Genomic DNA, 133179 nt, shown 5'->3' on the forward strand with positions numbered 1-133179 from the left:
TTATAGACAGCATTTAATCATTGAATGCTATCTTCTGTAGACAGCATTTATTTTTTGAATGCTATCTTCTGTAGGCAGCATTTAATCATTGAATGCTATCTTCTATAGACAGCATTCAATCATTAAATGCTCTCTTTGGAAGACAGCATTTAATCATTGAATGCTATCTTCTGTAGACAATATTTTATCATGGAATGCTATCTTCTGTAGACAGCATTTAATCATTGAATGCTATCTTCTGTAGACAGCATTTAATCATTGAATGCTATCTTCTGTAGACAGCATTTAATCATTGAATGCTATCTTCTGTAGACAGCATTTAATCATTGAATGATATCTTCTGTAGACAGCATTTAATCATTGAATGCTATCTTCTGTAGACAGCATTTAATCATTGAATGATATCTTCTGTAGACAGCATTCAATGATTAAATGCTATCTTCTGTAGACAGCATTTAATCATTGAATGCAATCTTCTATAGACAGCATTCAATGATTAAATGCTATCTTCTGTAGACAGCATTTAATCATCGAATGCTATCTTCCGTAGACAACATTTTATCATGGAATGCTATCTTCTGTAGACAGCATTTAATCATTGAATGCTATCTTCTGTAGACAGCATTTAATCATTGAATGATATCTTCTGTAGACAGCATTTAATCATTGAATGCTATCTTCTGTAGACAGCATTTAATCATTGAATGATATCTTCTATAGACAGCATTCAATGATTAAATGCTATCTTCTATAGACAGCATTCAATGATTAAATGCTATCTTCTGTAGACAGCATTTAATCATTGAATGCAATCTTCTATAGACAGCATTTAATCATTGAATGCTATCTTCAGTAGACAGCATTTAATCATTGAATGATATCTTCTATAGACAGCATTTAATCATTGGATGCTGTCTTCTGTAGACAGCATTTAATCATTGAATGCTATCTTCTGTAGACAGCATTTAATCATTGAATGCTATCTTCTGTAGACAGCATTTAATCATTGAATGCTATCTTCTATAGACAGCATTCAATGATTAAATGCTATCTTCTGTAGACAGCATTTAATCATTGAATGCTATCTTCTGTAGACAATATTTTATCATGGAATGCTATCTTCTGTAGACAGCATTTAATCATTGAATGCTATCTTCTGTAGACAGCATTTAATCATTGAATGCTATCTTCTGTAGACAGCATTTAATCATTGAATGCTATCTTCTGTAGACAGCATTTAATCATTGAATGATATCTTCTGTAGACAGCATTTAATCATTGAATGCTATCTTCTGTAGACAGCATTTAATCATTGAATGCCATCTTCTATAGACAGCATTCAATGATTAAATGCTATCTTCTGTAGACAGCATTTAATCATCGAATGCTATCTTCCGTAGACAACATTTTATCATGGAATGCTATCTTCTGTAGACAGCATTTAATCATTGAATGCTATCTTCTGTAGACAGCATTTAATCATTGAATGCTATCTTCTGTAGACAGCATTTAATCATTGAATGCTATCTTCTGTAGACAGCATTTAATCATTGAATGATATCTTCTGTAGACAGCATTTAATCATTGAATGCTATCTTCTGTAGACAGCATTTAATCATTGAATGATATCTTCTATAGACAGCATTCAATGATTAAATGCTATCTTCTGTAGACAGCATTTAATCATCGAATGCTATCTTCTGTAGACAACATTTTATCATGTAATGCTATCTTCTGTAGACAGCATTTAATCATTGAATGCTATCTTCTGTAGACAGCATTTAATGCTATCTTCTGTAGACAGCATTTAATCATTGAATGCTATCTTCTGTAGACAGTATTTAATCATAGACGGCATTTAATCAATGAATGCCATCCTCTGCAGATAATTAATCATTGAATTCTTATGTAGACAGGATTTTATTATTGATTGTTATCTTCTGTAAATAGCATTTAATCATTGAATGCTATATTCAGGAGACAGCATTTAATTGTTGAATGCTATCTTTCGTAGACAGCATTTAATCATTGAATGCTATCTTCTGTAGACAGTATTTAATCATAGACAGCATTTAATCAAATTATGAATGCCATCCTCTGCAGATAATTAATCATTGAATTCTTATGTATACAGCATTTTATTATTGATTGCTATCTTCTGTAAATAGCATTTAATCATTAAATGCTGTATTCTGTAGACAGCATTTAATCATTGAATGCTATCTTCTGTAGACAGCATTTAATCATTGAATGCTATCTTCTGTAGACAGCATTTAATCATTGAATGCTATCTTCTGTAGACAGCATTTAATCATTGAATGCTATCTTCTGTAGACAGCATTTAATCATTAAATGCAATCTTCTGTAGACGGCATTTAATCATTAAATGCTATCTTCTGTAGACAGCATTTAATCATTGAATGCTATATTCTGTAGACAGCATTTAATCATTGAATGCTATCTTCTGTAGACAGCATTTAATCATTGAATCCTATCTTCTGTAGACAGCATCTAATCAATGCCATCTTCTGTAGACCGCATTTAACCATTGAATGCTATCTTCTGCAAACAGTATTTAATCATTGAATGCTATATCTTCTGTAGACAGCATGTAATCAATGCCATCTTCTGTAGACATCATGTAATCAATGCTATCTTCTGTAGATAGCATTTAACCATTGAATGCTATCTTCTGTAAACAGTATTTAATCATTGAATGCTATCTTCTATAGGCAGCATTTAATCATTGAATGCTATCTTATGTAGACAACATTTAATCAATGAATGCTATCCTCTGCAGATAATAATTAATCATTGAATTCATATTTCAACAACTCTTCCTATACCTTTGTACAGGAGCCAACCGTTGTTAAACGGTGATGAACCCACACTTTTACTGTAGCGTATACGTGAACGAGACTAGGCGTTACGCGAGAGCGCGTAAAATTCGTCATGCCTGGAACCTTTGTGCGTATGCCAGCTTACAAGCTGAATTCAGTATTTTTCAAGTAGCGGCTAAACATTGCCGTTTTATTCTGTAGTTTTATTGCTGATATCAAAAGAGAAATCATCGAAGTTTTTGTAAGGCTGAGTGGCAATGATTAACTGACATTCCTCGTAAAATAATCGTGAATTATACGATATTTAGCTTCTTTTCGTTGTTGAAAGGGATTCAATCATGTTTCACCGTTGTTCATCACCGTTTAACAACTCGCGTCCCGAGCTGCCCGAGCGAAGTGAACCACGCAGACGTTGTTAAACGGTGATGAACAACGGTGAAACATGATTGAATCCCTAAATAGACATGTTATTGAATGCTATCTTCTGTAGACAACAATCAATCATTGGATATGGATGCTATCTTCTGTATACAGCATTTAATAATTGAATGCTATTTTCTGTAGACGGCATTTAATCATTGAATTTTATCTTCTGTAGACAACAATCAATCATTGAATGCTAACTTCTGTAGACAGCATTTAATCAATTAATGCTATCTTCTGTAGACAACAATTAATGATTGAATGCTATCTTCTGTAAACAGCATTTAATAATTGAATGCTATCTTCAGGAGACAGCATTTGTTCTGCATACACAGTAAAAAGTAACACTATACTTTCAATGTCATTTTATACATGTTAAAAAAGTGCAATATTTCAGTCAAGTTAGCTCAATCGATAAGGCGTTCGACTGTGGTGCGAGAGGTTGCGTGTTCGAACCCTGGCGGTGCCTAGTAAGCTCATGTGAAAAAAAAATTGAGTTAGCTTGAAATCCCCCTGGACAAGGGACTCGCTGCTAATTTGTCTCGTTGTAACCCGTACAAAACTCGGGGAGCTGATCCTGGTTGCGATGGTTATTTGTGGAATGTCAAGGGTGTGCGCTCTTGAAGCAGCAAAGTCCCCGATTTGTTGTTTAATGGTTTGTGGAATGATGTGGGCCGGTAGTGGTCAGCGACAACCTGTAAAGTGTGCTGAGGCTTGTGGATCAACGTCTAGGCGTTGTGCCTGTGCGTAGCGCACTATAAATCACTGCGCTTTTTTTAAAAAATTTTATAATACGATTTTGGAGACTTTTATAATCAATTTTCTAAATGTTAATTCAAATTGTATATTTTTGTGTGTTTTATATCTTGTGCAATGCCTGCCTAAATGTTTAATTCTAATTGTTCTTATGTGTATTTTTATATTGTAATTTATTGTATGTAATTTGGCCTACGGGCCACGAATTGGCAATAAAATAAAATATCAATCAATCAATAATAATTGAATGCTATCTTTAGAAGACAGCATTTAATCATTGAATGCTATCTTCTGTAGACAGCATTTTATCATGGAATGCTATCTTCTGTAGACAGCAACTATTGAATGCTATCTTCTGTAGACGGCAATTAATCATTGAATGATATCTTCTGTGGACAACAATCAATCATTGAATGCTATCTTCTGTAGACAGCATTTAATAATTGAATGTTATCTTCAGGATAGGAGACAGCATTTAATAATTGAATGCTATCTTCAGAAGACGGCATTTAATCATTGAATGCTATCTTCTGTAGACAACATTTTATCATGGAATGCTATCTTCTGTAGACAGCATTTAATCATTGAATGCTATCTTCTGTAGACAGCATTTTATCATGGAATGCTATCTTCTGTAGACAGCATTTGATAATTGGATGTTATCTTCTATAGACAGCATTTAATAATTAAATGCTATGCTATCTTCTGTAGTCAACAATTAATCATTGAGTTCTTTCTTTTGTAGACAGTATTTAATGAATGCCATCCTCTGCAGACAATAAAAAGCCTTAATGTACGATCTTTTTAAATTTTTCTTTTTTTCTTCTAAAATGATAATATGCAATCATTATGAAAGTTCCCAATACATTTGGACGCGAAAAACATTGGGATTTACAAAGAAACAACATCATAAACTTAACCTCATCACTCGAAACATCTCGCACTATTTGGATTAGGACAGCGAGTGCGGCCTCAGAGTTAGTCTCCTACGCGGCCAGTTTGGTTACGCTCCCTCCACATGTGGAGGGAGCATAACCAAGCTAGTTTTGTTCGAGACTACGGTTTGCGATCGTGGCCGACATAAAGTCATAATGTAACAAAATTATGACTTTATGTCGGACCAACAGAAAATCGTCCCGTTTTACTACAAATAGGACGAATTTGACAGTTTGCTCATAGATTTAAGTTAGAACATGTGTAAGTATTACAAATATGCCAAAAAAATCGGTTTTGAAAAAAATAAAGGTAAATTCTGAAAAAAGATCGTACATTATGACTTTAATCACTGAATGCTATCTTCTGTAGACAGCATTAAATAATTGAGTGCTATCTTCTGTAGACAGCATTAAATAATTGAATGCTATCTTCTGTAGGCAGCATTTATTCATTGAATGCTATCTTCTGTAGACAGCATTAAATAATTGAGTGCTATCTTCTGTAGACAGCATTAAATAATTGAGTGCTATCTTCTGTAGGCAGCATTCAATAATTGAATGCTATCTTTAATCATTGAATGGTCTCTTTGGTAGACAGCATTTATTCATTGAATGCTATCTTCTGTAGACAGCATTAAATAATTGAGTGCTATCTTCTATAGGCAGCATTCAATAATTGAGTGCTGACTTCTGTAGGCAGCATTCATAATTGAATGCTATCGTCTGTAGACAGCAATTTCAATCAGTGTATGCCGTCTTCAGTTCAGTAATTAATCATTAAATGATATCTTCAGTGGACAGCATTTAATCATTGAATGCTATCTTCTCTAGACGGCATTTAATTATTGAATGTTATCTTCTGTAGACAGCATTTAATAATTGAATGCTATCTTTAATTTAATCATTGAATGCTCTCTTCTGTAGACAGCATTTAATAATTGGATGTTATCTTCTGTAGACAGCATTTAATCATTGAATGCTATATTCTGTAGACAGCATTTAATCATTGAATTCTATCTTCAGTAGACAGCATTTAATAATTGAATGCTATCTTTAATTTAATCATTGAATGCTCTCTTCTGTAGACGGCATTTAATAATTGGATGTTATCTTCTGTAGGTAGCATTTAATAATTGAATGCTATCTTCTATAGATAACATCTAATCACTGAATACTTTCTTCAGTAGACAGCATTTAATCATTGAATGCTATCTTCTATAGACAGCATTGCATCATTGAATGCTATCTTCTGTATATAGCATTTAATCATTGAATGCTATCTTCTGTAGACAGCATTTAATAATTCAATGCTATCTTCAATTTAATCATTGAACGATTATCTTCTGTAGACAGCATTTAATAATTGGATGTTATCTTCTGTAGGTAGCATTTAATAATTGAATGCGATCTTCTATAGATAGCATTCAATCATTGAATGCGATCTTCTGTACACAGCATTTAATCATTCAATGCTATCTTCTATAGGTAACATCTAATCACTGAATACTTTCTTCAGTAGACAGCATTTAATCATTGAATGCTATCTTCTGTAGACAGCATTTAATCATTGAATGCTATCTTCTGTAGACCGCAATTTCACTCAGTGTATGCTATCTTCTGTAGACAGCAGTTAATCATTGAATGCTATCTTCTATAGATAATATCTAATCACTGAATACTTTCTTCAGTAGACAGCATTTAATCATTTAAACAATTGAACTTTTCACAAGTACAAAGAGTTTCATTCAACAAATCATAACTCCGCTTCTGGATCATCGTTTGAAGTCAAATGAGATATCATTTTAAAGCTTATATATTTTCTAAACACGAAATAAAACAAAATTGACCGGGACTTTATGGCCGATTTGTGGTGGACGGTCACATATTGGGATCCAAAGAAATTAAGAAAATATGATAACCCCCTTGGCCCTTACAACATTCTCTCTTGTGTGAAACACCACAAGAAAACTGGACAGAAAACAAAGTGAGAATATTGTATGAAGTTATAACCTTCTTATTGCAAAAGCTTTGAGTAAGTAACACAAAATTGTACACATCAGGTTGTTTTTCTTCATAAATGTATTTTATTATAAAATTATTATGATACAAGGAACATGTAATATTATACAAATAAATATTTACATTATCATATGAACAGATTGGTTTGTTACAGGCATTATTAGTTGATATATTATTACGGTCATATGGTAGACATTGGATACTTTGGAATTTGCATAGAATTTACTGTATTTGGTTAAATTTGCTCTTTTTTTTGGTCAAGGCAATGTAAGAAACAAAACATAATTTTCATCTTTGCATAGATTTGGCCCTTGGAAACAAATGGTCAATATTTAATATTTTGTTTTCAAGTTTTGTTCGTTTTGGCTGTTGAAACATTTCCAATAGCAAATCATGTATAACATCTTTATGTAGTCTTGAATGATTTCATTTTAACATCTTAATATTATGTGGACACAATTATTTGGTTTTAATCAGCATGATATAATAATCAATATCTGTGATACTTTAGGCATAAGGCCTAATAAAAATTGTTTGATTGGCATAACATAAACAAATGAAGGTGGGTAGGTAGGGATTTTATTTTTTACTTTTAAAGCTGTAAATTGCTGTTTAAAAGGCCTTCAAACGTTTTCTCTTCTTTAAAAAAAATTTAATTAACCAATTTTTTTTTGCAAAAAAAGAAAAGAAAAAAAAGTCAGGGTCGGGCTATTTCTAGGGTAGGTCGGGTTACGCCAATCAAACAATTTTTTTAGGCCCAATCATCATCCAAGAAATGCCAAGTATGACGTCAGATGCTTCAATCTGTGTGCTTCTATGTTCAAATGACTTTAACAAGATAATGACATGTTCAAGCATCCACCGATAACTGGTCAAATATTTAACTTTAAAAATATTTGAATAAACTTCATCGAATTATGCTGTAGTTAACATAACTTGGATTTCAAAGCAAAAAAAAATAATGGTTTGTTTCTGGTCTCATGGGAGGTTCAAAATGCAATGCATTTGTTTTGTTTTTTCCTTCATGATTTCTCAGTTATTTTTGGAGTTTTAGATGATTTTGTAGGATAATTTGTTTTAAACAACAAAAGGAGAGAGAAATTGTTTTTTTTTATTCTGCACTATACATGAACACACATGGTGGGTGACGAGGCAAACATATGTTTATGCCCAATACCACACTAAAATGTATCTAATTAGTACGGTAATATAATTTTAAATTTAAGTGGTTTGACAAATAATTTGGTAGAATTGTCAATTGATGATAACATATAAAACATCTTGCATCAATGGTAAATTACATTTTAGATGCATCCATCCAATATGCCGCTTGCACATGAAGATAAATTCTGAACATTTGAAAAATTAATCAAAGTTTAGTGTAAAAATAGTATCATCATTACATCAAAAAAGCATTTATTGTATATTTGTTCAAACACTCAAAACATGGTGACTTCCAATTTCACATAATTATGAAATAACAAATCTAAACATTATTACATTCCACAGATCAACAAAGACACAAAAATAGTCACAACACACAAACCAACTCTTACACCGACACATGTGTTGGCCCTATGCTACTAGTAGCTGTTGGCATCCTATTACTGGCAGCAGTTGGCATTCTTGATGGCATTAATACTTGTTCAGGAGTCTGTATAACATTCACACTTCTTAAGCCCAAGTCCTTATTAATTTTGTTCATTGGATGCATTCGTGTGGACATTGCCTTCGGAGGTGAGAAATGATTTGTAACTAGTGCGTTCATTGGATGTGAACTGAAGGAAGAACCATATGTTGTGCCATAGTTTCCTAATCCAGCGTCACTTTGTTCTGTACCCCACTTTCCTATTGTTTTCTCTGCTAGACCAAAGTTTGTTGGAGCACCTGAAACATAGAATGAAATTTACATTACATGGTTAGATTTATTTTGTCTTGCATATTTTTTTCCCAGTTTAGGCCACATAAAATTGATTTTTTTTTTTGGTTCTTGTTCCCACCCACATGATTTCCTGGAGTTGAGTCTTTTTGAATTTTCAAGTATGAATTTTGAATCACTAAAAGATGTTGTATTTATTTACCCCTCTTCATAACCTTTAAATAAAAAGGACCTCATCGTTTTCAAAGAATGTCATATATGTGACATGATCAAGGGGAATGAGTCACATGTCGGCCCTGGTCAAAAATGAGTTTTACACATGTTTCTAAAAAGGACATTTAGAGCTTTCAGAAACTGAAAACCCCATGCTGATATGACTTTTCTTTGTGAAGTTACATCAATTTATCAATCGCTGAAAACAATATAAAACAAAAGAATTTTAACACTTTCTTTGCCAATATCTCAAAATCAACATTAGCGACATCCGACTCATTTCCCTTGATCGTGTCACATATGTCAAAAAAGGATATCAAACAACTGCTGGCAAATAGCAATGGCAATTTTGCAATTTATTTTACTAAAAATAAAACCCTAAAGGAGAACCGAAAAATTGATTTGAAAAGAAGAAAGAAGCAACCATTTCTAAAGATATATCTTGGATGACACTGTCACAGGTTACTTTGTGATTTTTAGTGGTGGTGACAGCAGGAATAGTTTTTCAGTGATATGCATGATTTAAATAATAAAGAAGGCGGCACCCTATTATACTCTGGACCGGTAATCCAGCAACCGGGGTTCAATCACTGCTGCGTCCTGATTTTTACTCTATCAAAATGTTATATGTCAGTTTGCTCAGGTCATATAAAAGCATGATTTGTCACACTACATTACCAATGATTACCATACTTCTTAATTTAATGAATCATATCACTAAGAAAAGATTTAAATTTCATAGTTTTTTCAGTTTCTGCAAAGTTGACATATGATTCTTCATTTTGGTAATAAATTTTAAAAACATAGAGACAAGAAACTTTCCCCTAATTACTCACCTTTCAGAGGATGATCTGTTTTCTCAGGTTGCCATGACAACGTATGTGAATCCCAGTGTCTAAGAGCAGGTAGCGCATCTTGTGGCCCTCGTTCTCTTTTGTTAAAGTGTTCATCGTACCAGGATACTAAGTTACTGGAGTAATCAGCATTATGATGTGAGAAGATTAAATTGTTGCTAAGGCCCTGTGGAGGAAAAGAAAATGGATGCGAATAATGAAATGAGTATGGGGTAAAGATCAAACATAATAATGAAGTTAAAAAAACTGTTTGACCCGCCTGTTAGATATATCTCATAACAAAAAGGATGGCAAATTGCCCCCCCCCAAAAAAAAAATTTGATCTAAACAAAGCTCTAAATAGACATTTTGTTGGGTGATTGCATTGTAATGAAATGTTAATAGTCTATAAAACTTATCATTTAATATTGTGTCTTTTTCTTTTTTAACTGAAAATTTGTGGCTTCGAATATGTGTCTGCGATGGCACTGAGTCATGGCACCATCAAAAGATGAGTGGTCTATAACAAAAAGCTCATATGTTACATTGCAAATGATAAGGCCAAATTAAATAAAAAACATACAGTCTTTGAATAAATTTTTTTGAACTCGGCCTTATACCATTACCATTCACAAATGAAACAAGATAAATTAATGTCCAAGATCATGGACAATTTTAAAAGTATTTCATCCTTCTTTTAAAAATGTTAAAAGGTGAGCTGTTGTAAACTGCTTATCCACAAAAATAGCCTGTTTAAGTAAAATTTCAAAGTTTAGGGGCCTGAGCTTTCGATCCTAGCAGGATCTTTATCAAAGGCAAAGTGACAAGACAACACACAAACATGCATATATATAGTGACATGGACATAAAGGAAAAGGAAATTAGCAAGACAATGGAAGACATAAGTGGTTCCTGGGAATTGGGGCAGGAAGTGGGATGTCATGAATGGAGATGAGAGGGATAAGGAAATGAATGAAGACAATGGGCTGAATAGAAAAATGAAAATGTGTGGTAAAAATAAAACTACAAAAACATAATACATGATGATGGAAGTAAAAGGAAATAAAAACTAAAATAATAAAGTGGATGGAAAATATAAATAACAAAATAGGAAAAAAAAAAAAAAAAAAAAAAAAAAAATTGGGGGGGTTGGTTGGAATATTATGATAATGAAAACCAAGTTAATCGTTTCCCTCTTGGATGTTGAGACCATGTGGCTGGATGGTACGTAGGCGCTTCATCCAGAATTTCTCCCTGCTGGCACGGACGGTGTCAGGACGGTTACCTAAAGACGGTTACCTTCTTTTAAAAATAACGGACATATGTGACATAAAATTCTTACCTCATTTTGCACCATAGCATTCCGCCTTGTGTAGATATCTGGTTTAAACCCTGAGTTGTTCTTATAATCAAATCTATGTGTTGATGTGTGATTGCAGCGTCCTTTCGCCCACTGGAAGAAAATCAATAAAAACATTGGATCATAAATTTATTGCTTGACTTGCATGTGTGTTTTGTAATTAAAATTCAAGTTTAAAGATAAAGCAAGTCACAGGACTCACATCCAGAGTAATTTTATACAGTAGCTTGTAGACTAGACCATGATCCGGAGTGGAGTTGAAAATAAACATTTCCATTTCCAACTACACTACATGTATCATTTTGTAAAATTTCGTATGAATTTTTATCATCAAAAATTGATTTTAAACTGGGATGCCCAAAACCTGCACCTGATCAATAAAAGTTCAGTTGTCTCTGTCAACTCAAATATAAGAAAACAGCCATTGTATTCATTCATACATGTAATCATATATTTAATTTTGCCAATCACCAATCAATCATTGCAATAATGTGATTCAATACTAATGAATCATTGTCAGGTACATTGTATTGTAGTTCACTGACAGTCTGACACTGATTTCTGGAAAACCTTTAGAAGAACTGGGGCAAGACTATAAGCCTAGATGAAGCTTTTGATGACTTTTTTAGCAGAAATATTTCTGATAAATAGTTCTATTTTCATGAATTTAGGCTCCTTGTTCCCAAGAGACAGACTCAAAAGGAAACCAGGCAGTATAAATTTACAAAGTAGGCCTATATACTATGTGATTGTCTAAAACAATAACATGCTTAATATCTGCGACTAATCAAAGTCAAAGATCTTTAATATGACTTTTATGTCTTCTTTTTGTTTGAAACATGATGATATAATTCATGTAATTATAAACCGTAGGCATTAAACCCGGAGGCTTTATATCGCTCATGCATGTTGATCTGCCATAACAACGCCAACGGTCATAATAATAAAGGAAGTGTTGAAACTTTTGGCCTACCTTGTTTCTTTCTTCCGACCAGTTTCCAATCAAAACTCCGTTTGCGTATCTCTGTTCTATTCTCCAGCCTGGTAGTGACCATTTCTTAGGATCTCCTTGCGCCATTTGTTCTAATAATTTATTAATAAAGTCACCTAAAAGTTGTGTTGAAGTCGGGAAACTTCAAGCTTATCAAGTTCACTCCTTACACACTGCTGTCCACGTTGTCGTTGTGTCACTGTGCTCAGTGTGCTGTTGTGGTGCTGCCACGAAATTAGGCGTACACAAAGTTTGTTTACGGTACAGCGAGCACCATGGTAACGCTATGCACCAGCGCTTCGCCATGGCCTTTCTGTTGGCTCGCTCGACAATACAAAATAAGCGCAAAGGGATAAGGAAGGTATGCGTAAGATACTATCGATTTGGCAAAGGAGCGCTGCAACTACAGTGTGCGCTGCAACCTTACGTGCCCTTTTCCGTCATCGCAGTGGGATCCTGTCATGATTGATTGGATTGCATGTTGATTGATTGCATTGGCAAATAAAAGGAAACTAAATGAAACAGAATGAGATAGAAATGACGAACTCATATTGAAAAATTCTAAATATTGAAATAAAACAAATTGTGGGATAGGCTAGGGCAGTCACAAGGTGGTTAAAAAAATATTAGAAACTCAAATTGCCCGTAAAAAGAGTTTTTTTAAATCTTTTGTTTGCTGTAAATTTGTCTAAATTCTTTTGGTTTTTAGGCCTATGCATTGGAGGGCCTGTTTTTGTTTTGTTTTTTGGTTTGTTTGTTGTAAAATCTTTTTATTCGCAGATAGTTCTCAGGTTGGTCGGGGATTTAGTTCAAACAAAACCTGCTTCTTTTTTTTCTTTTGATCTACCCTTTTCATCTAGGCACCCTTTATACTGAAAATTGTCATACACCACCCTTTACAATAATAATCTTTTAAAACACAAACAAATTGTAAATTATAAACAAGACTACAATCCAGGAAAAAAAATAGTTGACACACTTGCACTAAACAATGGAAATGCGTGCCCTATCAAAATTGGAGAGGCTAGTGAAACATGCATGCAATATAAGTGAAGTACAGACTCCCCCCTATATCTCACCCTTCCCCACTCCCCATCATTCAATGTTGGAGGGTCTCACGGACCTGTTTATAACATGGCTTGGTCCAACATTGAATTGGGGGAGCGGGGGAAGAGATATACCAAAAGACAGGCAAAGTGTGCCAACCTTTTTTTCCTGGATTGTAGACCGACTGGTCTAAAGCAGCTGAATAGCAGCATCTAAATTGTATATTGATCGTGGCAATTGACCAATTAAAAGCTATTCAAGTTTTTTACTCATCAATTTCCCTGCTTTTGTAGACATTTACCTCACTCTTTATATTTCACTATCACCCTTTTTATAATGCCATTGCCTTTTTTAATGAAAAGAGTGAGACCCCCTCCCTTTTCCCAACATGGGGCATGTGGGAAAATCCCCATCACAACTCTTCCCCCCTCCCCCAGTAAAAACGCAAGAAATTATCCACTTTTAGGGCAATTTTGAGCAAAATTTGTTGATTTTGCCCACCCTTGATATTCACTTAGCCACCCAATATCCCCCTGAAAAAATTCCTGGTGGAGCCACCGAATATTCTGTAACTGTCTAAAAATATGGTGCAAAAAAAAAAAAAAAAATAAAATCACAAATTTATCTAACACTCAGCAATAATATTATTGTATTTCTTTTATTAACTTGTTTTTGAAAGACTTGCTGTTACGTTCACTGCCGGCTTATCTTCTTAATAAAACTATGAAATCACACCATCAGGCGAAGTTTTACCATAATTCTTAGACTAGTTAGAGTCCTTTTATTCCTCTCCATCCTCTCTCTCCTCTTTTCTTCCCATTCCATAGTTTTACGACATCGCGGTCGGACATTACATTCAAAAGTGAATTACAATAATAAAATACATTCGCAATCATGGCGCTACGCAAATCTGCGGACATAGCGCGCCACGCCGCGTACTAGTTTGAGCGCATATTGCAATTAATCGCGCATTGATAACATTACCACATGACACTCCCCGAACTCCTATATGATTGTGTCAATCATCTCAAAAATGCACATTTAAATCGCGTTAAATTTACATCTTTTTGTGTGCATAAATATAATTTCATGCATACATTTGTTTTTAATGCACGTTTTAATTCATTTTATAAAATATTCTCCAAACGTACATTTGTCATAAATACAAATAAAATTTATGTGATAAATTTCTTCTCCAATGATAATCTCACACAAGTTTCCATCTCTCCAAAACATAATGAATTAAGTTATACATGTCCATGTTTATATGAAATGTCGCTTGACTAATTGCGCACTATAGCTGCAATACCAAACGCTTGTCCAGAAATTTAAATTCATCATGAAATCCTGATCAATACGCACATTTTGTGATAAAATCTTATTTTAAACACAACAGTTTTTTTGACGACCATATTATATTACTTTATCCCTTCATTTCAATTTTTAAAGAAATGTCGACTCGATTGACTTGCGCACTACTGCTGCAATCCCAAACGCTCGTCGCTTATTACAACAATCCAATAAAAAATCTTACACATATTTTTGTACTCTGGCTCGAGTTTTTGCATGTGAAATAATGCACACATTTGTCCATGTGCATGATAACACTAAATTAAAACAATATAATGTTTCATTGCTGTTTATCTTTGTTTTTAAACGCAATTATGCTTTACACAACAAAACATTTTTGAATGCCACAAAGATTGACGTGCATTATGTAAGCTTAGGCCTACATCTCTACTAAACATGATGTATACAACATTTAATTTTGATATGTGCATACACATTTCGTTGTACGTACCTTTTCATTTGTGCACGTACATTTGCAATATTTATAATACTTGCTTCACTATCGCACAATCCTCATTTAAATTTTATAATATATTACTGATCATTTTCATCTGTGAAAATATGAACATCTCTTGATTGTCTTCAAGTAAAAAGGCCAACAGTCAAAATATCATACCAAATGTCTGGTCATTTAGCAAGGAATCCAAGCAGGCTAGAACCTGAAGACAGCCTCTCGTATTCCATTTTCCACATCACTCTGCCACACCGATGCGTAGATCATGTAGACAACACTGCCACTGATGAAAACACGATGTCTTTTTCCAGAAGAACACAAATCAGCAATATATTCCAACGATGAAAATGTATTAATGTGCATCAAATCTCACAGTTCTGGTATTTGAACGGAATTGATGATGATACAGTCACGAAGCTACTCTGTTTTCTTCTCTTCTTTCTTCTGTAGCGAAGCTATCTGTGACGCTCTCTTCTTTCTTCCAATCCGCGGGCTTCCAATACAACAGTTAATCAGTTCTGCGTCCTCTTCTTTCTTCTTTATATGGCTAGCTCACTGAAGGTTTCTTCTTCAAAGCTGAACTAGTCTTTAGCGACTTTGAGACCTTCTTTGTCGATTTTCAAGTTTCTTTCTTCGAAAACTTTGTTGATGTTTTCTTTGGTAATTTTCCAGTTTCTTTCTTCGAAAACTTCGTTGATGTTTTCTTGGTGATTTCTTTGAGTCTTTCTTAGGCTATTTCTTGGAAATGGCGTACCTGTAGATTTACTTTTTCCGCTGCCACCATGTTACGTTCACTGACACTGCCGGCTTTAAATGTGCATTTTTGAGATGATTGACACAATCATATAGGAGTTCGGGGAGTGTCATGTGGTAATGTTATCAATGCGCGATTAATTGCAATATGCGCTCAAACTAGTACGCGGTGTGGCGCGCTATGTCCGCAGATTTGCGTAGCGCCATGATTGCGAATGTATTTTATTATTGTAATTCACTTTTGAATGAAATGTCCGACCGTGATGTCGTAAAACTATGGAAGTGGAAGGAATAAAAAAGAGGAGAGAGGAATAAAAGGACTCCCAAGTCTAAGAATTATGGTAAAACTTCGCCTGATGGTGTGATTTCATAGTTTTATTAAGAAGATAAGCCGGCAGTGAACGTAACACTTGCAAACAACAATAATTACAATGTACTTTGTATCAAAGTAGTTTTTAAAAATATAAGACATTAAAATGTACTGAAATTCTCATTACACAATGTGGGAAATATTCACAGTTCAACATCCTGGATTTGAACTAGGGACCTCCTGTTTTATTGTTCCAAGCTCTGCCAGCTGAGTAAATGAGTTGGTTGGAAAGAGGTAAATGATGAAATTTAATTCATTTTTATACCAACACATAATAAAGTGTTTTACTGCACTGCAAGACAGAATGATTTTGTAAATATTTGGAGGATCCAAAAACTTCATGAATCCTTTGACTTTTACATCTTTACCAGTAATAGAAAAAAGTTAACAAAGACAGTTTTTGGCAATATGACATAATTATCTCAAATTGCGGAGGTGGGGTGGTGCTTAGTTGCCATCCACTGCCCACATCAAATTTGAAAACGAGATAAAAATATTCAAAAGAATAGACATAACTATATATCCTGATTTTTTTTTCTTTCTTGAAAAAGGTTTCTTTTTCTTTCTGAATGTTCTAAAAATTGTTTAAAAGTTTATTTACACTCCAGCTGGTTTAAATATGAATGGCAGGATGAAAAAAAACATTTTGTTTTTAATTGAAAATTCCCTATCTAGTAGCTACCCAAGAAAAGGTTGGGTGTTTTTGGTCTTTTTCTTTTTTGTTACTCTTTTTGTGAAGTGCAAGTTGCAACCAACCATTTTGTTTTGGCCAAGTACATTGATATTTGGAAATGTGATTTTTAAATCACAAGCTTGGTGGGTCCATTTAGAAAGCACCTTTTATTTAAACATTAAAAATAATAAAAAGTTAGTACATCTGTGACAGATTTTTGGCAAATCACTTCCAAATATGTATTACAAATGATTGAACTACCCAGCAAACACAAAAATGTTTTCAAAACGTTATAAACATAAAAATAAATGCGTCTTGGTTTTGGTCAAAACTTTTGAACAAAATTTCAATGTCGGATTACATAGAGGTCATTGAAAACATTTTAAACACATATTATTATTAAAAAATACTTGTAATGTTAAAAAATGTTATCAACATGTTATTGTAAAAATAGAGTATCTGCTGGCAAACATTTTTACAAAATATTTCATCAACACTCTCAAGTTAAAATAACAATATGTTGGAATGTTATACAGTAAGTTTAAGAATATTACACCTGCCCAATTTGTGCCTATTTTTGCATTTTTTCTCAAAATTATACTGCATTGGTGACAAGTAAGATATGTATATAGGGGCAAGGACTACAACTACTGCACTGAAAATTCAGCTTCTCAAGGCAAGTAGTTATTGAGTTATTGATCAAATATTGGTTTTCCCTCATTTTTGACTGTAACTCCACAACTGTTGTCTGTGTTGAAATAAAACTTCCAGCGCAGTAGTTGTAGTCCTTGCCCCTATAATATACATATCTTACTTGTCACCAATGAGCTATAATTTTGAGAAAAATGCAAAAATAGGCGCAAAATTGGGCAGGGGTGTAGTACCCCCCTTAAAAATTTAGTTTTGAATGTTGTTAAAACGATTTATACATTTTATATACCCCCCCCCCCTGATCTAAACCTGGCTAGGCATTTAATGTTTCAAGGAAACATTTTGTGTTTGCTGGATAAGCACCATCACCAGCTACATGTTACATCACCTCAATAAAGCATTCTCATTTTCCGACGGGAGGCGGTCTCCCTGTTGATAGTATACAGGTATTGTGCCACAGTTTTGGTATAGAGCCCCCCTGTTATCAATGGGTTTTGGCAGAGAAAAATATGCCCAACTTACATTAACTTGGGTGCATTTTAGCTATTTCCCTAGAAAGTGCCCAATTTTGATGAAATTGGCCCAGGTGCTGTTTGTAAGCTTTTGTAGCTCAATATTATTACATAAAATGGGTCATAACAATTACAATTTCTTCTACAAATATTTTTGGAGACACCCCCCCACCCCCGGCTTATTTCATCAATCATCCTTCTCCTCTAGGCACAAGAGGGTTCTATCCGTAAGCCCAGCTTCATGGAATGTTTCTTTCCAATTAGTTATTAGTCTTTTAGGCACTTGATTAATGAACATATTACAATTAGAAAATGACAGTTTTGCTTCTAATTCAGCAAATTTACAAACATTTGCAAAATCATCTGATGGGCGGAAATATCTTTGGAGTCTTTGACCATTTGGAAGTTTGATAGCTAGCAAGAGTCTTGGTTCCATTTCAGATGGTTCTGATGATGCAGATGCATCAATCTGTGAGTTTCTTCTTCTGGCAAATTGTTTCCGCCTGAGATCCATCACTGATACACCTTTTTTTGCAGAAGGTGGTCTTGGACTTGATGATGTTTGAGGAACACTTGTACTAGATGCTTCGCTTACACATGACTTAGAAGTTCTGTTTGGAGAATTGTTGCTTTCTGTTTGATGGGACTCTGGCAAGTCATGGCTTCCAGATGTCTTTTGAGAAATGTCTTGCATTCCAATATGAGGAAGAGGGTTGTAATTTGAAAAGGCAGAACTAGGTCTTGAATTAGATGGCGAGTTTGAATCCCCATCTGTCGGTCTGTGAATAAATTGTCTGTATGATCTCTTTGAGGCAGGTCTGGAGTGCATCCTGTCTCCAGAGCTTGGTCTTGGTCTGGTGGGTGAGTGAGGCATGATAGGGGACGGTGTGCCATGAGGACTGGACGGTAATTCACTGATACCAGAATCCATGGAAGAACTTCTGCCAGAACTCCATTTACTTTTTGTGATGGACTCAGAGCTGCATGGGAAAAATAGTGAAATGACAAAAATGGATAGCAAGAAGTTATTTTCTTACACTTTAAAACATGCAAAATATAGTCTTGGACACAACATTCAGACCAAAATGATGATGCAATCGCTCTTGAGCTTCTCAATTTTGTGTCCGAGTATCGACATCGATCAGATCTCTGCAATCCCTTTTCTGAAGTGACTGACAGAAGTTGCTAGCTATATCATATGCACCTTGCGATCTTGCTTCGTATAATGATAACAATTGATGGGAGATTCCACCGTTACTTGCATTAAGCCATTATCATACACTTTTTGCATCCTCTTTTAATCGGAGTACCACATGAGTGTTAAGTTAGCTTCAAATTTCAATTCATTTTTTGTGGTACCGGTATTCCAACATTTCATTTTCATTCAAGGGTGGAGGGAGCAAGCAACTTTTGGCACATCAAAAGGGCACAAAAAAAGGGGGGGGGGGTCATATGGGGCAACTTTAATTAAAATGCTCTTAAAAGGTTTAGGAAAACATGGAAACCTTCTAATGCAAAATTCCAAGTTCAGCATGTTCAGGAACCCAACCTTGCCCTGCCCTGGCCCTGGGCCGGCGCCTTGCTGGAGCCTGGACATGGTGGAACTTCTGGAAGCTTAAATTTTATGAGAGTTTCACTTTCAGCATGTTCAGATAGGCCTAATTGATTTTTAAAACGTGCCATCGCCATGTGCTCAATGTTAGTTTAATTGTTTCAATGAATTACTTACCGGCTTCATCACGGTTTGATGGGTTTTGTAAATCCATTTGTCGGCTGCTGTCTGTTGACCCAGACTTTGGCCCAATATCGGCCATTTTGAAGCCTTTTTGTTGATATTAGCAATGCGCATGCGTAATATACAGTGCAGTATCTTCTACAAACTGTTCGGTGTTGAATTGCATTCATTTGCACGCTTTAATTTTTACGACACCTGCTGAGGAGGTGATCATTAAGTGACACTTAATTGCATACGTTGAACGATTTGGACACACTTTCACTTAATTACGCCACAATAAATAAAATTATACAGCTAATTAGGCAATTAATATTCTTATGATATAACATAAAATACTTTTGTACAATTTTAATATTTTAAAAAAAGTTGTTAAATGCGCATACCATGTCCATAGTTCATAAACGAATGCATTGAAGTAACAATCAATAATTGATTGGTTCCTGAAACAGGTGCATGCGACAAATTTGTTAAGCTTATCATTTTAATTTTCCTATAGCTCTTCTCACCAAGGTACTAATTGTTAGTCATCAGCAGTCTGGTCTTAATATCTTGCATAATGAGTGTGTTGAGAGAAGTAGTGGAGGGCCGGGAAAGTGCTCCTCTGGTTGTCATTCAAGGTAAGCTTACAAGTTACATGCTGATGCTGCATTGGCATTGGCTTGCAATCGACATTATCCTGCATCACTCAGGCTCAGCCATGCATGCATGCCATGATGCAGCTGCAGCTCAGTGCATACATTTTCATTGATTTACATACAGCCTGTTGAACGCAAAAGGTTAATGTTTTTGCTCTAATTTTGTTTAATATTTAAGATAGACATGAGTCATGATCACATTTTGAACATGTGAGGGCGGGCTTCATTAAGCTTACTTGTGCACCAAGATCCTGTCTTAACTGTGTAATCCAATAGGAAAATGAAGAAAATTTGGATTTTGACCCTCAAAGCTCCAACCTAGCATGATTTTTAGAAAATATTCATTTGAATAATATTTGATACTATCAAGTAATGAAAGCCACATTTCATGAAACATTTGCAAAAGTTTTGTAAAATGGCCCTTCGTGCTTAAAAAATTTAGCCATAAAATGCATACACACATGTTATGTCATAGGAAGCCATCGATAATGCTGGGACACACAATTTGGCCCATTTTGGGACATTCAGGCGAGCAAACTTTTCCTCATAACATTGCCAACTATAGGCCTACATACATGATTGACCCCTCATTTTTTAAGTTAAATGGTTCTCTTTTTAATGAAAGCAATTTTAGGTGAATTTATTAAATTTCAAAATTTTATGAACATGCCTATAATTAAGAATAGATAGAGCTATGTCGTATATACTATCATAGGCCTACAATACATATCTATAAAAAAGGGATGAAATCAAATAGAAATTAAAAAAATATATATTGAAATCAAATTAAATCATGACCAGTGATGACATGAGGAAACTAAAAAAAAAGGATCCCAGGCCAGAGCATACATGTTTATCTCTAATTTTCACATTCATGATTTATTCCAGATTTTACATCTCATGATCTTGTAAATGTTCAGCATTTTAGACTAGAGTGACAATTTATCTGATTTTTATTTCATAATTTTTATTTCATATTTGCAAAAATAAGGCCGTGTAAAATTAATATTTTGGTTCTCGCCCCTCCCTCCTCAATTTCTGGGATTTGTCAGATTTTTTTTTTTTTTTTAGATTTTTCAATTTTGTAGACTTTGGAATGATTTATGAAATCTTCATACATATAAATAAGTTTATTAGAGAACAAGCATCACTTCCAAGTCTTTTTGTGGTACTCTAGGGGTTTATCCTCAGAATCTCACATTTGAAAAAAAAAAAAAAGGGCCTCATCGCTTCCTCGAGCACTGTTGGAGAAGACCGAAAACTACTGACAATGCTATTTTTACATTGAAAAAAAAAAAAAAAAAATACCTCCCTCCCTCATCAATTCATGAAAATCCTCTGAACGAGAACCAAAACATTAATTTTATACGGCCTAAACAAAATCTGATCATTTTAATATTTTCAAATAAAAAAAAACCCTGTCCCTGAAGATAATGATATAATCAGGCATGAGAATTTTCAGTTTAAAAACTGAATTCAGTTTTTTTATAGTCAAAATTTCCGCAACTTTATTTAATTTCAGCCTGTTTTTGGTACTTTTTTGCCCAATTTCACGGGCATTTTCAGGTTTTTTAGGAAAGTGCAGTCTCATGCCTGTATAATAACTCACATCTTGAGTTAAGAAAACCTAATAATGATAATATTGGATGGCTTATTTCGCATGATACCATAACATATCGGATGAGTCATAAAAATATCGGACGAGCCAACGGCGAGTTCGATATTTGTATGACGAATCCGATATGTTATGGTATCATGCGAAATAAGCCATCCAATATTATCATTATTAGGTTTTCTTTTAACTCCTAATAACCCTGAAAATATAAGGTCGTGTGTCATGAATTGGGGGCCAAATGCGTTACATGCTCAAAATTAGAAAAATAATCACGCTTTCACACAAAATGATTGTAATTCATCTCATGTTTGTCAGAAACCTACAATTTTTATATCATCATAAAGCTGAAAGTGTAAGGAAGACAATTGTTCAACTTTTAAGTTGATATACAGGGTGCCACAAATATTATAGGCCCCTATAGGGTGGAAAAGTTACATTTGCGTTCAAAAAGTAAAAAAATTGGTTCCTCTCTTACTCACTAACATAAACACCTGTTCTGTTAAAACCTTTTAGATGTGCTAATAACATTGTAGGCTCTCAAAAAAGCAAACTTGTAAAGATGAGTTATGTAGCCTAACTGAGATACAGGGTGTTCAAAAGTCGTACATAAATTTTTATGATTTTTATGACATTATCAATCAAAACTTTTTTCCTTCATGTCATACACAAAAACCAATGGCATATTTGAATTCCTCATCAAATTTCCTTCTAAAAAATATTAACTTTTACAGAAGTAGGGTAACTTCTTCAAGAAATATGACATGCAGAACATTTTGGAGCACAAATGCATGCTTCAGTAACGTATAGGAAAAGCCTAGAACCCATGACACAGAATGCAGCACATTAACAACAAATTAAACCAGCTTGGAGCAAAATTGCTCAAGTTACCTACTAGACATAAATACCAAAACAATGGTACATAATTCATCCTAATACCTTGCTGGGTTATGAAGTTACAGTAAAAAATAAATTTGAGAGGCACTGAAAATCAATATTCCCTATACTATAACACACGCCTCAACCGTAGGCACCTCAACCGTAGGCACCACCACCCCTGACTTTGCATCATTTGAATTGCAATATCTCAAAAAGTAAATACAGTGTGAAGTTTTTACTTTCCACAGTTTTAGGTAGATAAATTAGCAACAAAATGAGACCATTTCTAGTTCAGTAGCCCTCTACATTCTTGAGATCTGGGCCAAAACGTCCTGAAATTTTTTTTTTTAATGTAACACCACCACCTTTTCCTATACCCCAATTCATGACGCACGACCATAATAATGGTGTAAATCCGTCGATGTGTTTACATTCCACTTTCAACCATAAGTTAGTACAGTAGGCCTAATTATAAAAGTTACCAGGCTGGGTCAGTTCCAATAATTGAAACTCACGGCTCCGACCGCCGACCGGGAATTCCAAGAAGGGCTGTGTAGGCCTACATAATGTGTGTATGTGTTGCCGCAGTTTAGTGTACATTCACATGCATTATAATTAGCCGTCAGAACGAAGAAATCTTTGCTCTACAAATATGATTGCAAATCAGGCTTCCCGTTAGTGTGCGTCCAGACGCGTATTTTACAAATTTGGACCCAAGTTCACATGGCTAATCAAGTATTTTGCGTCCATGTCCAATGCATGTGGACGCAGACAAAACTTCGAAATTTTATCACTAATTGATGATAAAAATAAGAAATTATTATTCTTTTATTGACCCACCTGCTAAGAATTGAAGTAAATTCTGCAATATTTGTAAATGCAACGTCAGGAAATCGTGCACTTTTTTGCATGTTTTTCGAACGACCGCTGTTCAAGTTGATGGCCTGGGGAAGTCCCGATTGATTGTTTACAAGCCAGCTTGCACGTGCCGCTAACGTGCGGTTAATGTTTATTTAATTATCACAACCTGACAATATTAAATTTTTAATATTTTAAGTTTATTTTCTCATAAATAATCTAGGTTTCGTTTATTAGTATTATTGTTACGATGAATAAAAGCAATTTTAAAGACAATTTTATCTTAATGATAACCCTTTTTCAGTATTATTTGTGGCAGCGCTAGTTTTAGCTTTGTAGCATCAACTACACGTTAATTTTAAAAAAGAAATGCGGAAGCAGTGATGCCAACGCCTTAGGCGCACAATTGGGCTACTTGGCGATCACTTGCCGCTACTCAAAAAAGCATGCCGCTACTTGTCTAAAATTGGGCTACTTTTGCCAGTCTCAGGCCGCGGCAGTAATTTGATGTATTGTAACGGAACCCCCAGTAGGCACCTTAGTAGGCCTACTAATATTGAAAACCATCATTTAAACTTCGGCAGTGCTAATCATATTTTTATCATATTTAATAATCTTTTCATTTACATCTTTATTTCATTTGGTCAGGTATTGCGTGCTTGCTTTGCAGGCGTAGCGCAGACGCATTAAATTATGCGACCAAATTGCTTATGCGATATAGAAATGAAATGCCGATCGTGTTGTTTTGGAACGGCTGAGTTGCGGCCCAGGCTTTGTACCGGGTGGACGTGTTTTTCATGTCTTGCAACTCGCACTTCGGCACTCGAACATTGTGATAGATTCGCTGATCCTTTTAGGATCAGCCACGTGAGTGTTGTAATAATTCGTAATGATTCGTATTTAATATAATTTCTGACTGGAAAGTATACTTTTGGATCACAGAGACTCAGTAAGCGCGGATTAATTCCGAGTGAGTTCTCGCTTATGGCGTGATCAGGTTTTTGGCTTTTCTATTTTTAACTTCAGTCAGATAAATAAAATACGCATCATCGATAAAACATAAATCATTAATTTCTTTAGTCACTTTATCTCATCAATTGCCACGATTTTCTAATCATCACATAGGCCTTTTAATAATATAATAAATGTATTTTAGAGATCGGCGATAGAGTCCGATACTCGATTTCCATAATTTCTGGAGCGTGGGAAATTTACAGCAATCAGCTGTTTATTTGTAAACAAACCCACGATGATTTAAGCTTTTATGCCGATGCACTCGTGACTTTTACAGGATGAAGTGACTGGTTTTAGTGATTAAATAATGTCGTTATTGTACTGATAATTTCAGTAATGAGATTGGAATTGTAAACTTGATACGTGAATATTGAATATATTGTTGTGCATTGTGAAGCTTACAGTTTATGCTGGGAAACCAGTACAATATAATATTGCTAATTTTATATGTTGTCATGAGTCACCTTTATTGACCTGATTTCTTTAACTAAGTTACTTAAATTAATGAATTCACAACCGTGGCAAATCACAATCAATTCTACAACCATTTTCATAATTAACGACCAGGTATTTATGCTATTTATGATCCTGACATTTAGGCCTATATTTCAATCGATCCTTTGTTGGGACTATCACGCTACCATTATACATAGTCCATATTTGTATTTGTAGGCCAAGGCACATCCGTTTCATTTGGGGGCAGCGGTGGGATAGAAAGTCTTTTTATCAGATTTTCGACCCGCATAAAATTGGCTACAAATAGTGTTAGCAAAGGATCGAGTAGAATTAAACGATGGATCAGTAACGTAAGCATAAAAATCTCATGTTAAAGAACAATTAACCTCAACAACTTTGAAACTCGAAAAGCAACTTCGAAATTCGATACGTGACTCGAAACTTGAAAATCGGAATCGAGATCACAATGAGGTGTTCTTTGATACCGACTTGACACAAAGTTAAGGGCATTTGACGACAATACTGTAAATAAGCAGGTCAAACCCTTCATGCCAAGAGCATACAGAATCTGTCAAATAATTTGGCTGAAGTCAAGAAAATTGAACTAATGCCATGACAGTCACCACTGCCAATTGCAACGAGTCTTCGGACTCAGACATGCAAGAAAAGCATGAACAATGGCACATAGCCTCTTTACACAGTAAAGTTGGTCAAATTGAAGCAGCTATAGAATGCATTGTCAAAATGTTGACTGAAGCTCGTTTCAGTGATCCAAATGTGTCGGCTTCAAAGTACCAAAATAGTAACGAGCAGGATAACATGGCATCATTCAGTGAAGCCACTGCACACTCTCAGTCTAATGACTATGAGCATGCACCAAACAAGCCTGACATCAAACTAGACCAATATGATGGCACAACATCATGGTCCAATTACCTGCTACAATTTGAACTGATAGCAGAATTCCATAATTGGAACGATTACGAGAAAGCTATGCATTTAGCCGCAAATTTAAGAGGTACGGCACAAGGAGTATTGAGTGATGTCGATATTTCCAAAAGACATGACTTCCAATCCCTGCTAGCTTCCTTGAACTTAAGGTTTGGTCATGAAAACCAGGAAGAATTATTTTGGATGAAATTAAATAACAGAGTCAGAAATCCTAATGAAACTTTACCTGATCTGGCTCATGATATTCGCACACTGGTTAAAATAGTCTTTCCTACAATGCCCGATTCTTCCACACAAGAATTAGCAAAGAAATACTTTGTAAATGCTATACAAGATAGCCGGGTAAAAGACTGAACATTTTACATGCCAAACCTGCCTCTTTTAATGCCATGGTACAAATAGCAGTGGAAACAGAGTCTTTTTACAAGGCTGAAGAACTCAGAAAATATCATGTACATGTAGAGTCAAAAACTATCATTGACAAAACAATTATTGACTTGATAGATGACATTTCGAACGAAATAAATCAGGTACATGTACAAACAACACCTGAACGAGTAAAGAGAAAATCTCCTTCAGCTCAAAGGCGAGCCTGGAAAAGGCGAACTATCCGTTAACTTATAGAAACATTATGGTGGCTTCACATGTGTAACATGCGCAGTTACACGAGTTCATGGTTACACCTCAAACCATGTTAAGAATTGTCACCACAAGAAATAATGAAAAGAGGTTTAGTGACTTCACATGTGGAAAGTAGCACGAGTTTCATGATGTATTTCATGTTAAGAATTGTCACTATAATTAATTAATATCAAATCAAATGTTGAAGAGTGCACTTACCGAGGGCCCCGGTAATGGCATGATTTTTCTTTTGATTTGGTATGATGCAGTTCAAAAGTATAATTAGGGATGACCAATGAACCATCAACTTGATTAGAACACTCCCATAGACATGCAGGGAGCTCAACTGTGCACTGCTTGCACATACATTTCTAAATTGATCTCATTCTTTTATTTTTCAATATTTTTCTGTAAAATTTGGGGAAGTTACTGCCAATTATATTTTGTAACTATCTTGCAAATTACAGCAACATAACTTATTTTGTTTTTCTGTAAGTGCGAGTCAAAATTGGTCCATCGCCACAGTGCGCTTAATTGCCAGTGGCTGAGTTTAGCACTGCTCAAGAATGGCACAAAATATTCAAATCAGTAAGATCAGGTGAAAAACGTGGCCTACTGAGCTGTAATTTGGCAGAGTTGCCAGTAATACCTCTATCATACCCTCTGTAAAAAGGTTAAAAAATTGAACAAGTAGATCTCGAGTTACAAATTAAATCACCAGCTTCCCTTTGGAATTTTTATATTCCTTTCAAATCATGTTAAGAAGACACCTTTCTGAACATAAATGTGAAGTTTCGTGCTCATTCGATGTATTGTTCACCTGATCTTAACCCTAAACGTTTTTATATATTTAGGCCTATAATATCTACAACTTGCTGCTGGCTATACCTTGTTTAGGACTTTCAAAAGAAGTACCTGAATGTGCAACCATAACTGTTTCAAAATAGCCCATGATAGTCATGCAGGTAACTCCGAGGTCAAGCATTGAATTGGTTTGAACAAAGATACTCATAATGTATTGAGTGCTACTTTGGTTTGAATGAGGAATACTACAGGAATACACATGAGCATGATGAGGATAATAATCTCTATTGTTGTGAATGAGTCAATGACCTTCAAAACTTAAGATTTTGTTTACATACACCTACTAATTGGTCATATTAAACCCAATAACATTGAAATTCTTGGTTGTGAAAAAAAAGTTCACCTACTTAGTGCAATTTTGATTTTGTGCCATATCGGCTATCTTGGATGATTTTTAGCAAATGTCCTCTAAATGCATGATTTCAATGCCTTGGTTTGAAAAAATAAGTTATGCCAGTGACTAGTTAAGTGCCATTTCATAAGAAACCCCTTTGATACTTTCACAATATGCTTGTTTCATGTTTGCAAATATGTTAAAATAAAGAAATATATAAGGTAAATATTATATGCTTATGCCAATTTTGCTCCCAACTGCTATTTTTGGACCTTGTCATTTTATATCGTTCCAATGACCGGTCAGAATGGGAAACTTTGATAATTCATAATTGAAAAGTTTTTGACCGATTTTGACCATTTAACCACCAAAATACTTCTGTTGATTAGTTCTACTCAGAAAACAATCTTTTGTAGCAATAGGGTCAACATGAAATTTTGATGGTTATCCCTAGTATAATGCTTTTGAACAAACAATATTGTTCAAAAACAACAAGAACAATGTATTTAAATATCATCAGATCTGTACAAGATTTCATTGTACACCAAAACTTGCAATAATTTTGATTGCAAATGGTAATTTAATTTACCTGAATTAATAATACTGCTGCGCTAAAAATGACTGAAGCTACATGGCTTCAGTGTAACTTTGTTTACAACCACCAGGTGACGACGATGGTGTGATGTTCCAGATGGATGTTCTACTGACTCAATCCATGAAGACGAAGTTGGAAAGCAGGCTGTTCTACGACTCATCATCACAGACATTTTAAATTACCCTGGAAACCTCAAAGACTCAGAACTCAAAACAAAGCACCTACAAGCCATGCACTACAACTGCAAGCAGAAGAGGAAACTACCCAGAACAATTTATCATTTGCAGAACTCATGAACTTAAATAATTTCTTCATGTGTTGTGTGATTCCTGATACTAGAAATGCATTGTAGTGGCAACGAAGACAACGACGAAGTCAAAGACATTGGCGAAGAAGATTACAACTTCAGTGCAAGTGTTCCAGAATACAGTTCCTACCTGAAGATGGAAGTTTCAAGATTGGACACAGCCTGCCCTGCATGCCTGACACAGTGACAGACGTCATCAACCAGGAATGATGGAAGGATGGATAAACCTTTTTATATTGTTGATGAAATGAATTTGTATGTTTACTTTTATAAGCTTACATGTCTGTATAAACTGTACAAAATTGCATTTATTTGTCACCACTTTACCTTTCAGTCATCAATGTTTCACCATGTAAAAATACCATTCTGTAGTCAGTCAACTTTATACAGAGAGACATTATAATATTCCACAGAGACATGGATGGACGTCATCAAGCAGTGTTGAAAATTTCGCATTTTTGTTGTTTATAAAATTATAATCCTGGCTGGAAAACATTGCTGGAAATCTTTCAATTATTATGGTTGAACATCAACCATGCAAATTTGTTGATGTAAAAATTTAACTGCTCGCCACAACAGTCGGCACATTTCTATTGTAAATATCGTACAACTGTTTTGACAGTTCGTTATTGATTCTCAAATGTTATTGTTTGGCGATCAGCTGTTTCAATGAATGAAAATTGAAATGACATGTACGTGTGCGACGAACCATTCATGCTGATGCACATGTGTGTACATGTTTACAACTGTACATGTTTGTTTCCAAGGTAAATAGCGAAAATTGAATGTTTCTGGAGATAAATTTATCTCACATGTTTAAAGTATGTTTTATTCCTCAACATAAAAGGGATAATTCTTTTCAATTATTATTTGGTTTTGCAAACACTGTTAAAAATGTGTTTATGTAGATGTGAGAATCAGAATTCGTACCAGAATTCATTATTTTGGCTGCTCAATTTTGCAAATTTTAAAAACGCGCCGAAAGTAGTTCCTGCTTATGGGATACGGGTTGTCAGTAGCAGCTCAAACATTTGTGAACATGTAAACATTGGAAATAATTGGAGCACGAACTGTTTTTGTATTTTTTCAATCATCTGTGTATTTCATAATTATGGATACAGTTCTCGTGTGCATTTAACGAAATTCAACTGAGTTGATTGTTTACCCAGGAAGTTAACGTAAGCACGAATTAACTCTCGTTCTTCATGACTTTTTATTCTGTTGTCTAATTTTTTTTGGTAAGCTTAAAAATATCTGAATGTCAATGTAATTTACGATGAACCAGGAGATGACTGTAGATTTGCTATCCAGTGACATTATAATGTTGGATGTCGAAATAGTCCTGATTCCTGAGATGAGATTGGATGATGGTGGATTCCTTTGCTCAAGAATGGCATTACTGGTAATTGTGATGTAGGACTTGGTTTTGTATAATGTGACAGTAGATCTATTGTCTGATAACTGGTGTCTAATTTTTTTTATGTATAAATCTTTTTCAATATTACCTCGTATTTTGAGGACAAAATGTTTTCTTAGAAGGGGGTAATGTAACGGAACCCCCAGTAGGCACCTTAGTAGGCCTACTAATATTGAAAACCATCATTTAAACTTCGCAGTGCTAATCATATTTTTATCATATTTAATAATCTTTTCATTTACATCTTTATTTCATTTGGTCAGGTATTGCGTGCTTGCTTTGCAGGCGCATGCTGTACATAAATTGCGCGACCAAATTGCTTTTGCGATATAGAAATGAAATGCCGATCGTGTTGTTTTGGAGCGGCTGAGTTGTGGCCCAGGCTTTGTACCGGGTGGACGTGTTTTCATGTCTTGCAACTCGCACTTCGGCACTCGAACATTCTGATAGATTCGCTGATCCTTTTAGGATCAGCCACGTGAGTGTTGTAATAATTCGTAATGATTCGTATTTAATATAATTTCTGACTGGAAATGTGTTGATTAATTTATGTAAGATTTAGTATACTTTTGGATCACGGAGACTCAGTAAGCGGATTAATTCGAGTGAGTTCTCGCTATATGGCGTGATCAGGTTTTTGGCTTTTCTATTTTTAACTTCAGTCAGATAAATAAAATATGCATCATCGATAAAACATAAATCATTAATTTCTTTAGTCACTTTATCTCATCAATTGCCACGATTTTCTAATCATCACATAGGCCTTTTAATAATATAATAAATGTATTTTAGAGATCGGCGATAGAGTCCGATACTCGATTTCCATAATTTCTGGAGCGTGGGAAATTTACAGCAATCAGCTGTTTATTTGTAAACAAACCCACGATGATTTAAGCTTTTATGCCGATGCACTCGTGACTTTTACAGGATGAAGTGACTGGTTTTAGTGATTAAATAATGTCGTTATTGTACTGATAATTTCAGTAATGAGATTGGAATTGTAAACTTGATACGTGAATATTGAATATATTGTTGTGCATTGTGAAGCTTACAGTTTATGCTGGGAAACCAGTACAATATAATATTGCTAATTTTATATGTTGTCATGAGTCACCTTTATTGACCTGATTTCTTTAACTAAGTTACTTAAATTAATGAATTCACAATCCGTGGCAAATCACAATCAATTCTACAACCATTTTCATAATTAACGACCAGGTATTTATGCTATTTATGATCCTGACATTTAGGCCTATATTTCAATCGATCCTTTGTTGGGACTATCACGCTACCATTATACATAGTCCATATTTGTATTTGTAGGCCAAGGCACATCCGTTTCAGTATTTTCCTTTCAATTTAGCCGATTTATAAAGGTTTTGAGTCTTTGAAGCTCCAAATTGAAATTACAATGGGTTTTGTGACCATTTATTGATCGGTCAGTAACTTCCCAGTAAGTACCGGAAGTTTTAAAGGCAAGTGTTTTTCCGCCCAATTGGGTGTTTTGTGTTCTAATTTCGGGTAAATCCGCCCAAATATCCGGTATTGGGCGTATTTTTGGAAGCTTAAAAAATTGGGCTACTTGAGAATCCTTCACTGCGGCCTGGCGCGCCTTGATGCTGAAAAGTTTTGGCAACACTGTGCGGAAGTAAAATACGAACGAAAATTTGTTCAAGATTGACAGACTTTGCTCATGTTTTTGCACCTGTTTTTGACCACGTTTCGGACCAAAACTGACACAGAAATGAGAAAAATTACCATAGCGAATGGGGATGGAATATCATGGCGAAAATGCACTTTTTTTTTTTTAACAATCAACATTTGATGAGGTGTAGACCGAGCACGTGTGTATCGTCATAATCGTGAATTTCAGATGGACGCTTTAAAAATCTGTCTGGACGCAGAAGTTTTTGCAACCTCGTCAGCAAACTTGCATCATTACGGACGCACATTTTTAAAACCTTAACGGGAACCCTGTTGCAAATTACACATTTGTAATCAACTAATCACTTTTCACCACAAAAGATAATAATGAAAACACAGGTAAGCAATGTATGAATATATAGGCCCAGATTATAGCTCAAACAGGTTGTCAATTATTGTCAATAATATTTTGCGACTGATGAAAACAGTAGGCCTACCGGTATACAAATATTGAATGTTTATGAGTATATGGTAAGAACATTTCCATTCTTTCTATTGAATGAATAAAAACATTCAATTTATAAGTTGTTGTATAAAATTCTGTATCTTCCACTTAATTTGATAAATCACCAGTAAAACAAAATAAATTATGGTACAAAATATTATATTCAAACTGTATTTATTTTAGAAGCGACACCCACACCTACAATTGTCGAGCCGAGTTGGTCACCGTTCGCGATATACGCCCGCATGACCCCCGCATCTGTCAGTATTGCCATGGTAGCTGCGCTCCAGTGCAATGGAAAATGGACTATTGCAATATAGTATTGATAAGAATCTTTATGAGATATAATTTACATGGAGAGTGAGACACATGGCACTTCACTACAACTTGAGAAAGGTCCTCATGGAGGCTGGGTAGTGGTACACTTTGCAAATTGAGAGAAAAGTCACCATTCCTGATTCAAATGACTAAATTTGTTATGGTCTCATTGATTTGAAAAGTGTCAACACCCGGCAGGGGGGGGGGTCACCTGCTTTATTGAATAGCAGCAGTATCAGCTCTGTTCTACAATACATATTTATACTCTTATCATGTTTTTGTTATTTCATGTACATTGTAGATACAATCCAACATTGCGGGATGGCACTGTTAAGATGCATGACAAATCAGTTAGCAAGAAGGTAAGCAATTGAGTTTAATTAATTGATCTATCAGACATCAAATTCAGTGTATCGCTTCACAATTTGCACTCCATTGATATGTGAATACAATGATACCATGCAACTTAGCAAAATGCAAACTTTCTATGCTACATGTACATTTGAAAAGGTTACAAGTATTCTGTTATACTTGTGGATAAAATGGGGATGGCAGACTGTAAAGTTTCATTAAAATGACTAAAAATGGGACATAATATATCAATTATTTTGAAGTCAGGTCTAATTTGAAATTGTGGAATTCAATATTGTGACTATTACTAAATGTCGTAAAAAGAATTAAAGAGAACCAGGACTCGACTGCCATCTTAATACAGGCACGGAGCAAAAATTTTGGTTTCCCTCGGAATGCACTCGGGTGTCCTGAACTCAAGAATAGCTGTTTGGACCAATGAGCAAGACAATGTGAAGGGATAATCTAGAGAGTTATCAGATAAGGAGGAGCTATAAATCACTATATAATTCTAAGGACATCTAGACGAGCAATAATGGTTTATGGTGGTTTATCTGGTATGTCTTGGGCCACAGTGGTCAACGAATTCCTGTAAAGTATGCTGAGGCTTGTGGTGTATGCCAGTGCATCACACTATAAATCATTGCGGATTAAAAAAATTGTAACTATTTGATATTGCTTTCAAAAGATTTACTAGCCAGAAATAATTTCAAATTATTTGCCTCCTTTCAGGGTTGATCAAGTGCACGTGTTTGTGTATGACAAAGCACCAGCAGCCTTTCTAAGTGGTTTTGATCCAAGCATCAGGTCACGTCTGTTATGTCATGATGGGTGGTCAGATCCTGTGGGTTGGAATGGCTTAAGGTAAGTTATGTACAATTGGAATTGAGATGGTGTGTACCGTTTAGTATAGTAGCATTACTTCAGACAGCCTTGCTGCTGAAAATTGTTTTGACAATTATGACTTGCCAGGGCCTAGATTTCGTCTTGGTTTGCGAGAATCGAAATCCATCATAGTCACTACACTCACTGCATGATACAATGAGAGAAGTTGATTCTCGTAATTAAACTTTAAATTAACGGAAAACCTTTATTTTGGGCGAAGCTAGCCTTAGTATATGTGCGAGGTGTATTGACCTTGGTGACTTTGGTTTAGAACTTAAAATTAGTGTTACATGTAGAGTTATAGAGTTGGGGAAAGGGTTGAGAAATTTGATGATTGAGATAGCTTTGTTTATTGTATGTTCGGAGTGATTGCCGAATAGGGTGCAACTCTACTAGTCTTATTACAAGACTGACCTACCCCAATCCTAAACCCTAACCCTAAACTCCGTAAACGAGGACTGGACTGAAGTCTAGAAGTTGCACCCTATTCTTTATTGTACCATATGTTCAGCACATTGACTGTTGAGATAGTGTACCATATTCTCAGTGGCATAACCACTGTTAACCAGGACTTTTTGGTGGGGGGGGGGGGCAAGGCAACCTCCAAGACCCAAGAGTGAAACATTTAAAGAACATTTTCAAAAATGGGCTAAAAAAGTACAAAAAAGGCCTAAATGTCCCACAAGGGGAGAGGGGAAGCCAAGGCTTCTCACAGCATCCTCCACTTGCTCTCAATAGATCTAAAAGCTATCCCATTAACTGGATCTAACAGCCTTGTCACTAATTTGTGGTAATCATTTACCTTTTACTTTCGCTTTCCAGCGAGTCCACATCACCAGATTTCAACTTAGTACGACTGCAGGAGGAAGCTTGCATGCTACAACACATTGCCAGATGTACACGTCCTGGGTCAGTCCGATCCATAGGAGTAGTAATAGCTTCCATCACACCTGTTGTTATACACACAAAAATTGCTGCTACGGCAAGAGAATTACACCAACTTGTAAATCCACCAGAAGCACTAGGTAGGAAGATTTATAGTGCTTAAAATATTATAACAGGGCTTGTATTTAGCACCTGTACGTTGGCAAAACCCAGCATGTAAATGCCTCTGGCAATGTGAAATTGCTGGCAGGTAAGTTGTAGATGCTATAAATGTTGGCAGGCAAGTTGTAAAATATAGCCAACTCGACAGGTCGAAGCTTAAACAGCGGACCAGTTGAAAAAGTTAAGCGCAAGTCCTGGTTATAAGTATTATCACTTGGATGTGTAAGTTTGTACAGTGCTCATGCATGTGAGTGTGTTCAATTTAATCTGGAACATGGAGATCCAATACAATTTGGATTAATTGTCTGATGAGCATTCACTAAATAAATAAATAATAAAATAAATGTTGATATTTATACAGCGCCTTCCTCATGTGCACATGTACCAAAGCGCTTTACATATATTCCGCTGTCGTTAGAATGTCAGCTGCCATACAATGCCCTAGAAATGCTCATACCTTTGGGCAGTGCTCAATGGACAATATTCATAACAGCTCCCCATTTCACCCCTGGGTAGAGAGAAGCAAGTAAGGTAAAGTGCCTTGCCCCAGACCACAACAACTTGGTACCGCTTTGCACCGTCGGCCATAAGCATGTAGATCCTAACTTGCAATGGACGAATGGAAGCATTATTGTAATTCTGTATTGTTACATTTCAGGTAAATGTAGTTAACACCATGCACCAGGGCCATAGCAAGGTTGAAAAATGTGGGGCGGTCAAAATACAAATTTATGCCCAAATCGAAATAAAGATATAAACATGATAAAGAAAAACATAACAAAAAGTGGGCTAGCCATGGCCTCACCGTTTAACAGGCCAGGTAACACCGACTCTCAAAACAGTTGCATACATGTAAATGCGATAATGAATCAAACTTTCACACACCAATGTTCTCTATTTCAGGTTTTGAAATTGCACAGGTTATTGGGGTACTACATGCTGATGTACACGAAGAGAGTATTATCAGTGCAATATGCCATCAAGCATCCACCATCCTCAGATTGTCACACCATATGTCTATTGCACCTGTCACAGAGGAACCTATGGGCTACTGTGAACTGTTACACAAACGCAGATCAGGCAAAGTATTGCGTCAGGTAAGGGTTTTTAAGGATATTTTTGGAATGCAATAGAAAGTCCACTGGCTGGCAGTGGCTGCTTCATAGGGTAGGTGAACAGGTCAAGTGTCATTTAGGGCAGAACCATTGGAGTGTCAGGTTGTGAATAGTGATGAATTATCATCAGTCATCACTTTGATATTTTCTGGTTAAATTGCAGCCCATTGGTTATGTGGTATATGTGGTCATTTAAGGAGTATATAAAGTATGAATTGTGATGCGATCAAGCAAAATCAGTCAGAACTCAGAAATATTAAATTTTCAGTTTCTTATAGGATAATAAAAAGCATATTTACAAAGGTGCATTTTCCAGAAAACCCCATTAATATTGAACAACCAGTTCCAAAGATATGAGCAATTGAAGAGTTTCCAAAAGAAGAGAAAACAAAAGGAAATATTTCCTTTCTTTGGCTATATCTCAAAATCAATATTTCTGAGTTCCGACTGATTTTGCTTGATCACATCACAATTACAGAATTACTTTACATTTTCCCTTTTGGGTCCTTTCTTTGGGATTGAGGTTGGGGAAGAATGTGGCTACTGTGTGATCGTGTGAATGAATAATTTAGATTTTCTGGAAGAAAAGACACCCCTGTTCTGAAGCTATGAAAACTCAGACATCAGGCCTTACCGTTTGAGGCAAACAATTTCTAGTGAGCGAATTTCCACTTGCCATAGGCACTAAATATCACTTGCTGCGAATCAATATACATGTATTTGATTTATCGTATCATAATTAATCCCTGAAAATGATAGAGAGGGTGTCAACATGCAATAGTGAGTAAGTGTTTCCTATTGTTACAAATGATATTTCAAACCTAGAGTGATTTGACCACTAAGATTAATTTGACAACTCGCCCAACATCGTGCTAGCATGTGATTTACTACTTGCCTTTAAAATCTAGATGACAAGGCCTGAGACATTTATATTGATTACACAATTCAGGAACTATTCAACCAGCACAAGATTGTTTCTTAACATCAGAATGTCTTAAAAACTTATTTTATAATGCTACAAATCCCATTTACACTTATGCTGGTTTGCAAAGAAAAAATACTTGATGCGATTAAGTATGCGCCCACTATACTTTTTGTTCACCTCAAGTTTGGTAGTGCCATATTTGGCTATTTCACTGATTGCATTATTGAATCATGTGCACAAACCTAATCCCGCAAATAGAGCGTATACACCTGCATACAAGGGCAGGTTGTCAGCACAATTACGGCATTCTGACACCACTATAAAACTTGGAGGTGAAACAAAGTATTACTTGTGGATATACACTTTGGTTCCTTTTATAATAATTTGTTATCATGTGATTTGATATTACAGAAAGAAGGTTACAGTGTAGACCATGACTATGGGTTGATAGTGTTTCCTGGTGAAATATTAGACCAAGACATACAAAGTACTCTACATCAGGTAAGTATTCATATAATGGGCTATTCCTGCTGAAATCCATACACCCTCTATGGAAGATATGACCTTAATCTCCCACACAAGGGGTGTAGATTTCAAATGGAGTTACCCACTCAAGTAACCCAAATTGATATTAACACTCCATGTGTGGAAGACTGAGGTCATGTCTTCCATAGGGGTGTATGGATTCCAACTGGATTATTTTTTAGTGACCCATGGATATTTCTTTGATAAATTTTAACTCATAAAGATAAAAAATTGGAATTTATAAAGCACCTTTTGCAAAAAAGTAGACAATGCACATTCACAGAAGGAGGGGAAAGCTGTGGAGAAATAGACAAATGGAGAAAGCTACAACGTGGGGAAGAGTTGGAATCTAAGAAGGCGTCTGAAGGTAGCTCAATCGATAAGGCTTTCGACTATAGTGCGAGAGGTTGCGGGTTAGGACCCTGGCGGTAGTTAGTATACTCTCATGTAAAAATTGAGTTAGCTTGAAATTCCCATGGACAACCTCGTTGTAACCCGTACGAAACTCGGGACGCTGATCCTGGCTGCGAAGATTGTGGATTGTCTAGGGTGTCTTTCTTAACAGCAAGTCCTGTGTTGTTGTTTAATGGTTTATGAAATAATGTGGGCCGTTAGTGGTTAGCGACAACCCGTAAAGTTTGCTGAGGCTTGTGGATCAATGTCTAGTCGTTGTGTCTGTGCGTAGCGCATTATAAATCACTGCACTTTTTTTTATTGATCTCATCACGGATGTGAGTGGGTAGTTCATTCCAAAGGCAAGTGGCAGCAGTAGAAAATGCCTTGTCACTAGTCAATTTCTGTGCAAGTGGGACATAATACAGGGCCTAGATTTCGACGAGAATCACAGAATCGATTCTCGTAATGATTCTCGTAAGTATGATGGATTTTGATTCTCGCAAACCCAGACGAAATCTAGGCCCTGTAATAAGTAAATGTGGAAGCAGTATTAATTATATTGTGTATTGCTAATACTTTCTTACAGCCTGATCCAACAGCCAACTTGACCTTTAACCTCAGCTTGCGGGAGTCGGAGCGTAAGGCAAAAGAAAATGTGGTGCTTCCCTACACATCTCAACAGTAAGTTCAAAAGTAGTTGATTGCTACAGGAAAAAAACTGCACTGAAGAAAGCATTTAGGTTTCTACCATGAATGAGCTTTTGAGACTTGAGAAATGTCAGTAGTCAGAATCTTTCATCATGGGCAGATAAATCTGATATAAAGCTGTTTTATTCTCTCACTTATCTTATTGCTGTTCTTTGTTTGAGAGTTGAGAGTACAAAGTACAGCATATTATGTCACAATTTACAAAGGACATACCACTGACTATACAGGTGTCTTCAAACAAAGAACAGCAACTCATCAATTGGAACATCTCAAAACTCCTAACTTGTTTTTTTACGCTAATTTTGTGGGAGCATGTCACATATACAGGCTGAGCTGATAACTTTATGAAATTACCCTCCAAAGTGTCCATACCATTTTGCACCCTGATGTGGCAGTGACGTCAACGCATTAGGCCAGCTGTTTTGCACACGCACATCTATGCTGCATCTTTAAGCATGTGCGTATGTACGCCACCACTTGGAGAGAATGCTAGTAATTTGAAGCTGCGCCCAATGAAATGCACACATCAGGGTAAAGAATGGTATAGTGATGATGATGATGACATTGGCTGTGGTTTTATTTGTAACCAAATGTCGTCATAATCATATGGCAGAAATTTATGGGTTCAGAATACAGTGCAATTTTTCAGTACTGCAACAGCCCTCTGTAAAAGGCATGGCAACAATGTGACAGGTTGATCTGCCCTGATCCCCAGTTAATTCTCCAAGGTAGAACTATTTTGGGTTTACCCATCTAACAGTAACCAGGATAAAATTAATTATTGTTGTTTTAAGGTGGTACTACACCCCTTGATAAATTGGATTGGATTCCTTGCCACTATAATATACATAACTTTTGTTGCCAATGTGTAGTTAAAAACTAGTTATTATTTGAGAAAAATGCAAATTAGGCACAAAATTTATCAGGGAGTGTAGTACCACCTTAAACATCCCTGTATGGTTTGCAAACCAAATTCTATAAATTACAATTCTTCTTTTTTTTCCCTGTACAGGCAATCCATCCAAATTGGCAATAATCAGCGAGGCACAGGACAGATTTATTATGAGCCTGATGAAGCTGATGATATTGATGATGAAGACCCCGATGATGACCTGGACATATGATCGGGAGTAGGCGTGAGCGAAACTTTTAAGATGGTGCTGACTGGATCAGTCTTTTTTAAAGAAGTTTTATGACTGCTAACTTTTACTATTAAGTGAAGAAGTAGTGTTTATCCATCCCGTTTTACTGATGTTTTTTACCTGTGCAGCTGCTTCCATGCCAGCGATGGGTAACTTTGCCATTCCAAAAGTGCCATACCGTCTGATATATGTATTTAACCCCCTGAGCACTACCTGCCGATCTAACATTGCCTCTGATTGGTCAATTACATGATATCTTCACGTTAATCACCAATCAGAATGTAGCTTTGCAAATGATTCACCCCAATTTTTTTGTGTGGTGAAATTATTCTAACCATGTTGCTGATTGGTCCAATTGATAATAAAAACTTCTCTTTGGCCAATCGGCAGGTAGTTCTCATGGGGTTAACAAATTGAGAGATGAATGAGTAATCAAAATGCATGCCAGACCGGCAATGTTTGCAGTCAGGCTGGTAATGTTTTAGAATTGCCAGCCTTGCTTGCTAGTGTCAAAAAAGGTGATGGGACTGCATGACACAATGAGATCATAAATTGGGTTATTCCAGTTGAAATCCATACACCCCCTATAGAAGACATGACCTTAATCCTGTAAAGTGTGCTGAGGCTTGTGGATCAACGTCTTGGTGTTGTGCCTGTGCGTAGCGCACTATAAATCACTGCGCTTTTTTTTTTTTTTTTTTTTTTTTTATCTCCCACACACGGAGTGTAGATTTTAAATGGAGTTGATCAATTGTGTAGTCCCATTTGAAATCTACACCCCTGTGTGGAAAATTAAGGTCATGTATTCCACAGGGGAGTAGCCCATTGTGATAGTGCTAATCATCTAAAATGTGACCTGCTATCATGAAATGAGCATAAAGTTGCAAGTAAGTTGGTAGTTGCGAGACATATTCATAACCTCATTAATATACGCGAAGCCTGTAATCCAATCAAAAGAAATTGATTGCCTGACCGCGCACTAATTGCGAGGTCATTAATAACTCGCAATGACTCCGGACGCGCAACAATGACTTTCTGCGCTCGCGTGCGTGTATAAGCTTCGCGTTATGCCACGCACACGCCTACGCGATGCCGTCGCGCTTCTGTGATTGGTAGCTCTTGTTGTCAGCGCGAATGTTATATTCGCCTGGTTGATTTTTTTGTAGGGTAGGTTACAACAATGATTAAAACTGGTTATATTTAACAGCGTTTTATGGCATAAAATAACATAAAATGCCATTTTGATTTGTTCCAAATATTAGACACGACGGTAATGAATGACAATAATAATTTTGCACCATCTATGTTGTGGTCATTGTGTGAAATTGTCGGATTTCACACAATGACCTCAAAATAGATGGTACGCAGTTATTATTGTCTAACTATTGACTTGAACAGGTTTATGTGAAACACAGAACACAAATGCACCAGCCAGCACACCTCAAAACTACCAACAAGCGACTTAACACTCATTTTGTGGTAGCAAATGTGAAAGTGATGTCATTTTACATAATTTCTTGTTTACACAAGCCATCATCCTGATTTCAAATGTTAACTTCCATGTTCAATGAATAAAACACTTGCTGGCAAATTAAAGTGCAGAGTTAACAATATATTGATGGCAGTTTTGTGTGCATGTACAAGTCACTTTCCAATCTCTGGGAGATGATAGGTGCAACGTGCCAAATGCCTCATTATGTATAGACATTATCTTGAAAGTTATTATACTTAGTTCTCTGGGTTGATAGGATGAACAAATTTTAATCTAGAGCAGCCAGCGCACATTCATAACCTCCGCGTATTACGCCATATTTGCGTCCCAATCAAATTGGTCGTTAGATGATTTACGCACACCGCGGTGTACCGGCGCGGAGGTTATTGATATCCATCAATGACCTCCGCGTATGCTTACGCGGTACAATGACTTCAGCGTAGTGCGCATCTGTTGCGCGGAACTCTATTCGCTACTTGCGGTTCCGCCATTATGCACTATGTGCGGGAGAGCCTCGAACTGGCAGCATACATGAATGGGAATTGAACTAGTCATAACGTTCTGTGTAAGGTTACATAATTCTTCCTTTCATGTATGCTGCCAGTTCGAGGCTCTCCCGCACATAGTGCATAATGGCGGAACCTGTGCGTAAGTAGCGACACGCGCTTATAACTACCATATTTGCACATGGTGTGATTGCGCAGTGTTGTAATTGGTAAGTCCGTTTTAGCCTGTTCGACTTTTTGAAGGGCGAAATATAAGTTTTGATAAAATTGTTTATTTCAACAAATTTCGGAGAATAAAATCTTGAGATTTGGTTGAGTGATGAGTTAAAAGTGACGGTTATGAATTCGGTTAATAACTTTGCATCAGTTAGGCCTATATGTCGGGCACTGTGAAAAATCTAAACATTTTGCTTTGTACCTCGGAATATCGGTTCCAAAGGCAAAATGTTTAGATTTTTCACAATGCCTCCAAATAACTAATGCAGTTATTAACCTATAATTATCATGAAAAAAACAGTGCATCTGGCGGATTAGAATCCAGCCAGATGCTCTAGTCTTTTTTTCTATGTGCACTGGCTGCTCTGGGGAAAGGCACTACCTTGATTAGGTCGTAATACGTAACATAATCAAATATGACCTGATCTGAATCACTCAGGCCAAAGTCAGAAATTATGAAATTTTGGTTATTACCATTACTAACCTGCTTACACTTGCTGATGTTGAATCCCAAGGTCTCTTGAATACTTGGTTGCAAAGTTATCAACCTTTTATAATGTACTTTTTCATAGCCTAATTGGATCAGATCTGGTCATAAATAATGTAATATATATCATGTACCTATCAAAATCTTCCTCATACTTTGGAACTGATTTTATTCATGGACATGTGACCAGTGCTACATACAAGTGTGCTAAAAGCTAGAAAAAGGATAATCATAATTGCCAGAACAAATCTTGTGGTTAGTGTCCAAAAAGGGATAGGACATGTGAAGAATTGATTTTGTTTTTTGTTACTTCATTGTACTTTTTTTTTTAGCAGACAAGAGTCCAGACAAGTTTTATACAGGGTTTCAAACACACCTAGCAACAATTGTAATTATAAAAAAAGCACAATGATTTTACAGGCACAATGCCTCTTGACATTTATCCACAAGCCTCAGCACAGGAAGTGATCACATCATTCCCCAAATTAAGTTGTCGTGGCGGTTTGTCACTCCTCCCCCACAACTAGTCTGTTTTACTGTCCTGGCAATAAATTTAATATACCTGGCAATAAAATTTAATATGCCTGGGTAGAGAGAGGCAATAGAATAATATAAGGGAGAAGTGCACAACACAGTAGCACTATTGCAGGGGCTCGAACCCGCAACCCTCCGATTACGAGTCTAAAGTTTTATTCAGATTTCCTTTTAACAAATTAAGCGTACTGCTAGCCGTCCAGCGCGTATTATTTGCACAAGGTCCAATTCACACGCTTGATGTCGCGCACGTATACGCGATGGTTAAGCTGTCAAAGGAATTCAGAACAGTGTTCGAAATAAGCACTTATCCTCTTGTCCAAAAATCACTGGGGACAACCATATTGAGATATGTACTTATCCTCTGGACAACCACTATATTTTACTTCTTAAATATGACACATTTTGGGGACAACCAAAATGTTTTGAGGACAAGCAGAATTTATGCTTTAGTTGTCCTCGGGATAACCTCCATATTTTCCTTATTTCGGACACTGATTCAGAATAAAACTTTAGCATCTGCACCGCTAGTGTCACTGTGACCTTGCTTGACATAGTAAAATAATCGGGAACCACACCATTTTGCCAACATGATTGCATGTGATGGAGATGAGTCCAGACTCTGTTTTATCATTTTTTTGTGTTTATTTGTGCAGGCATTTATTATCTTGTATGAATGTTTCATTGATTTACATTCAGTTTAAGGAATAAGTGCGAAGTATTCTTTCACTGCACTCCTATGCATCAATGCACAATCGACTCCAAGAACAATTACTTTCACTGTTACGAAAAAGCGCAGAGCCACAGCGCCATTGGTGCTCTTGTTGTAACTAGGCTATTCCATGGTGTTTCTCTTGAAATCCATACATCCCCTATGGAAGACATCTCACATGGGGTTACCTAGCTTATTGGGCAACTGCATTTGAAATCAACACCCCCTGTGTGGGAGATTAAGTTCATGTACTCTATAGGGGGGCGTATGGATTTCAGCAGGAATAACCCAATGATGGTACTGATGAAAACAGTTGAATAGCTTGTTGTAAAGCTGTGGCTGAGTAAAGTTAGCATTTTTTTAGAATCAGTAAATGTTTTCTAGTGTTAACATTACATGTTAAGTGTATTTATAAATTGTTTTTGTCAGTTTGGGTAGTACATAATTTGATTATGTAGTTCTTTTGTTACTATTTGAATGTTTCTGTAGTTAGCAAAGTTTTGTGTTGCAATTTTAATTTTTAAGTAACATTTTTGAAAATTGCACTTTCTTTAATTCAGACAAAAGTACACGCTTCAGTTAAGGGGTGCAGTGGATGTACATTGTACTTTGTTGATGTCGTCACAAGATATTGACCCATTGTCAATCCAGTGTACCTGAACTGGCATGCTCGCACTGGTGAGAAGGGTCATGCATTGATCCACGTAGTGCACCCATTCTCTCGGTCGGGCTGATGTCACAAAGGGGAAATAGCCTTGTAAAACCAGTGTACGCATGTGCAGTTCCCAGAGCTGCCAACTCTCCCTCTTTTCGCAGGAGACTCCCTACTCTTAAAAGAACCTTCTGAACCCTTAATTTCTGGTCATCTCCCTGAAAAGGAAATGGTTTCATCCATTAAGATGTACACATTTTGACAAATCTCCCTGATTGCAACAGGAAATCTCCCTTTTTTCAAGATTCAAATGTTGGCAGCTCTGAGTTCCCCTTTCTCGAGCTGGTTGCTATGCGTGCGCTTGTGCAAAGGGGACGAAGGGGACAATGTTCCCGGATGTCCGACCACATCTATATCACATCTTATCTGAAAACTTGGTTCTGGATATCGAAACCTTGAACAATGTTGTAAATTACACTTTTTCAGTCATGTCATTTCATAAAGTTTCGCTGCATCAGAATTTTAATGAGAATCCCTGAATCAGCAAATTACTTTTCTTTAAAAGATGTGTGAATCAATGTTGATTGTCATAAATTCTAGACAGTATTGAAAGTCTTCAGGATTTGTTTTTCTTTTGTATAATTCCTTTCTGTTTTTAGCAGTATTTCAGGATTTTCTTTTGAACCTGTTTTCCTGCTTCAGTATAAAAAATACAAAAAAAAATACCAAAAAATTTAATTGATTTCAGCACAGCAAAACTCTTAAGATTGTTTTTAACCATCTAATGTTGAGAGAAACTGCAAAGCCAAGTAATTTAAGTAGTGTAATAATTAAAATCAACAAATACCTTCCAGGTAACATTCTATCCCTGAGGTTCAAGGGTCAATATTCTCAAGGTACTGGGCTATTTCAGTTGAAATCCATACACCCCCTATGGAAGACATGACCTTATTCTCTCACACAGGGGTAGATTTTCAATGGAGTGGAGTCGCCCATTCACACGGTAATCCCATTTTAAATTCACACTCCTTGTGTGGATATACAGGGAGTGTATGGATTTCAGCTGGCATAGCCCATTAAAAAGAGTATAGTGGGAGAGTGTGGCCTAACAGTAAAGGTACTCACCATTGGTGATGAGGTCCCATGTTCAATTCCTGCCATGGTAACTTGCTAGTGTATTGACTTCAGTGGCGTACCGTGGCCGCCCCAACCCCGGGGGGCTGAAAAGAAACAATTTTGCCGCCCTTCCTTAACAGCCCGAAAAGGTTGACCCAATCTTTTTCACGGTCGTTTGAAAAAGTGAAGAGCAAAAAAAAAAAAAAAAAGCGGTTTTAGGCGCTAGCGCCCTAAAAGCAACCTTTTTCAAAATTTTTATGCTTTTTCAATTTTTTGCGCCCTTTTAATGTTAATTGTTTTGCCGCCCTTCGCTTTTTGCCGCCCTGTTTTAGCCGCCCTTCTTCTTCCGCCGCCCTTCGTTTTTGCCGCCCCTACTTTGACCCGGGGCTGGCGCTCAAAGCCCCCCCCAAAATACGCCAAGCATGGACTTGGAAATAAAAGTCTGAATTTAATTTGTAACATCTTTTAATTCAGACTTCCAGTCTTTCTATGGTTAAATGAACTATGATTGACAGTACTCGTCCATTGGTGGAGATGTTAAGCCATCAGTCCCCTGTATACAGGGTCATAAGTATACATGTATATCACAGTCAGTTTAAAATATGGGTGTTTACCCCTGGCTGTCCCAATCCAAATACAGACAAGGTGTGTGTTGAAAGGATGCTGCTTCGACGAAAAGATCTGATTCTGATATTCACCATAAACAGCAGCATTCTGTGCTTTGTAGAACACCTTATAAATGCTTGTAATACATTGTAAGTAAACAAATGTGACACGATCTGGTCCATGGGGCCAAATTAAAGGAGGCATTTTTGAAAATTGAGTTACTGTAATTATTACATTACACATACAATAGGTTATCATTTACTGAAAACACCAAAGGTCTAACATACTTGGTTCTAAAGTTTTTTGGTGCCTATTTTCTTATGTATTTTATTGTTTTTTAGTCCATATTTTTACCTTTATCTCAAGTTTCAAATTTGCCGCCCTTGGCCCCCATGGACCAGATCGTGTCACAAATAAAAATAGTGTTGCCTACTCAAATGAAAAATGAATAAAAACAAATCATGTATTTTTAGGATGTGAAATATTTTTGTATTTTTGAGAGTCTCACTACATGCATTGTACGTAAGCTACAGGGGTGCCAGCAATCAATTTTTTGCAGTTTTATTTATTTTCAGCCCATTTTGAGACTTCATAGCCCAAATATTTGTGCTTTTTCGGGCTTTTCCTGCAAAGTAACTTTGGGCTATTGGCATCCCTGAAGCTAATTTTGTATTGCCAAATGCCAGTAATTGGATTCCATTGATAATTTTATTCCTCCAATACAGGAAAAGTTATTGAGAACACATTTTAATCAAAATGAAAATGTTACTGCCATCAGAACAAAACGTGCGGTAGTAAAAAAGTTGTTGTTATGATCATATTGTTGTTACTTTTTGTTACTGAAATAAACCTTGTTTTATAAAAGATTATTTTGTCTTGTTTCTATTTTTGAATCTATAAGAAAAATCATGACACAAAGAAGTTTGATATGTACCCCCTAGCTATGTACCTATAGTAAAAATTCCAATTGAATGAACACAACCTGACATAGCGTGACAATATTTTGCGTACGCTGCGTGATGCACGCTAGCGTGTGCGGAAGTGAATCCAACCATGCCAATGCACTTGTGATTGGTTGGTATTGTATCCATGGTCGTGCGTTCAAATTGTAGTTTAAAATACACGATATACAATCGCAGTTGGATCAAGTACAGCTGTTGAAAGCGGAGTTCATTCAATTGAAATTCTAATCCTACTATAGCTTTTAATATTCAACAGAACCAATACAATGGTTATAGAACTTGCTAGCTTTAGCAGGACTTTGGGCCAGATGGTGGTAAAAATCATTTTGGGCCTATGCATGGCCCAGCAGGGTATCATCAAATGTTGATACCAAAGTCAGCAAGGCAAACTTGTTTTCCATTTCAACATTATCCTTTTCCAGAAATGAAAGCTTCTATCCTTATGCCATTACTTGTTGAAACGTATGTGTGAAATGCTAAAATTTTGAGTTTGGTCTCTTACAAATTGACAAGGGTCCATATCATTTTAAACCTACGGGCAAAAGCAAGAGTTAAAATTTTGTTTCACAGTGCGAGAATCAATCTTGATTCTTGTAGAATAAATTTGCGGGAATCATTTGAATGATGTATGTATGTATGTAAATCAACTCCTGTGTAAACTATAAAAGTTTGCGAGAATTAACTTTGATTCACGCAAATCAGTTTACGAGAATCTGTGAGAATCGATTCACGGATTCTGTTCAAAATTCTGACCCTTCAAATGGCCCTTCAACATTTCGACTTATTTCCAAGACTGTCTCTAATCAAACCAAACCTTTAGTGTGTAATACAGAACTGCCAAATGTGTGATAAGACATGAATTGTGCCACTTAAATGGTGTTGCTTTACACCCCTTGATAAATTTGTGACTATTTTTGCATTTTTCTCAACAAATAATAACACACAGGTAACAAAAGTTTTGTATATTATAGGGGCAAGGAATCCAGTTACTATACTGGAATTTCAGTGACTCAAGACAGGCTGTACGTTATTTATGATAAGAAAAGAGGTACCGCTAGAATGTACCTCATTTCTTGACATATATAATGAACCACTTGTCTTAAATAATTGAAATTTCAGTGAAGTAATTGGATTCCTTGCCGCTATAAATATACATAACTTTTGTCACTAGTGTAGTTATTTTATGAGAAAAATGCAAAATTATTCACACAATTTAACAGTGGGTGTAGTACCACCTTAAGGTCATGCTTTATTCCATATTCGAAAATGTTGTCACATGATTTTGTACTCCAAAAATTCTTAGTCTTGGAGGAGAGCAAGACAGGGGCAGGGAATCAATTGGGCCATTCTATTCGAAATCCATACACCCTTTTTGGACGACATGGCTTTAATCTCCCACACAGGGGGTGTAGATTTCAAATGGAGTCACCCATTTATGTATCCCCATTTGAGATTCAAACTCCCTGTGTGGACGATTAAGGTCATGTCTTCCGTTGGGGTGTATGGATTTCACCTGGAATAACCCTGTGCTGCTCACTAAACCCTCACCCCCATCCTCCACATCTTCTGTGCCTCTTCTGGGCAACACATATAGCACACCTCCATCCAAACCACCCTAACATCCTTGAGGCTCATTCATACTCCACTGCAATTACACTGTGATGCAGTAAATTGGCTGTAAAATATTGTCACTTCCGCTACAATCCCAAAACCAGGTCACCACATGCAGCAATGAATTTGCAACCTCTTTAATACTAGACAGATTAATACATGCATCACAACAAATCTTATTTAGTAATCTCTGAATGTTTTATTTCATCTTTATTTAACTTTGTCTGCATGTTTTTATGTGCAGATCAGTATAATTAATTGGCATTGAAGTTTGTCTTGAATGCAACACTTCACATCTGCTCAACGTACAAAGCTTGTTTTGACCCCAATTTTCTTTGCTATATACATGATTCTGATTGAGATTTCTGTCCATATTATGGGCAGAGCATATTTTAGTTGACAAATATTGCATAGCATTGTCACATTTCAAGTGATAGACTTGGGAAAACGCAATCATTTACATTGCAAAAACTCATTCAACCACAACATATTATTGTATATGTGGCATTTTGTTTAAAAAAGCTATGCCATACAATTAATATGGTTTACTGAAGCTCAGGTGCATTATCACATTTTGGAACCAACCATTATATTGAACTCCATCCCTGTCAATTTTGAAATAAGTGTTAATTTCTTTTGCATAATCTCACTGTCATCAGCAAAATTAAAACAAATCTCAAAGATCTAAAGTTCCAACTTCCAAGAAGGTTTTATTGGCCTGTTTAATAAGCATGAGTATCACACATCTGGTATCATTTAGGACATAAGTTAATAATGCCCAGTGTATAAACTTTACAAAGTATTGTCATTTTGCAACATGCTGTTTATTTCACACCTCCTTTTTGTCCAAAATTGCAGTTATACATGTAGTTACCTACAAATACAAGTCATTTGTATCATACATTTCTGTTTTTGACCTTCATGTACATGTATGTCCCAATAACAGACATTTTTCAAAACAATGTAACACAGTACATATAGACAGCACCAGTTGGTGTGCATTATTTATGTTATCTTGCTTTCCATGGGAATTTTGCACGGGCTCCCTTTCGGCCGGGTTTCTTTCGCTCTCGTATTCTTGGATCTCGTGTTAATAAGCCAGCTGTGAGGAATAATGAGATAAAAAGAAAAATAATTAAAAATTAATGTCGTAAGTCATAGTTTGATTTAATGATGATGTCTGTGTATTTAACAAACAAATAATTGAAAGGTAAACACAACAACAAAACAGAACCGGAAAGAAAGAAAGATTGACCATAACTTAACATCATCAATTGAAGAACAATAACATTTTTATACATGAACATGTTAAAAATTGTGAACAGCAAGTTGATACTTCACTTTCATGACAAAATGAAGAAAGTTATAACGGTTGAATGAAAGTTGGTGCTTTTCAAATTTTACAAATTTAACTGCTTCTTTACAAGTAAATTGGACTAATGATTTATAAGCATAATTATTATGGACAGCTTGTTATACTTTCAAGTTTTGAAATACCGTAAACGTTCGCCTAATGGCGCTATGGTTTCCCTTGACATAACTGGAATTTTAGACACAAGATAAAAGTGCCCTCACATAAAAAATCCCACCAGCAAATAAGGGCACATACCCTTAATTCTTGTTGGGTTTTTTTAAAGGAGGGATCTCTCTATTTGTACATGAAATTTACCCCAAGACAAAGGAGCCCAGGTGCGCCATTAGGCGAACGTTTACGGTATTGCTTTTGAAAGCTTGCGAAACCCCTGATGACAGACATTTGATGCACCCAGATAAAGTGATTGACATTGACGCACTTACGTCGTTATGTTGTGACTGACCATTGGCTTCCTTGACAATGCCCAGCATTAACAATTTCACTGTAAATGACCCACCCATGACACATCTTTCCAGGGGGTTGTATAGTGCATCATACAAGTGACAGGAGCATTATGGTAATGTGTTGTGCTATTCATACATACATTTGTAACGCTCAATCTTGAAAATCCATAATTATCATACAATATCAGATTTTGCCGATAAATGCCAGAGGTACTCTATTTTAGTCCATGCATGACAAACCAATGTGGTCGTTGGGCAGGAAAAACCTATGTGTCATTGGCCCCTGAACATGTTTAAAGCAAAACCTCCTATGTAACCTGTTGGCAGTTTTGTTTTAAACATGTTCAGGGGCCAAAAGCACATAGGAGGTTTTTCCTGCCCAACGATGATGTCTGATTTACCAAAGTATTATGCAGTGTAAGGCCAAAAAAAAAATATTGTTGTGTTGCCCTCAAGTGAGAAAATGGGAAAGTTAGGCGGACGGTCGGATTTCTTTTCTTTTTTTTTTTTTTTTTTTTTTTTCAAACCTTCAGTTCTTAAAAATCTCCTCAAATATTAAATAATGCTTCTTCAACTCTGGGATATTTGTCAATTCTGACTTCTGGATACCTGTTAGACATCAAAGACTAGTCTTTCTATAAAATATTAATTTTAAGTGAAAAACATAGATTTTTTGAACAAATCTGTTAAAATCATTATTCAAAAAAAAAAAAAAAAAAAAATGCCGACCCTGATTTTTCAGGATTTAGGACCGGGCGGTTGAGGGCAACACAACAATTTTTTTTTTAGGCCTAATTCCGAGTCGGTACTCTTTGGGTCTAACGTCTTTGGACCTACCTTGTCTCATTTGTTCCACAGTGTGTTCATCTACAAAATGGTTAGATAATGCCAGTGATATTCCATGTCTAATGGCCGTTGCCTGTCCTGTATGACCACCGCCTTCAACTGTAGCTTCAACATCAAATCGATTCACCATGTTGACAAAATTAAAAGGGAACAGAATTTGTACCCTGCATGAAGTAAGAAGAAGAAGGTGTGTCAAAAATGGATACATAACAATTCAATAAGAATTAAATGTGTTGTGCTTGTAGGCACATGTATATATCATCATAGTTTTTCATAGCAACAAATGCTCTATATAATTTATACATTTACGTTAAAGCTTGTTAATGACCATCATGCAGCATGATGCAATATGTAAAATTGAGCCCGTCCGCAAGTCCGAGACGGGCTACTTTATCTTATAACTTTATATATTTTCCTATCCAGTCAGTCCGACGGACGCCCTATGCTCTATGTATGCTCTATGTATACATAAAGTTCAAAAATTAAATCAAATACTGAAACTTATGTTTCATTAACACAACCTTTTATACGAAACCATTGGACATCATCAGGTTACTGATTCCGGTCGATTGGTCACATGAGAAGCGGTGATGATGGCTTCGCACACACCCTTTGTGCAGAAAAAGATTTTTAATGACTCTTATTCATGAGAAACCATACAATCTCTTACTAGAATTGGTCAACATCACAGACCAAGCTCTAACAAAACCTAGAACGCTGCCGTTTTCACCCACTCAAAAAGCTATCTGAAGACGTCATCATTCTTAACAAAAAGGTTTGAACGGGGTGTGTGAAAACCCGACTGGGAGAGAGTCAAAAGCCCGTCACTACAGGACAAGGGTTTAAAAAAAACTTGATAACATCACATGCCCCAAGCTGAGCTCCAAACCATGGATTCAATTGAAGTTTTACAAACAAACTGAGACCTGACCCTAACCCATCAAACAAGACATGGCATTTTTACATTGTTTGCAACACACTTGTAGGGAAAGGAGCCTGTGTATTTCAGGTTTGCATCCTCATTTGCAGGTCTTTCAAAATGCACAACCACACAATCTTGTATCCATTTGTTAATGCATTTTTTTACATCTGTTTTCAATCTATAGAAACACTGTCCAGGATCTTTCATGTGCCACCCCTATTACATACTACACACATATTTCTGCATCAGGACCCGATGGCATCCCAGCCATGCTCCTGAAGGAGGCGGCAGAAGAACTGGCACCGGCAGTCACCCTCCTCTTCCAAGCCTCAATCGACCAGGGCAGAGTCCCATCTCAATGGAAGAAGGCTCTAATTGTACCAATCCATAAGAAAGGGAGCCAACAAGATGCTGCAAACTACCAACCCATCTCCTTGACTGCTTTACTGTGCAAACTCTGTGAACACATCACTGCGCAGTGATTTGTCACCTTTCTGCGAATAAGATCCTATCTGATGCCCAGCACGGTTTCACGAAGCGACGATCATGTGTGTGTTCTTTATCCATATATGTGATGCAGCACATCAAAAAGGGGATTTGTGGCAAAGTGCTTTTCAAGAAATAGATTAAAATAGAAAAAGAATTAAGGAAAATAATAAGAATTTTGGATGCTTTTTCACTCTAATAGGGCCAATATCTGTGGTGTATGTGAAACCAACTAAACCACGATGGACAAGTCAAATGGCACCATGAGCCTGTCCGAGGGTGAAAAAAATGCTGACGGTGTGCCTAGCAAGACAATGCAATGCAAAGTTCTTTTGCAAGGAAAGAAATCGAAAAGGGTATTTCACGTCAAACCCAATGAAATCTGTATCAGTTTTTGGATATCCATGAAAACACAGAATTTCTGGAAGTATTTGAAAAAGACTTTGATGCATGGGTTCAGTGGGAGAAATTCACTGAAATCCAAGACCTGCAGAGATTTAGAAAAGTTTCCTGTTCAGGGTCATCAGAAGCCTCAGAGTCCATTGAACATGGCAAGACAATAGCTACTGGATCAACAGTGACAACACCAGTGACAAGTGGCCTAAAAAGAAAATGTCCACCAAGGTCTGATACAGATGATGAAAATGAAGAGTCCAGTTTTAACAAAGTGTTGTCATCTATCCGCCGAAAAGTAGGAAAGAAGAATGTGGCAAAAGAAACCTCTACCTACAATTCGCCTGCAGATGAGGTGGATGAACTACAATGTACAAAAGAAGATGTAAACTCAAGTGTGATCTCAAAACGGGGGATGATCCCAAGGACCATACTACAAAGGGACTCATCGTACAATGATGTACTTAAGTAAAGGTCCAACTTTGGCCCATTGGTAATTTCATGACACATCTTGAAAATTTTCAAGGGCATGCAGTGGCAGAAGATGACTTCAGTCTGGTCAAATATTCAGAGGATAAGAAGAGAATTGATTTTTGTACAAAGAAGGTGTTCAGCGATTCTATGGACTCTTCGTCAGGCAGCGAACTTCCCGACTTCGGAATTGGTGAAGGTGCTATATCTGGAAGTGACGAACCTGTATCTGGAACTGCTAACTCTGCACCTTGTGGATCTACAGCTGCCATGCATGGAACTGCTAACTCTGAACCTGGTGGATCTACAGCTGCCATGCGGCAAGGAACTGCTAACTCTGCACCTGGTGGACAAGCCCCAAAATAAGCAGATCTGGAGCAGGAGCCACATATTTGGAAAAAGCAGCTCCTGGTCCTGAGATTTATCTAGTGAACCAGGAGCAAAGAGCTACGAGTCATTTAAATTTCAATTGTACACATTAAATAAAAAACCTGCTTGAACTACCAGGCTCTATTTAAAACAAAATGTAGAGCCTGGTTCATATGATTTTGGTGTGGACCAGGAGTCAAAATGTTATGACCATTGGGTTTAAAAATATAAAATGGCTCCGTGTGCCTGGTTATTTTTGAGCTTGCTGGTGGATCTACAGCTGCCATGCATGGAACTGCTGACTTTGCAACAAGAACTGCCACTGTGGCTTCTGGAAATACCGATGCTGACCCTCCATCTGTTGTGGTGTTTGCTGGTACACCAACTGTTGCCATGAAATCTACCATTTGCCAAGTTTGCATTGACAGGACCGCAACACACTTTGTTGTCCCTTGTGCTCATAAATATTGTAAGGAATGTGGCAGTCAGCTTTGTGCACAGAATAAGACTTGCCCAATTTGTAGAGGTCAAATGGAAGGTATTTGCCCCCTGTTTTAGTTTTAAACTTGAAATGGCATTCATGTGGAACTTCAGCCATTTCTGTTACCAAGTATTCAGACCAGAGCAACTGATAAAATGCAACCAGCTTCATCAGCACCATCTGCAAGCTCCAGTGTACCACTACCAACATCAACAACCAGCAAGAGTGCAGCGAAACCAGCAGAGACTCAAGTTACAAGTGAAAGACGTTAACCAAGCCGTGCACTGACAAATTCAATTTGTAATAGTCTCATATTTAGGTGATTTGACTGTACAGGGACAAACAGGGTAATTTTGAGTACATCCCTGAGCATATTTGTTGCACATTATAAATGCTGAAAAAGACAAAAACATTCACCAAGTTGTGCTTTGAAGTTTTTGAAAGTTACCCGAATCATAAGTTATCGATTCAGAAAGTTAATTAAAAGACTTTATCATTGTTTTGCTAAACCCAACCAAAAGCAGTTTATAAATGCATGTAAAGAACAAACATATTTGGTTCATTGTTCACCATGTTGGACTATGCATTTTCTCCGAACAGTGATTTGAACTTATAATGAACAGTTGTGTTCTTAAGTTGTGTTAAGAAGAACTTAATGAAAAAGTTACTGGACATTACTCATGATTTATGCCATGATTATGGACAGTTGTTCTATTGCACAGGATGCAATTTATGAGACAGTAATGAACCACACAAAAGACACTGAAACTTAATTTAATCTTCTTCTTTTTTGTCACCCAATAAAAAAAATTAAATTCACCTTTACTATACTGTACATCCAAGATGGCCACTCATGCCATGGCAGGCATCCTACATACGCAAGGAAGGGAATATTCCCATTTATGGGATTTGTGCAGGAAGTGTTAATGTGTGTTCCCCTTTGGGAAAAAGTGATCATAACACTATCTATTGGTCACCCTCAGGTGCTGTAAGAACCCCAGGTCGTGTAATTAAAAGAACAGTTAGGCCATTACTGAAACCAGACATCCATGAGTTTGGTAGGTGGATTACAAGTCACACATGGGATGAGGTTCTCAATGCTACTAGTATATACAGAGGACAAGGCCGATGCCTTTTATTCCACTGTTCATGAAGCCATTGAATGGCACTTTCCCACCAAAGTTATCAAATTACACATCAGATAAGCTGTGGATAACACCTGAAATTTTTTTCTAAATCTTATCAAGAAACTGCAAGTTTGATTCGCAGAAAAGAAGATGTATTTATGCGTTTTCTGCGGAATAAAGTTGACCTCCTTTATATTGATTGTGCAAAGAAGTTCTATTACAACTGACAAGGACCGCCTCCAGAACCTCAAAACATGTGACCCTGCTGGTTGGCATACCGGTATACAATTAATCACAAAGAAACAAAAAGCAGTCACCATTAATTGCTGCTCCTGGTATTTCACAGAATGATGAAACAGGTATTGCAGAAGCCAGTAACAAAAGCTTTGCTTCTGTCTCTCAGAGCAGACCCCAACTTTCACACAAAGATCTTCCTGCATTTTTGCCTTCCAGACCTCCCCCTCAAATTCATGTTTGGGATATGTTTGGTAAGTGAAGCAAACTCAATGCCAGCAAATCACCATGCCCTGATGATCTTCCCATTAGACTCTTGAAAGAATTCGCTTGTGAGTTTAGCACACCTGTTACCGACATATTCAATTCATCTCTCAAAGAGGGTAAGATCCCACAAGTCTGGAAGGATGCCACCATAGCCCCTATTCCCACAGAAATGCCTGCCACGATCTCTAAACTGTGGCATATCTCTTTAACTGCCCATTTAGCTAAAGTGTGCGAAGAATTTGTTTCTGAATGGGCACTTGATGATATGTTTCATTCTATTGATCGCCATCAGTATGGCAGTATCATGGGCTCTTCTACCACCAAGTGCTTGATTGGATTGCTTGATATTTTTTACAAAGGTACCGATAAGTGCAATAGCATTGACTGTTTGGTGGTAACAGATTTCTCCAAGGATTTTTATTGCATACACCACACCCTTGCCATCCAAAGCCTGTGTGATCTTGGTGTGAGATTGAAATAATTCCCTGGATTGCAGAATTTCTCAGGTCAAGGAGGCAAAGAGTCCACTATCACTCTGCCACATCAGATTGGCAAACTCTTTCCTGTGGAGTACCCCAGGGTACGAAGTTCGGGCCTATCACATTCATCGGTATGGTTAACAGCGCTGCTGTGAATGCCAGGACCCCAGTTTTTAAAAATATGTTGATGACATGAGCCTTGCAGAGATCCGTACCACCAATAAGCCAAGCAAGATTGATATGGATGTTCGGGACCTTGATGATTGGGCTAACAGTCACTACCTCAAGCTTAACCCTTTCAAAGTGCAAAGCGATGCAGATCACCTTTAAGCGCTGCCCACCTAGTCCACCTGTTCTCAAGATTGGTGGGAAGGAGCTTAAGGTGGTTACTGAGACCAAAATTCTGGGTCTTAGCATCCAATCACATCTGAGTTGGGATATTCAGGTAAACAATATGATCAGCAAAGGTAGCCGTAGGCTATATATGCTCAATCGTTTGAAATGATTTGGACTTCCAGTTGAGGACCTAGTTTCTGTGTTTGTTTCTTATGTGCGCCCAGTGGTAGAATATGCCACCCAGTCTGGCATAGTAATCTGACTGCCGAGCAATCTGAAAGGCTGGAGAATATCCAGAAACGTGCCTGCCAAATTATTCTGGGTATCAAGTATGATTCCTACACGGAAGCTTTGGAACTTACTGGACTCCAAAGACTGTCCAGCAGGCGTTTACAACTTTGTACCAAATTTGCTGTTGAATTTGCAAGTCAGAAAGATACTCTGATTGGTTCCCCATGAACAGGAGTATGAGATTAAGACAAACAAAAGTCTATCAGGAAGAACCAAGAGATATGGGGATAGCCCCATCCCATTCATGTGCAGGCTTCTAAATAATAAGCATTGATGTGTTTGCCAGCTTCCAGTTTATCTGATTCTTCTGCTGCTTAGGCTGACTTCACATGGGTTATGCTGTATGCGGTGTACGGTGTTCGCTGTGCGCCCGTTCGGTCCAGCTGAGTTCACATAGTATCTGAGACTATAATTATACTCCTATGTGAGCTCGGCCTGATCAGGTGGGCGTGTGTTGTGTAGCGGGTGTCATGTGCCGTATGCAGTATACTTTTTTAGTATGACTTTTTTAGCATCTCAGTATTATATTTATGTTGCTTCACTGCTCGAGGATGAAATCAATATGCATTTTCATTTTATTCTGAGTTAAGCTCAAAAATCTGTTTTAATTTTTTACATATAATGCCCCATTTGATTATCTATGTAGTTTTGATGTTTTATGATGTATGTGCAATATTCCATGTTGATTATAAATGTTTCTTAATGTTTTAAAAATGTAAACCGCATGTAATTTGGCCTTTGGCCATGATTTTTCGAGTGAAATAAAATACAATACAATACAATTAACACGATTCTGAGATTAACACTCAGTCTTTCACTCACCTGTTTTGTAATTCCGGGAAAAATTTGACAAACGATGTATTATTAACCACAACTTTGCCACTGCCCTGGTCTCTGATTATCACTGAAGCTCGCGCCGATTTTTTCATGCCTTTACCAAATGCAAAGCCTCGCCCTGATTCATCATACTGGATCTGTAGAGGAGTGCGATAGAAACTTGTAATATGAACACTGATAGCAATGACAAGAAAATATATGACTATACTATGATCAGCTCTTAATAGGCGGGAATTATTCCGTTTTTGTTACTGCGCGAGTCAATAAAGTTCCAACTTACGCACGCAGTAAATTCAAGAAACGCATAAAGCGCAGTTCGCGTGAGGTTCTGCGCCTAGCTGTGTGTACGCCATTCTGTATCAATCCACGATGTTATGAGTCCCGCCTATTAAGAGCTGATCAGAGTATATGTGGATGTTTTTGTATTTATACACATAAAAATTAAAGGTCCATGGTCCAATCAACAGCATCATCCCTGCATCGACCCAAGACTTAAACGTTTTAATATCTTTGTATGTTGCAGCCTTATTCCATGTAATACATGAGTCAATTGAACACATGAATACAAAACCTACCCAAGTTCATACTATGGCCGAATTGAGTTAAGCATGGGAAATTGTTACTTATACATAGCCCTATCCTATGTATAAAAGTTGAACCCAAATCCACCCTCTATGTCCGTGCGTCTATTGAGCATATGAAATCTAGCATGTATGTACATGTATAGCCAGCATGTATGATACACATTTGATTTTTAGTTTTCTCAAAGTCACTTTCCATGGACTTGGGTGGGTTTTGTATTCAGGTTTTCAATCAGAGAAGTCAACATTTACATTACAATCAAATGATTTTGACAGTTGCTGGGTACATGTAAAAAACTAATGAAATAATCCAGAGGTACTCTAGTTTGCACTCCACAGGCAACACACAGACTAGCCTCCATCCCAGCCGGATTGAGTTCCTTTGTCACTAAATAAACCATCTAGGGACATGTAAGCGAGCGATGTCTCTAATTGGTTGATTGACTGATTGGCCTAAATTCAAATCCAGAAGTAGAAATATACTCACAAAACTTCAAGTTCCATTTTGTAACAGAAAGTTAAGCTTCTAAAATAGGTTTTAATTTTTTTTAATGAAAAGAGAAAAAAGAACTCACTTTTCAAAAAATATGCAAATCACAAGTTGAAGTTCCATAAAACAAGGGGATTTGTCATTGACCAATCAGAGACATCACCTGCATGTTCCCAGGTGGCTTGCTTAATGACGATGGAGCACAAGCCGGCTGGGTCCGAGACGACCCATAGACATGGCGGAGTTCAAACTCTCTAACCTCTTTTTATTTGATGTCAATTATGCCTGTATACTTACTGGTTGCTTTTCTCTTTTGGAAATAGCCTGCATTTTGTTTCTAAATTGCCATACATATTCCTCTGCTTCCTTGGCATAGGGCTGCTGGGTGATCCTTTCCAATAATGCCAGAAACCTGGAATACTGTAAAGAAATGATACAAAAAGATGTAAATATACACCAATAGAATCTCTCCCTGTCTAAGGTTCCACTGCATAGTCATCAGACGTTTTTCCATTGCGACATGCATTTTCCGTTCTCCGCTGCGACTTTTGATTCTTGGTCTTGTCTTGATTTTCCACTCAAGTGATAGCTTTGTTTAGGGCTGGCATTTTCATATGGATATTCTGAAGTGCTACTGTCTGAAATGAAATGAACCTGGAGTGCCACATATGCAACTGGGTGAATGCAGCGTGTAACAGGTGGAGTCCAGGGACAGTAAATAAATAGTGGCTGCATAGGTTTGAAAAATGATTAAGAAAACAGTCCAAGCAAAGTATTTAATTCAGGGTATGTGGTGGAGTCCAGGTCCAGTCCTCAGATGCTCATGGATTTTAACTTTCTGGATGGCCTAGGAGGGGCTCTCCTGGCATGTGTTCTGCAGCCGAATACATGTCTCTGATAAAATATAACAAGAGTGAGTGAAGTTTGATCTTTTTTTTAATTTTTTTTTTAATTCTATTTTATTTGTTTTTAGGCTTGGATGTGCACTACTTGGAGCCCTCTTCCGTGTTAAGAAAATATATGTAACAAGCTTTATAATGATATATCATTTGACTTCAAACGATATCCAGAAGCGGAGTTATGGCTTGTTAAACTTTGCTCCTTCAGTAAAAAGGTACATTATTTTGGTGTTTCAATATATCTGTTTTTCTATATTGCTGGTATTAAATATCAAATGGTCATAATTGGCGGTCACTTCAAATCATCCCCAAGTCAACGAGGTTCAGGAATGGCCTCTCATTGTTAATTGTTGGTTAACCCACCACTTGAACAGGATTTAGCCAAACAAAGACTAAAGCTATTTACTATAAGTATAAGCTTATTATCCTCTTCAACAATAGGATTAAAGATTGGTATTTGACTGGACTGAAATGAGAAACTTGTAGGACAATTATTAGGTACATTTTGAATACAAGTTTTGTGCACATTTTGGACTGTAACTCAAAATACAATTTGCCGACTTTACGAGCGGTTTGAGATGGATGGTCACATAATATGTAAATTCCCATTCAATACTCCATTTCATATTTTTTTTAATAACTCTACTTTTAAGCCCCCCCCCAAGTGCTAGGTCTAATACAGAAGATTTGTAGTTCAAAAGATGAATGTATAGACCACAAATTAAATATTATTTATACAATTTATTTTTTTCGAACTGCTATTAGCAAACATTGATCATTTTTCACCATTTAGATATCTTCAAAGTAATGACAAAATATGCATCACCTCTTCCACAAGTCAATCTCTCACACAAGATATACCACCGTTGTGCATTGAGTATGTGACTGATTGTGAATCTTTAGCAAAAGTAACTCTCTCATCCACAATTGGCCGTGCTAAAATTTCATTGTTGTTATGATTCCTGTTACACATTGGAACTTTGCACTGTACATGATGCTGAAGAGGTACTTTTTTCTAAGTGCGCATTTGGGGAAATTATTTCACACTTCGGGTTTATCACAATTAATCGTTAAAATTGGGTTTAAATAGGTCTATAGTATATTTGTAACAAAATGTGTAAGAATGAGAATAAAGCTATTGTTTTAAGCATCTGTATTGTCACTCCGCATTCATAACACATCAGCCATACCATCGTTTTTGGCATTGTTCTTTATGGTATCGTCACTGTTGTATATGACAATAGAGGTACAGCATTTAGGCTTAAAACAATACCTTTATTGTATTAAAGTAACCACAGTTTGTACCTGTTCTTCACTAATACCCTCTATGCACCTCTGCTCCAGCTCATCTTTGTTGATCCACTCACTACGTGCCAAATCTCTGAAACATCAACATCAGAATCAAATCAATCGACCAATCAGTCACTGGAATTTACAGAATGCCAAACCAAAATTATTTGCATCAAGATGCGACAAAACTAGGCACAAAAAGTAAAGAATATGCAATGATTATTCAATGGAAATGATACCTGCAAAATATAATGCTATGTACAGTAATTTAAAGCAAAAATGTCATTCGTTGTAATGAAGAGATGATGTTTCAACAGATTCTTGAATGTGTCCACACTATGTAGTAAGGTTTGGGAAGGGTTTAGAGTTTGTATAAGGGTAGGAAAAACATTACAAAACTTTTTTTTTAAATTAAAAATGGTTAACCGACCGGATTGTGGTCCGTTTAAATGGTTAGACAAATAACCGTGCATTTACACCCCTAGTCCACAGACCTAGCTCTTGATATGATCTGGAAAATGGTTTCAAATGTGGGGAGCATAACATGAAAATGACCAGTCATCAAATGTTGCATCTTGACTCTTCTGAGTTCAACCAATTAAGAGGCAGATGAAGACGTAAAATGGAGCCGTCTGGACTATAAAGTCAAACACTTTTGGATGGAGAGGCAATGCAATTCAATGAAATTTATTATCATCATGCCCATCATCTTCAAACAATTATAATGCAAAATTAAACCAAAGCTGCAGCAGCTCTCAACTGTTCACCACTGAATTTATAAATGAATTTCAATTATTACTTTAGTTTTGATTTCATACAAATACAGATATAATAGACTATTCCAGTTGATATCCATACACACCCTAGGGATGATATGGCCTTAATCTTCCACACAGGAGTGGGAATTAAATGGGGGAAAACCTGAAAGGGTACCTCCATTTAAAATCTACACCTGCTGTGTGGGAGATTAAGTTCATAATTTCCACAGGGGGTGTATGGATTTCAACTGGAATAGCCCAATCACCCCTGGTTACACAACAATTAGTTACTGCCTTACATTGCTTCCATGTCAGACTCCAATATACCAGCTGCAATTTTCCGCCTCTCAATGTGCACCACTTTAAGTAGCTCTGAGTATGTATTCTGTAAGTTTGGAATAAAAATTTAACAGACTATTATTTAAAGGAGTATTTCGTGATCCTAGCATCCTCTTTTTATGACATTTTGCAGTAGATATCCACGAAAAAAGCTTATTCCTAAAATGTCAGTTGATTCCGATTTTGCGTTTGCTAGTTATGCATGATCATGATGATTATGTGTATTACACTACTCCATAGACAATGTGTTGTAAGTTCGTTCTGGTATGAACGAAATTCAATTTTCACGATATCTTTTGCTAAACGAATTAATTTGCAAGAAATTTTTTGTACATAAACATTATGTAGCCAGATGTTTCCGGTGATATAAAAATCTCAACTTTTTTAGAAAAGTGGGAGGATGAGGCTGTGGATCACGAAATGCCCTTTTTATACATATCAGTATCAAATTCATCACCTTTATTAGGGATGACCAATGAACCATCAACTTGATTAGAACACTCCCATAGACATGCAGGGAGCTCAACTGTGCACTGCTTGCACAGACATTTCTAAATTGATCTCATTCTTTTATTTTTCAAAGTTTTAGGGGCCTGAGCTTTCGATCCTAGCAGGATCTTTATCAAAGGCAGAGTGACAAGACAACACACAAACATGCATATATATAGGGACATGGACATAAAGGAAGAGGAAATTAGCAAGACAATAGAAGACATAAGTGTTACTTGGGAAATATCAATAGGGGCAGGAAGTAGGATGTCATGAAAGGAAGTAAGAGGGATAAGGATATGAATGAAGACAATGGGCTGAATAGAAATATGAAAATGAATGGCAACTACATGAACATATTACAAAATGATAGATGTAAATTGGAAATAAAAACTAAAATAATAAAGTGGAAGAAAAGTATATTTAAAATTATTTGGGAAAAAAAATGGGGGGGGGGCAAAATAGTATGATGATGAAAAACAAGTTAGTCGTTTCCCTCTTGGATGTTGAGACCGTGTGGCTGGATGGTACGAAGGCGCTTCATCCAGAATTTCTCCCTGCTGGCACGGACGGTGTCGGGCGGTTACCTAAAGACTCAATGCCCTGTACGATCATGTCGGAGATGGAGTGGTTGGGGAGGTTAAAGTGATTACCAACAGGGGTGTCAAGCTTCTTGGTGTTGATAGTGGACCTGTGTCCATAAAACCGCTTCCTAAGTGCATTCTTAGTTTCTCCCACATACTGTATACCACAAACACTGCAAGAAATGAGATATACTACATTAGATGTGGTGCAGGTGATGTTGCCCCTGATCCTGTGGGAGGAATTGTTGGAATTACTGGCGACAGAATCCCCTTCTTGGATATGGTCCTTGCAGACAACACACCTGTTGGAATAAATTGGGGAAGTTAATGCCAATTATATTTTGTAACTATCTTGCAAATTACAGCAACATAACTTATTTCATTTTTCTGTAAGTGCGAGTCAAAATTGGTCCATCGCCACAGTGCGCTTTTAATTGCCAGTGGCTGAGTTCAGCACTGCTCAAGAATGGCACAAAATATTCATGTCAATAATTTCAGGTGAAAAACGTGGCCTACTGAGCTGAAATTTGGCAGAGTTGCCAGTAATACCTCTATCATACCCTCTGTAAAAGGTTAAAATATTGAACAAGTAGATCTCGAGTTACAAATTAAATCACCAGCTTCCCTTTGGAATTTCCATACTCCTTTCGAATCATGCTAAGAAGACACCTTTCTGAACATAAATGTGAAGTTTCGTGCTCATTTGATGTATTTTTCACCTGATTTCAACCCTAAACGTTTTCTTATATTTAGGCCCATACCATCTACAACTTGCTGCTGGCTATACCTTGTTTAGAACTTTCAAAAGAAGTACCTGAATGTGCAACCATAACTGTTTCAAAATAGCCCTTGAAAGTCATGCAGGTAACTCCGAGGTCATGTATTGAATTGTTTGGAATGAGGAATACTACGGGAACCAGCACCTTTTGTTAGAAGTCACACATGAGCATGATGAGTGAAGTGGATAACCACTATTGTTGTGAATGAGTCAATGACCTTCAATGACACTTAAGATTTAATTTACATACACCTACTAATTGGTCATATTAAACCCAATAACATCCGACATTTTTGGATGTGAAAAAAAAAAAGTTTAACTGGACTTAGTGCAATTTTGATTTTGTGCCATATCGGCCATCTTGGATGATTTTTGGCAAATGTTCGCTAAATGCATGATTTCAATGCCTCGGTTTGAAAAAATAATTTATGCCATTGACTAGTAAAGTGCCATTTCATAAGAAACCCTTTGATACTTTCACAATATGCTTGTTTCATGTTTGCATATATGTTAAAATAAAGAAATATATAAAGGTAAATATATGCTTATGCCAATTTTGCTCCCAATTGATATTTTTGGACCTTGTCATTTTATTTCGTTCCAATGACCGGTCAGAATGGGAAACTTTGAAAATTCATAATTCAAAAAGTTTTTGACCGATTTTGACCATTTAATCACCAAAATACTTCTATTGATGAGTTCTATCCAGAAAACAATCTTTTGTATCAATAGGGGCAACATGAAATTTTGATGGTTATCCCTACCTTTATTGTCTGGTTCATCATCATTAGTTTGTCTCTCATGTGAACCAATCTGATCCACTCAGGCCAAAGTCAGAAATTTTGAAAATTAAGTTGTACTGCAATTAATAACTTGCTCAGTACCTAAGATTACTGATGATTCTTCTCACTTTTTGCTTATTTCTCACTTTCACTATTTGGAAATCCAAGGAATAGCAAAACCAGAAGTAAAAGTACTTCCAAAGAAATAATTGTCCAACTCCAATACCTTTATTTTATCACAACCAATATGGGTGACAAGGCAGATCAATATACTCAGGGAAGAAAGCCTAATTTAAAAATAGGAGGAAACTGAAGTAGCCAGAGAAAACCTGCAAGAGCAAGTATGGACTGGGAAGCAAATGCACACAAAGTCTGCAGGGAACGTCCAGGGGCTCAAACCTGGGAACATAGTAGTGCAATGCTGGACAGAACTACTACACCCACCCACTCCCTCAAATTTTCAAATGGAGAGGTTTTTCTAGCACTCTATCTTCATCCACAAGGTTGTGCATCTCAGGGCCTAGATTTCGTCTTGGTTTGCGAGAATCAAAATCCATTATAGTCACTGCACTTACTGTATGATACAATGAGAGAAGTTGATTCTCGCAACAGAATCATTACGAGAATTAATTCTGTAATTCTCGTCAAAATCTAGTCCTTGCTTATTTACTGTTGAATGAAAGTAGTTTCAGATAGTGAAGGTGTACAAGTGAAAGTATACAAGGTTAGATCCTAGCCCTTCAGTATGAAGTTTGACTAAACCCTGGTCAGGGATGGCAACAACATTCACATCTGGCAACAACATTCACATCTGACACCACATGTAATTACACCCAGGCTGCAGTAATGGGAGACAATTTGCATCAACAAGTACTGTAACAGTCCAACCTTTTTTTTTACCCGGACATGATGTTTTCATATAAAGATCACAAAGCTGGATAACAGAGAGATCCAGATAAAAGAGGTCTGGATAAGGAAGACTGGTACTCATCCTCTTTAACACAGAAGGATGACTACAACTTACATGCATGAGTTCATAGTATTGTGGGTTTCTGGTGTAGAATAGGAAGTGTAATGGCCTTCCATCTGGACCATGTTGTCCTGCTTTCATTGGTGGGTAGTACTCTTCAGGTGGCTTCATCACAGGACGGGCTCTCTTATCTGTTATCCCAGATGGCAACAGGTAGGCTAGGGCTCTCTGAAAACATAGAAATCATTACATATGTCCTTAGCTTGAGGAAAATCTTTTAACAAACTAAAACAATATTGTACAAAGGCTACATGTACATGCAGATTGGAAAAAAGTGGTGGAAAAGAAAAAAACAAATTCCTTAAATTTCCCACCAGTTTTGTCCTATAGCATGATATTAGAGATGATTATAAGAAAGTTTCTTGTCTAAGAGTAAGAGTCTAACGCAGGACCTAAGATTGAGATATTCAAATTGAAATCCATGCAGCCCCTATAGAAAGACCCTTTTTTGGACTAATATACTATTCCCAGTTGTCTGTCATTCCTATGACCTACCAATAGATAAAAGAAAGGCCTGTATAAAAGATGTTTGGTATACAGTGTAATAGAAGTTGACTGAATCAGAATTTAATCTAATCAAACCATTTACATTATTGATAGAGGAATATAATAGGTATGGGCTATTCCAGCTGAAACCTATACACCTCCTGATGAAGATATATGACCTGATATATGATATTACACTGTATACCAAACATCTTTTATACAGACCTTTCCAGGAACTGTCTTTTGGAATTTGCAGGAGAGCATTAAATAGCTCTTCTGGAGCTTTCAAGGACAGCCAGCTGATTAGAGCATTTACAATAGAATGTATGGAGAGAATGGTCAACTAAGGAGAGCTAAATATCACTCTCCTAAATCAGATTGAAGGAGAGCATCGAGCAGTAGAGAGCGATTGCTCTCACTCTCCTCAAAAGGCAGTCCCTGCCTTTCTTTTATCTCTTGAGTCCCTGCCTTTCTTTTATCTCTTGGTAGGTCATAGGAATGACAGACAACTGGGAACAGCATAATAGTATAAAGGGTCAATGGTTCATTTGAAAAGGGTTTATTAGGGTTTAGGTCATTTTAGGTTAGGTTTAAGGTTAGGGTTAGCATTCGGGTTAGGACTAGTTTTAGGAATATGGTTAGGATCACAGTTATAATTATAGTCAAGGTAATGTCTAGGGTTAGGTTTAAGGTTAGGATTACATACATACATATACATACATATATCGATTTACCCCCAGATGAAATGAGGCACATTTTACTCAAAGTTTTGCTGGCATATCTGTCAGGAGTATCTCCATTTATTTGTAAACCAGAATTGGATTTAACTTCAGCTTATCCAATGAAATACGGACCCAAAGGGTACCGTTATATTACATCAAACTTGGCTTAACTTTTCAAGAGAAAATTTCTCCAGAGAAGTTTACATACATTTATTGAGTCAATCTTTTAATATAAATTCCTTAGAAAAGTGCATATACATTAATTCTACTTTCCTGAAGCCGGAAACATTCAGGAAAGTAATCTGGATATTTGACATATTTCGTTCAACTTCTCATGCACTATTTCTCAAATTTATTAGTTACTTAATTATTACTATTTGTAAACACTTATACAATTATTTATGGTGATCCAATTATTTTCATATAATTGATTCAAGATTAAATTTGTGGCCCTGTCCCTTTTTTACCGCCACAATTTTGACCTGGATAGTCTTTACTTTCCCCGTAAATACAGAGTCTGTTCCCATCTACATGTACACACAGTGTTGGCTCACCCGTAAGATACGGGGCCCTCCCGGGAATTTCCCGAGCCAATTCCTTAATTACTCACCCGTAAGATACGGGGCCCTCTCGGTAATTTCCTGAGCTCATGCCTACACTACTTACCCGTAAGGTATGGAGCCTCTCCGAACAAAGTGTGGCCCAACTTCTCACAGAGAAGTTAACCCAACTTAATCTCTTGTATAAGATACGGACCCTCCAGGGAATTTTCCCGGGCCCTTTTGCACACACACAAAGTGTGGCCCAATCTTATCTTATCATAGAGGGGTTAACCAAAATTAATTCCTTGTAAGATGCATAACTGAAATGCAATGAAGAATGAATGAATGAATGAAAATGAATGAATTTATCTGGGCCAACTTCTCAGAGAGAAGTCTGAGAAGTTAACCCAAGCTAATTCCTTGTACAATACATTTTAAATGCATGAAAGAAATGAATGAAAATGAATTAATGAATATGGGGCCCTCCAGGTATTACCCCAAGCCCTTTTGCACACATGCAAGTGTGGCCCCACTTCTTGTCTCAAGCAAAGAAGTTAACCCAAATTCCTCGTAAGCTACGGGGCCCTCCAGGGAATTTCCTCAGCCCCTTTACACACATGCAAGTGTGGCCCAACTTCTCTTTTCGCATAAGTTAACCCAAATTAATTCCTCATAAGATACGGGGCACTCCGGGGAATTTCCATGGCCCACACACAAGTGTGGCCCAACTCCTCTTCTTGCAGAGAAGTTAACCCAAATTAATTTCATGTAAGATACGGGGCCCTCCAGGGTATTCTCAAGTCCTTTCCACACTCGCCAAGTGTGGCCCAACTTTTTAAAGAAGTTAACAGCAATGTATTAACCGGCAAGCTACAGAACCCTTTTTAAAGGGATTTCCTGAACACCTAGATCTGTATACACAAATGTGGCCTAACCTCTCCAAGAGAAGTTAAAATGTGCACTTATTGAATCCTCTCCCTTGGCCAGCTTAACCGCCCTCTTCCTGGTAATTTGCCCATGCCCAGAAGCTACCATTAAAACGCAGACTGCAATAGGGCCTACCCTTTAGGTCTATGTACCTCTATACCCTGTACGATATGGATACCTTCCCAGCCAAATTGAATGCTCCCTGTTGACTGTCCACAAAGGTATTGAATACTGGGATATGACCTAAGTTTTGGGTGTGGTGGGTGGGAAAATTTTCTTCACATTGGAGACACAACCTTCTCCTTCCATGACAGATAAAATGTGCCTAATCCCTGAACCACTGGCAGTGTCAGAAGGTTATTAACCACTTCCCATTGGCTACTTCCAACAATAGACCTTAAACCTCATTGGTCCTTATATAAAGCCAATACTAGGCAACCAATCAATAAATCAATCATATTGATTTGTCCAAGCACAAGCTATGAACCAGGGTTAGACTCTTTCACAGGAGGTAAATTTGTTTATTGTATAAATACAATAAACTTTATTACCCCAGATGAAATGAGGCACATTTTACTCAAAGTTTTGCTGGCATATCTGTCAGGAGTATCTCCATTTATTTGTAAACCAGAATTGGATTTAACTTCAGCTTATCCAATGAAATACGGACCCAAAGGGTACCGTTATATTACATCAAACTTGGCTTAACTTTTCAAGAGAAAATTTCTCCAGAGAAGTTTACATACATTTATTGAGTCAATCTTTTAATATAAATTCCTTAGAAAAGTGCATATACATTAATTCTACTTTCCTGAAGCCGGAAACATTCAGGAAAGTAATCTGATATTTGACATATTTCGTTCAACTTCTCATGCACTATTTCTCAAATTTATTAGTTACTTAATTATTACTATTTGTAAACACTTATACAATTACCTATGGTGATCCAATTATTTTCATATAATTGGATTCAAGGTTAAATTTGTGGCCCTGTCCTTTTTACCGCTAAACAAATTTATGGCACAGAAATTTGCCCAACCCCCCTTTTTTTTTTTTTTTTTCACTTGTGATTCTATAAGCCTCCACATGAACCCTAGCTATCCTTTTTGACAGCTGAACTCCCCAGGCTTATTAGCGTCGTTAAAAACCTTCACAGAATCACTTGAAATGTGCGCCCTTGATGTCATTGACAAACGCAAGGATATTTTAGATAATTTATCTCAACTTTACAAGACACCTTTTGTGTAAGGAAGAGGTACGAGCTGCACCCAGTATATATTCCCGAATAATAGCCAAACGTGTGCCTATTTTTGTTTGTGCATCAATTCTTGAGTTTATCTTCCCTATGTACAACATGTACTATACTTGTACATTTTAGACTTACTTGTTAAGGCTTTGGGCCTAAGAAAAAACAATCGTGGCAGCAGCGGGCTACGAGAACTCGAAAAACTCCTCTATTATATTTTTGGGAGAAAAATTGAGAACGTAGGATGACCCCTGGCTTACTACCCCATGGCACCCTGGTGATTGAATTCCTCCTATTATGAAGCCTAATTTCCCTGTGCACCCTTGCACATCGATACCTTTACCATGCTGGCAAGTTGAAGGCTTGCGCAACAGCTTATCCTCAGCTTAATCACTGACGCCCGCCTGAGCCCGTAATCCACCCCTGATGACGTAACAAGCAAAATGCTGTTTTCGCCAATGCGCAGAAGGCCCTCAATTGGATATATTTTTATTCACTAATTATAAATGTAGTTATGAAGTGAGCAGGCCGACTATTAACTAGCTGTGCAAATATTTCCAAATGTGCCCAGTACTACTGCCCAGGAAGTGAAGTAAACTAAATTGACTCCATCAGTGATCGTCGTAAGGGCGTAGAGCACTTAATGTATAATAAAAGATAGAAATGGCAAGAACATACTAGCGAGTTAGGCTACCTGCGGTGCCTAACTCAATATTACACACAAAATGGCAACTTTGCTTTGGCTGCGAAGCCAACCCATTTTGCATACCAGTATCTACATATCATATCTATCATTTGTTCCCAAAGAATGAGATTGTCTGACATTGTAACGATATAATTAATGGCATTCAATGGTCATATATATTGCTCAGACAACATCATATCATTGGCAAAAGCTAATGTTTTGAGGACAATGAAAATAAGACGTTTAAAATTGATATTCTGCAAAAACCAACTTAAACGATGAGTTCCTTCGAACAAGACAGATTTGACCTAGAACAAGTTGACATCATGCATGACTGTGCCTGCTTTGCCAAAGGGACTTTCAACATTCTCAATGCACATAACGATAATGGTTGTTGTTCACACAAATTTTTTAAAGATATGGATAAATCAGCCGCTTTTTTCTTATATATTAGGCAATTGTGATATTACAATTCATATGTATATCAATATCATAATAAATATTTGGGCTAAAGATAAAATATTAATTTCAGCGCGATCAATCTGAGACTAGCATATAAACCATGTTAAGTCCACAAACTCGTGTACCTGATTTCCCTGTGCAATATTGCAATGCTATAGTTATTATAGTTTCAGTTGGATGAAATATTACAAAGCGAACACATAGTAACAATACTGTGTGAGGCTTGTTTCCGAAATGAGAACAAAATAGTCTGCATATTGTTATACAGTATTGTTTATGGTAAATATAGTACAACTCATTGTTGCAGCAACCATGTTGCTAATGTCAAACTTGTCAAAGTGATTGTGATTGTGTCACACAGGTATTAAATGAGAGTATGATATAGTGTCCGCTTCCTTTACTTACGTAGTCAGCCGGCTACCTTGAAAATTGATTCCGCTTCAAACGGGGGACGAACCCGTACCAACTTCACCCACCCAATTTCTCTTTTTTCCAGGAGAAATATGCATAAAAAGTTGCAACAAGTGTCAACTTGTAATTTAATAATTATTCTCCTCGATAGAGATGAACTTGTTTTTGCAATAGACCTGCCCTTTAATACATAATGTCCGCATTGTACACTGAAAGTGTTCCTGTCCCACTTTGTCTTGTCCTGCCATACGCTTGCTTCGGATATCATTAGATGTGGTCTAAATGGTCCAAATAATGTCCAGAAACGTATTACATGTATATCATTCTTTATATCTTCCCTGTCACGTGCGACCACCAATATGTTGATTCAACCTGAAATAAATCAGAAAAAGAAAACAGAAACTGGGAAGCAACTTAACGCTATGCAAAATTCCTATTTCATTTCGCCGTTACTACACAAAATTCCTTATCCTAGGAATGAGAGGGACAGGAATTTCCTTACTGTTTAAGTTACCCGGCCCAGACATAGAACAGGAATTTGTTATTTCTATTTGATTTATTAGGTACCTAAATAACCTGATGAAATGCAGTGTATGCTTCCAACTTCCCGAAACCGACTTAATTGATCTTGTAAATTGCCTGGTGAATTGTTAACTTTCAATGGGATCATTCTCCAAGCCTCATGAATACCAACATTGAATGACCTCCCATTGATCTCCCAAATGACTACTTCACTTGATGTTACTGCCCAAATCCTGCCGCTTTCCCCATTTCCTCTGTCTTACATGTACGTACTAGACTCCAGATAACCTTGAGTAAAGCCAACATCTTGAACATTTTTAACCTCCTATGCTACGTACCTCTTTTTACCAAGCTCCGTAAACACCCGATACTATTATCTACTGCCTGAATCTGCTGGAACCCCTTTTATCGAAAGTTGCGTGACCATCTGACCTTTATACAATGTCTTCAGGTGACCCTGATAAGCCTGACCTGACCCAAGAAATTGTGACTTTGACTGCTCCTCCATTTCCCCAAGTTCCATGAAAAACTCCTTGAGCCTTCTTATTTTGCCCTCAAATTACCTAAAATTCCAATCCCATATTTTTCAACAATCCATACCTTCTGACCTACATTATGACCTTGAACTTCTTAACCATAAACGCTCAGAAAAGAAAGGCTCATGCTTCCCTGACTGAACAAAATCCTTAAGGAGGAGTGAAGCACCACAAACTTCAAAAGTCATAAAATGAAATGTCACATGCAATTGTTAACCAGTTCTGCAAAATTCCAACAGTCGGATAACGGTGGGACAACCTGTGGCGATCTGACCCCGAATAACCCCAAATTAACCCTAACCAAATTTCATGAACCTACTACAATTTATCCCAGTTTGCCTCTGATGAACCCAGATTTACCTTGACGCTTTTTTGGGGTTTTTTTTTCCAGTTTCCGTGGTCCCCCCCAAATTTCATGAACCAACGACCCTCCATGGTGTTTGACCCCTAATGATCTCCTGTTGACCTTGACCTCTGTTTGCCCTGTTGGGTGTTCGCTCTGCAAATTTATTTTGAATTCATTCAAAAAAGGGCAAAATTCTCCCCTTGAAAAAGGGTATTTATATGATATCGCATGGCCCTGTCGATCTTATGAATGCATCTAATTACCTATACATTCACTAATTTGGTAATGTGGCAGTGGCACCCCTTATAAATTTTTCCTTGCCCAGTTCTCCAAAACCCTGGCACCACGGCACCCCTTTAATTGAAGGCACAAACTTCACACTAGCCAAAATGTTTGATTACCAAACCAATATAAAATTTTAATTACTATATGGTCTGGGTGCTTTGTCAAGTACTCCATTGTCTGATATATTCTCTCTACCTGACAATATGATTTATTCATGCCACAAATAATTTGCCCAATATTTTATTGTTATCCGATTCATTTTTTTTTCCCAGCCAAACTGACATGATCACATCCTGGGTTGATTGCCTGACAAAATCTCTTCCTACCTGACACACACTATGACTTATTCATGCCCCCAAAAATTTGGCCAGTATATTTTACTTGAGATCTCATTCAAATTTTTGATCCAGGGGATCACATGATTGCAACTAATTAAATATTCCTGAATTCTGACAAAACATTTATCACATCAGCACCCTTTTTAATTTTGCCACGCCCATGTTTTCCAAGGCGCCTCCCTAGCCAATTCGATTACCCAACCAAATTTCCCTACCTAAACCATCCAAATTATCCAGGATACTAATCGTCCAAAACTTATTTATTTATTTATTTATTTATTTTTTTTTTTTTTTTTTCATTCATGATAATTTTTATCTCTCGTACACAAAGTAAAACAATGTTATGATCACATGATAGCCACTAATTAATCACTCATGAATTTGACATTGATCAAGAGTAGGGCCTACTTATTCCAGCAACTTTGCAAGTAGTGGAGTGTCAGAACTCGATAGAGCTAGTCCATGTTTATAATTAATTTTAACTTTACTTAAAATTTGCTCACCCCGTTTCGACATCCATGTCCAATCAAGTATCCATAATATAAGTACATAATCACAGTTGTTTCACCGGTGGTCCCAGCTGGTCTTCCCAAATTGCAATACTTGATCCCAACACACAGATTTCGCCATCATCAGACCATGATCGACAAATCGATCCATCATTGCTGTGACTCGCTGCTAGCTGCTGCATTGATGCTTGACTGGGGTTTCATTTACACCTCCATTTAATTCCATTTCTGCTGAAAGATTCAGCATTCTGTAATTAACAGCCTTGACTGCAGCAGACTTTACTGGATGAGCGATGTCTTGTCTTCCCGATCGGTTCAAAATTCTGCACCTCTAAATTTCAAAATTCCATCAAGGTGCTAAATATTTTGTATTCCCATGACGGCTGCCATTCCTGTCATCGGTGTTTCTAGACACTAGTTGCCGACATATTTTGCGATCATGCTTCCTTCGTTCAGAATAATTTATAGCTATTTCTAACTACCTCTGATTATATCATGTTATAAAAGCAAATACTATTTCCTTGAAAAGAATAAGTTTTCCCTTCCATGGAAATAATTCTGTGTTAAAAAATTTTCTTCACATTGGAGACACAACCTTCTCCTTCCATGACAGATAAAAATGTGCCTAATCCCTGAACCACTGGCAGTGTCAGAAGGTTATTAACCACTTCCCATTGGCTACTTCCAACAATAGACCTTAAGGCATAACTACACAATACCCACCACACCATGGGCACAGCCCCGAGCTGCTTCGAAGGGAATAGCCCCCTCAATTTGATATTTTCTTGTATTTTGACAAATAATCCCCTATAGTCACATCATAATTTCTTTTACATTTTGGTTCTTGGACAAATGTCTTCAACGAAGCGCCATCTATCTAGTAGTTGGACAAATAATCCCCCTACAGTCACGACATGGCTTTTTGGATTCTGGTATTTGGACAAATAATTTCAGACAGAGAGAGCGAGTTGATTGAAAACAGCCCGACGGTGTTGGTCGGCGTGAGACGCAGTGTCTTCAACGAAGCGCCATCTATCTAGTAGTTGGACAAATAATCCCCTACAGTCACGTCTTAATGTCTTGTATTCTGGTAATTGGACAAATAACCGAACACACTTGTACACAGAGATGGCGATTTAGGTATTATTCGGCGTAGACGCATGTTGAAAACTCATTATTTGAGTAGTCCAAGGTTCCGCACCATTGGCCATTAACCAAGTGCGTCCATGTCCAAATAGGATATGCACGCAATTCTTGGTTTTATGTTGGCGCAGTCGGGCGAGACGTAGTTCTGAATTCGATAGAGGGCTTATAGGTCTTGGTTTTATGTTGGCTAGTCGGCGTGAGACGTAATTCGATAGAGGGCTTATAGGTCTTGGTTTTATGTTGGCGCAGTCGGCGTGAGACGTAGTTCTGAATTCGATATGGGGCTTTGAAAACAGCATGCTTCTTAACAGGACATAGACACACTTATGCGTGCCAGGTTTTGACCTCGCATGCAGTCGGCGTGGACATAGTTGAGAATTCGCAGTGTTCCGTAATTAATGGACACACTTGCGTGTAGGTATAGACCTCATAGTTGAGAACTCGCAGTGTTCCTTACTTAAACACAATGCACGACTAAACATAATGTATGAGGGAACGCCTCGTTCTAACAAGAAAGCCCGACTGCGCGTTGGGACGAGATACCTTATTTTTTGTAATATATTTAGAATCAATCGTATCAAATTTTTAGTTTAGTTGTAAAACCATAAAAAAGAGTCTCAATCAGTCTCATTAATTTTTATCTATTTTGCTGTTTGTTGGTATAAGAACATGTGTAATAGTGCAATGCATCGCAACAAGACCAAACTCATATAATTTGGATTCTATTATTTTTTAGAATTCAGTTTATTCCAAAGCCATAAATTCGCGGGAGAATTGTCCCAATTTTAACGTGATAAAATGGACTTTACAATCCATACCCGATGACCCCTCTTTTTTTTTTTTAGTTGCGGCTACCCAATGAACCCCTTTCTTTGGTTGCGGCTACCCATAACCCCATTTTTTCTATAATAGCATCATCAAAATGCAACTAAAAATTGCCGAAACTGTCCAATTTTGCTTCATTTTTTCCAAATTATGCCGAAAGTTTCAAAATTTTGCTACATTTTTCACAATTTTCACCCGATGACCCTTTCTTTCAATCTTATACTCGATGACTTCTTTTTTATTTTGTTTGTACCCAATGACCCCTTAGTTTTAAAAATAACGCTTTGTACCCGATAGGCCCCCTACTTCATGACTCCGTAGGCACATACCCGTCACTTCCAAAGTTGAGTGCCCCCCTGTCCCCGAGGTCCAAGTTGGATATGGTATACAAATGTGACTCAAAGACAGAGATATACACAATTATTGTTAAATTCTTGATGGTTTATTGATAGTAATAACAAAATATACTTACAAAATTGGATGCAAATATAAGTGAGATGATTGTAGTCATACAGTTATATCAAGATTAGAATGTACACGAATTTGTTTGCCTTATTAAGAAATACAGAAAGGTGTACAATAGAGTTGATAATGGTAATCATGGCTATGTGTCATTCATGTTAACTGTGTTTTCTTTTGAAAATATCAGTGCAAGCTTCATAAGCATGTAATTGAAGATTCCGCATGTTTTGATGGTGATAATGATACTTTTTGATAATTTTGGCTATGGAGCACGGGCCCAAAATGGGGAGGATGTATTGCACGCCCCACGGCTGGTACCAGAGGATGAATTAAGCACTTCCCAGCAAGTCTTGCGGTTAGCATAGCTGTGGGGTGAACATGACACCACTGCCCGCCCACTGCATACACACGCATATGCGTGCATGGTTCAATTTGAATTTGGACAGATATATTTACAATAAAAACACCTTCAAAAAGTTGGTCGATTTCACATTTTATGTTATCTTATCTACAGAAGGTGTGATTTATCCTTCATGCATACATCACTTTACATCTGAAATCGACCAAGTAATAATGACACACGGACAATTCTTAAACAACATCTTTTGCACAGAGTTCAATTGAAAAATAATATAGTGGCAGTTGAAACTCTAGTGATAACACTTTTACAGTGCATGATGGGCCTTCCTTAAATACACTTCTAGTGCCCGTTTCTATTCATCGTTATGTATTCTTCTCCCGTGCATTATTTTCGCGAACTACCCTTCACAGCCCAAATTATATAAACCTGCACGCTAAACAATGCATTATCTAAAACCTGCACGCTAAACAATAGATTCTAGATAATACGTGCACGCCAAATACTAGAAATACTACTTTCACATAACCATATAGTAGAGTTAGGTGACGCTTTCGACACAGAGGTCACATAACTATATAATTGCCTGTTCGATATATATACCATCAAAAAAGTACGAATATACATTCTGTGGTGTTAAAATGGTATAGTTACAAACGGTGTTCTATAATAGGGTACAATTACCGAATAGGGTGCAACTCGCTAGACTTGAGTCCAGTCCTCGCCACGGAGTTTAGGGTTAGGGTTGGGGTAGGGCAGTCTTGTAATAAGACTAGTAGAGTTGCACCCTATTATGCAAATAACGTTGTCATACATTATGATTAATGACCTCAAATAAATCAAACATCAAATGAGAATAATCGAGCTTCTATTAATTAAAAAGGGCCAAAAACAGGTGGATCATAATTATACAAGATGACACCATTGCAAAATATTCAGCATTTTACAAATGAAATACATGTAGGCCTATATCTAAAATAACATAGCCGGGCCGGGAAACACACACTAGCGCATAATATCATGATCATGCTTTATAATACCATAGGCCTTCAAACACATGTGTTTGAAGGCCTATGATAATACTGAACAAATTGTTAAATCCCAATGTCGTGTGTTTTAATATAAGTAGATTTTAAAGTTCAAATTATAGAGCTATAAAGTCCAGTTGATATTCACCGTAGTACTAGTCGGACATCTAAATCGATCGTTTCCAGATGAACTGGTTCAGTGCTCTAAATGATCACAACATAAAGTCAATTGGTTACAAACCATGCGTGAATAAGTTACTAAAGTATGACGTATGGCGCAATCGATACCATATTGATAGCTAACTTATACAGGAATTGATTTTCTTTACCAGTTAAATGCTACGTAGCTGGTCAATCTCCTGACGGTGTTTTTAAAATGTAAGATATTTTCCCTAATATTAAAACTAATATAATGAATGCAGCAATTAATATTGCCTATTGTTTTAATAGGCCTACACTCAAAGTGTATGACGGATAATGTACTCAGTGCAAAGGCATTCGTCAAGATATTGCACTTGCCATGGAGTTATTGCATTTAGCTCTTGAGCCTATCGGCTCTCGAGCTAAATGCAATAACTCCACGGCGCGTGCGATTATCTTGACGAATGCATTGCACTCAGGTCATTATCCTTATCATCATCCTCTGGGCTGGTACGCTCAATCTCAGCCCATTGTCATTCGAAGCAATAAACATTTGACTTCAACAGGAAGGCCTGTTTCCATTGCTACATTCTTGATGTTCTTATATAAAACGAAAGTACGATTGCCGGATTCCGAATGATATTGTTGATTGTAACACATAATAAGTTCTATGTTAAAGCTTTGTTTTACATTACTTAATTACAATTGGGTGAACAATGTGTTCGTATGTTTACTGCGCTCTGTACAAAATAGAAGAATAACATTACATACAACCCTCCACCACTAAATACTTACAAATTAATACATGAAGAAAATAATATTTAAACTGGACTACTGCCTAACATTGTGTGTCTTGAGCTGTTTAAGGTGGTTATGCAGGCATTATAAAAGTGCTCTAAACAGATTAATTGAGTAGACCAAAGTACACTGATCAATATGCCTTTTCTTTGGAATCAATCGGACATAGGCCTACGGTTTTCAAAATACATCAATTTATATTTTCTTTGTATGATCAATAATCAATCAAGTCAATAAGCTAAAATGACTGGAGAAGCTCATTAACATATAATTTTTGCCAATATTTTGCTAAAAATCCATGCATAAATGTTCGGGGTACTTTTATTTTGCATAAATTTGTCCTGAAACTTGGTCAAAGTGTTTCTAATATGTTTTAATGTATTATATAGTGAAGGCCAAGTTCAATAATAAACAACATGTTTTACATCCGACTTATTCAAAACAAGGTGGAGGAAAGGGCATTTTATTTTTTAGAGCAGAATCGTGAATACCCATAATTATAGTTATTCTAGCATAGGCCTACACTATGTCTGCACAAAAGAGGAGAAATCTTTTTATTTGTTATACTGACATATAAGACCCCCTTATTTATCTCAAAACATTCCTAAAGTGTTTCTAGTTTATTAGCAAGGCTATAGGAAGAATATTTGTTTTGTTAAAATAACTGACTTTCACAAAATACAAATTTAATTGAAGAAACCTCAACAAAGGAAACAAAGAAGATGTGAAACATGTTAATTTTGTTTATTTGGCCTAACTTAAGGGCTATATGTTTTACATCCTACAGCATTATCGTTGCTCAACAATGTAAAAACGTTTTTGTAACATTCCTAAAACATTTTGAAAACTTGATTCTAAACAGAATGTTATTTTGGAGTTGCAAAATATTTTGAAAAAATGTTTGTCCAAGTATTTACAATCACGTTTTTAAAATGTTTTCACGACCTTTATATGACGCGACATTTAAATGTTATTAAAATGTTTTACGCTTTTATAACATTCCAAAAACATTTTGAAAACTTGGTACAAATCATTCTAAACAGAATGTTATTTTGGAGTTGAAAAAATATTTTGAAAAAAACATGTTTGTCCAAGTATTTACAATCACGTTTTTAAAATGATTTCACGACCTTTATATAATGCGACATTGAAATGTTATTAAAATGTTTTACGTTCTTATAACATTCCAAAAACATTTTTGAAAACTTTGTACAAATCATTCTAAACATAATGTTATTTTGGAGTTGAAAAAATCTTTTGAAAACGATGTTTGCTCCAAATATTTTGTTTTTATAAATATTTACAAATGAAGGTAAAATGTTTCTAGTAAATGGTTGAAATTTTAAACAATGTTTTTGCTTCCTAAGACTATGTATTTATTATCAATATCATGCCTTATACTCTGTTTGACCAAACTTCCTATTCAATCATGAGATGGAAATTTGTTTTTAAGATGTATCCGGGAGTTGTATAACACTTTCAATTTTCATTTCATCACGCTCTAAAACAAACGATTTCTTATGTATTACTTTGTTTCGTGATGAAAATCGTGATGTTTTATTTCATCACTCACTTAAAAATTGATTTCTTATGTATTACTTTGTTTCGTGATGAAAACCGTGATGTTTTATTTCATCATCACGCTCTAAAACAAACGATTTCTTATGCATTATATTTGTTTTGTGATGAAAATTGTGATGTTTTATTTCATCACGCTCTAAACAATAATTATAGTTACATGCATTTTAAGAAAAAAATCTTATTAAAACAGTATGTTGTTTAGAAAAATGTAGAAAGTGATGATGATGATGATGATGATGATGATGATGATAATGATGATGATGATGATGATGTCTCCAAAAGTGTCCCGGTTTTTTTTTTCTTGCCCTAAATCGTATGCGTATATCTATAAAATAAGGCACTTCAATAATCAATAATCAGTCCCTGACGGTCTCCGCTTAACTAGCTACTAACTTGGGTTATGGGCGCTGATTTTCATGTTCACTGTCACTTACTCATCAGCTAAGTATACGACCCTTTGTCAATCACCTTCAGTACCCCATTTCGCATACTATATAAGAAACTCATCATGATGATCGAACAGAGAGTACTTTAAATGTAGCTTGTACCGTTTTCGTGTGGCATTCTTCAGAAGTGAGCGGTCCGTTTACCAACATTTTCGGTCAAATCTCCATTCAATTAACACGGAGTTGGCTAGCTATGCCTTGCCCTCACTCACTATTTTACCAAAGTACCAAATTTCTGAACATCTAACCTATAGCTGTAATTTTAGGTCATGTACTTTTAATATTGGCCGGTTAACCCTAAACCTAACCCTATCACAATATACTGCCGGCCATTTTGAAAAAGTCCACTGAACCAATGTAGATACATTTTATGCAAAAAACCCGGCAAAAAAGCTTTCCGGATTCGGTTTCAGCAGCCAAAATGGCTATAGAATCCACTCGTCTAATAAATGATTTGCAAAAAATGCTATCATTTGCCCAGGTACGGTATTGTGCAACATTTTACTAAACAGCAGAGTAAAATCTTTCCCCTTACTCAACACCGGGTAATTTTACTCAATTCATGTGATGTTTGGTTTATAATGTGATTTTTGGTTTACATTGTGATATTTTGGTTTAAAATGTGATTTTTGATCAAAAAATTAGTTTTTGCAAAAATGTGATTTTTTATGTATGTATGATTTGTTTTCCTTTTCTAAAACATCTTGTTTTAAAATTGGGAAACAAATGATAATGACGTAGATATTCATTTGTTTTATACACATTACCCACCTAAAAAAATGCGGACAGTCCTATATTGCATAATATGTATTTCGATTGAACATCTGTATTTTGTACCATTCAAAGAACAGTAGTTTTAGCTAGTAGTAGCTATACAGTTAATATTGATGAGAATTTCAATAATATGATATTGGAATTAAATTCATAGTCCCTCTTTAAAAATAAAATGTTATCAATTTCAGACAATTGAGGCCCGATTTAAGGAAAGTTAAAAATGAGAAAGAATCCTCACTTTGCAGTTTTTATGTTTCTTATTATTTTGTGATGATAAAAGTAAGGATATTTTAACACTTTAGAAATTTCTCGTTTGTTATGTTTCTTATTACTTTGTGAGGAAAAGTAAGGAATTTTTGTATTACTTTGGAAATTTTTCACTTGTTATCATTATGTTTTGTGATGACAACAGTGAGAATTATTTTCTCATTTCGCTAACTTCTCATTTGTTATGTTTAACGTTTCTTATTATTTTGTGAGGAAAAAGTGAGGATTTTTTTATCACTTTGGAATGTTTTCATTTGTTATATTTCTTATTATTTTGTGATGAAAAAAGTTGTTCATTACGACGCCAATTTTTCATTCATTTTTTTAAATTATTTTGTGATGAGATACGTGAGGATTTCTTTCACATTCGAAATATAATTACCGTAGATATGGCACGATTTGGGGGAGAAATTTTGGCACCTATTTTTTGGACATCATAATAATTCATCACTTTTTTCATCACAAAACAATATTACAAAATGCAATCAAACAATATCAAGGCATGGAATAATAATATTAAATTTCTCAATCCATGGGCTTAAAGCAACATTGTACATTATACAGAAAATTAAAAAAATCCAAGTAATTTCAAAATCTTTTTTCCATACAAAATAATGTGAAACGAATAAATGAAAAATTTGCGTAAGTGATGAAAAATCCTCACTTTTGTCATCACAAAATGATAGAAAACATTAAAAATCAAAAATATAAAAGTAGTAAAAATCCTCACTTTTTTTCACCAGAAAAATATAAGAAACATAATAAATAAAAAATTTGCAAAGTTATGACAAAATTCTCACTTTTTTTCCTCACAAAATATTAAAAGACATAAAAATTCAAAATGTGCAAAGTGATGAAAAACTATCACTTTTCCTCACAAACTATAAATAAGAAACATAACAAATGAAAAAATTACAAAGTGATAAAAATCCTCACTTTTTTCCTCAAAAAATATTAATAAGAAACATACCAAATGAAAATATTACAAAGTGATAAAACTTTCGGGTTGGTACAATTTGTAGACCCTAACTTCTCATACCCGACTTTTCAACCTAAAAATTTCAGCCAATATGGTACATATTTTCTAATGATTTAAGCAAAAATTTTTTTTTTATTTATCAAAAACTCAACTTAACTAAATAACAAAAACTGATGCTAAACTTAAAATGTGTATCCATTATTTAAATTCAATCAATCCCGGAAATTAAGCATGTTATTAAAACCCTAAGCCACGATGGGTAGATTTGTTTTTGATTACCCAGATCAGCTATAATGCGTATAATAAAGGTTACTGCATGGAGGTGAGGTTTATGACCAAGAAATGTAAATATTGACTTTCGGGCTATTTCATTATAAATGACACATTCTCAAAAACAGCTTTTATCATATCTGGATGATATAATTAGGGTGATAATGCAGTGTTGTTAACTTAATTCTAATTGCGCCACAAACTACAAGCTACATGAGCATTTTTACAGAATTCCATCAATTTTTGAACAAAAATTTGCCAAAATGTACATTTTTAACCCAATTTTCGAGTCCCAAAACATTTTGACCATGTATTCTGAATTAATTCTTTAAAAAATTAGGTACATTCTATGGCAATGTGCTTGTTTCAATGAAAATATGATATGTGTGGAACATCATGCAAGTTGAATGGTGAAAATTGGTGCAAAAATGTTAAAATTCCGTAGATTCTTGCAAAATTGGCATTTTATGTTAAATAAAAAAATGAGTGTCCTCTCCAATTCATGCCTCCATTTTTGTTAACATTAAAGAGGAAATATAAACCCTTACCCTACCTGTATAATCTGTGTTATATTACCAATTGATGGGACAGGGCACTGATTGAGGAATTCATTTATTTTACATACAGTAGACCACTTGTTCTTGATACCACAGTTCTGCGTTAAAAATTTGTCCTCTCCAGAACTGAAGTTAATTACTAATTGTTGAAATAAGAAGGATTATATCATAGAATGTGAAATTTGTAGAGGAAGAGTGGTCTTCCTTCTACCAAGGTGGCACATGATTTGGTATTTGTTGCATTTTGCAAGCCTGTATCCACGATTCTGTTTGCAATTTAACAAATGTCCTCTCCAGCACAATTATGTCATTTCCATGAATTGGTAAACAAACTAAAAAATAAAAATTTCAAAGAGCCAAACCCACAAGAAATTTTTGCATTTTATTGCAAATTATGCTTACAAACCACTTTAGTGTTCAAATTATTGTCCAGTTGTTGAGAACACATATGATATTATTCTGCATTGAACTTCGGTTAGCTAAAAATTGTAATATTCCTAATTTAACCAGAATATTAACCCTGTTTGTAGTGGATTTTAAATGCTGGGGATCTTTTATGCAATAATATTGATGCAATAATATTGATGCAGCTATTTCTAAAGTTAAAGTATGCTTTATTATGTGTTAAAAAATGTGTCCTATCCAGAACAAATGACACAGGAGGGTCTTTTATTTTAGGTTTTCCATGACTAGTACAACAGATTGACGAGAATACTCACTTATGCATCAGTGTAGCTATTGGGCAGGACAAAATGACTATTTCATGAATTTTTCATGTGAAGATAAAGTTTATCCTTAAAATATGTAGTAATTTTGCACCATTTATCTGGATTAGTATCAATTTACTAATTGTTTTATATTGAAACTGGCATATTTAAGACACTGAAGTGTAAAGGAACATACAACAATTATTACAGACTAAATATGAATAAGTATGAACCCAATGTTGGTTACATATACTCTTTCAAAGTTGTGTATTAAATTGTTTAAAAAATGTCCCTCCAGACGGCAGCTATGTTTTTTACACAGCAAAAATTCAATTTAATTTTTTAATGGTTCCTGAGGGTTTGACGCTCTAATATTTTGAGAATTATTGACACACCATCTGAACTTTGAAATGATAATGAATTTGCATGAAATAAATGAGTTTGAATTTTGACCCCTTTTGGGACTCAATGTTGTCATTTATAATGAAATAGCCCTTTCCCTCTGTGTGTGTCATCACATGAACAATTACGTAATCGTATTGACTTTTTGTTGAACCATGGTTGAACTTGTTAAAAGGTCAGTGAACTCATCATCACTCCTGCCAGAGACCATTTTCTCGGGGTGCCCTGTGCAAGGCAACATGATTCAGCTTTGGCCCTTCAGATCTGTAACCTAACTTTTCCAAGCTGTCCCAAAAATCTCTTTTCCCGTGAAAATTTGCTATCAATGCTAAAATGCGAAGGGGATACGGAGCCAGGGGCCAAAATTTCCACATCGCATCGTTCAACTAAAAAACATTAATTACCAGGACAAATGCGCGCGAAAAAATTGCAATGAACAAAATAATCATGTGCCATAAAATCGCGCCAAAGCCCACCCCTATAGCCAAAGTCATCCTTAAAGAACTAATATCACTTTCAAAACATACTGAATCTTCAATTATTAGGGGGGGGGGGGGCTGAAAAATATGTAGGGGGGGTTATACAATTTTGGAGTTCTGAATATAGGGGGATTCAAAAGTTTTGGGTGTATGAACAGGGGGTTAAAAAGTTTTTGTGCACTTAGAGGGGGGGCTGTAAAAACTTTAGCAACATTAGTCCTGAAGCAAAAAATAAAGAATAGCCTGCAATATTTTCAGTAAATGTTCCAGTATTAAAACCAAAACAAAAGTTCATAAGGGTATTTATTTGAGACAGGTAACATAATTTAACTACGTCCACGCCTAAACGCAAAACCTGCTATTTTTGAACTACGTCTCCGCCGACTGCGCCGACATAAAAACCAAGACCTACGGTCCAAACACTGCATGTAGCAGCAAAACACTCAAACACTTCTGGTATCAAACACAAAACAACATACCATCCCAATTCAACTTCAACGGGACAAATCCCCTCCAACACTGCGTCCATGCCCCATTTATAAAATCACCCATTTTAATTACGACCACACCCAAAGCCCAAACATGCTAAATTTCGACTACGTCTCGCCGACATTAAACCAGGACCTATACTTTGTCCAATTTACATGTACCAACAACAAATTCAAACACTATCAAACACAAAACAACATCTTGTAGGCCTACTCCTTCAACGCCATTGGGGGACAAATCCCCGCAATACTCAAGGCCCACGCCCATTTTTAAAATCACCACTTTTAACTACGTCCACGCCCAAACGCAAAATCTGCCATTTTCAACTACGGCTGCGCCGACTCATACCGACTTAAAAACCAAGACCTATGTCCAACATACTGTTCATGTACTGCCACCACATTCACACACAATTTAACATACTAATTCAACATCATGGGCACAAATCCCCAAACACTATGTCCCATTCATAAAATCACCAATTTTATCCACGCCCAAGCCCAAAGCCCAAACCTGTTAATTTTCAGTTACGTCTCATGCCGACTACGCCGACATAAAAACTAGACATAGAATTTGTCCTAGTAGGCCTATACATGTACCAACAACTAATTCAAATACAATCACACAAAAAAATTACCACATCTTGAACTCCTTCAACGGTATAACGGGACAAATCCCCCATAATACTACGCCCACGCCCATTTATAAAAAACCTGTCAATTTTCAACTACGCTCTGCGCCGACCGCGCCTTGTTAAAAACCGACACCTAGGGCCTATAGGCCTACTCCCGAGTAGTACCAGCAAACATACTTCCTTTGTTTCATCTGCAACTTAAATAATGCATCTACGCTGCATTGATCAACCCGCCAATTTAAACTGCGTCCACGTCAAACGCCAACTCTTTCGGTTTTTCGACTATGTCTGCGCCAACTGCGCCCACAAAAAAACCAAGACCTATACTTAGTCTCCAGAATAACACACTCACAACATTACCATACACAAATCATTAAAACAGAATACCCCACTCAAGCACAAAACACCCTATTCCAATACATACAAACATGTTACAACTTTATAAAACTATACCCCCGAGAGGGGTATTCTGTAGTTACTCCGACCTTAAACCTCATTGGTCCTTATATAAAGCCAATACTAGGCAACCAATCAATAAATCAATCATATTGATTTGTCCAAGCACAAGCTATGAACCAGGGTTAGACTCTTTCACAGGAGGTAAATTTGTTTATTGTATAAATACAATAAACTTTATTATATTGCGCCTATACAATTTTAGCTCTAGGCGCATTACAATAAGAGAAAACAAAGAAAGAAATAGCAATAACAAGAAATGGATCAAATTGGAAAAAGATGGGTTTTTAAAAGCTTTTTGAAGCTGGCCAGTGTTTGGGCCTCCCTGATGTTGCATGGGAGGTTGTTCCAAATTCGAGGACCAAAGGAAGTGAAGGCGTTATCACCAGCTAATTTGATTGTGGGAGGAATGGAGAGCCGAGTAGTATCCATGGAAGAGCGTAAATGACGAGATGTGGTGTAGGAATGAATTCTAGATTGAAGGTAGAGTGGAGCTATGTCATTGACACATTGATATATGATGGTGAGGATCTTGAAATTGACACGCCCCTGATGGGCAACCAATGTAAGTCCTTGATGTATGGGGTTATGTGGTCACGACGTTTGAGGTCGAGATGAGACGCACTGCCCTATTTTGAATACGCTGCAGTTTGGATAAATTGATGTTGGTGGTGCCAGCAAGGAGAGAGTTGCCGTAGTCGAGGCGAGATAATATGAGTGCACGGATGATGTGATGGCATGAGTCTGTATCAAGGAAGCGCCTGACTCGAGCAATATTGCGAAGTTGGAAGTTAAGAGTTTGGCAGAGTCCAGATACATGGTCATTCATGGATAGAGGTGAGTCAAGTTTAACGCCAAGGTTACGAACTGAAATGGCAGGTTTAATAACAGTATCGCCAACCATAAGATGATGTGAAGAGGAGACGAGATTGATATTGTGTGGTGAGCCAAATACAATGAACTCGGTCTTGTCCATGTTTAGTTTCAAGTTATTAGATTTCATCCAGTTGCATAATTCAAGAATGCAGTTTTGTAGACGATCAACAGCCAGCTGAGAATGGGATGCAATTTTTGGATTAAAAGATGTATACACTATGCGTGTCATCAGCATATATGTGGTACATCAGGCTATGATTACGGATAATGCTGCCAATTGGGTAGATGTAAACAGTGAATTGAAGAGGTCCCATGATGGATCCTTGGGGTACCACAGTCCAAATCGGTATTATCCGAAAAACAGTTTCCAATGCACACACGGCTATGACGATCAGTAATATATGATTTAAACCAGTCTTAAGGTGGACCAGAAACATTAAACGTGGTTTGAAGACGACTGATGAGGGTGGTATGGCTTATCGTGTCGAACGCCGCCGTCAGATCGAGCATGGCCATGACGACGACATGATTTTTATCCAGCTCACATAGAATGTCACTTTTAACTTTAAGTAAAGCAGTTTCTGTACTGTGGCCAGTTCGGTAAGCCGACTGATGGTCTTCATACATATGATGTTCATTTAGATAGTCTTTGAATCTTGAGGAAACAATACTTTCGATGACTTTAGCGAGAAACTGAATGTTGGAAATGGGCCGGTAATTTTTCAGGATATTTGAATCCAAATTATGTTTTTTCAACACAGGTGTAACAATGGCCTCCTTGAATGCATCAGGGAAAATGCCATCTCGCAGAGAAGCATTAACTATCTTAGTAACAATTGGAGAAACAACAGACACATTTTGCTTTAAAATCCAAGTTGAAGTGGATCAAGATTGCAAGACTTATTTGCAAGTTTGCCGATAACCGCTTTCAACCTCATCAACTAACGCAGGGACAAAACAAGTCAATGAGTCTGTTGTTTGACCACTGGATTGAACCATACTGTCATTACCAATACATATATCAATATCAAATTCGGCACTGATTTTATCAATTTTGGATTTAAAAAAGCAAGCAAATTTATCAGCAAGTTCGGCAGCAGATTCATGGATTGGACGACATTTACCAGATCTGTTTAGAAGGCCGTTAACTGTACTGAAAAGATCTTTACTATTCGCATTGGCCAGTTTGGACTTGAAGAACTTTGTTTTAGCCTGCAAAATAAGATCACTGACATGGTGCACCTGATCCAGATATGCAGAACGATCGTGCTCACTACCAGACTTGCGCCATTTGCGCTCTGATCTCCCGCGCACCCGCTTAGCTTTCCTTATTTCTTCATTGTACCAGGAAGCCTACAGCGAGCAGCAACAAGTTTTGTTGAAAGAGGAGCATATTTATCAAGCAGGTTGGTACATATTTCTGAAAAACTAGATACAATATTATTAACATTATCAGAGTGAGGTAATTTTGAAAGACTACTGGCAAGATCACCAGCAAATACTTGATTGTCAAAATCACGGAAATTACGCAAGGTACGGTAAGTTTTGGGAAGATCAGGTTTGATATAATCAAGCTTACAGGTAACAATAAAGTGGTCAGACATTGGAGGAATTTTAACATCCCAATCAACAATAATATTGACGTCATTGACTCTAGATATTATAAGATCTAATGTGTTACCCAGCTTGTGGGTAGGTTTGGTCACATGTTGATTAAAACCATTAGTACAGAGAGAATTCATAAATTTACAAACCTCTGGTTTAGCAGGACGATTGACATGGATATTTAAATCGCCAAATATAAGAACCTTATTGGCCAAAGATGACACTTCATCTAAGAGGGAATCAAAATCTTTAAGAAAATCATTTGTGCGAAGTTTGTTGACACTGGATGGGTAAGGTCTATAGATGGAAATGAGTATTAAACCAGCACGCTTGAGTCTTTGACGATGACATCTCAAATGTTTTGAAACTTAAATCCATTGGGACAATGGACAGATTCAAAACAGATCGGTACAATACGCCAATTCCACCATAGCCTTGTTTTCCATCACCACGAGGATTAGGGCTTAGGTTATAGGTTACAGTGAAGTTAAGTGTTAGGGTTAGGGTAAGGATTAGGGTTTATAACCAAGTTATTTGGTTTTTGGACTAATGACCCTTCAGACTATCGAGTATTGACCTGTAACCAGATAAGTAACTTACATCTACATCTGCTTGTGTGAAAGTGGTAGGATCTTCTCCCATCATATTAGCAAGGTGGCGCTTTCCTCTGTCGTAGGCCTCACGCTCAGATTGGATTAATGTATCTGTGCACAAAAACATAATTCAGAGTTTGTTAAGATACTTTCACTTTCAATAAAGAAGTTTTCTATACTCACAAAAAATATCCATCGATGATTTAAAATATCTTGTGTTTCAGCAGTTTTGAAACGATCATGCTAATAAACATTTCTGCTTCAGCATCAAGAAAAATACAGCCCTGGTGATATTCAGAGGTACCAAGTGAAGTGTTGAAATCGAATCGTCTAGAACTTGTCTTGTAAAAATATCATTGTTGATATTGTTCTTGTTGTCCATCCAACCCATTTTTGCCGTCCCAAGAAAAATCATGAACATGAAATGACGCCCATTACCACTATATCAAGCCTTTATAGTTGCACATTTGTTTAAGTAAGGCTAGTGCAGGCCTTCTCAACTGGCGGCGCGCGCCACTTGTGGCGCTTGTAGTTAGTCAAAGTGGGGCGCGAAGTGACACACGGTAAATTAGCTAATTTTTTTCACATACATTTATAACAAAAAAGGGGTGAAAATACCACATCTGAGCCTTAAGAAAGCCCTAAAATCTTCCGGGGCACTGCCCCCTGGACCCCCACGGCCGTGGCTTTCAAGGACCACAAGGCGGGCCCGGGGCGGGCCCTTGGACCCCACCCACTGTACGTTCGGTCTCGTACACACGCTCCCTTGCAAAATCCTCCCTTAACATGTTGGCACTTCATGATCATTAACATTTCCCAGTTGGCACTTCAAATAAACAAGATGAGAAGGCCTGGGCTAGTGCACCTCCTATGGCAAACATGACCTTAATCTAATCTTCCACACAGGGAGTGTACATTTCAAATGTGGTTAACTTGAATGGGTGGCTTTATTTGAAATATACACCCCCTGTGTGCGACATTAAGGTCATGCCTTCCATATACAGGGTGTATAGAATTTAAATGGCATCTACAGGCTATTGGAAACTTAGTCTTGTACATATTTGTTCAAATTCTCCTTAGTCATTTTGGAATGATTCAAGTTAGTTAATAACACTGAACAATTTTTTAAAGGGCATTACATTGTCCGACTCTGAAACAAAAATCGAATCAATGACTTCACTGACCAAATTTTTTCCTCCTTTCTTCAGCAGCAGCCATTATGGCAGACTTCTGATTGATGGGTGAAGATTCATCAGGATTTGCTGAGCTGCAACATCTTGAATGCTGAACCTGCAATGATTAGTACAATATGATGTGGTGCATTTAAAGTTAGGTAAATGAACCATGAGAGAAATTATCTTTTGGAGATGATATTTAACCATTCGACCTGTGTATAGAAGAGCGACAGGCTGTATCAATCAGCTTTGTTTAAATGAAACACTTGCTTTTTCCACATATGCAACTTTAGATCCTCTTGAAATGACTAAAATTTTGTTGTTTAATGACCTTTTCCTTTTCAGACATAGATCTACAGAAAAGGCATGTAAGGTAAGGTGAATGTTACTGCATTTTGATGTAGCAGTCTTGTCCATGTTTGCTCGAGAAGTCTGGCCACGAATTTGCTCACCGATTGCTCGAGAAGTCTAGCCAAGAATTTGCTCGCCGATAGCTTCACATCCTAGGCTTGAGACCATTGCATTCAAAATCTAGTCGAATTCACTGAAGCATGACACTGTGTAAAGCAATGGAAATTCAGAAGTAAACACAGCCGATCACAACAGGTGATTGCATCAAAAATGTTGCTAAAATTACACTTTACAGCAAAATTTTAGACTATCCAGATTTGGTAAATCTTGCTCAATCAAAAGATACTGGAATGATGAACTTACATGAAGTGCCACACCATTCCTCCCTCTTCTCACTTGGTCGCGAGATCCTTTTTAGGGGAGGGGAGAATCTGTGGCACTGTTCAAGCCTCAAGGGAGATCAAAGAGAATGCCTACAAAACTCTTGTGAGACCAACACTTGAGTATACATGCAAGTACAGTGTTATGTCTGGGATCCATACAGGAAGGGAGATGTACAGTCATTATAAGCAATCCAGAGAAACGCTGCCAGGTTTTGCCTCAATAACTACAACCAAAGGGATAGTGTCACTCAGATGATAGAGGAGTTGAAGTGGGAGACATTAGAACATAGTCCTGTGTGAGGAAAGAAACTAGAATCCAGATGATGAATAGAATCATCAACAACGAGGTTGGGATGAAGGCTGACAGCATCATTCGGCTCACAAAGACCTCCAGGGCTAATTACAGAAGGGGATCACAGAAGATCTACTGGCCGCACGTAAAGAAAGTCTTAAAAAGATGTCCACAGATACAGCTTTATTCCCAGAACAATTGCAGTAAAACCCACCATTTATTTATTCTTCCGTGAGTTACGAGAGACACACACACGGCGCATTGACTACCCAAATCTTCTAAGAATGTTGGAGAAGATGCAGCTTGACCGTTATTCCGACTGAACCTGAACCAGAACCAGAACCAGATACAGATTGACTCATCGAAATAACTTTCATCCCAATTTCAACATTAACAGAATAATAACCTCCGTGCAAGGTATTGCACCGCTGTCCCACTCAAAAAACATAGCAAGGTACCGACTCTAGCATCAAATGCGTAACTATCGTGTGCAAATTCGAAGCGAGAGTTCTCGAGTAACTCACCGATAGCTTCACATTCGAGGTTAGAGACCTTTGCATTCAAAATCCAGTCGGATTCTCTGAAGCACGACTCCGTGTAAAGCAATGGAAGTTCAGAAGTAAACACAGCCGATCACGACGGGCGATCGTATCAAAATGTTGCAAAAATTGCACTTCAAAAAAGTTCAAACAAAACAGGCAAATTTTACTCAAATTCAATTTAACTCAAAACTTAGGTACCGGTAGTCCGAATAATCAGACCCAGAACAAGATATTAATTTCTGACATGATCCTGTACTGGGTCTGAACTGTTTCCATATGAAATCTTGATGGCAAATTGGACAATAGAAGCACATGGTTCTATATCTGGTTCCATACAGCAATACGCAGTATTGCTGTCTGGTAAGCAGGTACTGAATTGAGACGCCGGAGCCGGTCAAACACAGAGGACTAGCCTACATCCCGTATCCTACTATCACTCAAACAAGCCAATCTCTTCACGAATTCACTCACCTTGCGATCCTACATCATCAGTTGAAACAAACATCTAAGTTTCCAAAACAACAACTTTGTCATTCCTCAAAACTACAAGTAACTTCATTAATAAAAATTGAAATCATACTATTACCCGTTATTGAAAATTTTGTTCGGATTTATGTGAACCAAAAGAACGCATCGAGTCGAGTTCAGTTTACCAAAATGGTAGCTCCTGCCTCCTGGTCACCTCAGATATGACGTCAGTATCAAGCTGCTTATTAAACGGTGGATCGGATTGGTTGAAATCAACGCCACGCTTTTTGACCTTACAGGGTCAGAGATATGCATATTCATGTATGAAAACAGCGATGCGGATATAGTATCATCACCGAGAACTGAGAATTGCGACATTTTCGATGTTTGTACCGGGAATTTCAGACACGGAGACTCATGGAGATTTGAAAAATTCGGTCCAAAGGTAACCAAAGGGTTGGGGATCGATTTTTAACTATCACTAAATGTTTCGGAATTGAGGTCGGCTAAAAAGTAGACAGTTTCGGGGACTGTAATTGGTGTAGATGTCACATTTTGAACAGTGGGTGATAAGTGACCAATTTCATGCTCAGCACAAGTGACTATCTTTACACAGGGTACACATGGTTCTACGTGACAGCTTTTTAATCCCTGTTCAGGTGACGTTAATGACGCTAGTGTGGACCCTCCTTCTGATACTTGAGTTTGGACAAGCGGAACAGGGTTTGTCTACCTCTCTGTTGTGTAAACAAACCAGGAAATTCGAAAGTCAGCGTAATAGTACGGCACTAAGGTACCGCAGCAGTGCCGCACTATTACGCTGACGGATTCAGCAGGAGGACTATTTTAACTTCCTGGTTTGTTACAAACAGAGAGGTAGACAAAAACCGCTCCGCTTTGTCCAAACACTCAAGTATCAGAAGGATGGTCCACAATAGCGTGATTCACGTAACCTGAATAGGGATTAAAAGCTGTCACGTAGAACCATGTGCTTCTATTGTCCAATTTGCCATCAAGATTTCATATGGAAACAGTTCAGACCCAGTACACGATCATGTCAGAAATTAATATTTTGTAGGTATCCTAGGTGAATTCAAATTTGCCATCAAATTGCATCGTTTTATATATCAAATTAAAGCCCTTGAGTAAACTAAGCCAAAACTGAAAACCTTTTTTTCATAGCACTTTCCGTAGCAAAGTTACATCTTGTCAAAGATTGACTTTCATCAAAAAGATTCAGCTAGCAAAATTCCCCAAAACGGCATTTCGGGGTGTTTCTAGATCTTAGTCTCATGGCGATGGCAGCTTTTTTTAATGGAACTGCTATCAAAATCCTCTAAAATTCCATGTATGACTTGATTATCACCATAAAAAATCATATATTTGGGTCAAGTGAAGTATAGAAAACATATTTATGTAGGTTTCCTTCACCCACCTATTCTCGAAAAAAAATTCAAATTTCTATGTAAGTATGCATTGTGTTGGGGCCCCGGACTCGGCGAATTCGCTGACTAGTAAATGTGTTAACTAAGGTTTGCCTAGGTTACCTATATTTTGTTCTGGGTCTGATTATTCGGACTACCGGTACAGTAGTGCCGTACTATTACGCTGACTTTCGTATTCGGCGAGGAGGACGATTTCGACCTCCTGGTTTGTTTACAAACAGAGAGGTAGACAAAAGACCGTTCCGCTTGTCCAAACACTCAAGTATCAGAAGGATGGTCCACAATAGCGTGATTCACGTAACATGAATAGGGATTAAAAAGCTGTCACGTAGAACCATGTGCTTCTATTGTCCAATTTGCCATCAAGATTTCATATGGAAACAGTTCAGACCCAGTACACGATCATGTCAGAAATTAATATTTTGTTCTGGGTCTGATTATTCGGACTACCGGTACAGTTGTTTCATCATGTTCATCAAAATACTTTCATCTAAATTTCATCATTCACTCTCTGGATATTTATACCGCTTGGTCCTGTCCAGTATAACCTTAGAAGTAGGAGTAGATAGAGTAAACATGTACACAACACAACATGCTTTAAGCTTAGCACGCCTTCCATGCCTTCCGAATTCTACTCCAATCTGCAATGGAGAAATTAGACCTGATTTCAGACACAAATAATGTACAATTAAAACAAGTAATACTGCATTTTAATAGCTCATAACATATATTTATACTTTTGCAACCTCAGTACTCTTACCATAGGATTTGTGGAAGCTGGTAAGGCTGGAAAAACCCCCGTTTTTCGTCTCCAGTAGAGCAACACAAACCGTCTCATGGTCGCCGCCATGTTGAGAACGCCACCTGCGGTTGATTTTGCTCATAATTAGTAAAAAGAGAGAGGGGGGGACGACGTGTTTTTGAGCAAAGAACTTTTCTTTTCCAAGAATTATATATTTTGGGATATAAAATATGTTATTCATGAAGAGATTGAGGATGTGCTATTTTCTTTAAAACGGTGTTCTAGGCTTTTAAAAAATTGCTAATTGCATTTTTAATTCTGTCGGTCCGTGTCACGTCACTTCCGGTTGATGATGTTCGAGTGAAAACAAGTCCCTGATTCGATTTTTGTTGATGATTTCTGTCATTGGTGTTATGTAAATTTCGATCGCAAATAGTCAGTGGGATCAAACAACCGTTTCTAAGTCTTAAGAGTGAAAGAAACTTACTTGATTTACCGTTTATATACTGACAAACTTAAAATTAAATTCCATGGTCGAGTGTCGTTTTTTTCCGAAATTGAATGCCACTCCAGCAACATCGCTATGTAGCCTCCTTCACAGCCGGTTTCTGTTGTTCACAACAAACCGTGCGCCACATGCAGTTTGGGCCCGAGACTAGAGATAGCCCGGATGTTCGACCGACAGAATAAGAGGACCGGTTATTCTGTCGGTCGGACATCCGGGCTATCTCTCACAGCCGTTTCGCGCATCCAGTTGCCCACCAGATGTCACGACATCCGGTGGGCAACTAGGTGCACCACTAGTTGCCCACCGGTTGCGGCAACATCTAGTGGGCAACTGGATGCAGCTGCACCAGGTGGACATGAGGATGTGGTGACATCTGGTGGCCTACCTGATGTGGACAACAGGTATGCTGACAGATGTTCACACGTAGTTAGAATTCAGATGTAGACATCTGCTAGCATTATGATTGCATACATGCGATTGCACTGCAGATGTAGACATACCGTGCACATCTACATGCAGTCATCAAAAATATTTTTGGCATGATATATATTTTTTAAGTTTTTGGCCGATTTAATTTCCAGATGGCTCCTGTGGTGGTTCCCATTTTCTTTTCTTTTCTAACACTGTGTTGTTTGGATAGTACGTATATGCGTTGGTGGATCTTTTGTTTTCATGGGTTTTGTTATTTTGAATGTTACAAATTATTTTTTAAACAAAAATCTACTTTTTGATGGTTTCCACTTTCCATTCGTGGTTCGCGGTTTTATTGGCTCCAAGTTGTTTAGCTATTACTAATGCATTGCTTGATCTTTGTTTTCATGGATTTTTGTTATTTTGGATGTTGCAAATTTTTTTTTTATCAATAAATATACTTTTTGACGGTTTCCTCGTTTCAGTAGCGGTTCCCAGTGTTATTGGCTCCGTGTTGTTTAGCTGGTACTATAATGCGTTGCTTCAAGATCTTTTTTCATGAATTTTGTTATTTTTGATGTTGCAAATTATTTTTGGAACAAAAAAAAATCTTCTTTTTGATGGTTTCCACGTTCCAGTGGTGGTTCCCGGTGTTATTGGCTCCATGTTGTTTAACTGGTAGGCCTATACTAATGCATAATTGCTAGATCTTTGTTTTAATGGATTTTGTTATTCTCGATGTTGCAAATTATTTTTTTGAACAAATATTAATAATATATAGGGGTGGTTCCCAGTGTTGTTGGCTCCATGTTTTTCAGCTGGTACTATTTTTAAGGCTAATGAAAGTCAATGCCCAGTTTCCCGTTACATAATTTTTCATGACTGTGTAGGTGAACATTTCATTATTCATTATTTTATACCATTTCATTATTGCATCTGTTACAGGTGTAAACCAATAACTATACCCATGTATACATGTTATAAATCACAGTTTGTAGTTTACAGATGTAGTTTACAACCACATGAAGGTGATTAATCAAAAGTTTCACAGTATTTTTTACGGGATGAGATCAGTGCAGATCAAAACATGTGGAACAGAGAATTGAGTACGTATTCATTATTAATTCATTATTAACCATAGGCCCTATACCATGCTCCTACTGCAAAGATAATCCCTGAAAATCATCAGAAAGAGATTTATGATATATTTAAAACCACAATTATTTATTTTTATGTTAAAGTTTGTTACAAATCAACATTTTATTCAAAAAAATGAAATATTTTACCAGCAAATTGTTTTGAGCGGAGTAGGGTAACGGGAAACTGGGAATCTACTTTCATTAGCCAAATGCATTGATTGATCTTTGTTTTCATGGATTGTTATTTTGGAAATTTTAATAATTTTTGATGTTTTCCGCTCTCCAAGTCTCCAGGGGTGGTTCCCAGTGTTATAAAAGCTATATGTTGTTTAGCTAGTACTAAGGGGAACCACCCCTTGAACATGCCAAATCCCAAATCCCCATCCCAAATTGCAAACTTTAAATGATCTAGATGTACGAGGGGCGGTCAAAAAGTTCGTAGAACTCGGTATGCTACTTTGTCGCACGGTATTATTTGAAAGCTTGTTCCTTCAAAACATTACTGCATTAGATTTTTGCATCACTGTATGTGGACAGGACACTCTTCAGAGGAAGCCAACCTCCATGAATTCACAGGTACTACCAGAAGTGAATACAGGGTCATTATGGAAATTTATTCGAACGGCGGCGGTGAAAACTCAAATGAAATTTAACAATGTAAAGTTGCTGTAAATGGTAATGAAGTCCTTGATATTCAACAGCAACGAAATGGTTCTTAGAGTTCAAGAATGGAATGAGCGTCCTTGAAGATCATCCAAGGTCCAAAAGACTTGCTGACGTTACCACTAACGATATACGTGCTGGTACAGTGGTATTGTTAATGAATAAAGAGCAAAAAAAGAAAGATGAGATAGCCACAAAATATGACAACTCTGTTGAATGTGTTTTCAACATTAATCCATTAACATTGGGTATTCCAGGGTGTCTTCTAGATGGGGTCTCAGAATCTTCATGTACAAATTTGATACCAATTGACATATTGAGGTCCACACCTTCTCTACACTTAGAATGAGGACCGAGGCAAGTTTAATCTATATGTGGCTAAAGGTGATAAAACATACATTAATCACTGGAATTACGAGAGCATTTAGTGGAAGCACCTGGATCTCCCACACCTAAGAAGATCATCACTCGGTCACCATAGTGCAAGGTCTTCATCGCCGTTTCTGAGATCCAGGGAGAGTCTTGATGGCAGATCATTTGCCGAATGAAAGTACAATCATAGGCATATATCATACAATTTTGATATAGCAAAATTGAGGCAAGCCATCATGTGAGCTCATGTGAAGAAGGTTGATAATAGGAATGTGACTGTTCTCGGATTGTGTCCTGTACGCTATTCTCAGTTTGTCAAGCTGCCATTCACGACAGAGGGGTCAGTTAATTAAAGTAACCATATTGTGGTTCAGGCATGGCCTCCAGTTAGTGAAACCTATTTTAGAATTTTAAGTCCTAGCTTCATAATATCAGGTTTGCTGGTGATCAATGCTGGTGAGCCTTCACTGAAGAGTGCTCAAGGAGCTATCGGAAGACTTCCATTTTTTTGACATAGAAGGCTTCCAGAAAAATTGCAACGGGTGCATTAAGGTTTGCAGTGATCATGCTCAAGAGTGAGATAGAAATAATTTGGTTAGTACTCTTTCAAGTACCTTGTTCTACGAACTTATTGACCGCCCCTCGTATGTTGCGAGCGCAGCCTCTCCTCTCCTCTGCGATTTACCGAGAACGGAACGATTTTGCTGACAGATTTGACAAGGGAGGTCTCAGCCACAGCCCCCCATCTCCCCTCTTATCTCCCCTCTAGCTGCGGCCATGAGGCCTATTGTTTAAAAAAAATGATATAGTTTTAGTAAATTAATTATTTCTAATCCTCGAAAAGCTACAGAGTGCATCTTATTCAAGTTCAAGTTCAAGTTCAAGTTTATTTCACCATCATCATATCATATAGGGAACAAAATATAGAGAAAAGGGTGGTAGGACAATCACAAGAGCAAAGCTCGAAAGACGTGATTGCGGGCGTGATTGCCCTCAGTGCAAAAACGAAAAGACGCTTACAAACAACAGACAAAGACGGGGTGAAAAACGGCAGACTGACAGTACTAGTGCAGACAGACAAAGACGTTGGCAATGGCATTTAAGGAAAATTATGGAGAGGGATAGAAGTATGTATATGTTAACTTAAGTTCAACTTACAATATTATGATACAATTCTGAATACAATATATCTATGAGTATGAAGAAATTAAGTAATCTTTATAGTTGCGTTTAAAAGAATTAGGAGACAAAGCCATTTTGATTACGTCGGGGATAGAATTCCAAAGCAATGGACCCTGCCTCCTAATAGTGTTTCTAGCCAAATCATATTTGAATATTGCAGGACGAAAACAATGGGATGAACGAGTGGAATAACTATGGATGGCCATATTTTTAACGAAGTAATTTGAAAAAATTAGACGGCATGTTGTTAATACTGAAATTATACATAAATAAAGCTTTGATGAGTTTATGAATGTCAAAAATATTCAAAGTATTTAGCTGAGAAAATAAAGGCGATGTGTGGGCTAACCAGGTTGAATTAGTACATAACCTGATAATCCTCTTTTGTTTAACAAAAATAGAATTCAAATTACAATTGTTGGGATCTGCCCAAATTATATTACAGTAGTATAAATGGGGTACAACAAGTGTATTGTACAAGGTAAATAACGTATTACACGAAAGAATATGCTTAAGACGATACAGAATTCCACTATACCTTGAAACAATATTGGTAACATAAGAATTGTGAGCATACCATGTAAGAGATTCATCAAGAATAACACCCAAAAATGTTGTATGAGTTACTTTAACAAGTTCAGTGCCGTCAATAAAAATATTGTAATGCATAGATAAAGGATGTTATGAACAGATATGCCTAATCCTACTGTTGCCACAAAATGAAAATGCTGCTATGTGTATATCATGTTGAAAATAGGTCAAGAAATGTCAAGAAAAAACACTTTTAACTAACATTCCACGACAACAACAATGTATGCACTTTACAGTGTGGTCCAAAAACAACTTTACCCAATTTCATAGGTTGATTTCTCACAGTTTAAAAAATCTGTTTCAATTTTTTCTGTGTTACCTAGGTAACAAAACATCTTCTTAGATGGTGCAATCCTATCCTTATTTGAATTGTTTTATCAAAACGAACAATTTGCTTAATCAGGAAGCTCCCTTGGGCCAGTGGTTAAGGCACAGGTCCCGTAAACCTAAGGTCGTGGGTTCGATCCCGGCCGGTATCACCTTTTCTACCTGGTAAAAATTTTATTTAAAGTTTATTTATGAGCATTCTCATCAAAATGACCAGAAACTCAAGTTTAATATTTGACATGTCAATTAATTGTCATCTTAAAAAATTAATAGGATTCTTGTCAAAAATGATCCAACTTATCAAATAGGCCTATAACCAAAAAAGAAATCAAATTAGAATAATTCTTGCCAGAGGGGGACATAACAGAATCTTGTCAAAGTAAAATGGATGATCTTGTCAAGTAATAAGGTCAACATCTTATTAATTTGAATACTTGTTGAAATAAAACGGACATTATAATAAGATTGTTTTTTGTTGTTGTTGGCATCGGTCAGTCCTCGCAGACTATGGAGTAGCGTTGTCTGAGGTGGTTGAAAAGCGTCGTCTTGTGTGGCTGAATAGACCAATGGCAGATTTTATTGCAGACCTGACATATGAAGACTGGTGCATCTGGTAGGGTTGGTTTGAATGTGCCTCACTGACTGGCTTTGCGCCTTGCTCGTTTGTCATCATCAGCAGCAGCATTCTGGATGAGGTCTTCTCCTCTTTTCAGGCCATCAGAGAGATGTTGCTTCCAAGTTTTCCGATCCCGACACTACCAATAGATTCCCAGTTGACCCAGTTCATGTCAAGTGCTTATCCTTGAAGCGGAGTAGCGATCGACCTTTTCTTCTGTGTCCTGATGATAGTTCCGTAGAGGAGATCCTTGGGAATGCGACCATCTTCCATTCGACTCGCATGTCCTAGCCTTCGAAGGCGACGTTGACATAGTAGCAATGATGGGATACCCGCATTGATGGGATACCCGCCTTGGGCATGACTTCATTGTTTGTGACCTTGTGTTTCCAGGAGATTTCAAGAATGCGGCGTAGACATCTCAAGTGAAATACTTGCAGCTATAGGTCGTCCATGATTCACTACCATAGAGGAGGGTGCTGATTACACATGCCTTGTAGACCTCCATTTTTTATTGTATTGGTGAGCTGTTCTCCAATACTTTCTTAGATAACCTGGAGAGAGTAGAGACCTCCTTAATGATCCTTTTGTTGAGCTCATCATCCAGAGATAGATCATTGTCTGTGGCTGTAGAGCCTATAGGTAGGTGAATTGATGAACTACCTCAAGTTGCTGATCACTGATGATGTGGATTGATGGTGGAGCTATTATCCCATGGCGATATTGGTCCGATGGTGGCCCGATGTATGTTCAATAATGGCCCAATATCATTTGCGCATGGGCCCAAGATTGGGCTTGGACCAAATATTGGGCCTATATTGGACCAACTTAGGCTGCCACTGTGATGCCAAATAAAAAATCAGTTACTGTAGCTCAACTTCAGAGTGGGCAGCTATCGCAGTATCATCAGCAAATAGCATGTCTCTAATCATGCAGTACTTCCCTTATTTTGGTCTTGGCCTTCAGGCGTGCAATGTTAAAGAGTTTACCGTCAGATCGTGAGTGACGATACACTCCCTCTGTGGATGACTTGAAGGCGTGCTTGAGTAGTTGGAAAGAAAATGCCAAACAGTGTTGGTGCGAGTACGCAGCCTTGCTTTACTCCACTTTTGACACCAAATTCTTCAGACATTGAGCCATCAAACTGGACTGTATGTATCATCATCCCATCATGGAAAGAACGAGTTATGCTGAGTAGTTTGGGTGGACAGCCAATCTGAGGAAGCATCTTGAATATACCATCCCTGCTAACAAGAACAAACGCCTTGGTCAAATCAATGAATGCCAGGTAAAGGGTTGTTGCTGCTCTCTGCATTTTTCTTGCAGTTGCCGCAGCGAGACGATCATGTCAATTGTTGATCGCTTGGAGCGGAACCCGCACTGTGATTGTTGGTTCACAGCAAAATCACGAATGACCTATTCCAGTTGAGGAAATATGATGGAAAGAGCCACCAAATGTCCATTTAGGGAGTGGTAAAATCCAAATTTTACACCAAATTTGAGCTGTTTTTTGTTTTGTTTTGTTGTTTTTTTGTCACATACATGCGCATATTTGTGGGGCTTTGGGGGCGTGAGCAGGGCGGCAAAAACGAAGGGGCGTTGGAAGAAGGAGCGGTAAAAAAGAATCATTAAACAAAAAAGGGTGTAGAAATTATGAAAAATGTTTTAAAAATTTGAACAATACATACAATTTTGGGCTTTTAGCTAGCGAATGCCTATAACCCCCCCCTTTTTTTTTTTTTTTTGCTCTTCACTTTTTCAAACCACCGATAAAATGGGTCAACCTTTTCGGGATGTTGATGAAGCGGGCGTCAAAGTTGATCTTTTCCGCAGCCCCCCGGGTAGGATCGGCCGCGGAACGCCACTGAAATAGGCCTAGGTCTAAATTTCAGAAAATGCAAACGTATGGATGCCATTAATTTCAGCTGTCCACCCAGTAAATTATTTTCCCTAATCGCCCACCCAATAAATTATCCTTATTTACCTCCCTACTTGCCCCCCCCCCCTCAACCTGCCAAAAATCGTTTGTCCCTTCCCCTACCGACCTGCCAAAAAATCCCCCCCATTCCCCTGCCAAAATATCTTGGCCCCCACCTATAGTGCACCACCCCGGGGTAGGCCTATGATCGTTAAAATGATCAAAATTCAAATCTTGGTACCTTTGTCATTACCCACAGTCATTGCCATAGATGTACTAACATAGCCTGTTAGTGGTTCAGCCGAAAGCCGTGTAGGCCTACTTTAAAAAAATATAGCTACATGTATTTGAATGAGGCTTCAATTTCGTCAATCACTACTGGTCGATTACGATGACATTTCGGTTCTAAGAACTTGGAAACTTTTCTGATGAGCGTTTTGATCTTGTTCCTCTTTTAGACTTATTTTTTACCAAATCTGTGGATTTTAAACACGTTACCATGGCACAGCGTCATCATCTCTATATCTTCATGCCAAAAATTGCCGTGATAGTACGGCGAATCCTCTCGTTTTTCAATAGCTACGCATGGCGATTTTGTTCGAGATAGGCCGAGCGACTCAGGCTAAGCATCATACGACTTATCATATGAGATACCACCAAGTTTCTATTCTACATATTATTACGATTTGCGTACATGCTCTAGTACCACATGTAGTGTTGCTATTACAAGGAAATTCGATTTGTTTTCAGGTAAAACCCAGGTTTTGTTTTTAATACACTAACTTGAAATTAAATACACTAATTAGCGGCCATTGTTGTTGGCTCTGGAAATATTTTTACTGCATTTTATGCGTAACAATTTTTAAATCGCAGGTTGAAATTGTGATATATTTCATTTTGAGAATTACAATTATATAAAGGAACATTTAGCCCATTCACCTAAGATCCAGGTGTTGTATAGAATATATTCAATCACAAGTCTATGTCACAATGCATATGTAAACTTTCTTTATCCATGTCAACAATATATGGAGTATGGAGCTGTATGAAAAAAATATTTATAATATAGGGTGTTGACATTGTGTATGGCATCAGAAGGTAGCGAAAATATATGTTTCACTTTTTTTAAAACTATATGTATAGCTTTTATCAACCTTGCACCTGCAAAGTTTCAGGTTCGAATTCCTAAAAATAATGGAGTTAGACTCATTTTTTACCAAATCTGTGGATTTTAAACACGTTACCATGGCAACAGAAGATAGCGAAAATATATGTTTCACTTTATTTTATATAGTTATATATATAGTTAGCTTTTATCAACCTTGACACACCTGCAAAGTTTCAGGTTCGAATTTCTAAAAATAACGGAGTTAGACTAATTTTTTACCAACTCTGTGGATTTTAAACACGTTACCATGGCAACAGGAAATCATGAAAATACGTGTTTCACTTTATTCTACTGTTTATGGTTAGATTTTATCAACCTTGACATATTTGCAAAGTTTCAGGTTCGAGTTTCTTAAAATAACGAAGTTATGACTCATTTTACCAAATCTGTGGATTTTAAACACGTTACCATGGCAACAGGAAATCACGAAAACACGTGTTTCACTTTATTCTACTGTTTATGGTTAGATTTGATTAACCTTGACATATTTGCAAAGTTTCAGGTTCGAGGTTCTAAAAATAACGGTGTTAGACTCATTTTTTACCAAATCTGTGGATTTTAAACACGTTACCATGGCAACAGAAGATAGCGAAAATATATGTTTCACTTTATTTTACTATATATGGTTAGCTTTTATCAACCTTGACACACCTGCAAAGTTTCAGGTTCGAGTTTCTTAAAATAACGACGTTAGACTCATTTTTACCAAATCTGTGGATTTTAAACACGTTACCATGGCAACAGAAGATAGCGAAAATATATGTTTCACTATATTTTACTATATATGGTTAGCTTTTATCAACCTTGACACACCTGCAAAGTTTCAGGTTCGAGGTTCTAAAAATAACGGAGTTAGACTCATTTTTTACCAAATCTGTGGATTTTAAACATGTTACCATGACAACAGAAGATAGTGAAAATATAAGATTCACTTTATGTTACTTTATATGGTAAGTTTTTATCAACCTTGATATATCTGCAAAGTTTCAGATCCAAGATTAAAAAAATAACGGAGTTAGACTTATTCAAAACCTTTTTTCCCATTGATTTTCATCAAAATCACAAAAATCATGGTTTTTTGACGTTTTAGCTAAGATTTTGGTCACGTGACTTGTAAATGAGAATTGGTATGCCCAAATATGGCATCATTGTTGTGTTAGCTTTCCAAATAACCACATCAAGCAGGCCACCTAATGTATGCAAACAGCAGACAACATGATGCACACTTTTGGTGGTCCGCTTGATTTCCAATACTAGCAGTCCACCACATATTGACATCTAGTGTCACACCAGATGTCAACATCTGGTTGTCAACTGGATGTGCCTAAACCGGAGTGACACCGGATGTCACATCCAGTGGACCACCAGTGGGCATCCAGTGGGCATCTGGATGCGCGAAACGCCTGTGCTAGTCTCGGGCCCAAACTGCATGTGGCTCACGGTTTGTTGTGAACAACAGAAACCGGCTGTGAAGGAGGCTACATAGCGATGTTGCTGGAGTGACATTCAATTTCGGGAAAAACGACACTCGACCATGGAATTTAATTTTAAGTTTGTCAGTATATAAACGGTAAATCAAGTAAGTTTCTTTCACTCTGAAGACTTAGAAACGGTTGTTTGATTCCACTGACTATTTGCGATCGAAATTTACATTACACCAATGACAGAAATCATCAACAAAAATCGAATCAGGGACTTGCTTTCACTCGAACATCATCAACCGGAAGTGACGCGACACGGACCGACAGAATAAAATTTTGCTATTTCATTCTAGGGTCCCTAGTTTATTTTTCACATTTTTGGGAAAAAAGTTTATTTATGTAGAATAAAGTATTTAGTATTTGCCATGGGGGTATAGGCCTATATCATCATTTCCATGCATATATAGTTTTAAACAATCACGAATCAAATAATGAACTTAATTTACACACATTGGAAGGCACTGTGAGTTTATTTTTCACCCTACTCTTCTGCAACGAGGTTTTGCACAAGAAATATTATACTTGCAATTCAGTTTTTACCCGAAAAAGGATACTTCTCACAAAACAAGCGGCAATTAAAGCTGACTCTAGTATCAAAATTCTGAATAGTTGTTTGAAACTAAAAATATATGCATGGAAATGATGATGGTAGGCCTATATACGAGGCTTAAATAAACCTTTTTTTCCCAAATGACAATTTTTACGTTTTATGTGACGTCATCAATATAAAGCAGATTTTGGTTCAAAAAAGTTAGTTTTCAACATACCTGCTAATATATATTGACGATATTGGGAAAAATTGGGTAATATAACAAATCGTAGGCCTATATAAAATTAATGAAAGACAACCATTTTCATGAAAAATTGGGTGTTTTTTTTAGTTTTGACACTATGGCAACCAAACAAAGTTTGAATAGAATTCGAATTGGCAATAATTTTTGTAATCTAATTGAAAGAATAAGTTAGAATACCATTGACAGATTTTCATTTTTGATGTGAAGATTCAGAAAAAAATTGATTGACCAATATAAATCTTCATGGCATGGTTGACATGGAAACAGGTCAAAAAGTAATAGAAGCACTCCCATATTCGGGGGTCAGATCTGGCTGAGCTGAGGGTCTAAGCTTCATTTTGGTATATGATTCATTAATTATGTTGATATTTATGGTTTACTCTCAAAATAAAGCCGTTGGCTTGACTTTTCCCCTTATATATATTAAGCCAAATTGAGGCCGAAAATTTTTTAACACTTTAGGCCCACTTGCTGTCTTACTATCTGAACTGTTTAACTGTGGTGTTCTATGGGGGAGTCTTAATTATGACTTTGATTCAAAATTGCTCCGTAGTGCTAAAAACACAATGAATTTGGCTGCAACCATGTTAAGTGTAGGCCTATGTAAGTTGGGACATAATTATATGCAAATATGTCAAACCAAAATCAGGTTTGAAAAAAAAACCCAAACTCATTAAATATAAAAGATAACCTGTTCGGACACATAACTGCATCCCTGACTACATTCACATTTTAGGAATCTGTCATCAGCGAAAAATTAATGAATGTTGATGCTGTTTGGCTGTTGCATGTTGGTTCATTTTTATTCTATAAATTTCGCTGTTTATTTATAAATTGTTATGACGATAACATCCCACATGTTAATCATTCTTCAACAGTTTTACACAGTCAACCCAAAACATTTTTTTTTTAAATTATAAGGTGGGGCGTCAAATTTATTTCAGTCAATTTTATTGGCCAGTGAGCGTGAAATTTTAATTGAATTAACTATAATTATAGGCTGCGCACTCCTTAGATTATTATATTTTTTCTAATTAAATTTTCATCATCCAACTTCTTGTCATATGTGATGTAATTCGGTTATATCAGAACTTGTTGCGCTTAGTCAATTTGTAATATCGATATAATGTCGCATTTATACTTTCTTTCTTTCTTTCTTTGCTATCTACTGAAGATAGCAAAAACAAAAAAGTGAAAAAGTGCTGCTAGCCAAATAATAGAATTAAAAGAAAAAGGCGTCGTGGTTGACAAAATTGCTATCTATACTGAAGATGGCAAAAATACACATGTTAACATGCACATGTACATTGATAGTCTGATGTTTTAGACAAGTAAAACCCTCGTTACAACTTACCATGCTACAAGGAAATACAAAAAAAAATCCTCATTCATATTTGGGATACATTAATTCAATGAAATAGTAAACATTTCTACTTCAAATACATAAAGTGCTGTAACTGTAGACAAGTTTCAAGATAAATACGTTTTTGTTTGTTGTAGCTGTTGTTGTTTGTTAATTATTTGTTTGTTTGTTTTTTATTATTATCATTTAACTTTCTTATCTCTACCATCTGTCCTTCTCTTTTCTCTATTCAGTATATATTATATGTATTGTATATTTTTATTCATAATGTTAAAATATGAATTCATGTTGATAGGTCAATAGTAGTCATTTTTTCTAGATTCAGAAAGGAATTTTTAACCTCCATAACATGATAACATGATAAATTGTCAGCGACATTGCACATGCAAATATATACAATGTTAAACTTATCAGGTCGAATAGCTTCGAATAGCAGTCATTGACTAGTGGAATATGCAGCCTTTTGGTTTGATATCCAGAAACAAATCCGGAAGAGATTTCATCAGCATTTTGTGACTGGATTGTTTTTTCCTCCTTCATATAAATAGTTACGAATTACCATGATTACTGCCATTGCAAATTACTGCGCTACTATGCACATATTTTATGGTTTTGTACCAATTAGAAAAGTATGAAACACTGTTAGGAAAAAGTTTCTAGGAATTCCACAAGATCCCCAAAATGATTATCTCTACAGAACCTTTTCCATGTCTAAAAGGGTTCTTTCTAGCCTTTGCAGAACCTTTTTTGTTCTTTGTAGAACTATTAGGTTCTATTTACTAGGAGAGCTTAAGAACCTTTTTAGCGTCTACTTGGAACCTTTGGTTTGAAGATTTTAGGCCTAGTACTCGTTTGACATACTTTTAAGCAAAAAGATCCGACTTCAATCTGCTATCTACTGAAGATAGCAATGATTATACATATATCAATCTAAATGATTTAGATCATGGCATTTTTGTATTAAAGACAATTGCTATATTGCTGCTTGTTACGGCAGTTGGTACTATAATGAAAAGTATTTTAGAGTTAGTAATCCACTTATTCAAAGAAAGCAATGATTTCTACAAGCCTAAAATAACAATTGATAAAAATTTAGAGAGTTTTCATTTGTTTTTATTAATGTTTAATTTTTGCTTCTCTTTTTTCTCATTGACTTTATTTTCTCAATTGTTCTCCCTATTTCTCTTCTATACAGTTTCTCACCCTTTTTTTGGTTTTTGTGGCCCTCTTTTCTTTCAATCTGTAGATCGCGCTTTATCCCTTTTCTCACTGTTGTCATGATAAAACTTTAACAAACCCAACAAGTTTTTTCGTTTAAATAGAAAAAAAATCAAACAAGAAATCCGTGTTTTGACATATCAGCTTTGCTACACCGGAATTCTGGAGCACCTTTTCAACTAAAATGATTTGAATACTTATTGCATAACTAACAGTCTTTCTCGTAGTCTTTCTCGTGGGATTTGAGATCAATCAAACAAGAAATCAGTGTTTTGACATACATCTTTGCTACTGTGATTCAGGAACACCTTTCAGCAAAAAAGATTTTCAAACTTTCTAGTCTTTCTCGGGGGACATGTCTAACACACATAATCATTTAGCTACACTCTTAAAACAAACTAATCAAAAATGATTAGAAACTAATCAAATTTGATTAGACTGCCGTATCGATAGGTGACTTACTAGAATCTAATCAAAATGATACGGAGAGTCTAATCAAATATTTGATGAGGGAACTAATCATTTTTTACAAGTTATCTAATCAAAATGATTAGATAACTATTCAAATTTTATTTGATCCTTATCAAAATAATACGTAATATATCAAAAAATGAATAGTTTACTAGTTGCAGTTGATTAGAATCCATTCAATTTATTTGAATCTATTTGACTAGAATCTGGTTAAAATTCTAGTCATGTTAATTTGGGGAAATGCGTCATCTCTTGTCCGCTTCACGCTAAGAGAGGAACACTATACGACTCAACACTGCGGTGTTAAATAGCCATCGAGTGTATTTGATAGGATGGTGACACGTATTACAGATATTATCTATAAAATTACGGTCTTAAAAGAGGATGGCAGAAAATTATAATGTATTTGCTTGAAAATATAAAATCTATGGTGTTAAATAGCGTTTGCCCTGTGTTCTTCACCCGTGGTTTTGTTTCCTATTATTTCAACTGAGATTCTAACGTACTTTTAAAACATAATGAACACAAAAATACAGATGCTAGATTAATATATCAATAAAAGTGGATTTCTTACTAGTGCCTATGTCCCCACCGTACTGTACAAATGTATAATGGCGGCCGACCAAGACCCCGGATACAGCAGCGTGCGTACTTTTGACCAATGAAATCCCTCATTATCGTTGACGTCATTTTGATAAGTGTGTCGATTCAAAGTTTTCTGCGATGTTGATACTAAATCGCATCAAACGATATGATTCGATTTAAAAATGATAAGGGATCTATTCAAATTGATGAGTTTCTATTAAAAAAAAAATGAATAGACTTTCTATTCAAAAAAATGAATAGGCTGTCATTAGAGTGTACAAGTTACCTTAAACAAAAATTTTAGATCAGTAGTGGTCCTTTTTTGTGAAAGTGCAATATAGATTTTACCCTCCATATACATGTAACTCGTCATATACATTAGTGGTACATACATCTTAATACTAATAACGGCGTGTCCGTCCTCTGTCCGCGCGCTATCGCGTTCGCGTCCGCGCGGTGCACTATCGCGTGCTCACGCTGCGTTATCGCGGAGTATCAACGGGAGTGTGCGCGGAGTACAGTGCGCGCATCGGCAAAGCATTACAGTGTGACTAGGAAGAGTTGATTAAGTTGTGAAAAGTTGGGTCTTGATCATTGAGAGACGCATTTCATAGTAGTTGAAAAAGTCAGGGCAGGTATATGGGTAACGGGTTTGGGTAATTAGAAATAACTAGCGGGACACCCGCGCTACGCGCGGGTCCCCGCTAGGTGAGTAAATGGGAGCGTTCACTAAAACAGGAGGAATTACTGAACAGGTAGAATCATTGAAAAGGTCAATTTTATTCATCTGAGTCTGACCCTCGTTAAGCCTAAGTTTCCATTTTAGCTTCTTTCTTTTTAGTTTCTTCTACATGGGCCAATTTTGTTCCATTTTTTAAAAACTTTTTGCTGCTAAGCTTGCGAATTTCCGTTACCATGTTTTCTATTTACTCAATCCCGTTCCCGTTATTTTCTAAATCTGTCCTTTCTTACATTTCCCTGTTGGCTTCCGTTTATTTACTGCTTAGCTTGTGATTTCCCGTTTTCATGTTATTTATTTAGTTCTGTCCTCAGTTTAATAGCTTTTTTATTTAAATTATCTAATTTTATTATAGCTTTTTTTTTTTTAGATTTCCTGATTAGTTTCTTTCTTTCCTTCTTTAGCCTATTTTATTCCCGTTTTCATTTTCTTACTGTGACTAACTATAACCCACATACTCGTACCTGTTTGTCCTCATTTTGTTTTCTTTTTTAATTACTTTAGGCCTACCTCTTCATGTTGTAACTTGTTTGTACTTTTTAACACACATCTTTTCCCCGTATTTATTACGCCTACGGTCGTTCACCCGTATTATCATTCATTACGTGACTCTGCGTCGTTTACGCGCGGCATGGCGTAGTGCTGCGTTACCCGCGCGGTATCGCTGCGCTACGCGAGCGGCTTGGCATTAGATACGCCCTTAGATTATTAATACACAGATTGGAATTTTCCATGCCTGTGCCCTCTAAGCGTACTCGAATTCAGCTGACGCCGGTACAGCGTCCAGGCCTGGCTACATCGCTTATCTTACGCGCGAAGTTTCTTTTGTGTACGCTCGCGCTTTTGCGCTATTTTTGAGTTTGCTCACGCGGTACCTGACTTAGCGTCGATCCCCTGAGGCAACATGCCATGTTTCCACGGTATGGATACGCCCGTACGACTCGCATGGCTAGCTTAACAACTGACTCGTTTTTTGTTTACCCAGCATAGCAACGGACCACATTTTCACTGATTTTGAGGCCAATTCTTGACCGATTTCAACCAAATAAAGTCGAGGCAATTTCCCGTATATTCCTCGATCTCCCGTATGAATTTGGCGACATTTGGATCGAAACTGACGGAGCCTTTTACATAAACCACATAGATACATACAACATTCCCCTATTTATAGTAAGATTCATAACCTCATTAATAAACGCGATGCGTGCGATCCAATCATATCTTATTATTTGTGAAAACGCGAACGCAAATCGAGGTCATTAATATCTCACAATTGACCGCAAAATGCGTAGTTGTTCCAATGTCGCACACAATTGACTTCTGCGTGCGCCGTATTGTGCGTCCAACGAACTGCGCGCGCGCTGGCTGCCGTATTTGGATTGCCCGCTACCATATTTGCACAGATTCTGATACGCACTTTTGTTATTGGTCGTTTTGTTTTAGCCTGATCGATTTTGGGAAAGGAAGATGTAAAATTTGTTTATTTTTACAAACTTTTGAGGAAAATTTTGTGTTATTTTGTAAAGTTAAAAGATCAAAGTGACGGTTATGAATGAGGTTAATAACTTTGCATCGGTTATATGTCGGGCATTGTGAAAAATCTAAACATTTTGCCTTTGGACCTCGGAATATCCCTCGGGGCTGCGCCCCTCGGGATATTCCTCGGTTCCAAAGGCAAAATGTTTAGATTTTTCACAATGCCCTCCAAATAACCGATGCGCAGTTATTAACCTCTAAGCCTATCACGAGAAGCGCCCGACCCGAGAACCGCGAAATCGTAATACTAATATTGTCCGCGCGCTATCGCGTTCGCGTCCGCGCGGTGCACTATCGCGTGCTCACGCTGCGTTATCGCGGAGTATCAACGGGAGTGTGCGCGGAGTACAGTGCGCGCATCGGCAAAGCATTACAGTGTGACTAGGAAGAGTTGATTAAGTTGTGAAAAGTTGGGTCTTGATCATTGAGAGACGCATTTCATAGTAGTTTAAAAAGTCAGGGCAGGTATATGGGTAACGGGTTTGGGTAATTAAAAATAAGCCTATCACGAGAAGCGCCCGACCCGAGAACCGCGAAATCTAGTTTATTATAATCAAACACACAATATTGAACTTGGTAGGTCGCATTTCAACCATTAACTATTGGAAGGTACGGACTCCTGATTGTTTCGTGTCTGGTCCTGTTTGTTAGTTGTTTTCTCCCCCTGATTAGGCCTAAATTTACGTCATATTTGACCATTTTGGCTTTCAATGGACTGAATTTTCTCTACTGCAGATACCCCCAATGTTGATAATAAATCTCGCCACTGAAGAAGCTATGCATGGGTTACAAAAGTAGAGTTTTCAAGCGCACTGAGTAGTCAAGATAAAACATTGGAACTTGCTATCTACTGAAGATAGCAATGATGTACATAAAGTCTAAATATTTGAGAGATTTAAGTAATTTGATTGACCATGTTGACTGAAATATTTGTTAAAGTGTTGCTTGTCATATTAAGGTTGGTGGCTTTAGGGTGTACCAATTCAATTGCCCTCATGTATCAAATATATGAGTTAGGGACCCATTAATTCAATGAAACATACTTTGAACATGAAAAACATAATGTGAACACCAGACAAGCTGCGTCCAATTTATTGGCTCTACCGCCTTGCACAAATGGTTATGACACTGGGTACTTTAAATCATCTTTTTCATACAGTGGGGTTGAGGTTTGGAATAAACTGAGTATGATGTAAGAAGTTCTATAAATGTGCCGACTTTCAAGCAAAGATTCAAGTCTTTAAAAAAAATTGAGCATGTACTTGTTAATGATGTATTTCTATTCTACTTTGAAAATTGTATATATTTCTGTATTTTAATTTTGTATCTAATTGTTGTATACTTTATATAAATTGCATGTTGAAAATTGTTGCCTTTTAATGTTATGCAAATGTATTGCAGGGCCCCATGTAAGACCAGCTATCGGCTGAATTTGGCTACCCTGGATAAATATGAATAAAATAAATAAATAAATAAATAACAAATGATTACAATATCGTAAGCCTAAAAACAAGAAGATAAAATGATTGTTCGTTTGCTAATGTCATTAGTTCGTTTGTTTTACTCTCATTTCCTTTTTCTCTCTTTCATTTGAATTTCTATTTTTCTCATAATTATATTCCTACTTTGTTCGTTTATGATTATCAAAGACAACTGTAATCTGCTAGGCTGAAGATAGCAAATAATGCACACGATACCTCTTGTTATACAGTGTTGCTTGTCAATGCTGCTGGCTTGAAATTAAGAAATAAAGGGTAATGCTTTATCCTTTACACCCAAATAATGTGTCCGAGGCAGTAAAAACGTAAATAATGGGTGAGGCGCAGCCGAACCCATTATTTAAACGTTTATACTGCCGAGGACACATTATTTGCGTGTAAAGGATAATGCTGCACCCTTTATTTCTATTCTATTACCATAAAATAGTGCGATTTATAGAGAAAATATCATTTTTTGGCACAAATATTTTAAGTTGTTTACTTCAAGGTGGAGCGCGTACTCGTAAGTGACAGCGCGTATCGCGGAAATATTGCACGCGTAACCAAGCGTGATGCTGTGCGTAGAATGTGTTACGGCGCTCGACCCATTATTGCAGAATAATGGGCTCTCACGTGACGCGTTTCAACAAATCACAGTGCGCGATTTTGAATAATGGGTCGTGGAGGTAATAGAATACAAAATAATGTCCCCAGCATCATGTCATTATTTTATACAAATCAAAGTTTTTAAATAATGAAACTGTTGAAACGGTTATCATTTCTATTTTAAACAATTGGCGATAAAAAAAACTGCAGATGTTTCATTCGTTGTTGCTGCTGTTGTTATAATAGTTATAGTTGTTTTCGCTCTCTCTTTTCTTTCATTTTTCATGTCCTCTAACTTTTTTCCAATTCTTTTTGTCATACATTTTCTCCTGTCTATTTCTGTGCCAAACTTTTCTTTCACTATTTAATCAGTCGATTGCGCTTTATCCCTTCTCTCATGATAAAACTTCAACAAAGTCGATAAGTTTTACTGTAAACTTCCTTTTCGTTTATAGAAAACAGTCAAACAAGAAATCAGTGTTTTGACATCAGCTTTGCTACTGGGATTCAGGAACACCTTTTAGCAAAAACGATTTTCAAACTTTAGTCTTGTTCGGGGGACCTGTCTTAGCCCACCATGGCCCCATACATAATCATTTAACTACAAGTTACCTTAAACAAGAAATCAGTAGTGGTTCTATAGTTTTTAACATCCATATCGTAACTCGTCATATACATTTTAGTAATACCTATATAAATTATAATCAAACATCACACAACACACATTATTGAACTTGGCAGGTCGCATTTTAACCATTAACTATCGGAAGGTACGGACTCCGGGTTGTTATACAACACCTGACGAGAATTCATCCGCTTTCGTGTCTGGTCCTGTTTGTTATAGTTGTTTTCTCCACCTGATTAGGTCTAAATTTACGTCTTATTTGACCATTTTAGCTTTCAAGGGACTGGATTCTCTCTACTGCAGATTTCTTTTACAAACCACATACCCACATGTCGAAAATAAATCTACGCCACTGAGGAAGCCTATGCACGTCGGGTTACAAAAGTAAAATTGTCAAGCGCGCTGAGTAGCAAAGACAACACATTAGAACCTGCTATCTACTGAAGATAGCAATGATGTATTTACATAAAGTCTAAATATTTGAGAGAATTAAGTATTTTGATTGACTGAAATGTTTGTTAAAGTATTACTTGTCATATTAAGGTTGTTGGCTTTAGGGTGTACCAATTCAATTGCCCTGATGTATCAAATAAGAGTTAGGGACCCATTAATTCAATGAAACATTAATAATTTCCACTTTGAACAAATGATTGCAATATCGCAAGCCTAAAAACAACTGAAGATTTTTTTAAAAATCGTTTGTTAATGTCATCAGTTCGTTTGTTTTCCTCTAATTTCTTTTATCTCTCTTTCATTTGTATTTCAATTTTTCTCAATATAGCCTATATCTTCTTTGTTCTTTTATGATACATGATGTTGATTATCAAAGACAACAAATTGGAATCTGCTATCTACTGAAGATAGCAAATAATGCATATACTTCTTGTAACAATGTTGCTTGTCAATGCCGTCAGATTCGGGTTAGCTTGAAGTACCAAATAATGTCCCCAGCATGCATGTTATTATTTTGTACAAATCAAATTTTTTATTGACACTGTTGAAACGGTAATAATTTCTACTTTGAACAATTGGCGATAAAATGTGCAGATGTTTCATTCGTTGTTATTCCTGTTGTTATAGTTGTTTCCCCTCTCCTTTTTTCATTTTTCTTTCTATGTCCTCTAATTTTTTATAACTTTTTTCCAATTCTTTTTCTTATACATTTTCCCCGTCTGTTTCTATGCCACTCTTTTCTTTCACTATCAATTGATTGTGCTTTATCCCTTCTCTCATGATAAAACTTCAACAAAGTCGACAAGTTTTTCTGTAAACTTCCTTTTCGTTTATAGAAAACAATCAAACAAGAAATCAGTGTTTTGACATCAGCTTTGCTACTGGGATTCAGGGACACCTTTCAGCAAAAAAGATGTTCAAACTTTTTAACTATAGTCAGTCTTTCTCGTGGGACCTGTGTTAGCCCACCATGGCGCCACGCCACCCGCCACATGTAACATAATCCCTCAACTACAAGTTACCTTAAACAAGAATTTGTCAATTATGTCTGTTAAAATATGAATTTTAAATCAATAGTGGTCCTTTTTTGTAAATTCACAAAGGAGTTTTTAACCTCCATATTGTAACTCGTCAGAGACATACAAACATACAAGCAAACATACATTTTTGAACTTGACAGGTCGAATAGTATAGCATGCAACCAGAATCACCACAATGCAATGAGCTGTTCTATTCCTTAACTATGGGGTCACTCGGGTATTGCGATTAAGAAATCAACTTGAAAAGAACTTGGCAAGAAATTTCTATTTGCTAACTAGTAGATTTGAATAGTTGTGAATAGTGTAGGATTTCACAATAAAGAGAGAAAAACAGGGTAGAACAAAAACGCGTCTTGGTAACCCTGACGCCCTTGAACTACTTTACAGAATTCGGGGTCGTCTGAAGTACAGGCTGTGTTACGCACTGTGTTTACTCTATGGCGAGTTGATAACATACTCAATCTTATATGAGTGTTCGTGCGAAAGTTGAGTGCCAGTTTTTAGATTTAGATATCAAGTTTTTGATAGGTAGCTACACGGAAATTTATTAAGTTTTTATTTTTCAAGAAAAGAAAAATATAGGTATATATTTTTATGAATGCTATCTTCAGTAGATAGCACACGTCATCTCCAGAAGATACCTTCAGTAGATAACACAATCATGTCATCTCTTCGTCGATATGATTGGCGTGACGGACTGACCGAAATGTTGGTGTATTATACCCCGGTCAATATGTTATCTTGACTATCTTCAACAAATAGCACATTACTTCTAGAGCTATCTTCAGTAGATAGCATGTGCTCTATACATAACACTATAATATTCAGACACTACGAACTGTTTAAAATAAATGATGATATGACGATGATGACGATTAGTGATTTATTAAAGTGATAACACCAAGATTATTATAATCTTTTCCCTTTAGTTCGTTTTGATGGAGGTATATTTGACGACTCTCACTTCTTTCTTTTCAGTTTAGCATGAGAAACATGAAATAATGTTATTATTGTTGTTACTCTTGTATTTGTCTTCCTCTTGTTGTTTTTCCAGGGTTGTTTTAAGTATACTAGCCATCCCAGCAAACACAAAAACGTTTTAAAAACTTTATATTTTGGCTTTTGGTTTAGGTAAAAACGTTTTAATAACATTCAAATGTCGGGTTATATAAAGGTCATGATAACGTTTTAAAACGTTTTGTATGAAAACACACTACAACAATATTTTTAAATGTTTTCAAAAAATGTTATTGTAAACTATTTTTGTAAACATTTTTGCCAAATATTGTGTCAATACTTAAATAATATTATGTCAAAATGTTTGAACCCAGCAAACACAGAAATGTTCTTAAAATGTTTGTTTTTTCAAAACCTTTTAATAACATTTAAATGTCGGGTTATATAAAGGTCATGAAAACGTTTTTAAAACGTTATTGAAAATATTTTGGGCAAACATTTTTCGCAAAATATTTTTTCATCCCCAAAATAACATTCTGTTTAGAATGTTTTGAATTAAGTTTTCAATCTTGAATGTTTTTGGAATGTTATTAAAACGTTTTTACAGCCTTTATATAACCCGACATTTAAACGTTTTCTGTAAAACATTTTTGTTTGCTGAGCAGTAGATTATCAAAAAATGTTTTTTAAGGTTATTAAAACGTTTTATACTCTTAATATACCCTTTATATAACCCGACATTTAAACGTTTTCTGACAACCTTTTGTGAATGATGTCGAAAACGTTTTGTGTTTACTGGGATACTAACTGCAGGGTATAAAATGCGTGATTTTTGTTGTGGGACGATTGTATAAAATATCGTTGTACTGGAACACGACTCGTTTATGGCAATGTATCGCGTGAGCGGCGCTGTAAGAGGCTACCGTATCACCGAATGGCAGTAAAGTTTTCGCTTACAACCATTTTCTGGACCGTTGTATTAATAAGACTGTTTTGTTATTCATTTCAATCATTGTTGTGGTTTTTCTTGCTTTGTTGTTTTTTTTATCATATTTTCGACATGATTCCTCAACGTTAAACTAGGATGTGGAAAATCTACGTTGATATCAAATTTGCGTATTGTCTCATTGTGTGCATCCCTCTGTGAATTTAACATTCTTCTATAGGCTATATCTTCTTTGTTCATTGCGTCCTAAATTTGATTTCCTTTTCTTTATTGTCGGTTCCTTACTTCTTCTGCCTTCTCCTCCTTCTTTTTTCTTCCTATTATTCCTCTTCTTTTATCTTATTTTCAATAATAGTTATCTCTTAACGTTATGAAAGTATGGAAAGTCTGTATCAAACATGTATATTGTCTCATTGTTCGCATCCTCTGATAATTTAATTTTCTTCTTCGTTTATTGCTTCCTTTATCTTGATTTCGTCTTCTTCTCCTCCTCCTCCTCCTCCTCCTCATTCTTTTTCGATTTCATCCTCATCTTCTTCTTCTTCTTCTTCATCATCATCGTCGTCGTCGTCGACTTCGTCGACTTCGTCTTCTTCTACGTCTTCTTCTTCTCTCCCTTCCTCCTCTCCTCTCCCTCTCTCTCAAAATTACAAAACTGGAATTGCACTCAAAAGAGGAATATTCTCTCTGTACATCTTTCACGGTCTCCCCCTCTTTTTGCCTGTCCGTCCGTCTGTCTGTCAGTGGGTCTCGGGGTGTGTGGGTGGCGGGGTGTCTGTATGTATGTCTGTTTCACCATCTTTCTCTCTATATTATATTTTGTTGTATAACCTTTTTGTCATTTTATGACACTTATCATCGATATAATCCGTCACTATATAATATTCGTCGAATTATTCACTGTGCAAATATCATGCATCATCTTGTCATGTGCTACACAGATCCTTCTAATTATAACCCATATCACGCTGGCATCAAGTACAACTTGACAGATAAAACAATTACAAAAAATTACCCAAAATTCTTCCAAATATCAGAATTTTATGTTTGCCAGACCATATTTGTAATCAGCATGAAAAATGCATTAAAATGAGTACAAACAAGCCTAGTATTGGTTCAAAGGTTCTTGAAAACGCTCGTCGTAATTTGGAAAATCCGCAAAATTGTTGCATTTTGTTAATGACTTTGGCCTGAATAAATTGGTTCATTTCTAATAATTGGATATTCATTTATTATCACCACCACGATCGTTAGATATTTCTCATCCATGCAGTAAGTCATGTGTCAATTATAACTGAACAACGTAGTTGTCAATCATCATCAATAGATTTACTGTTTTATTTATTTTGTCAGTAGTACAATTAAAAATTATTTAAATCTTTGGACCATACCAGTCACCACGCACCTGAAGTTGTAATGATTGTTTAGTACGTTGTGAATATCGTTATATATATAAACACCTGAATTTGGTTTGCAGGTTTTTTTTAAAGATGAAAAACACCATGCAACCGTATCATTATCTTATATTCTGTAAAATGGCAATTTAACCCCCTCCCTTTTAATTCGCGTATACCAATAATTTAAATAAAATAGCCACAGTGACTTTAATTTTTAATTATGTCACCTACCCGCCTTTTCTATAAAATCCTGGATTGTTTTCTTTCTCTTTCGCTCTTTGTTTTTCCTCCCCTCCCCCATTTTTTACTATATATAATATATGCCTATCATAGGCTATGCCGTTCCGTACAAAAAACTTTCCGCTGCTTCAAAGCTATTGATACAAATGCTATCTACTGTAGATAACCCCGCTAGTATAGCAGCAACACATACGCACGTAGGCCACGGGTAGTTAAGGGATACTTCATTACATTTTTCCTGGCATTTTTCCATGAGGAAAGAAATATTATATCGAGAGGCGCAAGAAGGCCAATCTACAATAGCTGCCAGATGTCATATTTTTAGATGTGTATAATGTAGCAATAGCTATCAGTTGTCGTGTGTGTACAATGTAGAATACAGCAATTGTCAAATGTATATCTGGCAGCTATTTGTAGATATGGCCATCTTTCACTAAACCTTCGACATAAGCCACCTGTATAAATAATTATATACCTCTCTTTAAAATAATTGTATACATCACACAAATGAGTTTCACCTCAATCTGATATATCACTCTTAAAGTTTTATTTCATTGACAAATCATGTAATTCGTCTTAAAAGTTGAAAAGTTAATACTCAAGGAATTTTATTATATAAAACTCTCAATCATTTTCTTTAACACTTTAGACAAAAGAGCTGTCTCTTTCTTCATAAAGACTCATATTTCATCTTAATACACCTATAGTGCTAAAATAATTACCTTAAGTATAGGGCTGTCAAGACATTAAGGGTTGTACATACAAAGCGATCTGAATCCAGATTGAATCGTTTTAAATATCATTTAATGAACTTTATCACTTATGAGTTGATACAATAGGCCTACAGCTCATCCAATCTGATGGTGGCATGACTTATTTGCGCTGCGCATCGACAAGTGGTTCTGCGCATCGACAAGTGGTTCTGCGTATAGACCTTTTTCCCTCTTTCCCATCATGCACTATTCCAGGGGGTATGAGTGTCGCAAAATACATCATCTCCCCGGGGGAGTACAGAGTTATGTTCATTACACTGGAATACGGACATTTCGACTGGTGAAAAAAAAAAAAAAAAGGAATCCCCGATAATGATGATAATGGCGCCACGATCACTGATACCTTTCGGGGCAAAAACAACATTTCTATGCCTTATGGACATGGTGTATTCACCCAAAAAGTTTCCCGTTATTGAAACCTAACTTTGTATACATTTTATAGACCTAATGGTGAAAAACTGATGACAGGACACGCAGTGGTATTTTACCGGCGTCCGTTTCACTTTTTTTTTCGGAGTTGAAAATAAAACGAACACAAAATCTCTTACACAGATGTTCTGCATCGCTCCGTAACTGCAGCACTCGTGTATTCAATAATTGCATAATTAGTAACATCGATGGTCTTTACGATAATCCGCATATATGGAATCAGTATGCCCATATTAAGACAAAATAATTGCAACGGCCTGGCAAAGACCATCGGATGCACACGATCTATGAGGTTGATGAACTACGTCATACCCCCCTGGAATAGTGCATTGTGGGATAGAGGGAAAAAGGTCTATAGTACCTGTATAATTCGGATCTGGCATGTAGGACAGATTAAAGTGGTTCTAATACGGTATAGCGCTCTATTGAGGTATATTGGAAGCCTCATTAAAAAAGCATACAAAATGATGGGTTATAGAGTCCATATATTGAATGATTTATTCACAACGTGCTGTGCAACAAAAACTTCTTGATTGCTTTTTTGATAGATCTTCCATCATCCATAATTCTCCTTTTTTTCCTCCCTTCAACTTGACCTCAACCTTGAAGACAGAAAAAAACCCGATAGAAATTTTTAGCTGGTCTGCAATTGGCCCTACGGCATTCACAACCCGCCCAATTTAGTACTCATAATACATGTAATCGCCAGTGTTCAAATTTTGCTATATAAAAGTATGACCTTGTTTTTACAAAAAAGTGCGATATAGAAATTTTAAGAAGTTGTGAAAGGAGAGAAAATATAGCCTCACAACCACATATATGTGGGAGTATTTGGTGGTATGGGTATGTATATTATCAACTCCGTTTTTGTTTTGTATTGTATTGAACATACCCGTAGGCTGATTTGTGTAAAGTTCAAAAGTGCGTCTTTTCAAAACGCAAGACGTTAAGTGATGACGTCATCACCGAAAAGTAGGACACCCGCGTGAACTTTAGATGGAATGACTCGAAAAGCATGATGGGAAAAGTACGATTGTGTAGATTGAGTAAGATACCATTAAAATGAGTATAACGTTGTTGAAAGTTATAAGCTGTTATATGGAAAATAAAATCTAATAAACTTTGTTTGTAAGAGAATATAGATATTTCCTCCATTCATAATAGATTGTGTTTTTACCCGTCTCCTTTGTATCTTTTGGATTTGGGAGTTTTGTAACCAAGAACTGAAGTTTATATCCTCCCATCTTTTCCATTATCATCCTTAGGAATTTTGAATTCAATTCTTACCATTTAGAACCGTACTTAAATCCTTATCAATGCAATTTTCTCTTATGTCTACTTTAACTGAGTGAGACCTGTTTCTACATTTGATCCATGCAGGTTTTACAGAAGTAAAGGCATATTGCAACAAATAATTTTCACCTATCTTTGCAAAGCGCAATCAGATAACACAATAACCAGCCGGATTATTTAAACTACATTATATTCACATATTTCGCAATGGTTGATTGGTGTAAGCAGGGATAATAGTAATCAAATATAATATTGATATTATATGTATTAATGTGAGAAATGGTATAAACAAGTTGATATATACTTAAAAGATGTTGTAAAGACATAATAAACATACATTCAGCAGATGCGTGTGGAAAAGAACTGATTTCAGATATGTTTCAAGTTCAAATGAATATATATAGTTTAAGGGGGTACTAGTACTACACCCCTGCCCAATTTTGTGCCTATTTTTGCATTTTTCTCAAAAATTATGGCGCATTGGGGACAAGTAAGATATGTATATTATAAGGGCAAGGACTACAACTATATACAGCACAGGAAATTTTATTTCAGCACAGCCAACAGTTGTGGAGTTACAGTCAAAAATGAGGGAAAACCAATATTTGATCAATAAATCAATAACTACTTGCTTTGTGTTGCTGTATTTTCAGTACAGTAGTTGTAGTCCTTGCCCCTATAATATACATATCTTACTTGTCACCAATGTGCTATAATTTTGAGAAAATTGCAAAATAGGCGCAAAATTGGACAGGGGTGTAGTACCCCCTTAAGTTAAAGTGGCGTTACGTAATTGCAACACAATTCTGTAATTATTCATATTGAAGTTTAACGAAGTATTACCATGAAAGGAATTTGTTTGATAATTCTATCATCAAAAATAAACAAAATTAGGCAGAACTTAAAATTCTCTCCAAAGCGTTCATTGCATTGCCGAAGAGAATCGTATTTGTAGTTCGGAGCCTTTTTTAGCCAGTATTCAAATACCATGTCATATTCTATGAGTTGGGGCCAAAGAGTACTCACTGACATTGGTCTCCGATTTTCCTCGCATCTTTGTCTGAATGTTAATGGTGAAACAGTTGTTACATTCCAAACTTACAACGGACAGAGTATCTAGAGAAACACCGAAATCTTCATCAAAAATTTTTAAGAAAGAAATCCCCGTGGGATTCATACCATGATTCCGGTTAATGAAGTGTACATTAAAATACGGATACCAAGATAAAACCGTCTGTGCACCTGAAAGCCCGACCTGAAAGCAATTGTTTCGGTTGTGGCATTCGGCACTGATTTCGGAAAAGGTATATACTCCAGAATTGGCGATATCGCCGGCGGTATGTCACTACTATATACCAAAGATCCTAGAAATTAATTTTATTTTTAGGATCTTTGCTACTACGCATGCAGTAGCGTTTAGATTTGGTGAGAGTTTACAATTGCCGAAAACAAATAAATGAATCCCTTGTGTTGTTTTTTCCCAAACACCGCAAAGATATTATCATTCTTATATACTTATGGCTTTATTTTCATGGCAATTTTTTACGTGTATCACACTTTGCCAGCTTTTAGAAATTTGGTAAAAAATGTCAAACTTCCATTGCAGATATTTCCACGCGGATCTGTGTTGAAAGTGTAGTATAGTATGCAGTATAATTGAATGAAGCAAGTCGTGAGTTAATGGTATATAACAATAACCAAATTTGGTGTGCTCTTGCATAAGCCAACGTCATACATCAGAACAAGAAATTAACAACTGATAAATACAGTTATTGAAAAAAGTCACATATGCACATATCTTAAAGAAACTAGACTTCGCAAGTGGTGCTGAGACGAGTGGAAAATTCATTAAGCAACGTCGTGATGAAAATTGTTTCAATGTTAGCATAGTCATGACTGCCAGTAACTTATATCAATGCTATGTCCACAAAAATCGTGTGATTTTGAATAAGTTGACATGTGATGTCGTGCCTTCGGCCAGTTTTGATATGACCATACGGTAACTAATTTGTCACACCCGTAAACAAAAAAGAAAAAACAAACACGCAATTTTACGGACCACGTGCGGGCGTGACTAGCGTGACTCTACGCGAGAATCTCCGGTCTTCGTACAAGGTGCCTATGCAGTTTGTATCGCACGTTTTCGCAAGATTTATTACCCCGGTACGTGAGGAGTTCCCAATTTAAAGTCCACCTTAGTTGCTGGAATCAAACTGGTTGATATCATAGACCTTTGCAATTTTACATCTAAAACTACCAAATATCATGCACACTGCTGTGCCAGAAAACTAGTCTTTTAGTTATACACGTAGATTTAGTTAATGTTTGCTCACGATTGGTGGAGTTTATAAACAAGCACGGGCTCTGAGATGCGCCAGTCTATAGTCACGATATGATTTAAGTCTAAAGAAGATGTTGTTAAGATTGTCTCCTAAGCTGGCTTGATGCTGGTAGATCCAAATTGATACATGTAGCTTCACTCTGTGTATACCAATTTTGGAATTACTGATGGGGCGTAGGATGTTAAGCAATGGAATTACAGCCACTTCTAGACAACATTTTTTGCCTCAGATGATAGATCTTAATTGACGTAATCACATTTTGGCCATTACATAATCATATCTGGGCCATTTAGTCAAGATGCATCTGAAGGTAGCACTTTAAAAGTGGATTATATAATGGAATATGTACCGATCCACTGCGTGTCAAAGGTTTTGGGATATATATATAGATCTTGTATTTGATTGGCGAGAAGTATAGGGTTGTTAGCCTAAGCCACCAACTTTCAGAATACCAGTCTCTGGACACACTGAACTAAGGAAGCGGTAAGTTGATCCTTGTTGCTACCTACATGACCTACATACAATTGTCTTCCTTGTAAGTTTCGACGAGGTACAAGAATACCAACATACCTCCTCCTTTATCAAGCAGCAAGGTTTCAATGGATGTGCCGTCGAATTAAACAGGTTGTCAAGCTTTCATCAGGTGTGACTTCGACTTCTTCAGAACTGAGATCAGAGTCTTCACATCAGAGTCACACCTGACGAAAACTCAACATCTTTTTCAATCCGACGGCGCCCACGTTGAATCTTAAATGCTGTTATAGAAGCTTATAGATTTGGTCGTGAATGCCTCTCGCCTTATTCTCCTTTATCCCTTGTCTATGTTTTTAATGTCACATCCTTGAAACCATACTCTACACAGACGCAAGAGAGAGAAGACAATGATGCTGAAGACACCCTTGAGGAGAATACCTGGACTGACTAGAACAATGTGTGTTTGGAAGAGGCCTTAAATATCTCCCATTGCACGGTTCCGTCATATGCATTGCAAGGTGAGGCTCGAACTGGCAATAGACATGAAAGGAAGAATTACGCAACTTTATACACAATGTTATACGACTGGTTCAATTCCCATTCATGCATGCTGCCAGATCGAGGCTATCCTCGCATATGATGGAACCTTGCAATGGGCGAATACCTGTTCGAGCACCAGTTATGCAAAACGAACGCAAAGCAAGAACTCTTCCATAAGCAAACCAGTCCGACCAAGAATCTAAGTTTGTCAAAATCATGTGTCCTAAATACTTGCACAAATCTAGTACGGCCTGCACTGAATTCCCTATTAGAAGATACCTTAAGTTCTTGCGCACTTGACTGCAAGGAGTTGGTGATGCATCGGAAAGATATCTTATTGCATTAGTACACAGGACAGCTACAATGTTTTGGAAATGACATTCCATTGTAATGTTTTCAATGTTGCTTAAAAGATTTACACAGGCTTCTCATCATTGCGCCATTGGGGTAATTGCCTACAATAGATCACCGTTGTAGGCAATTTTTACCTATTTTTATTACCTACAGTGAATCATTGATTTATTTATTGTAGCTAATAGCCTACAATTGCCTACAATGGGATCAGCATGGTAGCCAATAACTACAATTGCCTACAATGGGATCACCATTGTAGCCAATAGCCTACACAATTGCCTACATGTATCACCATTGTAGCCAATTGCCTACAATGGATCACCATTGTCATAATTGTAGCCAATAGCCTACAATAGCATACAACTGCAACATGTACAATGGGGTCAGCTTTGTAGCTAATAGCCTACACAATTGCCTACAATGGATCACCATTGTAGCAAATAGCTACAATTGCATACAATGGGATCACCATTGCAGCCAATAGCCTACAATTGCCTACAATGGATCACCATTGCGGCCAATAGCCTATAATTACCTACAATGGATCGCCATTGTAGCTAATAGCCTACAATTGCATACCGTACATTGGGATCCATTGCAATCAATAGCCTACAATTGCCTAAATAGATCAGCATTGTAGCCAATAGCCTACAATTGCGTACAATGGATCGCCATTGTGGCCGATAGCCTACAATTGGATCACCATTGTAGCCAATAGCCTACAATTGGTACAATGGTGATCCATTGTAGCCAATAGCCTACAATTGACAACAATGGATCATCATTCATGCCATTGTAGCCAATAGTCTACAATGGCCTACAATTGGATCACCATTGTAGCCGATAGCCTACAATTGGTACAATGGTGATCCATTGTAGCCAATAGCCTACAATTGCCTACAATGGATCACCATTGTAGCCAATAGCCTACATTTGCAATGCCTACAATTGCCTAAAGTGGATGATCAGCGAAGCATCAGGAAGCGATTCTCTATCTTATCTGTCATGTTACTTGTCAAAGGGAATGGGGAGCTTCCCCAGAATTCTGTATTTACATTTAGTGATGTGCACTTGCACAACTTTCGGGTCTGTTTTCAGCTGGCGCACAGTGTCTAACTTATGGAAATTGCTCTTGCCGGTGCAGCAACCTGGATCTTTCTTCAGTCCCCTAAATCTTTATCACGTGACCGAATAAAGATCCATGTTGTTGCTTTGCCGTTAATTATTGTTGCAGAATTTACATTCTTTTTTCGATTTTATGTTTTCTTTTTGAGGGGGTGGGTATATTGCTATTGGTTCGCTATTAATGGTCTTTGTCGTTGGATCACCTTTTATCCAGGAAGTGGTTTGGTTTCATATTCGCAAATAATCATATTTTGGTTAAATTAAAATAAAATGGCTTTATTTCTAAACTTGCCTAGGATGTGTGTTGAATATTGATTCTCGTTGTTAGTGAGCGGGAAAGAATTCTGTAAACGGTATGTTACATTGAGGGGTGCGTGAAAAGATCGTAAAGAAAGGTACATTTTCCTTCAGAAAAATGTCATTTTTGAACTTTCCAGAATTTACGGGATGTTTCATGTTAATATGCGCGGCTACGATTATGTCTCTTTGTTAACCAAATCCTTATATGCCTGCTCCAATTACTATGCAAAATTGAAAAGCTAAGCAGCGATATTATAATACAACATAACTTTCGGGCAAACCAAATAAATTTATATATATCCTTTCAGCAAAACCCAGCCGTGCCTTTTATAGCAAACTTCACACATCAAGCACACATCATCACTCAAAAGTTACAAAATTGGTACAATTTTGATATGGAAATACAGCTTCTTGGTCATGATCAATTGCTGACGAAAAAATTCCGCCAGAGGTGATGTCAAGAATGCCTGATGGCATCGAATGCAACGTGCTACCAGAGCAACTCATCAGGTACATATTGTCGAGCAGGACACGATCTAGCTATTATTACCAATTAGCTTTCGATACAATGCCTCTAGAGATGTATGTCATTAAGTTGAGAAGAAGGCAATTAGAATGTACTTAATACAATGCGATGAGACACTTAAATCGTCTTCGTTCATTATGTGTAACTTTGTGAATTATATAGAATAAGTTCACTCTGTAGTAATGAGTCATTGGCACGATTGGTGCCTGGTTTTAAGGACATTAGAGAGAGCATTTCAAGTTTTGGGGTGGAAAGTAGACTGCAAATTAGTTAGGTGTACTCGATATTTTATGCAATGAGTGTGAACTTTATTATACACTAGCACGGGTCGCCAATATGATACATTTATGGATATGTAAATTTCAACGCTTCATCTTTTGACTTCGCGTTCAAACTGTTGGTGCTAAGGAAAGATGTGCATCTGATGATGTGGTCGGAAAGCAAGTGCTTTACACGCACTCATGTACACCAGTCCGAGATACAAGTATGTACACATTGAGTCCGAATTACCAGTATAATTATAATCTACAATCTTGGAAATAAGTCTTGGAACACTTGCATGTAAATAACGGAAAACTGTCACCCCCTCTCCCCCGTGCAGTGTTGAGAAATGCCAATGTCTTCAGCGGTTTCCCAATGTGTCCAATATTGATTGATGGGGAGGGGGAAGGGTAAATCATTGTCGTAGATGTCATGTTTGTTCTCAAGCACACTATACGTCATTTCCATGATCATTAGAAATTCTGCACGGAATTTACGGCAGAGTGTGCCAAGCGTTCCAACTACTTATTTCCAAAATTGTAGATCTAAAAACATCAGGTGTGAATACCCAACAATGAAAGCATCAAGTATATCGAACTCCATTGACACACATTACAGTAATTCGGATCTTAAAGAGATCTGGATTTAACATAATGTAATGCGTCGTGTGTGAATATCGCAACTATGAAACCCGGTGCAATAGTTGCACTTTTGACTTCTGGACACCTTTTTATATCAATAGTTCAAACAAGACAAAATACTTTTGTTCTTCCATTTCTCGTAATCACTATTAACGTACTTTTCATATTAACAAATCCATTGAATACCCATAAGGAACTGACAACCATCCATAGCTCACCACATAGTAGTGCTTTGTCATTTTTTGTATATTATTTGAATAGTTTTGTTCTTTACACCAATGTCAAATAATACTAGTGGGCTTTAGAAATCTTTTCGCCGTAGGGTATAACATTTGGTAATGGCCGAATAATAAAAAGTAATCTGGCGAATTAATCTTGCATAGCAACGGTTATTTAGGTAGGTATTGTTGGAGAAATGATGAAAATATCAACAAAAGTTAAACCATAGTGATGCTAAGGCATGCGTATGACTAGAAGTAGGTCGGGTCATGGAGTAAAAGTAACGTCAACTTTCTGTGGTCCTTTTTTGCTTGAGCCTGGGATAGCTTAGGTGACGTTGGCCAGCTGAGCAATGCATCGAATTTTACGTTCTTTTTTCATTTTAGTGTGTTTTTTCTTCAAAATAAGCTAAATTATATACGCAAAATCATTGTGCTAAATGATTAAAAAATCAAAATTCGGACTTAACTGACGGCTACCAGAAATGTGACCTAAAACAAAATAATTTTTTGTTTATTAATGTCAACGACGATATCAGAACTTGAAAATGGTCACATTAATAATAATAAAAAAAAGCATGCAACTGAGTCAAATTAATCGCAAATAAATGCTGTCTACTGAAGATAGCACCTGATAATTGGTGACTGCAAGTAAGTGCTGTCTTCTGATGATAGCAACTGAGTCAAGTATAAGTACTGTCTTTAGCTGCAAAATTTACTACGAATGACACATGTTAAATCATATAAAGTGCATAATAGTAATATAATGTGATAATGAGACGGTCAACGTCACCTTAAGAGAATAGGAGAGGGCGGTGTGGGATGTACCATATACCACAGATATTTTCACCCAAAATAATCCTTTGAATCAATGAAGTGTTTTCCGAGAAAATAATTTTAGATACTGATATGCATATTCATCTTGTAATATATGAAGACCTGAGCGCAAGAAGACCGTACGTCCACTTGGCCCCTCAACATGTATACACTCAAGTTGCGTATAGTTTCGTAAAGGTTGGTAATGTTTTATACATGTTCAGGTGCCAAAACAAATTTTTCACAACCTTTCATGATGTTTTTACCCTGGAACATGTATTAAACATTATAAAACCCTGAGAAACTATACGTCACTTTAGTATATACATGTTGAGGGGCCAAATAGAATATCACAAAACAATAAAGCTGAAGTGCTGCGAAAGCTGGCAGCGAATATTCTCACCATAAGGTTGACACTGCCAACGGCTTATTTGAACAGCAACAAACAGTGGCGTAACAGGGTGGGTCAAAAAAGCAGAGCAAAATGTATCAGAACTACTTTTACTTATATCTATGTGGCATATTTCAGACCAAAATTAATCTCATTCGGCCCTTTTTTAGCATTTATGCGCAGTTGCCCCAGTAAAGTCATTCACTATAATGACTTGGCAATTTTGCTCCCCTTCAAAAAATTATGCCCGGGACGTTAAGCCATTGCCATGACCAAATATAATTGATCGAACATAGACGTTAAGCCCATTGCCATGACCAAATATAATTGATCGAACATAAAATTCAAATCTTACACTTTGCATACAATGTAAGTTGACATTCATAATGTGTTCAAAAGAATTTGATTATTTTGACTTCTCTTTATATGCGACTTCTGTATGCTGGTTATATTATGTTGTCACGCGGAAATAAAATGACATTAATATGTTGTTGATATCTTTTCACAAGAAGTGTTGCGTATTAATAATCATCTTAACAATAAAGACAACAACTTCAACAAACAAAACATTGTAGAAGCAAACATATATCAAAGAAGCCGCGACAAAGTGCAAGATTTTGTTTAAGAAAATTTGAGTAGGTGGATAGCACTTTTAACAGAGATATACAATTTGATGTAATTGGTAAAAAAGCTTTGATGTTATAAGGTTACAACCAAAAATAGAATGTGTGTATACTGTCATCTTTGGTTTCGTATAATCATTTTGAATAGAGCCATTGAATTGATTTAACTTACGAAAAACTCTTAAATCATTTGATAGTACGAGGAGTCATCAGTAGTCTATCAGTCATGATTACTTTTTGTCCAAAGTAGATTGTCATGACTGTAGTTTTCAGTGAAACAATGAAATAAACAATAAACTACAAAATTGGTTTGTTTGTTAATAAACGGTCTCCCAGGCACAAAAAGAAACTCGTCAGTTATATTCATCCTTGCTATTCAATAACTTGTTAATTGTGGATTATTCTGAAATATACATTTTGTTATTGGACTTTGCTTTCTCATTTGACACCCTGTTCGTGAAAAACGAACAAGAATTGACCAAGATATGCGCCTCCAAAGCATCAAACCCAGCTAGAAATCAAACTTAAACGCAAATCAGTGTATCTACTAAAGATATCACCTGAGTTACTTAGTGCAAGTATAAGTGCTGTCTACTGATGATAGCAACCGACCAAGTCAAATTAATCGCAAATAAATGCTGTCTACTGAAGATAGAACCTGCTAATTGGTGACTACAAGTAAGTGCTGTCTACTGAGTCAAGTTTAATACTAATAAGTACTGGCTATATACTGAAGATAGCAAATAAAATAAATTTAGTATACATACATACAATGATATCAACTGAAAAAAGTAACTGGGTGGATAATTAACTGGAAATCAAACTTAATCGCAAATCTGTGTGTCTACTAAAGATATCACCTGAGTTAGTGCAAGTATAACTGCTGTCTACTGATGATGGCAACTGAGTCAAATTAATCGTAATAAATGCTGTCTACTGAAGATGGCACTTGATAATTGGTGACTACAAGTAAGTGATGTCTTCTGGTGATAGCAACTGAGTCAAGTTTAAATACTAAGAAGTGCTGTCTACTGAAGATAGCAAAAAAAAGTATACATACAAGATAGATAGATAGATAGATTTATTATTATCTTTTCACTCATTACATGATACAAGAAAAATACATAAGAAAATACATTATAAAGATATAAATAATAATACAAATATAATAATTATGGAAATGCATAATACAACGATGAGTGAAGGAATTACAGTAAAGGCCCAAAGGCCTGTAGCTCTGTAACCCTTGATACAGGTATATGGCATTTATTTGACATGGCAGCAGGTTGGTAGACAACAAAAATGCCGAGTCCAACCAACCAGCTGTCATATCCATCAATGACATATACTATGTTAACATTTAAGGAAAAAACAAAGAAAAACAAAATGCACATATCAAAAACTAATTATTGAAGTAAATTAATGAAATTAGTGAACAAAATATTGGTGAGGTACACATGATTGAAAGACTAAGAATAGCTTTGCATAAGATGTTGTTTATACTTTTTCCGGAATTGCTTCACTGATGACGAGCACTTGATATCAGAATCAATAGCATTCCAAAGCTTTATACCTGCATATTTAATAGATTGACAATGATGTCAACTGAAATTAGTAACTGGTTGGGTAAAAAATTAGCTAGAAATAAATATATGGTTACAAAATAAATAAATGGTTAAAACAGATTAGTTATATTTGAAATATTAACCTGGGTCCTATGATTAGAGTCACCTCCGGGTGGGGAAATATTTTTGTTATATTCTTTACTTTTTTCTCTTTCATTTGACACCTC

The 133179-nt window shown here is 36.6% G+C and overlaps 4 protein-coding genes and 1 long non-coding RNA gene across 5 annotated transcripts; 2 read left to right on the forward strand and 3 right to left on the reverse strand.

The window, feature by feature from the left end:
• Positions 1–7653: 7653 nt before the first annotated feature.
• LOC140157114 (cilia- and flagella-associated protein 107-like) lies at positions 7654–12449 on the reverse strand. The gene is made up of 4 exons (XM_072180190.1): positions 12232–12449; positions 11241–11351; positions 9902–10085; positions 7654–8860 (listed from the first exon to the last, which is right to left on the reverse strand). Exons 1-4 carry the CDS (start codon positions 12334–12336, stop codon positions 8526–8528), a joined length of 735 nt encoding a protein of 244 aa, XP_072036291.1. The 5' UTR covers positions 12337–12449; the 3' UTR covers positions 7654–8525.
• Positions 12450–17811: 5362 nt separating this feature from the next.
• Positions 17812–19954, reverse strand: LOC140156358 (uncharacterized). Its single transcript, XM_072179327.1, has 2 exons — positions 19789–19954; positions 17812–19039 (listed from the first exon to the last, which is right to left on the reverse strand). Exon 2 carries the CDS (start codon positions 18988–18990, stop codon positions 18247–18249), a length of 744 nt encoding a protein of 247 aa, XP_072035428.1. The 5' UTR covers positions 18991–19039; positions 19789–19954; the 3' UTR covers positions 17812–18246.
• A 266-nt stretch (positions 19955–20220) lies between these two features.
• On the forward strand, positions 20221–40921 carry LOC140157115 (elongator complex protein 5-like). The gene is made up of 8 exons (XM_072180191.1): positions 20221–20411; positions 33106–33166; positions 33888–34019; positions 34863–35065; positions 35991–36184; positions 37539–37628; positions 38635–38729; positions 39769–40921. The coding sequence occupies exons 1-8, from the start codon at positions 20351–20353 to the stop codon at positions 39878–39880; spliced, it is 948 nt and encodes a 315-aa protein (XP_072036292.1). The 5' UTR covers positions 20221–20350; the 3' UTR covers positions 39881–40921.
• A 5120-nt stretch (positions 40922–46041) lies between these two features.
• LOC140156359 (uncharacterized) lies at positions 46042–47083 on the forward strand. Its single transcript, XR_011859534.1, has 2 exons — positions 46042–46221; positions 46420–47083. It is a non-coding gene; the product is annotated as an uncharacterized lncRNA (long non-coding RNA).
• A 1869-nt stretch (positions 47084–48952) lies between these two features.
• On the reverse strand, positions 48953–95579 carry LOC140157116 (small ribosomal subunit protein uS9m-like). The gene is made up of 10 exons (XM_072180192.1): positions 95476–95579; positions 91244–91349; positions 90067–90170; positions 66164–66337; positions 62467–62552; positions 61425–61500; positions 59518–59640; positions 58135–58286; positions 51448–51620; positions 48953–49894 (listed from the first exon to the last, which is right to left on the reverse strand). Exons 1-10 carry the CDS (start codon positions 95563–95565, stop codon positions 49803–49805), a joined length of 1176 nt encoding a protein of 391 aa, XP_072036293.1. The 5' UTR covers positions 95566–95579; the 3' UTR covers positions 48953–49802.
• Positions 95580–133179: the final 37600 nt, after the last annotated feature.

Source organism: Amphiura filiformis, chromosome 7 (assembly GCF_039555335.1).
Source record: "Amphiura filiformis chromosome 7, Afil_fr2py, whole genome shotgun sequence".
NCBI lineage: Eukaryota > Metazoa > Echinodermata > Ophiuroidea > Amphilepidida > Amphiuridae > Amphiura > Amphiura filiformis.

Bases quoted from the DNA above. Each gene is read 5' to 3' on its own strand.
- LOC140157114 (XM_072180190.1), bottom strand. From the start codon at position 12,336: ATGGCGCAAGGAGATCCTAAGAAATGGTCACTACCAGGCTGGAGAATA. The intron at 11,352-12,231 runs GTAGGCCAAAAG...ATTTTCTTCCAG, and splicing joins GGTCGGAAGAAAGAAACAAG to TGGGCGAAAGGACGCTGCAA. The intron at 8,861-9,901 runs GTGAGTAATTAG...TCTATGTTTCAG, and splicing joins AACAGATCATCCTCTGAAAG to GTGCTCCAACAAACTTTGGT.
- LOC140157115 (XM_072180191.1), top strand. From the start codon at position 20,351: ATGAGTGTGTTGAGAGAAGTAGTGGAGGGCCGGGAAAGTGCTCCTCTG. The intron at 33,167-33,887 runs GTAAGCAATTGA...GCCTCCTTTCAG, and splicing joins ACAAATCAGTTAGCAAGAAG to GGTTGATCAAGTGCACGTGT. The intron at 37,629-38,634 runs GTAAGTATTCAT...ACTTTCTTACAG, and splicing joins TACAAAGTACTCTACATCAG to CCTGATCCAACAGCCAACTT.
- LOC140157116 (XM_072180192.1), bottom strand. From the start codon at position 95,565: ATGGCGGCGACCATGAGACGGTTTGTGTTGCTCTACTGGAGACGAAAA. The intron at 91,350-95,475 runs GTAAGAGTACTG...TAATCATTGCAG, and splicing joins CAGCTTCCACAAATCCTATG to GTTCAGCATTCAAGATGTTG. The intron at 90,171-91,243 runs GTCAGTGAAGTC...TTTTGTGCACAG, and splicing joins AGAAAGGAGGAAAAAATTTG to ATACATTAATCCAATCTGAG.
- LOC140156358 (XM_072179327.1), bottom strand. From the start codon at position 18,990: ATGGATTCTGGTATCAGTGAATTACCGTCCAGTCCTCATGGCACACCG.